The sequence below is a fragment of the Rhinopithecus roxellana genome, chromosome 2 (assembly GCF_007565055.1).
Source record: "Rhinopithecus roxellana isolate Shanxi Qingling chromosome 2, ASM756505v1, whole genome shotgun sequence".
NCBI classification, from domain to species: domain Eukaryota; kingdom Metazoa; phylum Chordata; class Mammalia; order Primates; family Cercopithecidae; genus Rhinopithecus; species Rhinopithecus roxellana.
In genome coordinates, this window is record NC_044550.1 from 47,562,311 (window position 1) to 47,677,889 (window position 115,579).

The 115,579-nt window shown below is 39.6% G+C and overlaps 1 protein-coding gene across 1 annotated transcript; it reads left to right on the plus strand.

The window, feature by feature from the left end:
- The first annotated feature begins 40,088 nt into the window (after positions 1-40,088).
- SPARCL1 (SPARC like 1) lies at positions 40,089-101,931 on the plus strand. The gene is given in 12 exon segments (XM_010383124.2): positions 40,089-40,611; positions 76,478-76,542; positions 81,003-81,149; positions 81,532-82,536; positions 84,477-84,549; positions 85,293-85,321; positions 85,323-85,412; positions 85,760-85,880; positions 93,558-93,694; positions 95,084-95,232; positions 96,018-96,166; positions 101,465-101,931. Coding segments are annotated over 11 exon segments (1,983 nt in total). The 5' UTR covers positions 40,089-40,611; positions 76,478-76,488; the 3' UTR covers positions 101,494-101,931.
- Positions 101,932-115,579: the final 13,648 nt, after the last annotated feature.

Sequence of the window (115,579 nt, forward strand, 5' to 3'; positions counted from 1 at the left end):
AGCTGTTCACACAACTAGGGTGGAACAATGGGGCTGAGTTCTGGTCAAAGAAATGTAGGCAAAAGAGATGAATGCACAGGCTGGGCGTGGTGGCTTACACCTGTAATCCCAGCAATTTGGGAGGCCAAGGTAGGTGGATCATGAGGTCAGGAGTTCAAGACCAGCTTAGTCAACATGGTGAAACCTTGTCTCTACTAAAAATACAAAAACTTAGCCAGGTATGGTGGTAGGCGCCTGTAATCCTAGCTACTCAGGAGGCTGAGGCAGAGAATTGCTTTAACCCGGGAGGCGAAGGTTGCAGGGAGCCGAGATCATGCCACTGCACTCCAGCGTGGGCAACAGAGTGAGACTCCAAAAAAAAAAAAAAGAGAGATGAATGCACTTCTAGATCTGGCCAGAAATTGTCCCATGCAATCTTCCATTTTCTCTCTCTTCCTTGTTAGGGGCTGAATGCTTGTTCCCCCAAAATCCCTATGTTGAAATCCTAACCACCAATGTGATGGTATTTGGAGGTGGGACTTTTGGGAGGTGATTAGGTCATGGAAATGGAGGCTTCATGAATGGAATTAATGTCCTTACAAAAGGGACCCTGGAGATCTCTCTTATCCTCTCCTTCCACCACGTTAGAATACAACTAGAAGTCCACAACCTGGGAAAAGGGCCCTCGCCAGAACCCAACAGTGCTGACACCCTGATTTTGGACTTCTAGCCTCCAGAACTGTGAGAAATAAATGTCTGTAATTGAAATAATGGCATTCGCAGTGACCTGGATGAAATTGGAGACCATTATTCTAAGGGAAGTAACTCAGGAATAGAAAACATTGTATGTCCTCACTCATAAGTGGGAGCTAAGCTGTGAGGATGCAAAGGCATAAGAATGATACAATGGACTTTGGGAACTCTGAGGAAAGGGTGGGAGGGGGTCAGGGATACAAGACTACACACTGGGTACAATGTACACTGCTTGGGTGATGGGTGCACCAAAATCTCAGAAACCACCACTATGTTTTTCATAGTGTTTCGTTATTCATGTAACCAAACACCACCTGTTCCCCCAAAACCTATGGAAATAGAAAATAAAAATAAAATAAAGTAAAAATATTTAAAAAGAAAGAAAGAAATGTCTGTTCTTAGAAGCCACCTAGTCTATGGTACTTTGCTATAGCAGCCCAAAGGGACTAACAGGTTAAATGGAATCTATGATAGTAAAAGCAGAAGGGGGAGAGACCAGCATAAGGTTGCCAGCTTGACAATTTACTCTCCATTGGTGTCACTACTTCAAATAAAGAAGGATATGTTGACACCAAATTAATAGGAAAGGTATTCTCTCCTTCAGAAATGACAGTCCCTCTCAAGAAGAACAGTTGACAACCCCATGTGATACATACATATCACACTGTCCTTATCTTTTTCATTTTGTTTTTTCTTCCATTATTGAAATCATCATGGACTAATTTGAAGACACACTTTGGGGAACCACTGTACTAGGGAGAAACCTCAAATAACCACTTATGGTGTGGGGGCAACAGAGCTCCCTGACATTTTGCCAGAGTCAGATTTTCATAAAGATAATGAACCTATCTATGCTGAAAATTGCAATTTTTCGTGTGTGAAAAATCAGACCTGGCAATGATCTTGAGCAGTAGGATGTAAACAACTCCCACACACTTGGCGTTCCAAAAATGGAACCCTAGGCATAAATGGCTAAGATGCAGAACACCCCTGTGCCCTAACTTGTACGGCCCCTTCCAGAACTCAGGGAGGGCCCTAGCAATATTTTCAGATAGTCATGTTTTTATGAGATCTTCAAAAGTAGGCAATTTTAGCTATAATTGATTCAGTCCTCTTTCCCTTTCCACTCTGACTTCCCCTGTGTCCACTGATGCTGGAGTAACCACAGGCACTTTTAAAAAATAGCAAAAGTGAAAGGTGACATGGGGACATTTTCAGTTTGAGTTGAGTGGGATATATTTCTGTGGTTCACAGTCGTTTCCGTGTATAGTAAAGTCATTGCTAACTGTCCCGGTGTAGAAAAGGCTTCCAGGAATACTTCTACCCATCACCGTGTCAACTCACCTGGCATCCTGAAGTTGCAAAGACAGAGCCAGTTCAAGAAATGAACATCTCATATGGCAATTGGCACTGGAAGCTTGTGGGTAGTCAATGAGAAACAAAGTTTGAAATGTATGGAAACAGAAGTTAGTCTGTACAGATGCTTCCCATATCAGCCATGTGAAATGTAGTGGAGGATTCAGTTCTCATCTCTACCCTCTCCAAATGAAATTCTGTCCTGTCAGGATTATATACCTAATAAGTCAGGATATACAGTTATTTTAAAAACTAGAGTTAAAAAAAGTATTTTTCTCTTTTCATGAAAAATGGTATACTTATAATAAAGCTCAACTGCAATTTGGCAAGAAGTTTAGGAATGTTTTCTTTAAAAAACAGGTACAAATTACAAACTTCTGATTCTGTCTCATATAAAGCATAGCTTCTTTTATAATTTAAATATTTATTAAGTAGCAGAAAAATTTTAAATAAAAATTAATTGCATATAAAACAAAACCAATAAAGATTAAAAATGAAATAAATTGAAATTAATGTTGAGGAAACAAACTATAAATTTTTTTTTAGATTATACCAACAGCAGTAGTTCATTAAGATAATGTGACAAATTTCAAACAGAAATAACAAGTAAATGCATGGATTGTTTGAAATTTTTAAATAATGGGCCAGGCACGGTGGCTCATGCCTGTAATCCCAGGAATTTGGGATGCCAAGGCAGGCAGATCACTTGAGTCCAGGAGTTCAAGACCAACCTGGACAACGTGGCTAAACCCCCTGTCTACAAAATGTACTAAAAATTAGCCTGGCTTGGTGGTGCACGCCTGTAGTTCCAGCTACTCAGGAGGCTGAAGTGGGAGGATCACTGGAGACCAGGAAGTCAAGACTGCAGTGAGGCATGATCACACCACTGCACTCCAGCCTCGTCAACGGAGTGAGACCTTATATGAAAAGAAAGGGAAAAAAGAGAAAATCTAAATAACAAAGGAAAATGAATTATTGGAAAATGTGTTCCTTTTTTGCTCCTTTGATTTCTAAAAAGAGACAGCAATAAATTAATATAATGAAGACACAGCCATCAAATTAGTTAAAATGTCAATAATTCAGAGAATTTAGGATCAATCACTGAACAGGGAAAATTTTAATATGAAAGTATCTGAAAGATGTTTTTCCAAGTTTAACAATGTTATAAGCTGATTTGTGTCCCCCCGCAAAATTCATAAAGTTAAAACCCCTCCTCAGTACTTTAGAATGTGACTGTATTTGGAGAAAATATCTTTAAAGAGGTAATTAAGTTAAAATGATGTCATTAAGATGGGCCCTGATGGAGTATAACAGGTGTCCTTATAAGAAGAGGAGATTAGGACACAAACACACAGAGAGGGACAGCCATGTGAAGACACAGCAAGAAGACGTCCTTCTGTGAGCCAAGGAGAGAGGCCTTAGAAGAAACCAAACCTGCCAACACCTTGATCATGAACTTCCAGACTCCAGAATTTGTGAAAATAAATTCATGTTGTGTAAGTCACCCAGTCTATGGTATTTTGTAATGGGAGCCCTAATAAACGAATTCAGATAACGTTCCAGAAATTCACTTGACATTTCCAATCACAAGCTGTGAAGCTGGAAGAAATTTCTCAACTACCATCAATAAAAAATAAGCTTCAATCAACCATACTAAAGGAAAGATCAGATAGTCATTCTGTTATTTCTATTATCTCTAAATATAAATCAAATGAGCATGAATCTCAAAAATGTAAAATAGAAAGTATTAATGAGCTGTGTAGGTAACCAATTAATAAAAATGCTATTTTTGTGAATTTTTTGAATTTGTTGGATTTGTCCACTTTTTAAAATTTGTAATTTGTGGCCAGGTGCGGTGGCTCAAGCCTATAATCCCAGTGCTTTGGGAGGCCTAGATGGGCGGATCACGAGGTCAGGAGATCGAGACTACCCTGGCTAACACGGTGAAACCCCGTCTCTACTAAAACAAAACAAAACAAAACAAAACAAAACAAAAAACTAGCCGGGCGAGGTGGCGGGCGCCTGTAGTCCCAGCTACTCGGGAGGCTGAGGCAGGAGAATGGCGTAAACCCGGGAGTCGGAGCTTGCAGTGAGCTGAGATCCAGCCACTGCACTCCAGCCTGGGCGACAGAGCAAGACTCCTTCTCAAAAAAAAAAAAAAAAAAAAAAAAAAAAAAAGTGTAATTTGTAGTGGTTTGTTTTCTCATTCACCAAAAAAAATTTCTCTTCTTGCCTAATTTTGTATCAAAATTTTGTAACTCCAAAATTGTACGAGCTTCAGGCCCCACAAAACCTGGATCCACCCCTCGGATTTCATTTATCTCGCTTCGTGGTAACAAATGAACCTGCTGTTCTTGTCACTCCCCCGGGTCCAACTGTATTCCCAAATCTGTCAAGTGAAAAGTTTCAGAAATGTTCCTTGTGACGCCCTGGATATTCTTCTCTAATAGGGCGTCTCTGAGACCTGTACTACTAAAATGTTTCACAAGTAATTCTAATATTCAGCCTGGGTTGAAAACTGCCATCCACCATCCACGAATGCTGTGCTTGGGGCACATGCTTCTCAGAGGGTGGGCCATTGCTCTTTCTGAGTTGTGAAATCATTTTAACAGGTCCCAATCCGCATTGTTTTAGTAGAATGGAATACGTTACCATGCATCATACGGTTGGTGTGTTTGTCCCACTTTTGTTTCAGTATCTACAATATATATAACTTACACATTGCCTTGGGTAGCCCAATTCTGAATCCTGCGGTCATTAGAAGTTTCACAGCATCAGTGTTAAGAATACCTGATGCCCCAAAACTGGTTTAAGTCAATAAAAGGATGACCTGGTGTTAACTATTTGTAAACAGCCTACTTCCTTATGCCCTAAGGATGACTTTGTTATGGGAGCTGAGGAAAACGACTTCAAAATAGAGAAATTAAGAGCTCACAAACTCTTTTTTTGAAGAGATGCTGATTGGGGAGTGTGTGTGTGTGTGTGTGTGTGTGCGTTTGTGTGGTTTTTTAAATCCTGGAAATACCAAAATAGTTATAGAAGGAGAGAAGTAACTTGAGATGTAAAAAAATATATTATTTGACTATAGAATGTGGTGGGGAAAGGAAATAGGAGTGTGGAAAAGTTTTCTTCATGCAAGCAAAGGTTTCTATCTGTGTACTTTAGAAGGAAATAATAACCGCAGATGAAGGAACACGGTATGAAAGCAAACTGCGTGACAGTTTGTAGGGCACAAAGTGAGTTCTTTCTACTCAAAATAAAATGCTTAAGTTATGCTGTCTGGCGAAGCCCACTGAGTTTGTAATGTGCTTGTACCTGGATATCTTTGTTTCCTGGAGCTTCTAAAAATAAAATAGCATATTCTATGTGACATTTAGATTTAGTCATCAGCTAACCCTGGACTGTTTTCAGCTAGAACGGGCTGTATTTTAATTTGGACAGCAGTGAATCATCTTTTCTTCTAGCATTCATGAGCTGATAATCATGAACTTGGGAGACCTTGAAAATTCAAGGTAGCAAATTTTTAAAAGCATTTTAACAAGTGAGATAAGTGAAATGCATGGGGTGGATAATATTGAGACATTGTTCTATTAGTTGCGTTGGTATTTACTGGAGATAGTATTGCAAATGAATTAAAGCCATGAGCTCAGGAGACAGCCTGCCTGGATGACAGTCTAGCACTGTACTCATCAGCTTCAGGAAGCTGTACCTTAGTTTCCCTGTTTGTATGTGGGAATATTAATGAATATAACTCATGGAGATATTGTGAACATTAAACAATCCACACAAAATGCTTAAAATATTTCCTGGCATATACTAAGCATTCAGCACATTAACTTTAAACACACAGATGAGATTTTAAAAAAGAGCTTTGTGCTAATTCATCATTCATCTGTTTTGTCCAGTTTCAGTTCCAGCATACTGGAAACAAATATTGTCATAAAAAATAAAGCCATTGTTAAAGAGGATCAAGAAAATGATTTTATAACAGACTCTAACACGATGGTTCTTAAGGTGGGGCATTGAGGAATCTGGCATTTCATTTAACAATTCTACTGTTTTCTAATAAATGTTCTGCTAGGTTGTTTTTAATTTAGACATGTTATTAACCTTTTGAAATGTTTAAATTTAAATTAAAAATTTAAATATTTAATTAAATATGTTGTCAATGATTTTATTTTTTACTTTGTTAAGGAAAAATTATAGCCTGAGATTATTTGAGCCACCCTAGGATAACTAAGCCAGGAATCACTATTGTAAATAAGCAATGTTTACCGATGGAGGCATGTGTTATGTGGGGCAGGGAGGAAGCAGGGAGAGGAGGTATATCAGAATTACTGGGAAAGCTTCTCCAAAGCACAAATGTCCATGCTCCTCTCTACTGCTCCTTTAGGTTAAGAACCACTGATACAAAAGAAAGTAGAAAAACAGAAGTATAATGGCAGAGACCCCAAGTTCTCCAAGTTTTAGAATTGACTTTGCCTTTAACTTGCAAACTGAGTAATACAAGCCAAATTCTGCATATGGTGGGAAATCCAGAGCCTTCTCCAATGTTCCCATGGTTTGCTGTAAAGGGAACTTATGTTCTTCTAGATGCCAAATGCCTGATCCTGCAGAATTCCAAATCCCCACTCACTATCTATCTATCCCCCTTCCTCTGTCCCCACCCCACTGTGTGGGCAGCCATCCCTGCACTTGCTTTCTCTTCATTCTTGCCAAATACCACTGACATAAATCACCTCCACTCCCAGCTCTCCCTAAATCTGTTACACGGCTTCATTGTTTGCCATTGCATTTGGTCTGTTTTGTTTGCTGCTAAATGCTGTGCCCCATGCCATAGGAACCCAATAAATAAGTGTATAATGAGCGAATGATTGAATGAAGAGAGTTTATTGTTTGTTATTTATTTTAACTATGTAGTGGAGTTTTACTGTGGGCTTTGGATACTGGAGATTACTTATACCAAGACTCAGAACAGGAAACAACTTCAAATGGACCCCTAGACAGCTCTCTTTTCCAAGCTCCTGGACCATCCCCTACAGGGGATTTCTCACAAGCCTTTCCCTTTAGGCCACTTGTGTGACTTTCTTGGGGATTCTTTCCTTTCTCTTTCACACCCCACCCTATCTCTCCTCCTGCTCCAAGTTTAGGGCTCTTCCTGCTTCCATTGCTGGTTCAACCAGAAACATCTCTGCCCAATCAAAAATCCAGTGGTTGTGTTTCCAATGCTGGATACCTAAAACTTAATTAATCATAAAACGTGGTTCATGACATGGTCTCATCCTTGGTTCAGGCATGGTCTTCTTTGTATTTATTTATTTACCTATCTGTTTGCATAAAAAACAATTTGTTTGTTATGCAATAAATACCTGTGTACACACTACCCTGCATGACAGTGGAAACATTCACAATTTCTAACATCCTACAATGTTATCTTCCCTATCTCATACCCTGCCTCCCTCCGCCAGAAGTAACCACTACCTTGCAACTTACGTTAGTCTTCCCTTTGCTTTTTAGAACTACAGTTTTACCATAATATAAATATTTCTTAAAAAGCATATTGGGTAGTTTTAGTTTTTTGTAACTTCTTTAAATGAATTTTGTGGGCCGGGCGCGGTGGCTCAAGCCTGTAATCCCAGCACTTTGGGAGGCGGAGACGGGCGGATCACGAGGTCAGGAGATCGAGTCCATCCTGGCTAACACGGCGAAACCCCGTCTCTACTAAAAACTACAAAAAGAACTAGCCAGGCAAGGTGGCGGGCGCCTGTAGTCCCAGCTACTCGGAAGGCTGAGGCAGGAGAATGGCGTGAACCCGGGAGGCTGAGCTTGCAGTGAGCTGAGATCCAGCCACTGCACTCCAGCTTGGGCGACAGAGCGAGACTCCGTCTCAAAAAAAACAAAAAATGAGTTTTGTGGTATATGTAACCTTTTGAGAGCTTAATTTTTATTCAAATTCTATTTCTAGCATCATTTATATTCATTTTCTTTCCAGTAAGATGTTTTATTGTATGAAGGTACCACAATTTGTCCCTTCTCCTGTCATAAGGCATGTAAGTTTTTTTCAAAGTTTTTGCTGTTTCAAACAGAAACACTTCCATGGACATTCTTGTGTATGTCTCCTAATGTACACCTGCAATAATTTATTTTGAGTATATGCCTAGTGTAGAATTACTCATCATAGATATATGAGTCTCCAACTTTAAGAGATAATGCCAAATTGCTTGCTAAAGTGGTTAAAGCAATGTACACGCCCATCAGCAAACTATAAACTAATCTACTGATCCACAAACTTCCCAATATTTTGTGTTAGACTTTTTTAACTTGCCAATTTACTGTGTTTAAAATAGTATCTCATTGTCATCTTGATTTTTGTTTATCCACTTCACTGATCACTAATGAACTTGAGTATCTCTTCATAGATTAATTGGTCATATGTTTTGTCTCTTCTGTTAGTTTCCTATTCATGGCTTTTGTCCATTTTTAAATCACTGGTATGGCCATTCTTTATTAGCTTATAAATGTCCTTTAGGTCCTTTAGATATTATTGTTATCAATTTTTTGCCAGGGTGCCACAAATATTTTGTCTCCGTTTATTTTTCCACTTTCTTAAAAATATCTTTTAATATGCAGACATTTTTGGTTTTAATATATTAAATTTATTGTCAGAGACATCTGCTGTCATAGAAGTTTAAGGGATAGCCTTGAAGGGTGGTGATAAGAGAAATTTTCCAAATGATTAGAGCTTCAAGCTGGGTACCTGATCAACCACTTTGTACAAAAAAAGGAAGTGATCCAAGATTAGAATATACATGGACTTATGGACAGTGACCAACACATGGCCAGCTCTTCAGGGACTCTACTAGTTTCATAGAGCTGCCATGGAAATGACCACAAATTGAGCAACTTCAGTTTACTCCCTCTTGGCTGGGTACAGTGATTCACTCCTATAATCCCAGAACTTTGGGAGGCCAAGACAGGAGGATCACTTGAGGCCAGGTGTTCAAGATTGGACTGGACAACATAGCAAGACTCTGTCTCCACAAAAAATAAAAATAATTTACTCCCTGGTGGTTTAGGAGGCCAAAAGTCTGAAATCAAGTTGTCAGCTGAGTTGGTTCTTATGGAAGTCCAAGGAAGAAAACATCCTGGGCCTCTCTCCTAGCTTCTGGTGATTGCTGGCAATTCTTGGTGTTCCTTGACTTGCAGACTCATCATTCCAATCTCTGCCACTATTGTCATATCACCTTCTTCCCTACGGATCTCTCTTGTGTTCTCCTTTTCTTATAAAAACACAAGTCAAGATGTGTTCAGGATGATTCCAAGATGTTTCATCTCAAGATTTTTAACCAATTGCATCTGCAAGGACACTATTTTCAATAAGGTCACATTCTGAAGTTTCAGGTGGACATGAATTTTGGGGGGACACTGTTCAACCCACCACAGGGGCTTAAAAAAGGAAAAGATTGGAAAATCTAGAAAAAGGAGATCTTGGAAATAGACATGCAATTGGACATTAAAGAACAAGCATGAAGAATGAAGAGTTTCATGAGATATGTTAACAACCACCAACACCCACCAAAGAGTGCCAACATGGAAGGAACACCAAACAGCCAGTCACAGACAAAATGACTCATCCAGCCTACATCAGTCAGCCTCTGTCATCAGCAACTCCACTGCACTATGGCTAAGTGGATGCAGTAGCCATCATGGCAGGGAGAGAGGCTATGCATATGTCCAACCTAGGTTCCCATTCATCAAGATTGATTTAAATGCTACTCCTGCCAAACGTACAACCTACGAGCAAGAGAGACCAGTGCTGAGCGCTCCATACAGAGTCACACTCTCTGGCCTCTTGTTTTCCTCATTCAACAATAATTTATGGAAATTCCTGCAAATTATTTGGATGCCCTCTAATTCATTCTTTTTAATGGCCACATAATGCTCCAGTGACATTCCAAAGCTTTTCCTACAATGGTCTCCTTTCACATTACAACATACTGTCAACTTCCTCTGATGGTAGGAAAATGGAACAAGTTGTCAAGAGTAATTGACTATGAGGATACCTGAGAAGATCCTGTCTGACTTGTCGTCTGCCAGTAACACACTTCCTCTCCTCCTGCTCTCATTTCACATCACACAGCAAAAGTTAACAGTTCAGAGCTGAATTTCTACAACTGATAAATTTAATTCTGGGAATTGAGTTATAACTTTAAAATCTATTTCTGGCTACAAGCTAATAAAGCTACTGTTCTCTCAAATAAATGATAAAAACAGAGAAACTCCTTTAAGGACTTTCCAGGAGACTTAGCAGAAAGCTAATAGCATTTTAAAAGCTGCAACTATATTCTCAGAGTCACGGTAAATAGAGGAAAGTCAATAGCAGGTATCTAAAACTCTGGTGCAAAAGTTCATGTAGCCAGGCGTGGTGGTTCATGCCTCTAATCCCAGCACTTTGGGAGGCTGAGGCAGGCAGATTGCCTGAGGTCAGGAGTTCGAGATTAGCCTGGCCAACATGATGAAACTCTATCTCTACTAAAAATACAAAAATTAGCCAGGCATGGTGGCAGGCACCTGTAATTCCAGCTACTCGCACGGCTGAGGCAGGAGAATCACTTGAACTGGGAAGGTGGAGGTTGCAGTGAGCCGAGATCGTGCCATTGTACTCCAGCCTGGGTGACAAGAGCAAAACTCTGTCTCAAAAAAAAGAAAAAAGAAAAAAAAAAGAAAGAAAAAAAAAAGTTCATGTAGGTCCTTTTGAGGACCATCATATATCCACACATTTTTCTTAATAATGAGCTAAAATTGATCTAGAAAGAGGTGATGGAAATGGCAAAAGAGAACCTGTCTACCTTCCACTTGTCCTCAGAAAAGCAGCAGCTGCCACAGGATGGCCTTATATGGCATTTGTTTCCTGTTGTCCCTTGAGTGAAGTCTGCAGGGACACACTAGGGCAAGTGGTACTTGCCATTTCCTGGAAGACAACCACAGGGCCGACTCTATAATTACCCAGAGGCCCTGCCTAGGTACCACAGTAGTAATCAGGCATCGGTCACCGGAAGGAGAGACGAATTGGGGCTCTGGATAGATATGCTGGACACAGACAGTGAACCGTCCGAACCCCATTTGTACAGAGCCTATCAAGAAAGCTTTGCCCCTACAGATGCTACACAAAACATTGTGTACATGCTACACAAGGCAATGGACAACCACCACAAACTGCTCTGCAGTCCAAAATATCTGAATGAGGGCAAAATTTTATGAATGCAAATAAATAGTGCTTGAGTATCTAGAGATGCAGTTTACATTGGCAACAAATCCTGTGTCTTGTCTATCTGGATCTCAGATCAAAAAATCATGACTCTACCAGCTAACTGCCAGTTTTAAGTGACTCCTAGGATGAGTCCTCTAACAATTTCATTTCTCTGCAATGCAGCAAACAGTACATTAGCTAGGGTTAAATCAGCACCTGTGATTTCATAACAAACCAACCAATTCTAATACCATGTCTAAATTATGTGGCTATTTGTAATCACTTCCCTTGGAAGGTATAACCTTTTATTGTAACAAGTAATATAACAGATCACCTTCTAAAATACACCTCCTTCTCTTGATTAAAAACTAAATGATTTCACATGGTTTTATTTTTATTGTCTCAAGAAATTTCCACAGTCTTTTAAGAAGTGGTTCTCAAACTTTATCCTGGGAACTCTTTCTTCAGAAGAAATATTCCCAGAGGGACAGACAGATAAAAGCAGAACTCTCTTAATTTGCAGTTTGGCATTTTCCCTCCTATTGCATTGCTCCCCAATAAAGAAAGAAAGAAATCTGTCATGGCTTATGTGTTCATGTAGTCATTATTTTTAACTTATTGAAATAATTATAAACTCAGGAAAAGTTGCAAAAAATAATACAGAAACATCCTGAGGGCACTTCCCCCAGTTTCCTCCAAAGGTAACATCTTACTTAAGTATAATGCACTATCAAAACCAGGAATACCATTAACCAGACTATAGACTACTCAAATTCCACTGGTTTTCACATGCAGTCATTGTTTTGTATAGTTCTATGAAACATTATCTCACGTATAGATTCCATCACCACAAAGGAGCTCCATTGTGATACCCCTTTATAGCCGCACCCTCTCTCCATCCCCATTCTTAATCCTTGGCAACCACTGATCTGCCTCCATTACCTGATCTCTAAAATGTTACCATTTCAATAATGTGATATATGTGGAATCATACATTATGTAACCCATTGAGACTGGCATTTTTCATTTAGCATAATACCCTTAAGATCTATCCAAGCTGACATGCTATATGAATAATTCACCCCTTTGTATTTCAAGATAGATTTCCAATTTATAGATTTACCTCAGTTTCTTTATCCATCCACCTTTTGAAGGACATTTGGGTTGTTTCCACCTAGAGTTATTGCAAATAAAACCGCAGAAAATATTTGTGTACAGGTTTTTGTGTGAACATAAGTTGTCATTTCTCTAGGATAAATGCCCAAGACTGCATATGCTAGAATGTATGGCAAGCAATGTTTAATTTTATATGAAACTGCCAAACTGTTTTCCAGAGTAGCTGCCGCAATTTACATTCCTACCAGCAATGTATGAGAGATCTAAGTATCTCTGCATTCTCAACAGCATTTAATATTATTAATATTTTTTCCCATGCTACTATATATGTAGAGGAGAAATGATTTATTTTTAAGAGCATTACATTTCCTTTCTTTGTGTGCCCAACTTAAAATTGGTAACTATTTAAATTAAAATAGTGCTTCCTAAACATAAAGTTAGCATAAGGTAAATGTGATAATTTGAACTCAGGAATGGCTATTTCAAACTGACTCTCAGTGAATGGCTTACACTGAGGTCAGTGATCTGCTCCCAGCTTTAGAGACTAGAAGCTATTTTATTCATTGACCTAGAGATAGAAGAATATACAGGCATTGAGCCATGCCAAACTCCCAAGAGATGTATCTACAAGCTAGCATATCAAGTATAGCTATATCAGACAAAGCTTGCCCAGGGGAAGGGTACTCATTTCCTCTGGTTTGGTGGGTCACCCAAGAGCGCAAACCTCAGAGCAAATATTTACAGAAGGAAAGTACAGAACATGGCATGTTCTTATAGGCATATTTATGAAGCTAAGCTGGTTGGATAGAAAGCTTCCTTCATTTTAGGTATTCCCTAATGAATCATGATCACAGTCTATGAGGCAAAATCATTCTTTGGCCATTGGCCATGCTACAGAAAAAGATCCACTATTAATCCCCTTTCTATAAAAGAGTTACTTACCTTCTTCTAAAAGTAACATTGCAACATGAGCTTTCTTCTTTCAAGTTCCATTAACATGCTAATTCCAAAGTGTATTAATTTTCATTGATTATATTTTAAAATGCTGACTTCCTATAGATGCTGTGGACCCACTCTCATAGAGCAGAATATTACCTCTAAATTATAGGATAATTCTAAACTGGTAAATAACCAATTGCAACCTTAGACTGAATTTTTTAAAGCTTGTTTTGAAATGTGAAACAATACATGTCCTGAGTAAATTAGACTTAAGAGTCCTCAGCATGTGATTGCACTGATCACGGAGGTAGCTTTTATTCTAAATTTTAGAGTCTATAATACTTTGATGTCTACATCACTCTATCCAGGGACTGAGTATTTTAAAACCCTAAGTATAGGCTATGTAGGTAATCACATTGCTACTTGTTAGAGTTCTAATCATACAAAATAGTATTTAACCAAAAACCCAAAAGAGCTTTGATAATTGATAACATTGCAAATATAACTGTGCATCACCACTGATCACTAGAGCTGGACCTTTATTATGGGACGAAGAACTATGAGAAAAAGATTTGAAAAATACTTGGAAACTCAAAACTTAATGTGGTCTCTTGAATTTTAATTGGTCTACTTCAAAGGGATGTATTTCCTTTCTGAAAATGTCTGAATTACATTGAAACTATTTGCAACTATCTTTATTATTGTGGTTGAGTAGAGTGCCAGTTTTATTGAGTTAATTTGTCTGTGTTTGTTATAGATTAAGCTAAGATGTCTCAAAAATCTGTGGCTAATACAAGGTAGAAGTTTATTGCTCTCTCACATGTAACAGTCCGTAGATAGATGATCTGAGACTGAGAGGGCATCTCTGCCATGTCCATTACACACCTTCCATCGCTGGCTCTAAAATGGCTGCTCCAGAACCCTCCATCACATCTACTTCTCAGGCAGTAAGAAGAAAGAAAATAAGTTTGTGTTACTCATTTATTTCAAGGGCATGATGAGAAACTGGCACACACCACTTCTGCTGCTATTCTACTGCCAAGAACTTAGTCATAAGGGCACAGCTACTGCAAGTGAATGTGGGAAATATAGACTCCAGCTGGAAAGCAGCATGCCCATCTATGACTCAGGAGTTTTGATGCTGAAGAAAAAAGGACAAAACAGATACTGGTAGACAACTCACAGCCTCTCCCACAATGACCAGTTCTTTCTCATTTATAGCCAACTCTTCATCATCCCTTCCATTATTTTCAGTATATCACCAAGTCCAAGTTCACAACTGAAATGAAGCAGAAAACAGGAACTTTTTCAATCCAGGATGCTGTCTGGTTTGCAATTAAGGAACTCTATGGCTGCTTCTAGAGGCAAGAGTCTGAAGTATATTCCCTTCTCTTACTCTAGTATGTTGATGGCATTCACCAGTTCCTATTGGTAAGTGATTGCACTTCAGGGATAAACAAAGGAATATAGACAGGAAGATGAGGAAAATTGGTTTTAAATATAACAAACAGAAGTCTCCTTGAGAGTAAAATTTATGTTTTTAATTTTGTTCAACTTTCTCACATTGCTTAGTAAAGGTAGTAGAAGCAGCAGCCATGGTTGTAGTAATAGCAATAGTAGTAGTAGGAATTGTAGTTGTAGATAAAAGTAAGACAAGTTACCAGCCAGGCACGGTGGCTCACGCCTATAAACCCAGGCCTTTGGGAGGCCAAGGCAGGTGGATCACTTGAGCTCAGGAATTCAAGATCAGCCCGGGCAACATGGTGAAACCCTCTCTCTACCAAAAATACAAAAAGTTATCCAGGCATGGTGGTGTGAGCCTGTGGTCCCAGCTGCTTGGGAGGCTGAGGTGGGAGGATCGCTTGAGCTTGAGAGGTGGAGGTTGCAGTGAGCCAAGATTGCACCACTGTGCTCCAGCATGGGTGAAAGAGTGACACCCCATCTCAAAAACAAAAAAGTAAGACAAGTTACCACCTTATATCTATTAGGATGGCCACTATCCAAAAAGAAAAAGCCAGAAAATTACAAGTGTTGAGAAGAACGTAGAGTAATTGGAACTCTTACACACTGTTGATGGGAATACATGTGAAAAGGTACGGCCACTAGGGAAAACAGTATGGTGGTGCCTAAAAAAATTTGAGATAAAATTGCTATATGATTGCAATTCCATTTCTGAGTAGACACCCAAAATAATTGAAAGTAAGGTCTCGAAGAGATGTTTATATGCCCATGTTCATAGCTGTATTATTCACAATAGCAACCCAAATGTACATCAACAGTTGAATAGATAAGCATGCGGGAGATTTATACAATGGAATATTATTCAGCCTTAAAACCGAAGGAAATGCCAGCATGTGCTACAACATGAATGAAACTTGAAGACATTATGCTAAGCAAGATAAGCCAGTCACAAAGAAAACACTGATTCCACTCATATGACATACTTATATTATAGTAGCGGTCAAATCAGGGAGACAGAAAGGAGAATGATGGTTGCCAGGGACTTGGAGGAAGGTGGGGAATGAGGTGTTATTGTTTAATGTGTATAGAGTTTCAGGTTTTTTTTTTTTTTTGGTCTTTTTTTTTTTTTTTTTTTGAGATAGAATCTCATTCTGTCACCCAGGCTGGAGTGCAGTGGTGCATTCTTGGTTCACTGCAACCTCCACCTCCCCAGTTAAAGCAATTCTCCTGTCTCAGCCTCCCAAGTGGCTGGGACTACAGGTGTGTACCACCATGCCTGGCTAATTTTTATATTTTTATTAAAGACAGGGTTTCACCATATTGGTCAGGCTGGTCTCGAACTCCTGACCTTAAGTGATCCACCCACCGCGGCCTCCCAAAGTGCTGAGATTACAGGCCTGAGCCACCACACCCCGACAGAGTTTCAGTTTTACAAGTTGGAAAGAGTTCTGGAGATGGATGGCAGTGATGGCTGAACATTATAAATGCATTTAATACCACTGAGCTATACATTTAAAAATGGTTAAGATGGTAAATTTTCTGTTATGCATGTCACATACCACAGTATTTCATAGTAAAAAAAAAATGGGAGAAAAAATAGTAATAAATATTGTCTTTTACTCTACACTTGTTATGTGCCAAGTCTTTCTTATTTTCCTAAATAATTTCATTGGATCCTCATAACAATCCCGCATGGTAATTAATTTGCCTCTTTTGAAAATGAGGACTCTGGAACCAGGTGCAGTGGCTCATGCCTGGAATCCCAGCACTCTGGGAGACTGAAGTGGGCAGATCACTTGAGATCGGGAGTTTGAGACCAGCCTAGGCAATATGGTGAAACACCATCCCTACAAAATATTTTTTTAAAAAAAGAAAGAAAAAAGAAAAGAAAATGCAGAAGCTGAAGTAAAGTGAGGTGAAGTATCTTGCCCTAAATTTCATAACAAGTACAGAATAATACCAGAATTTTAAGATAGGCAGCCTGACCAGGGATGGTGGCTCATGCCTGTAATCCCAGCACTTTAGGAGGCTGAGGCAGGTGGATCACTTGAGGTCAGGAGTTTGAGACCAGCCTGGCCAACATGGTGAAACCCTGTCTCTGCTAAAAATACACAAAGTAGCCGGACATGGTGGCGCAAATGTAGTCCCAGTTACTCGGGTGGGTTGAAGCAGGACAATCACTTGAACCAAGGAGGCAGAGGTTGCAGTGAGCCAAGATCATGCCACTGCACTCCAGCCTGAGAAACAGGAGTGAGATTCTACTCTAATAGATGCCCTTTATTAAGGCACTGTGCTAGACACTTCACATGTGTATAGTGACAATAATCTTATGGTGCTATTTACACATGGGAAAATGGGATTTGAAAGATAAAATAACTTTCCTTAAGTCACACAGCTAGTGAATAATGGAAACAAGATTTAAATCCAGACAGTCTGATTCCTATCCCCCAAACGAATACAGAGCTCAGGCTCCGAACTGCACACATAAAAGATGCTTGCTAGCATCGTCTGCTGTTTGTTGGGGAAAGGATAAACTAATATGACTTTTTCATCTTCTAAAAGCGTTTCTATTCTTCCTTCTAATTCAGTAGAAGCACACTGGAATATCGAGTTAAAACAGTTCCACATGGGCGAGCAGGTATCAAGTTAAAACAGTTCCACAAGGGTGAGCAGGTAGATTTGTTTGGTCCGATAAGTCAGTCATCTTTGTCTTGTGTCTGGTAAAAATGAAGTTGTTTTGTCTCATTATGGCCCTGAGAGGTATTTAAGGTTCTATCCAGAGATATGTTTGTCATCTTTGTCTGACTACAAAAATAAAACCAATGGTGTGCTGCAGGTACACCTGCACAAAAGTTGAGTGCATGAAGGTTGGAAGGATAAAAGATCAAGGGAGTGAGGGGATGTTTCTTAGCTATATTCATTGCAATGCCTTCCCTTCTTCCTCTTGTCTCTGTCACATACATGCTCCCCTAAAATTCACTAGGAACAGCCACCCCTGAGCACCTATATCCAGGCATTTTCCTATACCTCAGACCCTAGAAACAATTATAAGGGCAATACAGATGCTCCTCGATTTATGATGGAGTTACTTCCTGACAAACCCATTGTAGGCTGAAAATATCCTAAACCAAAAATGCATTTAGAAAACTGAACCCACCTTAAAGAGACTCAGAACAGTCATGTTAGCCCACAGTTGAGCAAAATCATCTAACACAAAGCTTATTTTGTAATAAAGTGTTGAATTTCTCATGTAATTTATTGAATTCTGTACTGAAAGTCAACAAAAGAATGGCAAGTGTACTCAAAGCACGGTTTCTGCTGAATGCATATAGCTTCTGCATTATCATAAAGTTGAAAAATTGTGAGTTGAACAGTCAAGGATCATCTGTATGTGTTTCCTCCATCTTCATTTTATCTTCCTTCTGTCCTACTTTTGTGGATGTATTCAAGCTATTCTTTCTTTTTTTTTTTTTTTTTTTTTTTGAGACAGAGTCTTGCTCTGTCCCCCAGGCTGGAGTGCAATGGCACGATCTTGGCTCACTGCAACCTCTGCCTCCCAGGTTCACACAATTATCCTGCCTCAGCCTCCCAAGTAGCTGGGATTACAGGTGCCCGCCACCACGCCCAGCTAATTTTTTGTATTTTTAGTAGAGATGGAGTTTTGCCATGTTGGCCAGGCTGGTCTCAAATTCCTAATGTCAGGTGATCCACCTTCCTTGGCCTCCCAAAGTGCTGGGATTACAAGCGTGAGCCTCCACATCTGGCCTTCAAACTATTCTTATGAGAGCTACAAATTCCTCATAAAAGCCTCTGCCCTGACTACACCTCTCTGTCCCTGTTTATGCTTAACCAACCCACTTGCTTATTCAACAATGATGTGTGGCTTCACACAGAGCCAGGCACTGTTTTAGGTTCTTGAGACACAATAATGAACAAAACAGACAACCATCTCCACCCTTGAGAAATTCACATTCTAGCAAGGGCAGGCAGGAAATAAACATGATGCATTATAAATGAGTAAATAGTTTGTTAAAAGATCATTATTCTGTGTTTTAAAAAAGGAGAAAAAAGTTGGGCAGGGAAGAAGGATTAAAAGACCAAAGGGAAGAAGGAAAAAGTATGTTTTCAGTATTAAATAGTGTGGGCAGAGAGATCTCATTGAGGAGAAACTGGAACAAAGACTTGAGGTTGGTGAGAGAGTAAGCCAACTAGGTAAACCAGGGAAGAGCATTCCAGGCAGAAGGAGGAGCAAACACAAAGGCTCCCCAGCAACAGTGTATCTGAAGGGTGTGAAGAGCTGCAGGGATGCCAGTGTTCTGCAGCAGAGTGAGTGAATGGGGAGACAATAGCAGGAGATGAGGTCAGCACAGTTACTGCACCGTAGCCTCAAGAACTTGGAGACCAATGTGAGGACTTGGGGTGTTACTCTGAGTGAAACTGGGTGCAAATAGAAGGTAAATTTGATTTTCTCCTGATTTAACTAATACAGACAGAACATTTCTCCTTTTTTAAGAAAACATATAAAAAATCTAAGAAATAACACAATGGGAAGGACCATGACATAACCAAGTTAATCTCCTACATCTAAAGTGTTTCCAACTTGCTGAGGGGAACAACTTCTTCTCTAAGATCTCCTTTAAACCCAGTGCTGTGGTAGGGTGCGGTGACTCCCGCCTGTAATCCCTGCACTTTGGGAGGCCAAGGTGGGCAGATCACCTGAGGTCAGGAGTTCAAGGCCAGCCTGACCAACATGCCAAAACCCCATCTCTACTAAGAATACAAAATTAGCCAGTCATGATGGCATGTGCCTGTAATCCCAGCTACTTGGGTGGCTGAGGGATGAAAATCGCTTGAACCCAGGAAGCAGAGATTGCAGTGAGCCAAGATCGTGCCACTGTACTCCAGCCTGGGCGACAGCAAGACTCTATCTCAAAAGAAAACAACAAACAACAACAACAAAAAACCAGTGCTGTATCCTAGTCACTATCCTCCCTTTAAAAGCTATAAGAGAACTTTGTAGAAAAGCACATAATCCTGTCTTCAGATATATTCTTTTAGCTTGCATAAACTCTTGTGAAAAGATATTTTGTCAGTTAACAATAGGATTTTCCAGTCCTTCATGCTTGCTAATTGGGTCCTCAAGCTCTAGGACTTCGAGAACTCAAGACTTCCATAAAATTAAAAATGAACAAACACAATTTATTCTAACAAAAATGTGGGGATTTAGATGCCTAAAACATCAGGAATCTGGTTTAAAGCCACAAAGTTATCTTTCCAGCCCAGATTAATGTTTAAGTGGAGTGATTATTTTCATTGGTTCTCATTTTTGTGTAATTATTTAGCCATGACTTTCAACATTCAAGGGTAAATATTTATATTTATATTTATATTTATATTTATATTAAGATGGAGAACATTTCCTTCGGAAAAACTGCTAAAGCTACTTGGGTGAAGTGCAAGACCCCAAGGGAATGCTTGAGTAACAAAAAACAGTTGATGAAATGCTGAATCAAGAATCAAGTGAATTAAGGGGAAAGGAATGAGAGGCTGTAGCAGACATACCCTTCAGGTGTATCAGGTGAAGGAAAAAGCCAAGGAGGTCAGGGGATCACCGAGGGGACAAGGAGAAAGAGAGGGAAGGAGGACACTGTGGAATAGGACAGCCAGAAAAAGATCAAAAGGAGCAAACACATCAGCTGTGGATTTTTAAAGTGGATTTCAGCAGCCTGTGTTCTGTACAGGCCCTCTCTACAACCCCACAAAGGCACAGATGACACATAGGTCATAGGCACCCTTCAATTATTTAAACTTTTTTAAAGCAGTCATGAAGAAATACAGCCATGAAATGTGGAGACATACAATTCTCTCTTAATAAATAGTAATAATACTTCTCCTTAGGTGTTTTTAGTGCTTGAATGGCTCACCATGCTTTATCTCCTCCCAGTGAAGGAAGAAATGAGTATCTATTATTAACCCCGGGTTGCAAGGAATGACATCACCAAGGCAACAAGAAAGCAAAAGGCTGAGAAAGGAAAAGGGAGCATGTAAACTAGATCACAGGACAGGATTTTTCAACCTCGGTACTACTGACATTTTGGACAGCATAATTATTTGTTGAGAGGTTGGGGCAGGATGGGGATGGCAAGAACCCGTCCTGGGCACTGCAGACTGTTTAAAAATCACTCTGTCCTCTACTCACTAAGCTGCCAATAGCACCTTCCCATTCATGACCATCAAAAATGTCTCCGGGCTTTGCTAAATGCAAAATCACCCCCAGTTAAGCCCAGCTCTCAGAGTGTGACCCACTTGTGCCATACGTAACTCTTTCCTCATTCTCATCCCCAAAACCCAGCTAAAAATAATAAGGAGGCTGACATATCTGTACTTTTGAAAACTAGCACTAGAGTGGCAATCAAAAAGTCAGTAGAAATAAAAAAATAAACTTCAGAATTCTAGTTAGATGCTGTCCAACCTTAATGTTTTTGCAGCAACTACATAGATATTTCATATTGACAAGAGACTAATTTATATAAATGGGTTTTTGTTTATGTGATCGAGAAATGTAACCCATATGAAAAATTTTATCAACTGCTGAAAGGAACTAGAAGGCTGAACCTTTTATTTGCTTGGTCAAAAGGTGAGTTTCTTTCTTCCCGTCTTCTTTTAAGTGAAATAAAGACATAGTTTGAAAACACACCTGCCCATTTGGCTCAATAGTTGAGTCTTGTCTGGCTGTAGTGTAAAAATAGGCATTCCTCTGTCTAAACATGAAAATAGCACTTCCTCAACAAAAGCCAAAACTTTTAGAACGACAAAAGATGTTTACTTTCATAAAAAAGCCTTTTCCTCTAGTGTTTATTTGAGGATTGTGTAGGTGTCCTAGCAGAAGTAAGCAGGTATATAAAGCTCAGAGACAAGCCTGTGACAGCATGCTTCCTGCAGCAGCTGAGACGGGCTTGTGATGGTCACAACTTTCTACATGTTAGGTTGAGAATATACACTGGTGTAATGGACATCTTCCCCTTTTCATAAGTTGTAGTTATATTGAAATAATAATAAAGATCAAACTAACTGTCTAATCTTTGTGAGACACATTATATTCACTTATTCATTTGTTTATCCAGCAAATCATTATTCAAAATCTAACAAGCAATGTTCTAGATATTTAAATGTATTGGTGAACTAACAAAAAAAATTAAAAATCTCTGCCCTTGCGGAGATGTTAAAAAATAAGATGGGCAGGCTGGATGCAGTGGTTCATGCCTGTAATCCCAGGAGTTTGGGAGGCTGAGGCAGGTAGATCACCTAAGATCAAGAGTTTGAGACCAGTCTGGCCAACATGGTGAAACTTCATCTCTACTGAAAATACAAAAAAAATTCGCTGGGCGTGCTGGTGCATGCCTGTAGACCTAGCTTTTCGGGAAGGCTGAGGCAGAAGAATTGCTTGAACTTAGGAGGTGGAGGTTGCAGTGAGCAAAGATCATGCCACTGCATTCCAGCCTAGGTGACAGAGGAGGGAGGCTCCACCTCAAAATTAAAAAAAAAAAAAAAAAAAAAAAAAAAAGTGGATTGGGCACAGTGGCTCACTCCTGTAATCCCATCACTTTGGGAGGCTGAGGTGGGCAGTTCACCTGAGGTCAGAAGTTCAAGACCAGCCTGGCCGACATGGTGAAGCCCTATCTCTACTAAAAATACAAAAATTAGTTTGGAGGCACACTCCTGTAATCCCAGCTACTCCGGAGGCTGAGGCAGGAGAATCACTTGAACCCAGGAGGTGGAGGCTGTAGTGAACCGAGATCGTACCTCTGCACTCCAGCCTGGGCAACAGAGCAAGCCTCCATTTCAAAAAAAATAGAATAAAATAAAAATAAGATATAGATATATAGATAGATATAGATGGATATAGATATATAGACATGTGTATACCATTCGAAGGTTAGAAATGAAACAGAAAAAAATGAAACAGGGCAGTGTTGGCAAATTTTCTGAAAAGGGCCACGTAGTAAATTGTTTAGACTTTGTGGGCCACATTGTCTCTCAACTCTGCCGTTGCTGGACAAAAGCAGTCATACTCAAGGTGTAAAATAAAACAACAACAACAAATGAGTTTGGCTGTGTTCCAATAAAACTTTATTATTTACAAAAACAGGTGGTTGGAGGTCATAATTTGCCAACCCCTGAAATGTGGTAAAGGGAATCAGGAGTTCAAGAGGGTCATCAATTTTAAATAGGATGATCAAGGTGATAATATATTCAATCAAAAACTAGAAGGAGGTGAACAAGTCAAACTTGTGGTTATATAGAGGAAGAACATTCCAGGTTGAGGGGCAGCCAGTGCAAAAGTCCTGTGGCAGCATATTGTCCAGTGCATTTTGGAGCTCAGCAAAGAGCTCTGTCTGGCTGAGGCAGAATGATGGGCAACCCTATTTCTAACCACCTCACTGGTATCACAATTCATTTTCTTCTTTCTTCCTTTCCACTCCATCCCCTTTCTGTTTAATGAAATGTGTTACTACAATGAGTAAGGGCTCAGAAATAGGCTTTTTCCTGACCTAGGAAATGTAAGAGGCATTGATGTGTCCTATTTTGTCCCCATTAAGGCTTTGGTTCAACTCAATGCTGAGAACAGAGATGACAGATGAAGGCAAGAATACCTAACCACAGTGGTTTCCTCTAGCAACCTTTTACCAACACATTCTAATCCTCAGCAAAACCAGCAGAATGAAGGTTTCTCATCAGAAAGGCAACTATAAAATACTGCCTTATTCACTTGGCCTGTTTATTCCTGGAGTGTTTTTCAGAGGGAGCTGGATGTAACTTTTTATAGGACCAGAAGGTAGGACTGTAATTTCTAAATTGTCAATAAACCCATCTACTAGCAAGTACAGTACTTTATAACTCTGGATCCTTATGTGCTGTGAAGGAAAAATACCTTGAGCCTTCAGATGCCAGCAGAGCAAAGCCAGTCCAGGTTCTCAAGTCCACAGGCTCACCCAGAGTGGGACAATACACCTTGTGTCCAAGAGTGAGAACCCATGGGCGTGAGGGACCCTTGGCAGGGATGGCGTGGTGTGAAATCTGTTTTTATTTAATTCAAGATGGAGTCTGCTAATAATGCAATTTTGAATAACTTTTTATTTATTCCATCTTATTCCATATGTTTCTTATGAAATGATAACATATCAAGGGATATAGGGTAAAACAAAAACATGGGTAAGATTAGCATGCATATAGAAACAGAACTATCATTTGACCCAGCAATCCCATTACTTGGTGTATACCCAAAGGAATAGAAATCATTCTACCATAAAGACACATACATGCATATGTTCATTGCAGCACTATTCATAAGAGCAAAGACATGGAATCAACCTAAATGCCCATCAATGACAGACAGAACTTTTTAATTTTTTTTAATTTTTTAATTTTTTTTTTTTTTTTTTGAGACGGAGTCCCCCTCTGTCATCCAGGCTGGAGTGCAGTGGTGCAACCTTGGCTCACTACAAGCTCTACCTCCCAGGTTCACACCATTCTCCTGCCTCAGCCTCCCGAGTAGCTGGGGTTCAGGTGCATGCCACCACACCCAGCAATTTTTTGTATTTTTAGTACAGACAGGGTTTCTCCATGCTAGCCAGGATGGTCTTGATCTCCTGACCTCGTGATCCACCCATCTCAGCCTCCCAAAGTGCTGGGATTACAGGCGTGAGCCACCATGCCCCGCCAGATAGAATTTTTAAAAGTGTGGTACATATACACCATGGAATACTATGGTGTTCAGTATGGAATACGATGCAGGCTTAAAAAAGAATGAGATCATGTCTTTTATGGGAACATGAATGGATCTGGAGGCCATTATCCTTAGCAAACTAATACTGCATGTTCTCACTTATAAGTGGAAGCTAAAGCTGGGCATGGTGGCTCACGCCTGTAATCCCAGCACTTTGGGAGGCCGAGACAGGCAGATCACGAGGTCGGGAGATCAAGACCATCCTGGCTAACATGATGAAATCCCATCTCTACTAAAAAATACAAAAAACTAGCCGGGCCTGGTGACGGGTGCCTGTAGTCCCAGCTACTCGGGAGGCTGAGGCAGGAGAATGGCGTGAACCCGGGAGGCAGAGCTTGCAGTGAGCTGTGATGGCGCCACTGTACTCCAGCCTGAGCGACAGAGTGAGACTCCGTCTCAAAAAATAATAATAATAAGTGGGAGCTAAATGATGAGAACTCATGGACACAAAGTGGGGAACAACAGACACTGGGGCCTACTTGAGAGTGGAGGGTGGGAGGAGGGAGGGGATCAGGAAAAATAACTACTGCATAGTAGGCTTAGCATCTGGGTGACAAAATAATCTGTACACCAAACCCTCATGACACAAGTTTACCTATATAACAAACCTGCACATGGACTCCCGAATCTAAAAATGAAGTTTAAAAAAAAAAAAAAAGATTTTACAGGGCACCAAAACTTCACTCCCCACTTAAACCTTGCTCCACACCTTTCCCATCCACATAAAGTGCATTTTGGCTCCCTGGAATTCTTCCAGTTGCCAGAATGCACCGTCTTCTCCTCAGCAGGTGGTTCCTCTTCAGGTCAGGAATGCCAGAACCCTACCTCCTTTCCCTTAGGAAACGTTCACACATCCTCCGGCCCAAAGGGGACTTCTTCAAATGAAGTCCCGTCCTGCTATGCTCTTATAGTGAGGGCCCTTCCCTTCATAGCACTTTTCAGTTTGTGCATCTATCTGAGTAATAAATAAATATCTGTCTCTTCCTCTAAACTGGAAGCTTCGTGAGGACAGAAATCCTTCTCCTTTTGCTCCCCATCATATCTCCAGCAGCCAGCTGTCACATACGGGCACATGTGGGCACTTCGTACATACTGGTTGAATAAATGAAGCCTCCCAGCAGTCAAAGGAAAGAGAAAACCTAATAAGTTAAAATATTTACAAAGTCAGTATATCAAGACAGACAGCTTTTCCTGCATTCTGAGTTTTAAGCAAAATTTCTCCCATGGGTCCTCAAAATTTCTTCCATGGGTCCTTAAAAACAGAACATTGTATGAATTTGCAGACAACATTTTTATGTTGATATAATAATGCATTTTATTTTTTTAATTTTTTAATTTTAACTTTTATTTTTTGAGAGAGAGTTTCACTCTTTCACCTTGGTTGGAATGCAGTGGCACGATCTCGGCTCACTGCAACCTCGGTCTTCCAAGTTCAAGTGATTCTTCTGCCTCAGCCTCCCAAGTAGCTGGAATTACAGGCACCTGCCACCACACCCAGCTAATTTTTGTATTTTTAGTAGAGACAGGGTTTCACCATGTTGGCCAGTCTAGTCTCGAACTCCTGACCTCAGGTGATCCACCCTCCTCGGCCTCCCAAAGTGCTAGGATCACAGGTATGAGCCACCACGCCTGGCCTAATAACACATTTCACAATTCAGTAGAAATAATTCTACAGGACCCAAAGCAACGTGATCCAGGAGCACAGTTCTCTCAGGGGTCTGGTTTCATGCAAAGGTAAAATAATATGAGAGAAATTGAGCGAGAGGGACTGCACATCCTTCAGGCCCTCCTCCATAAGTATTTCTTCCAGTCAGGATTATGGTCTGATTGGATAGCTGAGAGGTGAAGGTTACAGTCTCTGTGAACACAGGAAGGGCAGATCCACATTCAGTCTTTGATCGTCAGCTGGAAACAGAATGATAATTCAATTGACCATTGTTCAGGATGGAGCTTTCTTCATTCAGCTGGAGAAAGAATGCGTCCTTGTCTCATTCATTTAAGGATGACTGTGGTTCATACTCCCCTCTTGTGGCCACTTCCAAGTATACTGGCCTGTACCCAGGAGCCCGGTAAGGCAAAAGAGATATCAAATTCTTTTATGTAAGTTATTTAACCTAGGAATCGCTCATTCTTTTTTCCTTCTAGAAGTCAGACCAGTTTTTAAAAATTAGCAGATGTTGAACAGCATGTTAAAACGAGGGTCAAACATATTAAATCTTCATTGGTCAATATTTTAAAATGTTTAAAAGGCTCAATATTTGGGCCAAAGAAGGTAGACAAATGACGCAAATGCATGAGAAGCCTGATGGTTCCTTATACATTACCCTTCCTGAAGTGTGTTTGCCTTCTCTCAATTTGGTTCCCTTCAAATCTAACACATCCATAGATTTGGAACTTTTGGGGCATTTGGGAAGGAATGATCTGGTGAATGAAGCAATCAATAGAGTTGCAAATGCTCATTTTACAAATATTTAAGTACTTGCCACTGTGGGGAATCAAGGTTATATAAGAAATGATCCCTGACAGGGCACAATGGCTCATGTCTATAATCCCAGCACTTTGGGAGGCTCAGGTGGGAAGATCATTTGAGCTCAGGAGTTTGAGACCAGACTGACCAACACAGGGAGACCCCCATCCCTGGAAAAAAGAAATCTTTTTTTAATTAGCTGGGTCTGGTGGCTTAAGCCTGTAGACCCAGCTACTTGGAAGGCTGAGGTAGGAGGATTGCTTGAGCCTGGGAGGTCAAGGCGGCAGTGAGCCATAATTGGCCATGGCACACCAGCCTGGGTGACAGACAGGACAGAGCAAGACCCTGAGGAAGGAAGGAAGGAAGGAAGGAAGGAAGGAAGGAAGGAAGGAAGGAAGGAAGGAAGGAAGGAAGGAAGGAAGGAAGGAAGGAAGGAGAGAGAGAGAGATAGAGAAAGGAAGAGAGAGAAAGAAAGAAAGAGAAAGAAAGAAAAGAAACAGGAGTGAAAGAAAGGAAAGAAAAGAAGGAAGGAAGGAAGGAAGGAAGGAAGGAAGGAAGGAAGGAAGGAAGGAAGGAAGGAAGGAAGGAAGGAAGGAAGGAAGGAAGGAAAATAGATAAATAGATAGATAGATCCCTGCTTGAAAATATTACCCAGTAAGGGATAGGGGACCTCTATACAAATAACTGTGTTACACAATGAAAAGTGAAAAACGCCAGAGAAAAAATTAAATGAATATGCTATTCCCCTATGACACAGGACAGAGCCAGAGATGGGAAGTGAGGGACAAAGGGTGATGAGCCACTCCTTCTGAGCCAACGCATCCTATCACACTTACTCTGAGCAGAGTGTTCCAAGCACTTTATGAAGAATAATACATTACTGAAGTTTAGAGAAAGAATAACCTCTTATCAGACATAGCAAAGAAGGCTTCTTGGAAAGGAGACATCTAAAGTTCGACCTTGAAAGATTGGTAAGATTTAATTATGAAAGTTTCCAGCAGAAGAAGCCACCTTAGTCAAAGGATTGAGACAGAAAATTACAAAGCAAGGAAAGGAGAAAAAGTTAATGTTCACGTAAGTGAAGGGAAGATATTACATAAAGTGGCAGATGGCTTTAACATGCCTGGCTCACGAGTTTAGAATTGACTTGGTAGGCAGTGGGAAGCTATTGAAAACTTTTAAGCAGGAGAGAGGAACATGATGTGAGTTACACTTTGAGAGGGTGAAAATGTTTAAAATAGTGTTTAAGATAGATTGGGTTGGAAAGAGAAGGAAGTCTCTGGAACTCCGCTCAAAACTTAGTGTTCAGCGGCCCGGCCCAGCTCACAGACCTGTTTTATTTGGCACAAGGGCTGTTGGTCAATATTTAGTAATCCCATAAAATGTTAGATCTCTGGTTTCTCTCTAAAACAGTAAAATGATCAGACAATGTTGGGCTGCCATTTCCCGGTGACAATAAAGCTACAAGAATTGAGTAGCGGTTGCCACCTTCAGATGGACTACATATTTTCCATTTCCCAAGTCCCAGGCACCCCCTCTTGTCTTCCTAATGCAAAGACCAGGGGCCAGTCATCCCTGCCTGTGTTGGGAGGGTGTCATTTTCTTGCTTCTGGCCCCCTTCATTAATTTCTGTGGTCTCCCTGGCCCTTGAGGGCAATTTGCATTTGTGGATGTGAGTTCAGAGGTAGGGAAAATAGTCAGATGAGAAGTGATTGGGGCTTTCATCAGGGATTTGAGCATAGGAATGAAAAGGGGCATGTGCAAGAGATATTTGTCCTGTGCTTTTACAGATCTCAACCCACTTTAGCACACAACGTGAGAAGCACTAACAACATGGACAAAAAGCTTATAATTATAAAGAGTTTGACTGCATTTCCTCAGAAAAGTAACTGCAATGTTTTCAAAAAGTTATTCTTCTGTGTTCTTTTATAAATGTTTGTAGAGTAATGAATGCTGTTATAAATATTATATCGCGTTCTTAGAAAATCATTCATGACTGAGTTTCTCCAGCTATAAATTGTAATTGCCAATCAATTACCCCACAGTAAATTGTGTTTTTTTCAGGCATGAGACGTGTTTCAGTCAATTGGTGAGGATCATTGGTAAAAGGGCAAAATTGGTTCAGGAGTAGCTAGAACTCTATTCTTTTATATATAAAACACAGATAAAGATAATAGTATATAAATAGATACACAGTGTATCTGGAGTATTAAAATTTCATGGTGGGAGGAGACATTTAGGAAAAAGTTCAAAAAGCTCCTTGGGAGAGTGATAATGAAAATAAATTTTTGAGAAATACTGAGCTAGCGAGGATAGGCATTGTGCAAATCATTCATTTTTGTCTCATTTCAAGTTGCCAGCCAGTTAACGCCGATGTAGACTCTAAACAGTCCGAAGCTGGCTCTCCTAACATTTGCTAGAGACCAAGCCTCAGCTATATCCCTGATGTTGTACAATCAGACCACGCAAAATCTAGCAAACCCATTGCTCCTTCACAAGGGAAATATCAACAAAAATTAAAATACCGTTGCTCAAAACCAACAAGAAAACACAACCACTGGAACAAATTTCCAGAATACGTTTGCATCATTGCACAAGCAGTACTTCTTAGTCTAAAACATCTTGCTCTGGGAACTGAACACTACAGCCAAGAAACCATCAGACATTTGGAGAAGAGCGGCATTTGGCTAATAACAGCAAAGTGACCTCACCCATGAGAAGGCCCAAGCATAAACTTCTGTCCTGGTGAACAAAACACAGCCTGCAAGTCAAATGCACAGAAATATAAAGTCCAGCTGCACCTCACTTGGACAAGAGATCTGTACACCAGGCGATTTGATACATTGGGCTCTGTGTCTAACCTAAGGTGAGGTCAGAATGAAAAAGTTGCTACATAGCTCATGCTGCTATTACCCAGCCAACCCAAATTCCCCCAAATTCAATGAGGGCTCTGTCTGAGAAAAGACAACGGCATAAAACTCAACGGACTTATGTGAGCAGCTGCTGTGTTTGCATAGCTTGACTAAAGGGATATATTTCACCCGTCTGCCTGAAAATCATCATTCTTCACAGAGAGTATTAGCAGTTCATGTGAAAAGAGGAGGCGGTCTATATCCTATTACAGAGGTTCCATGACACAGTCTTCAACAACATTCAGCTTTCTTATTGGCCTTCATCATCATTGTCGTTATTATCATATATTGAACCCCAGCACTATGCAAACATCATCTCTTTTCCTCGCAGGTACTCTATTAGACAGGTATTTTTATCATCCTCATTGGACACATGAGGATAATGAGTCACACAGAGAGAAGTTAAGTAACTTGCCCAACATCGCACAGCTAGGAAGCATCAGAGCTGGAACTTGAATTCAGGTCTTTCCGACTTATCAATTTTCTGCTGTACTTCCTCCAGGGAGAGCAAGGATTTTGAACACACTCTCCTTCCTCACAGGGCTTGATTGGTGTAATTTAGCTAGAAATTATTTCTGGTAGTATTCAGTGGCATCAGTGATTAGCAAAAACCCCCCAGGCCTGTTTTTTATGTCTTATAATAGTCCAGCACCTGATAGGGAGGTAGCATGAAGGCTTAACGGGTTAAGAAAACAACAGGCAGTGAATTTCAACTCCAAATGTCCTTCATTTTAGAACATATCAATTCTGAATCAAAGCACTGGATACACATAACTCTTTGGGCTGGAACTCACGCACATGTCTAGCACTCTGGCAATAAATCTGATAGTCCATGTTCACAGCAAATACCATCAGGCTAGATTCTTTTGGATTTTTCTCTACAGAGTTTGGAGAGAGTATGGCCCTGCTTCCTTGATTTTAGAGTTTTGGCCCCCAAAACTTAGAGAAAATAAAGTTCTATTGTCTTAAGCCAAACAGTTTATGGTAAATTGTGATGGCAGCCCTCGGAAACCAATACAGATTTTGGTACTGAGAATGGGGTACCACCATAACAAATTCCTAAAAATGTTGAAGTGGATTTGGAATTGGATAATGGTGGTAGTGGGAAGAATTTTTAGACACTTTTTTTTTTCCATTTTTTTGAGACCGAGTCTGGCTTTGTCACCCATGCTGGAGTTCAGTGGTGCAATCTCGGCTCACTGCAACCTCCGCCTCCCAGGTAAGTGATTCTCATGCCTCAGCCTCCCAAGTAGTTGGGATTACAGGCACAGGCCACTGAGCCTTTAATGGAGATGGGTTTTCACCATGTTGGCCAGGCTGGTCTCCAACTTCTGAGCTCAAATGATCCAACCACCTCAGCCTCCCATAGTGCTGGGATTACAGGCCTGAGCCACCACTCCGGGCCTAGGCACATGGTTTTAAAGAGTCTAGATTGCCTTGAAAAGATTGTTGGGGCCGGGCGCGGTAGCTCATGCCTGTAATCCCAGCACTCTGGGAGGCCGAGGTGGGCGGATCACAAGGTCAGGAAATCGAGACCATCCTGGCTAACACGGTGAAACTCCGTCTCTGCTAAAAATACAAATAATTAGCCAGGCGTGGTGGCGGGCGCCTGTAGTCCCAGCTACTCGGGAGGCTGAGGCAGGAGAATGGTGTGAACCCGGGAGGCGGAGCTTGCGGTGAGCCGAGTTCGCGCCACTGCACTCCAGCCTGGGCGACAGAGTGAGACTCCATCTCAAAAGGAAAAAGAAAAGATTGTTGATGGAAATGTGGACGTTAGAGGAGATTCCAGGAAGGGCTCAGAAAGAAGTAAGGAGAACTGTAGATAAATCATCTATCATCTTAGAGAACATGTATATTGTCACAAACAGAATGTTGGTAGAAATATAAAAGGTGATTCTGGTGAGGACTCAGAGGAAGTGATGATCATGTTATTGGACACTGGTGGGAAGGCGATTCTTGTTATAAAATGGCAGGAACTTGACTGAATTATGTTCTACTGTTGGGTGGAAAGCAGAACTCATAAGTGATGACCTTGGATATTGAACTGATGAGATTTCCAAACACAGTGTGGAAAATGTGGCCTGGTTTTTTCTTGCTGTTTATAGTAGAAAATGAGAAGAAAGAGATAATTGGAGGAAGAAACTGTTAAGCAAAATATAACTTGATGACTTTGGAAATTCTCAGCCTATCCAGAATGCAAATGGCGAGAAAGCATGCTCTGGGAAGAACACCAAGAGTTTGGCTAAACAACCTTTTGTTATAGAGATTAGATATGTGAGTGTGACCTATGGATTCAATCAACCTTCTCAGCAGGAGGCCAGAAATACAAGTGGGTTTATCCAGGAAAAATCCGTGCAGCACCTTCTTATCTGATGGCTCGGACCCCCATGAATTGCATAGGAAACCAATAATGTTTTTAAGAATGTTATATCAGCAGAAAATCTGCCAACCTGGGCTTCAAGAAACAGAGGCAGGACAAAATGAAGGCTGTAGGACTTTCAAAATTCTATGTGACTGCGAACTCGTGCTATCCGTCAAGGAAAAGAAAAAATGATTCCTGCTGGGCACAGTGGCTCACATGTGCAATCCCAGCACTTTGGGGGTCCAAGGCAGGCAGATTGCTTGAGCCCAGTTCGAGACCAGGCTGGGCAACATGGTGAAACCCCATCTCTGCCAAAAACACAGCAATTTGCCAGGTACCATGGGACACACCTGTAGTCTCAGCTACTCCAGAGGCTGAGGTGGGAGGATCACTTGAACCTGGAAAGCAGAGGTTGCAGTAAGCCAAGATCATACCACTGCACTCCAGCCTGGGTGACAGAGTGAGATCCTGCCTCATTAAATAAATAAATAAATAAAAATAAAAACGTGTCAATTGAGGAAAATGACGAGACAAGTCTCAATAATTTTAGGAGATTTATTTACCCAAGTTAAGGACGCACCCGGGAGATAGGTCTATGCCTTTCTCTGAAGATGATTTTGAGGGCTCCAAATTTAAAGGGGAAAGGGTGGGATATTGAGAAGCACACAGTTTTCATGTAAGAGAGGTTAGGGAAAATAGTCATTTATGCCTTTTCCTGACTCCATGAATCTACATTTTTTTTACATAAGATGACATAAACAAAACGGGCAGAGGAAAAATGTGGAGAATCTGCATTTTACATCAGATAACACAAACAAAATGGGGTCAGGGAATAGTCAGATAAGCATTTGTGTCTGGTGGGCCAGAGCAGACTGCACCTGTAAAGATAAGCTATCAATTTGCATTGCCATGGTAAAGTCATAGGAGCTCACTAGGAATTTCCTTGTGGGCAAAATATGGGAGGGGCATGTAGCTTTTCATCTTGTAGCCATCTTATTTACGAACCAAACAGGGAGGCAGGTTTGCATGACCCAGTTCCCAGCTTGACTTTTCCCTTTGGCTAAATGAGTGTGAGGTCCCCAAATTTAATTTCCTTTCACACATGAATAAATGACTCCTGTAATAGGCTGAATTGTGTCTCCTCAAAATTCGTATGTTGAAATACCTCAGAATGTGACTATATTTAGAGATAGGGCTTTTCAAGTAACTAAGGTAAAGTCAAGTCATAAGACTGGTCCCTAATCCACAATGACTGGTGTCCTTATAGGAAGGGATTAGGATACAGATACACACAGCAGAAGGACCATGTGAAGGCACAGCAAGATGGTTATCTGCAAGCCAAGGAGAGAGGCCTGGAGGGAAACCAACCCTCCTGACACCTTGACCTTGGATTTCCAGCCTCTAGAACTGGGAGGAAAACAAATATCTGCTGTGTAAGGCAACCAGCCTGTGGTATTTTCCTATGGCAGGCCTAGCAAAGTAATACAACTCAGAAGATAGTTCAGGAGCTGGTGGGGTTCCTGCAGGCACTGAGGGCAGACCCTCTGTGGGCCAGGGGCAGAGTACTGAGCCACAGAGGATTATTCTCAGGCCTGAAACATGATGGAATGTGGCTTGCTCTGTATTGAACTTGCTTGGAACAAGTGACGCTTGTCCATTTATGTATTCCTTCCATTTTCTCCATTTCAGAATGAAACTGTTTACACTATACCATTGTATTTGCGGAGAGATAACTGGTTTTCTACTTTCTTAGATGAGGAAGCGGGATGAATCATACCCAGTCTCACATACACCTGATTTAGATGATGATATTTGGGACTTTTTGACTTAATGATATTTAAATGAGATTTGGAATTTAGAGTTAATGCTGGAATAGGTTCAGAAATTTGAAATGGGTTAAGAATGAGACGGTTGTATTCTGCATATGGAAAAGACATGAATTTTGGGGGACCAGAGAATGGACTATAATGGGCTGAATTACTCCCCAAAAAGATATGTTCAAGTCTCCATCCCTCATACATGAATATGAGCTTATTTGAAAATACAGTCTTTGCAGATGTAATCAAGTTAACATGAGGTCACATTGGATTACAGTAAACCCTGAATCCAATGACTGGTATCCTCACAAGAAGAGGGCACACAGAGATTCACAGGAGATGCACAGGGAAAGAAGGCCATGAGAAGAGGGAAGCAGAGACTGGTGTGATGCAGCTATGAGCCAAGAAATACCAGGCGTTTCTGGAAGCTATGCACTGGAAGTCAGGAAGAGGCAAGAAAGTATTCTTCCCTATGGCATTTGGATGCAGCAGGTGCCTGCTGACACCTTGATTTCAGACCTTTAGCCTCTAGAACTTCAACAACATACATTTCTGTTGTTTTAAGCCACCCAGTTTGTGGTAATTTGTTATGACAGCCCAGGAAACTAATGCAAACCTCTTATAGCTCTTTAGAACCATATGATTGTATGACACTAAGATAATCTAACCCCTTATGTTTCTGTAATCCCAGTTGTCTCAATTATTTGTATCTTTATAGGGCTGCCTCTTATTTTTGCCCTAATTTTCTCTCCCTTTCCCCCTTTATGTCTTATATCTGCCCTGCCATGCTTTCTTTTAAAACTTTGCTCTGCCCCTTCTATCTTCTTTTCTTCCTTCTTCCTAACACTTTCTTTCTCAACAAGGTCTCCTTCCATTCCTGATGAAAATCTGTTTTCTGGTTCTCTTGCCTGTGGTTCACCCTCCGGATGGGAGGAATATATCTCCCCATCCCACTGAAGTCAGATGTGGTCAAATGACTTACTTTGATCAACGAAATGTAGGCAGAAGTGATATGTATTACACCCAGGCAGAAGCTTCACAAACCAAGCATATTTTGCCGTATCTCTTTTTCTTCTGCCAAGGGAATTGGTCCATCAACCTAGACTCCAGAATAAAGACATGCAACAGAATTGCAGCAGACCTGCAATAAACATGCAGCATGAATGGAAAAATCAAAACAAAAATTTGTTGTTGTAAGGATCTGATATTTGGGGATTATTTGTTACTACTGCATAACATGTTCTTACACTCCCTAACATTCAATGAGAACACTTTCCAGATCTCCCTTTGATCTAATGAATAAAGATCAAACTGCTTAGCCTGATACCTGAAATCTACTAGCCCTGGCCAGGCGCAGTGGCTCACGCCTGTAATCCCAGCACTTTGGGAGTCTGAGGCAGATCACCTAAGGTCAGGAGTTCGAGACCATCCTGGCCAACATGGTGAAAGCCCGTCTCTACTAAAAATACTAAAATTAGCCAGGTGTAGTGCCACACACCTGTAATCCCAGCTACTTGGGAGGCTAAGGCAGGAGAATCACTGAAACCCGGGAGGCAGAGGTTGCAGTGAGCCAAGATCGGGCCACTGCACTCCAGCCTGGGTGACAGAGCAAGACTCTGTCTCAAAAAAAATAAAAATAAAAAATAAAATAAAATAGAATCCACTAGTCCTAACCTATCTTTCTCCTTTTATTTTAACTTACCTTGCTTCAAAGTTTATTACTAAAAAAAAAGCAATTAATTACATTACACATTATACTTAATTTGTTAAATATAAAATGCGTAATGTAATTTTGTGAAATACAATGTGTAATGTATAAATATAATGTGTAATGTGTAAATATAATGTGTAATGTGTAATATAATATTTACCATATTATACTTAACAAAATATTGTGCACATTTTGCTACTGTCTTACTTGTTAATTGCTCTCTGTATATCAAGCATCTGCCTAAGACCAAATAGAGGGCATGACTAAACCCATAGAAGTGCTGGCCTGGGACAGGATAGCTAGAATAAACTCCTGCAAGAGCCCATAGTTAGAAAATGACCCAGTGGGTTAATAATCAGCACAGAGCTGAGAGATCTGAAATGGTTCAGTGCCAAGTTCTGATAGTACTTTGGGGGTGAGGAAATTCCACAGGCAGAGATCAGTAACTCAGCTGGAATTGAGAACTTAAAATGGGTCCCAGAAGCAAGACCCACAGCGAACTAAATATCAAGGTCTTAAAAACAAAATGGAAAAAATATTTTAAATGTAATGGGGTATTATGGACTGAATTATTTCCCCCAAAATTCATAAATTGAAGTCCCAACCCCCAATGTCACTATATGTAGAGATAGAGCCTTTAAAGAGATAAATTAAGGTTAAATGAGGACATAAAAGTGATCTAATCCAACAGCACTGGCATTCTTATAAAAAGAGGCAGAGACAGCAGAAGTACACATGCCCAGGGGAAGTACCGCGTGAGGACACAGCGAGAAAGTGATCATCCACAAGCCAAGGAGAGAGGCCTCAGGAGAAACCAACCCTGCTGACACATTGATCTTGGACTTCCAGCCTCCAGAACTGTGAGAAAATTAATTTCTGTTGTTTAAGCCACCCAATTTGTGGTATTTTATGTCAGCCCTAGCAAACTAATACATTGGGTAAGCAAGGAAGAGGATCCTACAGGCCAGGTCCTGGCCAAGATCAGTACAGACACTCTATTTTCACTGCAGCTTTTTCACTCACCCATACTTACCTCCTTCCTGGGGATCTCCATTATTCCAAGGGAATCATGTGACCTTCTGACAATGAGTATATGCCTTGGCTCTTAGACTCGTAATAGGCAGGAACTACATTTCCTTTGTATCACCCGGAGGCTTCTGCTATATGTAACAAAGAGGTTCTGTATATGCTTGAGGATTAATTAATGTGTTCTCTGCTCCTTCCCCAGAATTAGGGGTTATTAACTTCATAGAATCCCTGAGAGGATATTGGCGGGGGGTTGGGTGGGGTGCGGGTTTCATAGATGGGTTTTAGGAGCTTGCCCACAGTTTTCATCAGATTCTCAAAGGGAATCCTAAAAGGCAAAAAAAAAAAAAAAAAAGAAAATCCACTTAGATGTTGAAATCTGTCACATCCTCTGACCAACACTGATGTTATGTCTCTTCATGTACAGTAACAGAATGAGCTTTTTGCCAAAGTTTTCCCAACCCATTTAGACGTCTCATATGTTTTCTAAATCTGATCTATAGCTCCATCTGTTAGGTGAGTATTGTTGCGGGTTTATTGTCCTCAGCATTCTGAACTGTAAACTATTTTAGAAAGAACAGCTTCAGAAACAATAAGAGTTTGAATATCTGCCAACAAACATTTCCAAATAAAGCTATACTGAAAAGACACTGCGAATTCAAAGGCCTTTTTTTTAAATTCATTTTTCTCTCTTGTTATAAGAAACACACTGGGTCTTTATTAGTCATGTTATAAATTAATAAGACTTCCGATAAAACTGAGAGTCGGCCGGGCGTGGTGGTTCACACCTGTAATCCCAGCACTTTGGGAGGCCGAGGCGGGAGGATCACGAGGTCAGGAGCTCGAGACCACACTGGCTAACATGGTGAAACCCCGTCTCTACTAAAAATACAAAAAATTAGCCAGGCATGGTGGTAGGCACCTGTAGTCCCAGCTACTCAGGAGGTTGAGGCAGGAGAATGGCATGAACCCAGGAGGCGGAGCTTGCAGTGAGCCAAGATCGCTCCACTGTACTCCAGCCTGGGCGACAGAGTGAGACTCTGTCTTAAAAAAACAAAAACAAAAACAAAAACTGAGAGTCAAAATTCTCAAGCTTTGTCACCCACAAATGAACTCTCTAGGTACCTATTTACATTTAAGAGATGAATCCAGTTTGCTTTAATTATTTTTTAGGTTAACACAGAGTTACATAAGAAAATTTATTTTGATCATTTTGCAGAAGCATAAAATATCAATTTTAGCAGAAAAATATTTTTAGTTGGGTAACTCTTTCTTTTCCAGAGCCCTCTAAATGAAATTTTTTTCTACATTCTTGTTGAATCAATGTAATCACCTGAAATCAATCTTACAAAGCCATCTCAAATAAATGGGGAATGCTAGTTAGACTAAGAAGTTAATATTCTGAGTCCCCAAGAAAATTTTCCTCAGCAAACTAGGGCCAAATCCTCAGAAATGCTTTTCTTACATATTCTTCAATAGTCTCACTGCTCCTGCGCCCCTCGGGAGACTTGGAAAAATGGTCTGTGTCTTCCACAGTTCTCGGAGCAGCTGTGCACAGACACCAGGGAGTAGCATGGTCAAACACTGCCCACCCCTTTATCCTTCCTCGGAGGAGATTGCTCAACCCCTAGACCTTGGCTAAGGAAAAACATCCTATTGTCTGAGGCAAAAAGACATCAAATCGTTTCATCCTGTCCTGGGAAAGGCAGTTTGGAACAAGTTATCCTGATTCTAGAGACGTGAGATTGTTCCCAGCTGCACCGTGACTTGTTTTTGGCTCCTAGGCAAAGTGCCCAGTTTCCTCTGCTCCCAAATTTCTCCAACTGCAAAATAGAGATAATTCTTGTTACCTTTTCCTTGCAGTGTTCTGAAAATAAATAGGGCAAATAATTCTAAAGTGTTTTGAGAGATTTGGCTGAGGGCATATTTGCCTAGAATTGTAGGTGGGATTTTTTTGTTTATTTTGGTTTTATTTTGTTTTTATCAGTGTTTTTGCTTTTGGCCAGACTTTGGCATATATTTAGAAAATCTGAATTAAATTAAATTTTAATTATTCATCTGATGTTAATGGAATATTTATAGTATGCAAAGCACTGTGCTAGACACCAGGAGAATGCAGAAAGGGCACCTCCCCTTCCTTCAAGGAGCTTACAGCTTGCTCAGAAGCAGATATGATATATATATATGTCTACATCATATAATACAGGTATTCTAGATAAGTTACACAAGTGTGGCTGTCAGCCATGGTAGCTGATTTGGAATCCCATCCTGTAAGTTACAGTTGGAGACCCTAGAAAAACCACTCAGCCTTACTAAGCTTTAGTTTCCTCTTATGTAAATGATAATAGCTAACATTTATTGAGTGTCTACCACATGACAGGGGTGTTCTATGCAGTTTATGCATATTAACTAACTTAAAACTCAGAACAATTGCCTGAGATAGATGTTATCATAATTTCCATATGTGTATCCCTGTCTTGTAGATAAAAGCACTGATGCTTTAGAGAGGTTATATAACTTGTCCTGGGTCATAGTTAGGAAGTGGTGAAGATAGGATGCAAATCCAAGCTGGCTGGCCTCAAATTCTGCCAATTCAACCACTGTATGACATACCCCTCAAATGGGAACACAGTAAGACTTGCCATGCGTCGTGAGGATCAACTGATAATAACGCATAAAAAGCTGTTAGCACAGTGCCTGACATAATAAATGTGTGATAAATGTAGAAGTAGCAGTAGAAGAGATTAGACACGTATACAAATAACCAGAATGCCAGGCCAAAAATAAGTGCGCACCTCCATTCTTTTTCATGGGAAACCTCCTTCTTAGAGACTAACCATTATAACCATGGAGTTACAGTGAGGAGCTGTGTTGAGGGGAGAACGGCAACATTTCTGAATCAGCATACAAGTGATCTATAAGGAGCAATCAGTTTTATATATGTACATTTCCAAAGCTCATTCAAAGAAGGTTAAGATATCTGAAGTACCCTCCTATTAAAATTCAGACTGTCTTTGTTAGAACAATTTCCAATTGAGCAATGCAAAAATGCGTCTGCTACAATCTTTCTTCTTCCCTCCTTTAATCCCTACTCCCCAAATTCCTTTAGGAAGAAACAACAGCATGGAGTTTCTTTTCAAGGTCTTAAAATAAAAAACTCCAAAAAAGGGATGCTGCTTATAAAACCTCTCAGAGTTGTTTGAAAAAGAAAAAAAAAAAAAAATGCCTAAAGAGCCAAGTGCTTATATTCTGGCCAAGTTATGAGGCTCTGAGAAGAAGAGCTTGAGGGGAAAACTTAACCCCATCCACGCCACCAGAATTAGCTCTTTCCCTTTTGGTTTGCATGTACTGCCTATAAAGCCTTTGCAGTGAGAGGCCAGCCTGCTAGGGAAATCCAGGAATCTGCAACAAAAACGATGACAGTCTGAAATACTCTCTGGTGCCAACCTCCAAATTCTCGTCTGTCACTTCAGACCCCCACTAGTTGACAGAGCAGCAGAATTTCAACTCCAGTAGACTTGAATGTGCCTCTGGGCAAAGAAGCAGAGCTAACGAGGAAAGGGATTTAAAGAGTTTTTCTTGGGTATTTGTCAAACTTTTATTCCCTCTCTGTGGGCAGAGGGGATTCAACTTCAATTTTCTGCAGCGGCTCTGGGTCCAGCCCCTTACTTAAAGGTAAGTTTTAATAAATTTATGGCATTATCTAATTGCATTTGTTAAGCTGATGTGCGTGATCAGATAAAGCTGTCAAATATTTTTGCCTAAATAATGCAAAGCCATTTATTTACCAAAAAAAAAAACTTTTTTGTGATTTACAGAAAAGATACTTAACAGAGAATTTTACAATTTGTATTCATGTTTTCTTGTTTCTTGCGAAATTAAATAACGAGTACTAATAAATGATGGTGATTTTAGTGAAGACCAAGAATAGAAATGTGGAACTGTTGATCGCCTCAGTAGCATTCAGATCTTAGTGAAGCCTGAATCCTGAAATGTGTTTTGTAGAAGTACTTTATTACATACATGAAATAAACTATAAAGAAGGTAGTTTAAAAAACACACTTTCAAATCAAATAATTTGTATGTTTTCCATGTTTAAATAATCTGAAGTTATTCAGTCTCCTACACCTAACAGCAATGTAGAAACGGAACTTTTTGCTTTTCCAAAAGGTAGGAAAATTTCTCCTTTTATACTATATTCTTGTTTGATTATTTTTAAGTTACTGTGATTATTTTCCTCTCTTGATTCCCCTTTACAGCTTTATAACTAATTGCTTTTTGCCTCCTACTATCATTTGTTAAGATGCTCACACATAGACCTAAAGTTTCTCTAATTCTTGATGATGTCTTATTTACAAAAGCAAAAAGGAGAGAGGAGAATTAAAGAGCTAGCTAAAGAGATTATGATAACTCATGTTATAACGTACTACCATTTCTGACTCTCTTTTCTAAATAAAGCAATAATGTAAGTTGTGCTTTTTCATCCTTCTCAGGTAATAAAGGTCACTCTGCAAGAGAAAAAGAAAAAGAAAAAAAAAAAAAAACCTTGCATTTAACTGCAGATCAATACTGTGGAAACAGTACACCAAGAGGTACTGCAGAAAGAGTATCTCTTTTGCACTGCCTTTAATCTGCAAAGAGGTTAAATATGTCACCTTGGCATTGTATCTGAGCTCTCCTCTGGCCCAGGGCCTAAGCACATTGAATAGAAATGTTCACTCAGTCCAAGTCAGCAGAAATCTTTTTTTTTTTTTAATTCCCCCCTTTCTCGTAGACACCAGCTTTTTTCAGTTCACAGCTTACTCAATTGAACCTGATGGTTATGACTATTGTTAACTATGATTTTTTTTTATTAAAAACACCATCTTTGGAAAGATTTAAGTTTACATTTCTGTTCATTTAATAAGATCTAGCAAAGCAGAGCAGTTTATTTCATCTAGTTATCATCCAATCAACTAGTGCCACTTTCCACATTTTGGAGAAGAATATGCACATGTTATTTATGAACCTCGCCTTTTTCATTCAGAAAATTTTCACACAGCCGTTGAGCAATTAGAGTACTGGCATTTCCTTCCCAGGTCTTTTGAGAATTAATCCCCAATAGCTTCTCATGGCACAGATTCACATATCAACTAAGTAAAAATAATAGTGATGACAGAAATAAAATGAATAGTGATGTATCTGGACAACTTCAAAACATTACTTATTTCATTTCCTCTTGACTGTTATTTTTACTCAGTTGACTTAAACACTGCTATTTTACTTAAGTTTAACACCATGTCCAGAACAGGTTGGCAACATTTTTCCACCAAGAAGAGCATAAACAACTTGTTAGAAGACTTGAAGTGCACATAGCCCTCACTTATCCCTCCAGAATGATCTTCAGTGGAGAAGGAGACCCCGATACATAAATCCAGTAGAATTTCCCAGTAGGTCTGGCTGCCTGAGAGATGTCCAACAAGGCCAGGGTCTGTTTCTCACAGGACTCACAGGGCATCTTCTGCCAAAGGCTGAGTTAGCAATGATATAACTACCTGGAGCTAGCCTGGCTTTTGTCTTAGTCATCAAAAGATGGTTAGAACTTTGAAAAACAGAGTGCATGGTCTTGACTGATTGTTCCAAAGGTGGGGAGGCAATCTAATAAAGTGAATAAGACCATGACCTGTGATTTGTATCTGACCATATGGACCCAGTTTATATAAGACTATGGTTTATATCCAAGCTTTACCACTAAATAGCTCTGTGACTTTGGGCAAACAATTTAATCTCTGTGCCTCAGTCTCTTCATTCATGGAAATGAGATTATAAAATCAGTAGCTACCTCAGAGATTTGTTGTAAGAATAAAGGGAAGAAAAGAGCCATGTCTGGTACATTAAAGCAATCAATCAATCGTAGATAATATGAAAGTACTGGATTAACTATATGTCCCTAGTGAAACTCCGTAGAACGGGAACTGACTCTAGATCTTTTCCCAGGGTTTCTTCCTTGTACTTACACATTTTGCTCTATAATAAAATATGAATGCCAGGTCTATGCCTCTGAGGCAGCACAGCAGAGTGGACACAGCATGGGCTTCAGAGTCCAATGCATCTGGGCTAGAATCCTGACTCTGCCTCTTACAAGCAGAGTAAGCTTCAGCAGTTACTTCCCACTTGCAGGACGCAGTTTACCCATCTGTTTAGCAAAATGGGGACAATAATACACACAAATGAGGTTGTTGTAGGAATCAAATGTGATGTTTTTTAAATGCCAAGTATAGCACTTGGCAGAGAAGTAAACACATAGGAACGTTGACTGGTTGCTTATAAGGAATCTCGTATATCAGTGAGGCCTCTGTTACATACTTGCAATGATATCTCTGGTAGTAACAATGGAGATCAAGTTTGAATTGGCTTTTTTATCCAAAGAAACGTAAAAGTAAAAGTAAATCTGACACTACTGTTTTCCCCTGGTGGGGGGGCCTCAACACGAGGTATTTATTGCTATGAGTCTTCACTGCTGCATCAGTTAGTAGCTTCTTAATGGCCGAGTCAAAGGAAACCAAAGGAAGTGTTCTGTGTCAGCTTGCCATTACACAGAGTGAGAAGAAATGCTGCTTTGCTGTCAGTTCTGTTTTATTGGCTTACTTGGACAAGAGGGAAGGCCCCCAACATTTCTTCTTTCTTATCTCTTCTAAAGGCAAGAATAGGGCTTTTGACTTGCTCCGGGGGATATTTTTCCTAACTGAAATTCAAACGAAAAAGTCTTTTTTGTTTCTTTTGTCTTTGTTTTGCATTTTTGCAAACCTCTCCCCTATGTTCCTAGCATTGAAATGTCAGCTGCTTTTTCTGGCTGTGTGTAGCAGGAGCAGGCTGTCGTCATAGCAATGAAAGGGTGCAGAGAGACTCCTGCTTCATGACCCGCTCTGGGAAATAACTCTTAGTCTGCTTTAAAATCCTTCTTTAGAAATGAAGTCTCCAGTCCTGGCTTGTTTCCTTCCTATTACACAACCAACTTATGTACACTCATTGCAGTAGCTAAATGTTTCCTTTAAAGATTTAGTGAATAGGTGTTTTAAAAATGAACAAGAGAGCTGCTGAAACAGTGACTAGTTTACTGTGGCATACAGGGGAAAAACAACTGGGAAGGCAAAGGAAGAGAAATAGAAATGGTCTCACATGGTACACGTACTGCAGCGCACCCTGAAATAAATCCATTTTTCAAGTTCCCACTGCTTCCTCCCATCTTCACGATGTGCTGTGGTGTAGTGGTTATGGAGAGGGAATTCTAGGGCAGACTGCCTGGACTTCAATCCTGGCACTCATACCTTCCAGTTGTTTTAATCTAATCCATTCTGTGCCTCTGTCTTCTCATCTGTGAAATAGATATAATAACAGCCATAAAATTGTCATGGGAATTGAATGAGATTGAGCATGTAAGGCATTTATTGTAGTATCTAACCCATGGTAAAGGTTGGCTGCTAAGCTCAGGAGCCTCAGTTTCCCCCACTTGTGAAATGTGGATAACAGCTAATTCATAAAATCATTGCATTATTTATTTATTTATTTATTTTGGAGATACAGTCTTGCTCTGTTGCCCAGGCTAGACTGCAGTGACATGATCTCAGCTCACTGCAACCTCCACTTCCCAGGTTCAAGTGATTCTTGTGCCTCAGTCCCCTGAGTAGCTGGGACTACAGGCATGTGCTACCATGCCTGGCTGATTTTTATTGTTTTAGTAGAGATGGCGTTTTGTCATGTTGGCCAGGCTGGTCTCAAACTCCAGGCCTCAAGTGATCCGCCTGCCTCAGCCTCCCAAGGTGCTGGGATTACAGGTGTGAGCCACCATGCCCAGATGATCATTGTATGATTAACTAAAATAATGAATGTACATTCTCAATAAGTAGTGGTTATTACAATTCTTTTCATCATTTTGTTACTGAAACAGCAAGGTTCCAGTCTAAGTCCTGCTGCTCACTTCACAGAAAGCCAATCATTGAGACAACAAGTATTGCCAATGAAGAAGGCTTTAATCAGGTGCTGCAGTTGAGGAGATAGGAGCACAGTCTCAAATCCATCTCCCTGACTGACTAAAACTAGGGGTTTACATAGCAGGGGAGAAATGTAACAATGTGTAAGAAAATAAGAACTGGGGAGGGGTAGGGAAACAATCAAGGTGAATAAGGGGGTTAGGCATCTGCTGCAGTGGTCTGGTGAGTTTCCATTCTTTGATACTATTGTAGGAGCCTGAATGTCCTGTCCTGAGGAAGGAGCTTAGATAAAACAAATATAAGTTTCACACTTTAAGACCAGGAGGGTCAGTTTCTATGTTTTTCAAAAAGATCTGTTTGTGGGACTATTGGGTAAGTTTCAGTTTGATCTAACTCTGACATGAATGGCCTTTTTGAACTTGGAATCTCCCAGTGAGTTAAATATAATGAATAGAGGCCTCAGAATTATCATTGCATAAATGTGAACCATTCGATTTCTAAAGGGGGAAAAAAGAATTGTGACTTTTTACATTTATAGAGACTCATCTCATCTTGATTAACACTAGAGTAAAAAGTATTAAAGCATCTTATCTTTCATTAACTTTTTATTAAGTTTCTGTTTCAGTTCCTCCAGTGTTTTCTAGGTCATGCAATTATGAAAATAAGTTAGCATTTTTATCTTACATCTCAAACAACTAATGTATTCAGTGTTCTATCCCATGCAAAATGCCAGAGATACAGCAGGGAGCAAAACTAGAGAGGAGCTGAGCTCTTGTGGTGCTTACCATGTAGTTAGGAAAATGGTCATTAATCAAACCATCACAATAATGAAAACTGCATAGGCCCAAACATAAGGTGCCCCCAAATACAATACCATCTTCATCTTTCTAGTAGAACATCCTCAACCAAAGTGTTTGGCCAAACAGAACGTACAAATGGGTAATATATTGTAATGTACACTTGGGATATTTAATCTATGGTTCAAATACATATTTAATATGTTCTTTTAATTTAAATATTTTAAACTTATTAACATGACTTTTTCCTTTCTCACACTTCATGAAATAATTTTGCTAAAACTCTTCATACACATCTTTAACACCAGTGTGTATGTTCACTAGATCCATGCTATAATTATCTAATACAGAGCACATCATCAATCCTTCTGCAAGTTGCTAAACATCTGCTGATGCTGCAAATTTAATCCCCAGGCATTAGTCCTGATTCGTGGTCATGATCTCCACACTTTCATTATTTACTAGATTGTTTTTTCCAGTGCTCTTTAAAGGGCTTATTTAAAAACCACTTGAAACTATAAGTGTGACTTTCTAAAATTGTGTGATTCCAAATTGCAATAATGAAGTCATACCTCAGGAATAATGACTAAACCTGCTTTAAATATCTTTATGTATTTATTCATCTATTTTGTCAAAGTGACCTTCCTAAGAACAAAAATAAGCATTGTTTGAGATTTTTTTTTTTTTTTTTTTTTTTTTTTTTTTTTGAGACAGAGTCTCATTATGTCACCAGGCTGGAGTGCAGTGGTGCAATCTTGGCTCCCTGCAACCTCTGCCTCCTGGGCTGGAGCAATTCTTCTGCCTCAGCCTCCCGAGTGGCTGGGATTACGGGTGTGCACCACCACACCTGGCTAATTTTTAGTATTTTTAGTAGAGACAGGGTTTCACCATGTTGGCTAGGCTGACCTTGAACTCCTGACCTCAGGTGATCACCCACCTCGGCCTCCCAGAGTGCTGGAATTACAGGCGTGAGCCACCGTGCCCAGCCACTTGAGATGATTTCTAATTGTTTTTTTGAATAGTACTTTGCTGCTCAAAATGAAGAAACTGAGATGGTGACTGTTAATGTGAGAGACTTTGGAAGCACTTGAATATAAGGCAAATCCCTCTTTTTTACAGCAGGATTTGGGGGAGTGAAAAAAAAAAACACATTTTATTTGAACACATACCACATATAATGATACACTGAAATAAATGTTCTGAGGGCAAAACACCTCTGTTCTAAGAGAGTATATAAGGATCCTGACCTCCACTCAGGGTCAATAATGGCTTTCCTTGATCTGAAGTCTGAATAGAGGTTAACTCTGTGTGTGTGTGTGTGTGTGTGTGTGTGTGTGTGTGTGTGTGTGTTGCGGGGGGGAACATGTGTGTATGTGTGTGTGTGTGTTTGGTGGTGGTGGCTGGGAAGAGTGGGTGCTGGCAAGAGAATTCTGATAGTGTGAACAACTTGTGCAAAGACCCTGGAGCAAGAGGGATTGTGGCCTATTTAAGGAACCGAGAGGCAGCCAGCTCCCAAGAGCAAGGGCAGAGCAGTGGGAGGTGTAAATCTCCATAATACTCCCCATAATACTCCCTTCCCTGAGCACTAAATGTATGTGCCTTCTGCTTGATTCAGGTTTAATGTATATCTTTAACATCTGGATGGATTTTTGATTAGTCTCAAAGCCCCAACAGGCATGACCATGTCTATCCCTAGCTCAGACCCATATGGTGGTAGGTTCAGTTAGGAAGGATGATGGGCAGTTGAAGGTCAGAGGCCCAGAAAAGTCTTAAGTCATTAACTCTGAGTATATCATATACACTCACAGAGCTGGGACACCTTGATGTCAGATGGTGACTCAGCAGAGAACTCAAAATAGAAGAACGTCTTTTTCATCCTTCAGACGACTTTAGGGCCAAACCATAGAGCTCTCCCCAGAGACTCAGTGATACTTTAAAAGCTCTAAAGCATCAGTGTTAATGCTGGATCAGGTAACAGCACGTATATGTTAGCCAAAATATGACTAAGAGATTTGCTGTCTGATAACAAGGCTTTTAACTATTATGTAAAGACAAGGTGAACAAGAATATTCTGAGTCTGATTATAAAGCACCTATAATAACTGTTTTGTTTACTACATTTCCCAGAAAGGAAATTTTTCCATGGTTGTAATAATTACTAAAAATAGCAGTCTACAGGCTTCCTCTGATATAAACAAATTCAACAGAAGATACCTGGCCTTATTTGGATGCATGGATGTACATACTCCAGGAAATGACAGGTCAAGAGTAATAAGAAAAAGAAAGTAACAAGACAAACCTCTCCTTTTTCTAGTACACATGGTATGTCTTTCTTAGTTCATTAAACTTTAGACAAAGTGATAAATAGATCAAGTTGCCAACATCTGCCTTGAAACCCAAAAACATTGAAACAAGTTCCCTAGGCCCAGAAGGGAAGGAAGAGGACTTGTAAATTTTGCTGAGGCTGCCAGAGAAGGAGCTAACCACTGGAGGCTTCAGACTGGAGGGTTCAGAAACCAGGGGAACGCTAGGCAACACAAGGAAAATTCAACTAGAAAGACTTGAAGCAATAACTACCAGCACTAAAATTTCCAGGGAGTCACTGATGTGGCCAATATTAATAGAGAGGAATCCTGTTCCTCCTTTCAGAGGTATGGATGACTGCGTTTGCAGTCTGGTTCTGGTTCAGTGTTCAGACAGCTTATTAATGCTTAAGAGAAAAGGAAAGAGAAGGAAGATAGAAAGAAGTACAGCAAGGCAAGAAGTGCCCAGGGGAGACAGGTATGCTAAGTTGATTTAAGTGACATGGCAATATAGAGAACTTCAAAAATAAAATTTATCTTTTGAAATTTAAATTTAAGTTAATGTTTTAAAAAACTATAGGAACTGAAAATAAATCAAATACAAATATCTACTTCGACCTAATCTTACTGCAATTTCAGTTTCTAGCAAATATCATAGAAACTGAAGTGGAACAAAAAAAGAATGCAAAATAACAAAGAATGCAAAACCGTAGTACCTAAAATAAAAACATATTCTGGTCGTTTGTGTAAGTTCCCTAATAAATCTAGAGGGAGAATTATGTTTTCATGTTTCAGTGTATGCCAAACTTTAGACACCCTCCTCTTTTCTAGGAGATACAAATTTCAGGAGCGATATTTAGCTATTACACACTTAGCTTTTCATCAGAGATGGGGGGTAGCTGACACACACATGGCCCATTCTGCCCATGCCTTTCAGGTCAATCTCTGAGGGCTTGGCTGGGCTATGTTTCCAGCTAACAGAAAGGAAAGTTAGGCCCCTTTTCCTTGCTTTTCCAGGGACCGACCTTGTGGAGTCCTGAGAAATCCAATTACAACTTCCTTTCATGGTGAAATCCAATTACAACCACTCCCATGGTGAAAGCCAAACTTTTTGATACAAAAGGAAACTAAACAAAAGGGCTTCAAGCAGGGGATATGCTTATGCTTTGCCTTCTCACTTAGGCAATTATGCAGAAAGGTTGCAATGACCTTGGCTTGCCTTGCTTAGGAACAAAAGTCATAATCTACTACCCCCTACTCCCACAAAAAGAAAAAATGTTTTCATATCTGATTCCAGGAGTTTGGGGAGTTTTCTCAAGGATCCATTAGTCAGGCAAAGCAAATTTTGATTCAACACTTGCTCCCTCCCACACACTTTTCTTTTCGGCAAGATGACTTTTCTTATTGAACTTGGAATGCCATGTTGAACAATAAATAAATTAGTGAATTATTTAGGCCAATATCCTCCCATAATCTGTTTCCAACAACTTCTTCTTTTTTTTTTTTTTTGAGACAGAGTCTGGCTCTGTCGCCCAGGCTAGAGTACAGACAGGGTGCAGTGGTGCAATCTCGGCTCACTGCAACCTCCACATACCCAGCTCAAGCGATTCTCCTGCCTCAGCCTCCTAAGTAGCTGGGACTACAGGCGCCTGTCATCACGCCTGGCTAGTTTTTGTATTTGTAATAGAGATGAGGTTTCACCATGTTGGCCGGGCTGGTCTTGAACTTCTGGCCTCAAGTGATCCACCCAGCTTGGCCGCTCAAAGTGCTAGGATTACAGGTGTGAGCCACCGTGCCTGGCCTGTTTTTGATACCTTTGTGATATCTGATGCTGTGTGTCACCCTTTCAGCCAAACTGTTTGCTTGAGGTTAGTGAGAAACTGCAGTACTGCTTGGAGAGGGGTCATCCTAAATTCCTAAAACCTAGTTGAGATAAATGGAAACAGTTCTCAAAACAGTAATTTATGAAAATAGATATTTTATAAGTACTTGACACAAGTCTATAATTGCTGAGATATTTAATAATAGAATTACTAACCACATTCTATTCAAATCTCTGTCACTTCTATATAATCACTGTACTCCACTGAATGTGTATAAAATACATATTTGCAGCTTATAGAGAAAAAATTTGCAAATTTTCGGAAGAATCATGCAGTCAACTAATAGGTTTTTAATTGAAGATGAGTGGAGTGGGGAGTGGTAAATGGTTATCCTTTTTCAAAAATTAGGACAAACTTTACCCTAGGTTCAAATAAAAGTGCTATGCCTACTGAGTTAACGAACCCACCATTCAAAGCGGCCCTAAATAGCTCTGAAAGCAAAGCATTTTTACATTATTTCATTCAACTTGAGTTATCTAATTGCCTATATAATATGATAGGGATCCAGGCCGGACACAATGGCTCATGCCTGTAATCCCAGCACTTTGGGAGGCTGAGTTGGGTGGATCACTTCCGGTCAGGAGTTCAAGACCAGCCTGACCAACATGGTGAAAACCTGTCTCTACCAAAAAATATAAAAATTAGTCAGGCGTGGTTGTGTGTGCCTGTAGTACCAGCTACTCAGGAGGTTGAGGCAGGAGAATTGCTTGAACCCAGAAGGCAAAGGTTGCAGTGAGTGGAGATCGGCCATTGCACTCCAGCCTGGGCAACAGAGCAAGACTCTGTCTCAAAAAAAAAAAAAAAAAAAAAAAAATAGGGACCCAATAGGAAGGTACTCTGAGATGTATAAAAATCAGAAGAATTCACCTTTATGATGGGTAAATAAAACATGTAAATGGTTTCATGATGTGTTTGGTCAGATGTTCCTGCTGTCTTAGCTCATTGAAATAATTTTTGACTCTCAAGCCATTAGTTCAGTGGATTCTCCCAACCTTTTACTGAGGACCAAACACCTTTGAGCTAATTCTCGCTAAATCAAGGGAGTATTCTGTTAGAATTCAGAAGAAACAAAACACAGATTCTTAACCCTAAGCGTCTTCTTTTTCACTCTTTTTCTTCCCTGTTGCCCAACTCCAACTAATGGGTTTTGAGGACTTTATAATGGGAAGCAAGTTAATGTCTTTCTAGAGAAAAAAACTTTTCAATAATTTCCTAAAATATGCGGAGAAGAAAATACTGGAAGATGTTGTTATAAAATAGAAAAATACTTGGTTGAAACCTTGGTACTCATAGTGATCTTGTATTCATTAGCTTTTTGGATAGGCATAAGAGGGGAAGAGAAGTATCAGCATCATCTCACTGATAAAAACAGCTGATGTCTTCTTACAATCTGAAAATGAAGCCATTGATTTCAAAAGCAAATGTTTTATAATACTCTGAAAAACACTCTGGATTGGATCATTCAAGGTTACGATAACCTGAGATAACTGCAGCCTCAAACTCTTGGGCTCAAGCAATCCTCCTGCCTCAGCCTCCTCAGTAGCTGGGACTACAGGCATGAGCCATTAAGCCTGGCTTCAGGGGAATAATCTTCTCCCACGGTGGGAGGAGAATAATTAACAGCTGTGGACCAGCTGTGGGCAAGCTGTGCCTTTTCCTTGCTTAAAGACATCTTCTTAGCGTTTTCTCTCTGAAGGCATAAATAAGCTTCCAGGTTTTCACGCTATTTTCAAAGAACTTTTCAAACTCTAACCTTAAAATCCATTAGTTTATTACATCTGCTTCTTTCAGAAAAGGTAGATAATAAGTAACTTTGCACCACTGAAGTAAGCAAGCAATTGTTTCCCATATTAAATGTGTTGGCCCTCACCAAGGTACATGAGAAGCTTGGACCATGATGTGAATCCTAAAGGGACTTCTGCTGGGACTGAATGCTTGCATTAGTGGTTCACACAAGAACTAAATGCTCATCAAAGTACACCATTATTCCCCAGAAGGTCCCAACACCATGAGAATGAGGCTACTTGGAACTATTCTTTGGTATTATTTGTTGTTTTTCTTAATCCTGGAAGAGAACTACCCTCCCCCCCACCCGCCCAGTGAATAATTCTTGGTCCATTCACAGAGCTGAAAGCACTTGAAATTCCTCTCCCAACTAGCAGAATTTAACAACTGACTTACTCTATTAGCAAAAGAGGGACAATTTCCACTGAATCCAAAGGAGTTTAATATTATACTGGTAGAGTTTAACTAATAAGGGAAATTCAAATAAGAGCAGTCAGAGGAGAAAGCCAAGAACAAGGCATTCAGGGGAAAGAAATTACAGGGGTAGTAGAGAGACAAATAAATTAAGGGGTAGGGAGAAGAGTTAAAGGCAGAAAAAGAAGAGGATTAAACTATCTGAAAATTTCAGGGGCTAGGCTTTAAAAGGTGTATTGTCATACTATTAACAACATGAAGTCAATCATTCAGATATTTTTAAATTACTGCAATATCACAAATGCCAGGACTTCAGGTGAGCCATCCTAAGAGCAGATTCAGGGTTTGTGAAGCCAAGAGTTCATACTTATGTTTGGGACCTTCTTTTTTAAAAATATAAAAGTCAAAATCAAGTCGAGAACTTTCTATGGAGCCTGCACAAGTGAGGGGCCCTGAAACTGAAGCTTCCTAGTTTTATGGCACGTCTATCCTGGCCATATTCAAATGTCTATATCCCAAATATAACAAAAAGTGGAGGAAAATAAATAAACGTAAATATGAGAAAATCCTGCGTTCTCTTTCTCTGAGAAAGAGAAAATAGTAGCACAGATACCATAGCAGGACTTGAGCAAAGAAAAATAAATATGGCCAATATAATTTCTCCTGCTATAACACAGGGCAGGAGTGGTGGACCCTTTCTGAAGGACTGGCAGATACCTGAGAAAAAGAACAGGGAACTGTCTCCTTGGATGGATCCATCCCACCTAGAGCTCTGGAATGAGACACAGTGAGATTAGTGAGTGGTACGATAAGATGAGAAACTCTGAAAGGCATGATTAAGAGGTGGTGAAAGGTGGCTGTTGCACAAGCTTGGGTAAGATAAGCCTAGGGGATCCTCTAAATATAATTAAAGTAATCCCTCAATTACACATTATAGAAAAGGAGGAATGGACTAACTTTGCCTGAGCAAGAAAGAAACAGACCTTTAAGAATGTGTCTGAAAAACCATCCCTCTGGGTGCCTTTTGGTTTCCATGCTCCTCACTGCTGACTGGGCACAGTGGCAAAGAGGGATGTTCAGGAAGCACTCACTGAATGGTAGTTCTGTGAAATGGAGGTGAGGGTCACAGATGGGAGCGCATGGGTGGTACACAGGTGAAGTGCTTAGCATCGAACCTGGCATATAGTAAAATCTCAGGAAATGTATATGCCATTGTATGAGCTACTATTAATGGTCTAAAATAAAAATGTACTTTTTCACTAAAATAATACTTTGATGACCATAAGTGATTCTACTACTAATGAGTACACTTGAGTGCTATTCCACACAAAAATGTTTAATGTTTATAGCCAATTATATATTGCCACTTACAAACTTAGTAACTCAAAACAACTGTTTCATAATGTCTCAAGATCTGGTGGGTCAGAAATTTGGGCAGGCCTCTCAGAGGCACTCAGCTAGGAGATGAGCTGATCTGGAGTGGCCCAAGATCTCTCCACTCATATGTCCTGCGCATTTGTGAAGACAGATGCAAAGCTGGGATTGGTAGAACGGTTGAAGTGTCTTCTGTGACATGACAGTTTCAGAAAATTGTTCAAGGCTCCCAAAATGAGTTTTCCAGGAGATCCAGGTAAAAGTTCCAAGGCTTCTTATGACCTAGCCTCAGAAGTCCCAGAACATCATTTCTGTCTCAATCAATTGGCCAAGTAAGTCACTAAACCCAATCCAGATTCAAGGAAAGGAGAATCAGACTCCACCTCTCAATAGGAGAAATAGCAAAGAATTTACAGCAATCTCTACCACAATATTTATACCTATTAAATAAGAAATGTAAGAAATTGTCTCAAGGCAACTACCCAAGAGAGTTAGAATAGAGTTGACATTTGTGGGCGTTTGGCTCTTAATGGGAGACCTATTTCTGCCATGACAAATGATTCCTCTGGAGATTTGTTTTAATGGTACATGGGTCAGCCAATAGAAAAACTCTAGGCATTTGAAATTCAAATGCTGGATGTTCTGTATAAAATGCTGTCTAGCTATCATCTTTTAAAATTCCAGCTGAGGTTCTCCTGAAAGTTTTGTAATGATACACCCTGTTCCTAATAGAAGGAAAGGGCTCTCCTTCCAGTTACCCATCATCCCTCATCTTTAACCTCTCTAAATCCATGAAAAGAAATAGTGAGATGAAAGAAAGAAAGAAATAACCTAAGGACTCTAGTAAAGGGATGAATTAAAGTGTCTGAATTATTCATTATTGGGGTTATTAAGCCATTTTCTGCCTTATGAGTGTTTCAGAGATATGATAACATCTTTCATTTCAGTTTTACAGTTGGTGAAATTACCAAATAACTGTAGGATCACATTTGAATCTCAAAACAACTCCAGAAGATAGATAAGAAAATGCATTATTATTTTTCCTCTTTTGTAGATGAAGAAACCAGTGACTTGACCAAAGTCTCTTAGCTGGTAAAAGGCAGTTCAACTCTGGAACTTAGATCTTCCAGTTCCATACCAACTGTCCTTTAAACTATGTGGCTGCCTTTGAATAAGCTCATGCATTTGAGCAAAATAATATTTATTTAGTTTCACATCAATACTGCATATTTAAGTCTTTGAGAATAATAACTCTGTGTGTTCCAAAATTTGTCTCATTTTTTGCATTTTTCATCTGGAGTCTTATTTTCTATTTCTGCAAAAATAATCTGTATTTTGTAGTCAGTGCACACCAAACTCGAATGTCTCAAAATAAATGACTTTTTACTCATCCAAGAATAAATGGTATTCATCATACTTAGCAAGGACATCATGGTTTTGATTTTTCAAAGTACTTTGCAAGCATCAGCTAATTAAGCCTCCCTGAGTCTTCAATATGACAGTTGTTTTCAAAATATCTCTCATTTCCCAGGAAAGTTCTCCATTCTGTCTTACTTATACAAATCAGCACATTTGCTCAGTTCTTAAAATAAGAAGCTAAAGGCCATGAAATTATTTTTGATCAATATGTGGCAAATACAATTAGCTCAGTGAGACAAAAATGCCCAGTGACTAGTCTGAAGGACAACGTGGAACATGACGGAAGAACACAAGGTGTTGTATAGGCTAGATACTGGATTGTCCCACAAGGTCCTTCAAAAATAAAACATAGGCATCTTCTTTATAATTGAAACTTGAAGGGGTTTCCTGCTCGGATCATTCTAAATGACATGACCATACTCTGCATTTAAATTTTGTTTTCAATTACAGGATGGAAAAAACTCTTAAAAAAATAGTCCCATCTTTGGACTCAGTAATAATTCGGGACCATGCAGTAAATGTTGGCTCTCAAAAAGCCTGCACAAGTGGCCATCTGAGGTTATATGACAATCCCTAGACTTGTTCTCTGCCTTAAAATGTCTTCCATACAGCCATGCCAGGATTCTCAGCATTCGATAGCTCCTTTTGGGTTAAGAACAATGTGAACATACCTCTTACCTGAGAATAGAAAGATATTAATTCAGGAATAATTTTTTGTTATTGCTTTTAGATAGAGTCTCACTCTATTGCCCACGCTGGAGTGTAGTGGCTCAATCGTGGCTCACTTTAACCTCCGCTTCCCGGGTTCAAGCAATTCTCCTGCCTCAGCCACCCGAATGGCTGGGATTACAGGCGCCTGCCATCACGCCCAGCTAATTTTTGTGTTTTCAGTAGAGACAGGGTTTCACCATGTTGGCCAGGCTGGTCTCAAACTCCTGACCTCAAGTGATCTGCCTGCCTCAGCCTCCCAAAGTGGTGGGATTGCAGGCATGAGCCACCATGCCCAGCCCTAATTCAGGAATATTCCTATTTCCTTGGTATGGTTTAGATGCAAGCAAAAAACAAAGATTTACAAGTATAGAATATAGGATAGGTGAGTTTGTGTTTAATGAGTGAACTAAAAGTAAATATGTTCTGGAACTAGCTCCTGGGAAGCTTGAAATCCCCTAGGGGAGGAAGATACGGAAAACGGGAGGAGAAACACTAAGGTTCTTTTCCCTTATATCACACTTAACACAAGACATATGTAGTTAATACAAGATATAAATGACTCTAATGATGTTACCAATGAGAGGCAGCAGGTAGAACAATGGAAATAATAATCATTTGCATGTGTAAGGTACTTCAGAGTTTGCAAAGAGCTTCCTCACCTCAGTGACTACTTTGACATTGGAAGGAACTGTTATTCCCATCCTATAGATGAAGTTTGGAGAGAGAGTAATTTGTTCAACGTAGTATTTAGTACTTGGCAAAGCCAGGGCCCAAAGCCAGAACTTCTGGCTTCCAGTCTGTAGCCGTTCACTGGTCTGTTTGGGGAGAATATTGGCTACTGAGTCCAAAGCTCAGCATTTCTAATTCTTGCTCACCTCTTAAGCCTTGTACATTCAGCCAAATAATTTAGACTCTTCAAGCTTTTGTTTCTTTACATTTAAAAATTATACCCTCCTTTCTTTATTGAATCAAATGAGAGAATATATAAGAAAACACTTCATAAACTGTGAAATGCTAAATAAATATAAGGAAGGTATAACTAAATCCATCTTAATATGTTAATATTCCTTGGAACCCTGCCTCAAGACACCCTTACAGTTAAACTTTCCTCCCTTTTGTGTTAAAGAATCAAGAGTTCCTCCTTCTCTTTGTAGTTAAACCTTTCACATGTGCTTTAATAGTAGACCAGCAAATATGTATCCAGGACTTACTAAGATGGTATCGTCTCACTTAATCTTCATACCATTTTATAGACAATGAACTGAAGACCCCAAAAGCTACACAATTTGCTCGATTATGCAAATTAAGTATCAGAGCCTATGACATCCTATTTCAAAACTTACGCCTTTAATTGTTATGAAATATTTTCTTGCTAATCGTTTTGGCAACTGATCTGTTTTTCCTTATCGTGGTTATCAGTTGCTGTAAAACAGTATGCCCTCACATTAAATGGCTTAAAATCACATCCCTTTATTTGCTTATAATTATTCAATCTGGATTGGGCTCGACTGCATGATTCTTCTGCTGATTTTGTCTGGAGTTAATTCATTTGGCTTCAGTGAGCTAGGAGCACATCTGGGGCTGAATCATCCAGGAGGGTCTGTTATCCTGCAAGGTTCTGGCCATGTGGTCTTTCATCATTCAGTAGTCTGGTTCAAGCTTTTGTACAGCATGGCTGATAGTTTCCACCAAGAGGAAAAACTCCAGTGTGCAAAGGTTTACCAAGTTTCTGCTGGCATCATGCTTGCTAATGTCACATTGGTCAAAGCAATCTTAAGGCCCACGTCATAGGGAAATGAAGCCCAGAAGTTGCGGTTTACTGGGGGTCACCATTGTTTACCGTATCTCCTCTCTTACCCTTTATCTTCAATTTTTCCTTATTTACCTGTCCTTTCCCTTCAGCATAGAAGGAAAATCTGGGGCCGGGCACAGTGGCTCATGCCTGTAATCCCAGTAATTTTAGGGGGCTGAGGCAGGTGGATCACCTGAGGTCAGGAGTTTGAGACCAGCCTGACCAACATGGTGAAACCCTATCTCTACTAAAAATACAAAAAATTAGCTGGGTTTGGTGGTGCATGCCTGTAATCCCAGCTACTCAGGAGGCTGAGGCACGAGAATTGCTTGAAGTCGGGAGGCGGAGGTTGCAGTGAGCCTGGATCACGCCACTGCACTCCAGCTTGGAAAACAGAGTGAGACTCTGTCTCAAAAAAAAAAGACAGAGGAAAGGGAAGGAAAGGGAAGGGAAGGGAAGGGAAGGGAAGGGAAGGGAAGGGAAGGGAAAGAGGGAAGGAAGGAAGGAGGGAAGGGAAGGGAAGGGAAGGGAAGGGAAGGGAAGGGAAGGGAAGGGAAGGGAAGGGAAGGGAAGGGAATCTGAATGATCACATTCAAATACAAATATAAATTTCCTGTAACTGCACATTCCCTTTAAGCTACTACCTTACTGTCCTTTGCACAGCCAATCATTTTTAGAGTGGTCTACACTCACTGTCCTCACTTCATCACTGCCTGTTCACTCTCCAATCACTGCAGGCTGGCATCCAGCGACACCACGGCAACAAAACGGCTCTCCCTGAGCTCCTCAATAACCTCTGTACTTCCAGAGGCAACGGATAATTTCCTGACTTTGTTTGCTTTGAACTCTCTGTGACATTTAACACTTCCCTTTTCTCATGTGACTCTTGTTTCTCTCACTGTTTGTATCTTTAGCTCTTCCCATCCTCTGATGGTGCCTAATGATCTTCACTCCCCAGGGTTCTGGCTCCAGCTCTCTGCTCAACTGGTTGAATAACTGCTCATGCTACAGCATCCAAACTACATCTGTAACCCCAAACTCCATGCTTACCTCCAGACCTATTTACCCAAGTATCTACTAGATATCTCTACTCAAATTCAACAAGCCCAAAACTAATTCACTATCTTTCTTCTAAAACCAAACCTTCCTTCTATAATCCTTCACCTTGGTAATTAATACTACCATTTACTAAGTTGCTCAAATTAGAAATGTGACAACTCAAGACTTTTCCTTCTCATATTCCTACAATATTTAATTCATCATTAAGTTTTATCTGTTCTTTTTTTTTTTTTTTTTAATTATTTCTTAGAACTATCCAGTTGTGTTTTGGTAAATGAACAACCCATTCTCTGAGAGAGGAAGAGGTGGATGACACTTGACAGTTTTCATGGTGTGATTGATCCTCCCACCACAAATGATTTTGATGCAGGATATTTTCTTGACCCCTTCATGGAACTCGCCGCAGGGTTTCCTTGTTTACTCAGCCCACCCTGCTCAATCCCTTGCAGGAAGGATCCCGCAGGCAAATGTGTGCAGGAACCTGAGCAAGCGAGGGCAGGAACTGGCCACTTCGGCACCAGCAGGAGCAAACTCCATGTGGGCCCCTCACCAGCGTCCCGGTGTGGGCACCTGCCATCCCAAGCCCAGAGGGCATGTAACCATACTCTTTTAGCTCCACCGTCCGCAGATAGCAGTGTGTTATCAGCTCAGTGAGCCGTTTGCCTCATCACGTGGGGCGGCTGCCTTCCGCCAGCAAGGGCAAAAGGCCAGTGCGACCGCCTTTTTGGGTACCTGCACATAGTGTGTCCGAGTTCTTGTCCAGTGCCCAAGAGGAATGAGGTCACTCAGAGGTCACACAGATGAATTGAAGGATGGTTAATGTGGAGATTTGTTGTTGTTGTTTTTTTTTTTCAGTGATGAAAGCAGCTTTCAGTGGACAGGGGAGCTGGAAAGGGAATGGAAAGGGAAGATCCCTCTCCTCTGAATCAGGTCACCTCTCTCCTATGTCCAGGCGCTTCTTCCTGACTTCTAGCTGCTTCTTCCCTCTGCTGGCTGAGTTCTGGGGTCTTTATAGGCACAGGATGGGGACAGGGCAGGCCATAGGTAGTTTTGGCAAAGGCAATATTCTATTGGTAAAAAAGACATTTTTCAGAAAGAACCAATCGGGAGAGAATGGAAGTTTTCACTTTGGGCTGTGGGTTTCAGGCTTTTCGGCTTGAAGGTGGGATTTTGCCAGGGACCCACCCCTGTATGCCTACAGTTTCTCTGCCTCCTGTTGCTATTAATTTTAAGCTACCAATGTAACATCACTGAACAGAATTCAGGAAGAGACATGCAGAACACATATGGCGTTTCCACCAACAGATGTAATAGATGTAAAAAACCTCGAAAGAGTAGATAATAGTAAAATAATTATGAAGTGATGAGTTTTTACTATTTACTTTCTTTGTTTTTAATATAATTAATTTAATTATACATGTATGTAATTTAATTTTTAATTGATGGCTTTAACAACCAACTCAAAAAATTCTTGAAATGTAACAAACAGCTCTCACAAACCAGTACAGCCTGGATCTATCCCTCTTTTCTCCACTCCCAAGACCACAGCCAAACCGTAAGGCTCTGACCACCTCACCCTGATGTTACAATTGTCTCTCACAGGTCATGCTACTGGTCTGTCCTCCACACAGCTGTCACACATGCAAATCTGGTTATATCATCACCCCTGTCCACAAATGTGTGCACACACACAGAGACATACACACATGCATGCACACACATACACGCTTACAATAATTATTTGGGTCCCTATAGCTTTATGGCTGGAATTTTTAAGTTTTTTTTAATGCACTATGACTTTTACAATATGGCTATCTGCTTGCTTTTGAGCCTTGTCTACCGCAGCCCACTTCCCCTACTGACAGTCTAGAGACCCAAATATTAACATCCTGGAGACTCGATGCTTCTGCAACTTCACCCATGCTGCTGCCTGCCACCCTGTAGAGTACACTTCTCATCCTTCATACAGCTAACTACTGTTTGTTAGTTTTCAAACCTCAGATCAAGAATTACCTTCTCTGGAGGTCATCTCTATGCAGTAGTTAAGAACACTGTAGTTAAGAACACAGACCTGAAATCAAACAGAATTGTTAAATATCTGCTCTGCCATTTCTTAGCTGTGTAACCTTGAACAAGTTACTTGATCTTTATGCCTGAGTTTCCTTACTAGTGAAATGATTACAATAATGTGCTTACCTGATAGAATTGTTCAGAAGATTTAAAGAATATGTGTGTGCAAAGCTCTTAGAATAGTGCCTAGAACTTAAGCACTTAGGACATAGTAAAGTTAGCTATTATTAACTACCTAACTTAAAAATGCTTCCGATCTCTCTTTCCGTTGCATTATGTATGTAATCATCACATTGCACTATATGATTTTACATAAATATGTTATATATTTATAGATACATTATTAGTATATAGAAACATATATAGATATGTGTATATAATACATATGTAGATACAGGTATATAAGTATATAGATACATATATACATATACAGTATACATATAGCCCTCAACCTGTGGGATCTGACACTATCTCCAGATACACATATATAGTATATACATATATGTATACTACATATGTATATATGTATCTATGTACTTATATACATGTATCTATATATGTATACATTTATCTATATACATATATACATTATATACATATATGTATCTATACACACACACATATATATGTTTCATCCATGGTTCCTGTCTCATAACTCCCATAGACCTTGTTATAATGTTATAATGTTGGTGCACTTTAGGCCTCATAAGTGGACCTCAGAATAACAGGATCTCTCTCTCTAATCTTCTGTTTTTTTACCTGCTACTTTTTCTCCCCAAGGCAGGACTCTAATCTTCCCCTGCCTTTACCTACCTTGTGAGATTGTAGGTTATAAGACCCCCATTTCAGAAAGGGTTCTCCTCCATATTCTGGAGGAAGGAATGTTGCACGGAGATGCCAAGAAGAGACCCAGCACAGTGACTCATGCCTGTAATCTCAGCACTTTGGGAGGTCAAGGTGGGAGAATCATTTGAACCCAGGAGTTCAAGACCAGCCTGGGCAACATAGAAAAAAAAAAATTTAATTACCCAAGTGTGGAGGCAATCGCCTGTAACCCCAACTACTTGGGAGGTTGAGGTAGGAGCACGCTTGGACCCAGGAGGTAGAAATCACACCACTGCACTCCGGCCTCACAGTCAGAGTGAGACCCACCTCAAAGGAAAAAAAAAAGAGGCCAAAAAGAATTTGAACAGATGGGCCTTGCTGGGTTTCCCTACTCCGCCTTTGAGCGCTAAAGCATACCCTTTTTGTCTAAACACATTTCTATGTGGTTGTCAATGGTGCCTATCCTTTTATGAAGTCTCTATAAAAGGCGCAAGGGGACAAGGTTTGAAGAAATTACAAGATAACTGAACCTATGGAGGTTCCTAGAGGGTGTGTTCTGGGGAGGGCTTGGAATCTCTGTGCCCCTTCCCCCATACCTCGCCCTTTGCATCTCTTCATTTGTATCCTTTGTAATATCCTTTATTATAAACCAGTAAACCCAAGTAGGTGTTTCCCTGAGTTCTGTGACCCACTCTAGCAAATTAATCGAACCCAAAGAGGGAGTCATGGAAGCCCAACTTGAAACCAGTCAGTCCGAAGTTCTGGAGGCCTGATCTTGTGACTGGTATCTGGGAAAGGGAAGATGTCTTGTGAGACTGAGCCCTCAACCTGTGGGATCTGACGCTATCTCCAGTTACACAGTGTCAGAATTCATTTGGAAGACACTCAGCTGGTGCCTGCTGCAGAGTTGATTACTTGCATGTTGATGACGAAAAATCTTCCACATTTGGTCACAGAAGTCTTCTGTGTTGATGGTAGTGTGGTGTGAGACCAGAGGAAAAGCAATTTGAGATTTTCCACATGCAGAAACTCTTAAGACAGAACCTATATGTCCCTGTACTTAGGCAGTGTCTAGTAAGCACTCAGTGAATGAATTTAAAAAATGAATGAGTGATGTAAGCTCTCACCAACTGGACATTCTTCCCTTTTGATTCATTCAGCTACATTTAGATTTAGGGAAATGAAGGGAACTTGTGAGATCATGCGGACAGATTAAAAGATAAATATTTTCTCAAATTTAATTAGCTGTGCATGTTGCTGCAACAAACAAAGTCAAAGAGAAATGAGCCTTATGACACACAACACTTTTGATAATTCTTGCTTCCCCTTTAAGTTGTACCATTTGTAAGAAAATAGGATAGCATTCCATGTGCCTAATTCCATTGTTACGTGTGGTGAATGTCGGAAACACTCCTGGCATTAAAAGGAGCCTAAATGTGTGGCCAGAATGGACTTTAATGTTCTACTGGACAATTTTTCTGACCTCACAGCAAAACTTAAATTACATTATTTTCTGAGAATCTAAGTTGTTTATTCAATAATCACAACTTAACTTATCTGGAAGATGAGAGAAAAAAGAATTAAAATTTATTAAGCATCTCCTAGGTATCAGGCAGATTTACAGGTATCATTTCTTCTAAGTCTCACAAAACTGAATTAGATGTTTTATTAGTCAAGGTTCTCCGGAGAAACAGAATCAATAGGAGATAGGTAGGTAGGTAGGTAGGGAGGTAGGTAGGTAGGTAGATAGATATAGATAATGAGGACTTAGTTCACATTAATGGCGCCAGTCCCAAGATCTGCAGTCAGCAAATTGGAAAACCAGGAGAGCCAATTGTATAGTTCCCATTCAAGTCTGAAGACCTGAGAACCAATGATGTGAGTTCTAGTCCAAGTCTGAAGTCCTAAGAATTGGAGGGCTGATGGTGTTAAGTCCCAGTCCAATGGCAGAATATCAGTGTCCCAACTCAAACAGATAGGCAGAGAGAGAGAAGGAATTCTTCCTTCCCCTGCCTTTTTGTTCTGTTCAAGTCCCCAATGGATTGAATTATGCCCACTCACATTGGGTACAGCAATCTGCTTTATTCTGTCTACCAATTCAAATGCTAATTCCTTCAGAACACACCCTCAAAGACATAAGCAGGAATAATGTCTAAGTAGATATCTGGGCATCCCATGGTCTAGTCACGTTGACATATAAAATTAACCATGGCAGATGTTATCCCCATTTTTAGATGGGGAATCTGAGGCTTAGGGGGCTAAGTAACTTGCCAAAGATCATATAGATGGCAAATGTAGCTCCAGACTTCAAATGCATGTCTCTCTAATCTGAAAGCATCATTCTGCTTCCACTAAACCAATGGTTCTCAATCAGGGCGATTTTGCCCCCCATGGAACATTTGGCAACGTCTGGAGACATTTTTGGTTGTCCCTAGCTGGTGGGGGATGGGGGCTCACTACTGACATCTAATGGGCAGAGGCCAGGAATGCTGCTAAGCATCCTACAATGCACAGTACAGCCCCCCCGCAACAAAGAATCATCAAGCCAAAATGTTAATAGTGCCAAGGTAAAGAAACCCTGCACTAAATCATACTGTTTTGTATTTCTGTAGTTTTCAAAAACAGTAGAATAGTAATAACATACTGATCTAAAACATAAGGCTAGGCACAGTGGCTCATCTCTGTAATCCCAGCACTTTGGTAGGCTGAGGTAGGAGGAATGCTTGAGGTCAGAGGTTTGAGACCAGCCTGGGCAACATGGCAAGACCCCATCTCTACAAAAAAATACAAACAATTAGCCGAGCATAGTAGTGTGCACCTATATCCCCAGCTATTTCAGAGTCTGGGGCAGGAGGATGACCTGAGCCCAGAAGTCAGAGGCTGCAGTGAGCTATGATTGCAATTATACTCTAGCCTGAGCAACAGAGCCAGACCCTGTCTCAAAAATAAAAATAAATAAATAAAATAAAATATAAGTGACTATAGTTCCACAAATCTAATAAATATTTGTGGAATAAATGAATAAATAAGTAAACGTTGAATTTAAAATGTAGAGGAAAGAAACTGCATTTTTCAATGATTATTTACAATTAGCATTCACTAACAGGATAGAATGTTTTAAATTATCATCAATAATAGAGTCTATATATTTACTTTAAGCATGAATTACTATATATAAAATATTTTATTTTAATACAATAAAAATCATGGAATATATGTTCGTGGGTTTAGTAGTTTAAAGGGAAAAGATAGCAGCAATTTAAGGTTCATAAATTTAATGGAATTATTTTCAATTTTAGAATCCTAAAATATTAGGGCTTAGAGGATCATCTAGGTCTCACTCTTCATTGTTCATCACTTGAGAAAACTGTATCTAAAAAAGGGCAAGTGACTTTCCCAAGGTCTCCTGGCAGTCAGGGACACTGCTAGAGACAGAATCCAGCTCTCCTGACAGTTTAATGCTTTTCTCGTTGTAAGGTGTTTTTCAATGTATTGGAGTTTGGGGCAGCGGGGAGAGGTTGCTCCATGTTTTTACTTAAATACATTTTTCTTTCATTGAAAACTGAATTCCTATGCTTTTTGCCTTGTTTAGAACATAAGATATTTTATTTAAAGAAACTTTTGATATCAAGTAATCCAACCAACCTTCTAAGATAAGCCTTTTCCTTCAACACAAGAAAGTGCATTTTGCCAAGTATATACCATCTTACTACTTTAAATGTTTGGAACTTTTTCTTTAAAAACTCAAACTCAAAGTGAAATCTCAATTCGTCCCAGTGGTGTTTTTTTTGGTTTGTTTTGGGATTTTTTTTAGTTTTTGCCCCCCTTCCTTACACCTTTTCTGTAAGAGGTAAAATGGAGAATTTTCAAAACAGCTAGAAAAAAGCTGGACTAGGAGCCAGGAAATCTCGCTTCAATCCCAGCTCCCCTTCTACAGAGTCGGTGACCTCCAGCATGTCACACTGTAGGCTTTCTAGGCCTGTTCTTCATCTGCCACATCCTGGGGTTGTTGTAAAGATCAAACAAGGTAATATCCCATTTGTAAATTTATTTGGTAAACCCAAAGCACTATGGCAATAGAAATTTCAAGTATATTTTATATGCCATTACCCTTTCTAAATAAAGTAAACATGCATTCCACTGTTAATATTCTAAATTTCTCCTTGTTATATGGAGTCATTTTCAGAGGGATCACTTAGACGAATTATATGTGAGTCTCCAAGTACATGTCATTTTCATTAAAACTGGGAATTGATTAGTCCAGACTAGTTTATTTAAGGTTGTAAATGATTGTTTCTCCCCACACCCCTGATTCAATCCTCCCACCCCCTACCCCACCATACACACACACACACACACACACACATACACAATCCCAAACCACTTTCTATGTGCAGCTTTACTCTCCATTCTTCCAACTCACTGTTCCCTGGTACAGGTGGCCCACCCTGCATTATTTGAATAGTGAGATAGGTAAAAATGTGTTCTTGTTCCTAACATGATGGGGAAGCCTATGCTATAGCCCCGTTTTCTTCAATAGAAACTTCATTTGCTGTTACTTTGGGAGGCCGAGGCAGGTGGATCACTTGAGGCCAGGAGTTCGAGACCAGCCTGGACAACATGGTGAAACCCCCGTCTCTACTAAAAATACAAAAATTAGCCAGTCATGGTGGCACATGCCAGTAATTCCAGCTACTTGGGAGGCTGAGGCATGAGAATCACTTGAGCCTGGGAGGGCAGAGGTTATAGTGAACCAAGATTGCACTATTGCACTCCAGCTTGGGCAACAGAATGAGACTCTGTCTCAAAAAAAAAAAAAGGTGGGGGGGAACCTTCATTTGCTGAGTTAGAACCAAAGACTCATAGAAATTCCTATGTGTCACACCAAAAATGATGATGATAATGATGGAGGAAAATAAGGAGAATATGAAGAAAATATGAAATGGAAGTCATCTGTTGTTAAATGGAGATGAAACATGTACATATGTTGCCACTCCCTGCTAAAATTCCAGAATAATGATAGGAAAAGAATAGTAATAATACAGACTCACAGTGACTAAGATAAAAGAAGAGGAGACAAAGAAGATAAGTGTCAACACATCTTTAGAAGATGGAAGACTGACTTAGAACAGGGAAAGCTTAAACCTAAGAGTCTGCAGAGAAGGATGCCATAGACAAAGAAGGAAGCCATTCACACCGAAGAACCCATGCAAGTTTCCAGAATTGGAGGCACCAGGTGATTTGAAAGGCAAGGTGAAGATAGACGCTGAAATCTGGAGTATTGGTTGAAAGCCTATCAGATTAACTCTTAGATTCAAGATCCTTCCTCCTGCCTGCACAGGCAGAGGACTTCCATGTTTCAACACAAGCAGGAAAAAGCTTATCCTCTGGCTCTGCACTCAGGGTAAGCACAATGTCAGCTGGCAGGTGGAGCCATACAGAAACCTAGGGCTAAGTGAGACAACTCCAGTCTCTTCACTCATCTCACAGAATGCTAGCAGGTTTATATTTGCTTCCCAAGGTAAGAGGAAAGAATTTCTCCTCTAGAGAAAAGAAAATCTCCCTAAAATATCTGAGAATGACCTTTGGGGTGCCCCATCGAGACTGTCAGATTCCTGCTCTTGGAACCCTCCAATGCTCCATGGAACTGTTCTTTGGAAGCCCTCCAAGCCCTGTCCATAAAGTTCTAATTGGCTTTCTAGTGACTCACTGCTAAGTACTAATGGACAGCCAAATACGTCAAATATTAGAGAAAAGCTTTCAACATGAAAAACAAAGATCAAAACAAACTAACTTGGAAAAAAAGGGGAACAAGAAGGAAACAGAAAATGCAGGATGCAGAGGAAATTTTCAAAATATTTGATTAATATCCTCAAGGAGACAAGAACATATGTCACACTAATAAAGAACAGGACAATATTAAAAAGAGAAGCCAACAGGAAATAAATTCTCACTCATGTGGAAGCAAAAAAGTTGATCTCATAGAAGTGAGAAGTACAACAGATCTCATAGAAGTAAGAAGTACAACTTGAGGCTGGGAAGGGTGAGGGGAAGAAAGGAATAGGGAGATATTTTCTAAAGGACATAAAACTATAGCTAATAGGAGGAATAAGTTCTAGTGCTCTATACCACTGTAGGATATTATATATTTCAAATAGCTAGAAAGAGGACACTGTTCCCAATACAAAGAAATAATAACTGTTTGAGGTGATGGATATGCTAATTATCCTTATCTGATCACTATACATTATATGTAGTGAAACATCACTATGTACCCCATGAATATGTATAATTATTATTTGTCAATTTAAAATAAAATTAAAAAAGAAAATGAAGTATATGAATATAATTGTTTTAATCAATAAGAGAGGCCAGGCACAGTGGCTCATCCCCGTAATCCTAGCACTTTGGGGGGCTGAGGTGGGCATATCACTTTGAGCTCAGGAGTTTGAGACCAGCCTGGGCAACATGGTGAAACCCTATCTCTAGGGAAAAAAAAAAAAAAAATCAATGGGAGAGATGGAAGGTAAAATTGAGAAAGTTTCCCAGAATGATGGACACACTATTGAAGAGAAGAGCAAAAATGATTTGAAATCGGAGAATCAACCCCAGAATTCTGATATTTAACTAATATAAATTCCAGAAAGAAAAGACAAAAAATAGAAGGGCAAATCCATTAAAGAACTAACACATGGGGGGCGGAGCAAGATGGCCGAATAGGAACAACTCCAGTCTCCAACTCCCAGCGCGAGCGACACAGAAGACCGGTGATTTCTGCATTTTCAACTGAGGTACTGGGGTCATCTCACTAGGGAGTGCCGGACAATCGGTGCTGGTCAGCTGCTGCAGCCTGACCAGCGAGAGCTGAAGCAGGGCGAGGCATCGCCTCACCTGGAAGCGCAAGGGGGAAGGGGATCCGTTTTCCTAGCCAGGGGAACTGAGACACACAACACCTGGAAAATCGGGTAACTCCCACCCCAATACTGCGCTGTAAGCATACAGGCATTCCAGGAGAATATATCCCACACCTGGCCGGGAGGGTCCCACGCCCACGAAGCCTCCCTCACTGCTAACACAGCAGTCTGCCGCGATCTATCCGCAAGGCAGCAGCGAGGCTGGGGGAGGGGCGCCCGCCATTGCTGAGGCTTAAGTAGGTAAACAAACCCGCTGGGAAGCTCGAACTGGGTGGAGCTCACAGCAGCTCAAGGAAGCCTGCCTGTCTCTGTAGTCTCCACCTCTGGGGACAGCGCACAGCTGAAGACCAACAGGGGAAGTAGCGGGAGCCGGTGCAGACGCGAACGACTCTGTCTGACAGCTTTGGGGAGAGCCGCGGATCTCCCAACGCGGAGGTTGAGATCTGAGAACGGACAGACTGCCTGCTCAGGTGTGTCTCTGACCCCTGAGTAGCCTAGCTGGGAGAAATCCCCCACTAGGGGCAGTCTGACACCCCACACCTCACAGAGTGGAGTACACCCCTGAGAGGACACTTCCAAAGGAAGAATCAGACAGGTACACTCGCTGTTCAGCAATATTCTATCTTCGGCAACCTCTGCTGCTGATACCCAGGCAAACAGGGTCTGGAGTGGACCTCAAGCAATCTCCAACAGACCAACAGAGAGTCCTTCTGACTGTCAGAAGGAAAACTATCAAACAGGAAGGACACCTATACCAAAACCCCATCAGTACGTCACCACCATCAAAGACCAGAGACAGATAAAACCACAAAGATGGGGAAGAAGCAGGGCAGAAAAGCTGGAAATTCAAAAAATAAGAGCGCATCTCCCCCTGCAAAGGAGCGCAGCCCATCACCAGCAACGGATCAAAGCTGGTCAGAGAATGACTTGGACGAGAGGAGAGAAGAAGGCTTCAGTCCATCAAACTTATCAGAGCTAAAGGAGGAATTACGTACCCAGCGCAAAGAAACTAAAAATCTTGAAAAAAGAGTGGAAGAATTGACAGCTAGACTCATTAATGCAGAGAAGATCATAAACGAAATGACAGAGATGAAAACCATGACACGAGAAATACGTGACAAATGCACAAGCTTCAGTAACCGACTCGATCAACTGGAAGAAAGAGTATCAGCGATTGAAGATCAAATGAATGAAATGAAGCGAGAAGAGAAACCAAAAGAAAAAAGAAGAAAAAGAAATGAGCAAAGCCTGCAAGAAGTATGGGATTACGTAAAAAGACCAAATCTACGTCTGATTGGGGTGCCTGAAAGTGAGGGGGAAAATGGAACCAAGTTGGAAAACACTCTTCAGGATATCATCCAGGAGAACTTCCCCAACCTAGTAGGGCAGGCCAACATTCAAATTCAGGAAATACAGAGAACGCCACAAAGATACTCCTCCAGAAGAGCAACTCCAAGACACATAATTGCCAGATTCACCAAAGTTGAAATGAAGGAAAAAATCTTAAGGGCAGCCAGAGAGAAAGGTCGGGTCACCCACAAAGGGAAGCCCATCAGACTAACAGCAGATCTCTCGGCAGAAACTCTACAAGCCAGAAGAGAGTGGGGGCCAATATTCAACGTTCTTAAAGAAAAGAATTTTAAACCCAGAATTTCATATCCAGCCAAACTAAGTTTCATAAGTGAAGGAGAAATAAAATCCTTTACAGATAAGCAAATGCTTAGAGATTTTGTCACCACCAGGCCTGCCTTACAAGAGACCCTGAAGGAAGCCCTAAACATGGAAAGGAACAACCGGTACCAGCCATCGCAAAAACTTGGCAAAATGTAAAGACCATCGAGGCTAGGAAGAAACTGCATCAACTAACGAGCAAAATAACCAGTTAATATCATAATGGCAGGATCAAGTTCACACATAACAATATTAACCTTAAATGTTAATGGACTAAATGCTCCAATGAAAAGACACAGACTGGCAAACTGGATTAAGAGTCAAGACCCATCAGTCTGCTGTATTCAGGAGACCCATCTCACATGCAGAGACATACATAGGCTCAAAATAAAGGGATGGAGGAAGATCTACCAAGCAAATGGAGAACAAAAAAAAGCAGGGGTTGCAATCCTAGTCTCTGATAAAACAGACTTTAAACCATCAAAGATCAAAAGAGACAAAGAAGGCCATTACATAATGGTAAAGGGATCAATTCAACAGGAAGAGCTAACTCTCCTAAATATATATGCACCCAATACAGGAGCACCCAGATTCATAAAGCAAGTCCTTAGAGACTTACAAAGAGACTTAGACTCCCATACAATAATAATGGGGGACTTCAACACTCCGCTGTCAACATTAGACAGATCAACGAGACAGAAAGTTAACAAGGATATCCAGGAATTGAACTCATCTCTGCACCAAGCGGACCTAATAGACATCTATAGAACTCTCCACCCCAAATCAACAGAATATACATTCTTCTCAGCACCACATCGCACTTATTCCAAAATTGACCACATAATTGGAAGTAAAGCACTCCTCAGCAAATGTAAAAGAACAGAAATTATAACAAACTGTCTCTCAGACCACAGTGCAATCAAACTAGAACTCAGGACTAAGAAACTCAATCAAAACCGCTCAACTACATGGAAACTGAACAACCTGCTCCTGAATGACTACTGGGTACATAACGAAATGAAAGCGGAAATAAAGATGTTCTTTGAAACCAATGAGAACAAAGATACAACATACCAGAATCTCTGGGACACATTTAAAGCAGTGTGTAGAGGGAAATTTATAGCACTAAATGCCCACAAGAGAAAGCAGGAAAGATCTAAAATTGACACTCTAACATCACAATTAAAAGAACTAGAGAGGCAAGAGCAATCACATTCAAAAGCTAGCAGAAGGCAAGAAATAACTAAGATCAGAGCAGAACTGAAGGAGATAGAGACACAAAAAACCCTCCAAAAAATCAATGAATCCAGGAGTTGGTTTTTTGAAAAGATCAACAAAATTGACAGACCGCTAGCAAGGCTAATAAAGAAAAAAAGAGAGAGGAATCAAATAGATGCAATAAAAAATGATAAAGGGGATATCACCACTGACCCCACAGAAATACAAACTACCATCAGAGAATACTATAAACACCTCTACGCAAATCAACTAGAAAATCTAGAAGAAATGGATAATTTCCTGGACACTTACACTCTCCCAAGGCTAAACCAGGAAGAAGTTGAATCCCTGAATAGACCAATAGCAGGCTCTGAAATTGAGGCAACAATTAATAGCCTACCCACCAAAAAAAGTCCAGGACCAGATGGATTCACAGCTGAATTCTACCAGAGGTACAAGGAGGAGCTGGTACCATTCCTTCTGAAACTATTCCAATCAATAGAAAAAGAGGGAATCCTCCCTAACTCATTTTATGAGGCCAACATCATCCTGATACCAAAGCCTGGCAGAGACACAACAAAAAAAGAGAATTTTAGACCAATATCCCTGATGAACATTGATGCAAAAATCCTCAATAAAATACTGGCAAACCGGATTCAGCAGCACATCAAAAAGCTTATCCACCATGATCAAGTGGGCTTCATCCCTGGGATGCAAGGCTGGTTCAACATTCGCAAATCAATAAACGTAATCCAGCATATAAACAGAACCAAAGACAAGAACCACATGATTGTCTCAATAGATGCAGAAAAGGCTTTTGACAAAATTCAACAGCCCTTCATGCTAAAAACGCTCAATAAATTCGGTATTGATGGAACGTACCTCAAAATAATAAGAGCTATTTATGACAAACCCACAGCTAATATCATACTGAATGGGCAAAAACTGGAAAAATTCCCTTTGAAAACTGGCACAAGACAGGGATGCCCTCTCTCACCACTCCTATTCAACATAGTGTTGGAAGTTCTGGCTAGGGCAATCAGGCAAGAGAAAGAAATCAAGGGTATCCAGTTAGGAAAAGAAGAAGTCAAATTGTCCCTGTTTGCAGATGACATGATTGTATATTTAGAAAACCCCATCGTCTCAGCCCAAAATCTCCTTAAGCTGATAAGCAACTTCAGCAAAGTCTCAGGATACAAAATTAATGTGCAAAAGTCACAAGCATTCTTATACACCAGCAACAGACAAGCAGAGAGCCAAATCAGGAATGAACTTCCATTCACAATTGCTTCAAAGAGAATCAAATACCTAGGAATCCAGCTTACAAGGGATGTAAAGGACCTCTTCAAGGAGAACTACAAACCACTGCTCAGTGAAATCAAAGAGGACACAAACAAATGGAAGAACATACCATGCTCATGGATAGGAAGAATCAATATCGTGAAAATGGCCATACTCCCCAAGGTTATTTATAGATTCAATGCCATCCCCATCAAGCTACCAATGAGTTTCTTCACAGAATTGGAAAAAACTGCTTTAAAGTTCATATGGAACCAAAAAAGAGCCCGCATTGCCAAGACAATCCTAAGTCAAAAGGACAAAGCTGGAGGCGTCACGCTACCTGACTTCAAACTATACTACAAGGCTACAGTAACCAAAACAGCATGGTACTGGTACCAAAACAGAGATATAGACCAATGGAACAGAACAGAGTCCTCAGAAATAATACCGCACATCTACAGCCATCTGATCTTTGACAAACCTGAGAGAAACAAGAAATGGGGAAAGGATTCCCTATTTAATAAATGGTGCTGGGAAAATTGGCTAGCCATAAGTAGAAAGCTGAAACTGGATCCTTTCCTTACCCCTTATACGAAGATTAATTCAAGATGGATTAGAGACTTAAATGTTAGACCTAATACCATAAAAACCCTAGAAGAAAATCTAGGTAGTACCATTCAGGACATAGGCATGGGCAAGGACTTCATGTCTAAAACACCAAAAGCAACGGCAGCAAAAGCAAAAATTGACAAATGGGATCTAATTAAACTAAAGAGCTTTTGCACAGCAAAAGAAACTACCATCAGAGTGAACAGGCAACCTACAGAATGGGAGAAAATTTTTGCAACCTACTCATCTGACAAAGGGCTAATATCCAGAATCTACAAAGAACTCAAACAAATATACGAGAAAAAAACAAACAACCCCATCAAAAAGTGGGGAAAGGATATGAACAGACATTTCTCAAAAGAAGATATTCATACAGCCAACAGACACATGAAAAAATGCTCATCATCACTGGCCATCAGAGAAATGCAAATCAAAACCACAATGAGATACCATCTCACACCAGTTAGAATGGCAATCATTAAGAAGTCAGGAAACAACAGGTGTTGGAGAGGATGTGGAGAAATAGGAACACTTTTACACTGTTGGTGGGATTGTAAACTAGTTCAACCATTATGGAAAAGAGTATGGCAATTCCTCAAGGATCTAGAACTAGATGTACCATATGACCCAGCCATCCCACTACTGGGTATATACCCAAAGGATTATAAATTATTCTACTACAAAGACACATGTACACGTATGTTTATTGCGGCACTATTCACAATAGCAAAGACTTGGAATCAACCCAAATGTCCATCTGTGACAGACTGGATTAAGAAAATGTGGCACATATACACCATGGAATACTATGCAGCCATAAAAAAGGATGAGTTTGCGTCCTTTGTAGGGACATGGATGCAGCTGGAAACCATCATTCTTAGCAAACTATCACAAGAAGAGAAAACCAAACACCGCATGTTCTCACTCATAGGTGGGAACTGAACAATGAGATCACTTGGACTCGGGAAGGGGAACATCACACACTGGGGTCTATCATGGGGAGGGGGGAGGGGGGAGGAGGGAGGGATTGCATTGGGGAGTTATACATGATATAAATGATGAATTGATGGGTGCTGACGAGTTGATGGGTGCAGCACCCCAACATGGCATAAGTATACATATGTAACAAACCTGCACGTTATGCACATGTACCCTAGAACTTAAAGTATAATAAAAAAAAAAAAAAGGTAAAAAAAAAAAAAAAAAAAAAAAAAAAAAAAAAAAAAAAAAAAAAAAAAAAAAAAAAAAAGAACTAACACATGAAATGCTCCCCAGAACAGAAATACATAAATTTCCAAATTCAAAGGGCCTAATGAGTTTCTGAAATAAATGTAAAAGTATCCAAGCTAAGGCGGAGATGGTAATATTTCAGAAGACTGGGGCCAAATGTAAAAATGTAAAAGCATCCATAAAGAAGAAAAAAAATACTGTGTTCGTAAAAACTTCGGGGAAAAACTCACATCAGAGTTCTTACTAGCAACACTGGAAATTATAAGAAAATAGACCAGTGCTTTAAAAAAAATTCTGAGAAAAAATTCCAATCTAGAATTCTATAGCTAGTCAAACTATGTACCAAGTAAAGGGTAAAATACAGGTATTTTTCTAATATGCAGTACCTTAAAAATTCTGTCTCCTGTGTATGATTTCTCAAGAAACTTATGGAGTATGTGCTTCATCAAAATGAGGGAGAAAACTAAGAAAGAAAAATATATGGGACCTAGGCAGCAAGAAATCAAACAGAAGAAAAAAGACAAAGGGGATTACCAGGGTGTGGTGACCCCAAGTATGAACCCCAGGAGAAAAGCCGCACAGCAGCCTGGAATACACCAGTCCAAAGGAAGCAAGGAATCTGAGACTCTGGGAGCGCCACTTCCAAGGGGGGAAATGAACACGAGGGATTTCCTTAGGGGGTTGTTAATGTTGCTATGTTGTTGTTATTGTTGTTACCATATTAAGAGGAAATTTTTAATTTTGTTGGAAAATTCAGGAAGAATAAGTGATGGGTGCACAAAAAAGTATGTAAAAAGCTTTAAAAGGAAGGCAATTTCTAAATCAAAACAAAACCAAAATATTGTTCAAGAAAAGAAATGTCAGTGTGGTTCAATACATGAAACTACTACTTGGTTCAACTGTGAAGAATATTACATTGTCATGAATGTTAAATAAAAATTTAAACAAGAATTGTGATAAAATTATTTTAGGAAGAGAAGTGTGTGCGTGTGTCGTGCGCGTGCGCGTGCGTGTGTGTGAAGTGATAGTTGTTGCAATATTAAATCCCTAGAGTAATATTTAATATATTTTAAAATATCCATTTAAGCATATTGTGTAGAAATATTGGGATAAGTAGCAGAAGAAACTGCTTAGTTTCTTTATAAACCTCAAAGTCTTATTTAAAACTCTGTGAATGTGTTTATGATTGCAAAAAATAATTTAAAGGAGTCATCTAGTATGTCTGGGAGATCCATAAAACCTCCATTAAATACTAAAAACTAGCCCTAATCCCAGTTAGAGATCAGACCACCAGACTCAGGGATACCCTGCAAAAAAATGTAGGCTGCCCACTACTTTCAAGAACCACAATAATATAACTCGTGTGTGGGAAAAGCCTTAGACCCAGAGTTCATCTGGAGACGACTTACTTAACCTCTCTGAGCCTCACTTGTCTCATTTCTAAACTTAAAGAGTTCGTTTGGAACTAACTAAACTCAAATGAAAGGCAAATAACAAAAGTGAGCGATCTAGCACAAACGCCAGCATCCCTTACAGAGGGTAGTCTCAACACAGATGCAGCCAACTGTTGTCATGAAGGCCTGTTGTTGCCAAGAGGTTAGATGGTTCAAGAGAAACTGGAAATTTGGATTTTGACATGAAACCTCTGGAATTTAAAATACTGGTTTAAAATGCACAGTGCCTACCAAACCAAACCTATCTGAAGGCCACCCCCAACTCACAGATTGCCAGTAAAGACCTCTGAATTAGATGAACATAAATGCCCTCTAGGTCTATGACTCTGTGGCAGTGCAGTATTGTATGACTAAAAATCTTCACTGAATGAATGTGTTTCTTTACCACTAAACAGGCGGCGTGTTTTTACTCAAACTTGACATACCACGTTACTTCATTTCGTGATTTTTTTTCATTATAAATACTCACAAATCTTAAGACCTGAGATCTGCACAGCGTCTTTACTCAAAGAAGTACAGTCATAAACAGAGATATGTTCTGCCAAACATGGCCTGACCAAAAAATCAGGGAGTAATTTTCACAAGTACACAACTGAGTAAGACCTGCCATCGATCTGTCTTTTCAGACATATTAATCCACAAAGATAGAAATCACTTTTATGTGCCAAGGACAATATCAAGCTCAGTATTTGCTAAGATTATCTTTCAGTTTTTCGTGAGGCAACTTTTCCCTACCACTGATAATTATCTTCTTGGTTCACAGATCTGGAAAGCATGAAGACTGGGCTTTTTTTCCTGTGTATCTTGGGAACTGCAGCTGCAATCCCGGTAAATTTCCTTTCTTCTGTTATTACATCTCTTTCTCCTAATATTTAATTTAGAAATCCTCCATTTAAAAGAAAATGTTATTATATAATGGTTTGAAATTCTCTTTTTTATTTTAATTATATTCTTTATTGCCCAAGTAATAAACAAGTAATTGGAAAACTCAAGGTACTTAAAAAAATTTTTTTTTGATCAGGTTCTACAAGACACAATAAATATGCAGCAGAAAGTGTGGGCTATCCATTTATTAGCCATAGAATATGCCCAAATACCCAAGACACAGGAAGAAATAAATTCTCCCAGGGAAGTTCATCACATTGTTATTATAAACCTAAGACTTTAGACCGGGTGCAGTGGCTCACACCTGTAATCCCAGCACTTTGGAAGACCAAGGTGAGCGGATCACCTGAGGTTAGGAGTTCAAGACCAGCCTGGCCAACATGGCAAAACCCTGTCTCTACTAAAAAAATACAAAAATTAGCCAGGTGTGGTGGTGAGCACCTGTAATCCCAGCTACTCGGGAGGCTGAGGCAAGGAGAATCAATCAGGAGGCAGAGGTTGCAGTGAGCTAAGGTCACTCCACTGCACTCCAGCCTGGGCAACAGAGCAAGACTCCGTCAAAAAAAAAAAAAAAAAAAAACTTAAGGTGCATATCCACAGTCTCCAGCAGCATTTTCTTCAAGATCAAATAGATTGGCTGAGAAAAATTTTGAGAGTCTATAATGAAAACAGGAACCAATGGGTTAGGCAGGAAACGATACAGTAATCATAAACAAGCTCCTAACTCATTCTTGGGAGGCTGTCCAAGCAAGTATACTGAAAGTAGGCAGGACTAGAATATTCTCTTCTTCGTGGTCAGATACACTGGCCCCATTTGCACAGCAGTAAAGCAGCTGAACACATATTAGATCATTTGAAACCACATCAGTGGACTCAAAACAAACTGAAAGTTAAAAAACAAATGAAACCATGGCATGGACGACCACCAGAGACGTTCCGCAAATGATCCATGGAATCCTTCATTAAACCAAAGGATTGTGCCATTTTTTTTCTTTTTCACCAAATGGAGGAATCAGCCTCTTTTAAATAGACAAAGCAATTTCTCAATTGTCCCTTTCCTCCCTTCCTCTCTAGGTCTAAAATTCTGTCCTTGCTTTTTGGATAAGTTGTTAGCTAGCTCCTGGTTGACAAATGTGTCAGCAAAAACAAACTCCATGGCATCGAGACCAAGCTGTTCTTGGAAGACAGAGTATATGACCACTATCAGGAATCATGCTTAAGCAGCGTGGAGCTACTCCAGCTGAAATTATACATTACACCCTGAAATTACAAAATCGGGACAAATTAATGTTCAACGCTGAAAGGAGTTCCCACAAAACCATTGTTTTCTCCTGAAAATGTGCTTTGTCCTTGCAGCTGTTGCTATTATGTAAATATACATTAAAAAATGTCTTTGGGCCACGCACTGTGGCTCCTACCTGTAATCCCAGCACTTTGGGAGGTCAAGGCCAGAGGGTCACTTGAGCCCAGGAGTTCAAGACCAGCCTGGGTAACATAGTGAAGCCTTGTCTCTACAAAAAAAAAAAAAAAAAAAAAAAAAAAAAAAAAAAAAAAAAAAAAAAAAATTGGTCAGGTGCCATGGCATGTGCCTGTAGTCCCAGCTACTTGGGAGGCACAGGAGGGAGGATCCCTTGAGCCAGGAGAGTCGAGGCTGCAGTGAGCCAAGATCGCACCACAGCATTCCAGCCTGGGTGGCAGAGCAAGACTCTGTCTCAAAAAACAAAAACAGTTTGAACCAAATGTTTGAATGACACACTTGTATTTAGACACATTCCAGATGTTTCCTTTCTGGGACAATTTGATATCATGTAAACCTAGCCAAACACTAGAAAGCTAAGTGTCTTCTCATAGAACTGACCTATTAAAAATTTGTATCATTTTCCCTGCCTGCCTGAATTCTCCAGATGTAAATGGATTCTGTGTAGTTGGGAGATTCCAAATAGATTTCCAGAGGCCACGTTAAATAAATAGAAATATGCTCATAATGATAAAACGTAATTTCAATTGCAGAATATTTCTGAAAGTAAAAGAGCTGCCATTTTTTGTGTGCATTTCTTCCTGCTTGGGCAGTAGATGAATGGAGGGGCAGAGAGAGTGACCAGTTCTCCACTAATAAGCCTAAAATCTCCCCCATCCATTGCCTTCTATGATGCCCCCTGTTGGCAGCTTAACCAAAGTGGCCACCATTCTTTTTCCTTTTCCCCCTTCTTTAAGGCTTCTTTATAAACTTTTTCAAATTAATTACCCATCTTAGGTGAAAAGGAGATAAGAAGCAAAACAGCAAACCAAACCTAAAGGAATCCTATACTTTGGCCAGAAGCCGTGGCTCACCTCTGTAATCCCAGCACTTTGGGAGGCCGAGGTGGACAGATCACTTGAGGCCAGGAGTTCAAGGCCAGCCTGGCCAACATGGTGAAACCCTGTCTCTACTAAAAAAACAAATAAATAAACACAAAAATTAGCATGGCATGGTAGCAGGCACCTGCAATCCCAGCTACTCAGGAGGCTGAGGCATGAGAATCGCTTGAACCCAGCAGACGGAGGTTACAGTGAGCCGAAATCGTGCCACTGTACTTCAGCCTGGGCAACTGAGCAAGACTCTGTCTCAAAAAAAAAAAAATTAAAAATTAAAAAATAAATCCTGTAGTCTATGGTTTTCTTTATATTACACAGTCAGCGCTATAGGACCTGCTAATGGAATAAAAATAAGTTAATCCAAATAGAATCCCAGTTTCATACTTACACCTGGATATGCTATCTGAGTGTCCAGAGTATCTCTCTAATAAAGATCTACAGTGAATATCTGCCTCAGATACTGGGCAGTTTATATTACTACCACGGTGTGATGTTAGCACTAGCAATAGTAATTTTCAGTTGGGCAACTCCTTAAAATTTATAAAATTTTTTTATACATAACCTTATTTTGATATTTCTGCTCACTTGATATTTCTTGCCACCTTGAGAGATGGCAGGGTAGAAATTAATGACCTTGACCGGACATGGTGGTTCATGTCTGTAATCTCAGCACTTTGGGAGGCCAAGACAGGAAGATTGCTTGAGTTCAGAAGTTCGAGGCCAGCCTGGGCAACATAGTGAAACTCCATCTCTACAAAAAATACAAAAATCACCCAGGCATGGTGGTGTCTGTAGTCCCAGCTACTGGGGAGGCTGAAGTGGAAGGGTGGCTTCAGCCTGGGAGGCGGAGGTTGCAGTGAGCCGAGACTGCACCACTGAACTCCACCCTGGGCAAGAGGCTGAAGTTAATTAATAAGTTAATGTGATTAATTAATTTTATTAATATTTTAAATTAATAAAAAATATTAACGACCTGTCAAACCACAGATAGAAAGTAAATAGCAGAGGCAAGACTTGAATGGAGGACTCTTACCTCCAAGTTCAGTTGTTCAACTGCCCCATCATGCATCACCGCTCAGCTCTTTATCTAAGTCTCCAATCTTGCTAGAAACAGGACCATCCCTCTAATAGAAATTAATAGTCCAGACATGCCCTTTTCTACTAGGCTTAGTGCCCTGTCTCACACAGTCTTTGAATTAATTCTTTTTTTTTTTTTTTTTTTTTTTTTTTTGAGATAGAGTTTCCCTCTTGTTGCCTAGGCTGGAGTGCAATGGCATGATCTCATTTCACTGCAACCTCTGCCTCCAGGGTTCAAGCGATTCTCCTGCCTCAGCCTCCCGAGTAGCTGCGATTACAGGCACCCACCACCATGCCCAGCTAATTTTTTGTATTTTTAATAGAGACGGGGTTTCACCATGTTGTCCAGGCTGGTCTAGAACTCCTGCCCTTGACCTCAGGTGATTAGCCCGCCTCAGCCTCCCAAAGACCTGGGATTACAGGCGTGAGCCACCGCAACCAGACCTTATATTGTTTTTTATTAAGATTTCCTGATCAACGTTAAGGCCAATGGTGTTAAGAAATCAAACAAATATTGATTAAAAGTTTATAAATTTTTCGGCTAATTATTAGTGAGTACTTAAATTAGGAAAATATATAATACTATAGCCTATGGTTAATTTTATTTGACTTCAACTTTCCGCTAAACAACACTTTCCAAAAATGTAAAGTATAAATGCTTTGCAAAAGTTTAAAAAACACAGAAAATAATTTCAAAACTCAAAGTTACCATTATTGAAATGCATTTTGCTTTATTTCTACCTAGTATCTGCATAAATAACTTTTTTTTAAACACAATTGAGATTCTGCTTCCACTTAACATTCTGTTCTAGGCATTTGCTTATATCCTCAAAAACTCTAGAGAATATTTTTGAATTGTTGGTATGAATGAAGTATATTGCTACTAATAATGATGACAACAAGAGTAACTAGCAAATTTTTAAATTAGCATCCAGACATGAATAACAAAAACCAGTTTTTAATTTTTTCAGACAAATGCAAGATTATTATCTGATCATTCTAAACCAACTGCTGAAACGGTAGCACCCGACAACACTGCAATCCCCAATTTAAGGGCTGAAGATGCAGAAAATGAAAAAGAAACAGCAGTATCCCCAGAAGACCATTCCCACCGTAAGGTAAAAGTAACATCATTTATATTCATATAATTTTTTAATTCTCCAAAGGTCTTAGTTTCAAAGCATGGTAAAAGAGATTATGTCATTTATGTCTCAGTTTAATTTTTTTAAAACATGATGATCACCTCAACTGCCTCCAATCACTAGAAGAATCATGAGGATTAATGAGTTTTACTACTTGGGCTGAGCTGCTGTATACTTGCTTCATTTTATAAAATCCAAATTCAGTTTAAACCCGTGGCTGCAGAGTGTGAGGAATATTATAAACATGTTTACATGATAGTGTGTGAAGAAAAAAAATAATGAATATTAAACGTTACCTTAGGCATAAATACGGTTATATTATCATTTGTTTGAAGAATGAACTTTTTTTTCTTTTAAGGCTGAAAAATCATCAGTACTAAAGTCAAAAGAGGAAAGCCACGAACAGTCAGCAGAACAGGGCAAGAGTTCTAGCCAAGAGCTGGGACTGAAGGACCAAGAGGACAGAGATGGTGACTTCAGTGTGAATTTGGAGTATGCACCAACTGAAGGTATATTGGACATAAAAGAAGATATGAGTGAGCCTCAGGAGAAAAAACCCTCAGAGAACACTGACTTTTTGGCTCCTGGTGTTAGTTCCTTCATAGATTCTAACCAACAAGAAAGTATCACAAAGAGAGAGGAAAACCAAGAACAACCTAGAAATTATTCACATCATCAGTTGAACAGGAGCAGTAAACATAGCCAAGACCTAAGGGATCAAGGAAACCAAGAGCAGGATCCAAATATTTCCAATGGAGAAGAGGAAGAAGAAGAAGAGCCAGGTGAAGTTGGTACCCACAATGATAACCAAGAAGGAAAGACAGAATTGCCCAGGGAGGATGCTAACAACAAGCAGGAGGAAGACAATATCCAATCTGATGACATTTTGGAAGAGTCTGATCAACCAACTCAAGTAAGCAAGATGCAGGAGGATGAATTTGAGCAGGGTAACCAAGAACAAGAAGATGATAACTCCAATGCAGAAATGGAAGAGGAAAATGCATCGAACATCAATAAGCACATTCAAGAAACTGAATGGCCAAGTCAAGAGGGCAAAACTGGCCTGGAAGCTATCAGAAACCACAAAGAGATAGATGAAAAGACTGTTTCTGAGGCTTTGCTCATGGAACCTACTGACGATGGTACCATGCCCAGAAATCACGGAGCTGATGATGATGGCGGTGATGATGGCGATGATGGCCCCAGACACAGTGCAAGTGATGACTACTTCATCCCAAGCCAGGCCTTTCTGGAGGCCGAGAGAGCTCAATCCATTGCCTATCCCCTCAAAATTGAGGAGCAAAGGGAAAAAGCACATGAAAATGAAAATATAGATACCAGTGAGCCTGGAGAGCACCAAGAGGTAAGATTATTTTAAATGGTCCTTGTTCAATAAAGCCAGCATTATCAATAAACAGTCATGACCTTTCTCTGTGCTCTCACAGTGTCCTATATGGACGTCTACTAGTACATTACTAAAATATATTATAATTATTTCTTTTTAGGTCCATTTCTATCATTAGGCTGAGAATGCATTCTCAGCCTAATGATAGAAATGGACCTAAAAAGAAATAATTGTAATTATTTGGGTCCCCATAGAAGCAGATCTTGGATTTGAGTGTTGTTTATTTAAGAAGCACAGGGAACAAAGATAGAGGAGTGGAGAAGTAACACAAGAAGGAAAGGAAGCTAATAAAAGGAACATCATTCAAGCCATGTAAAGACACTTTCTCAGAATTATTCCATTTAGTGACTGAAGGAGCTAGGGCACTTCTTTTGGCTGAGGATTGCTAGGGGGGTATTAATTTTCCAGCATGTCCAGTCTGTCCCTTGAGTGAGTCAGGTCAATTTCCATGATTTTTCAGGCATAGAAATGCAGATTTTGGCCATTGAAAGTCCCTGGAACTAGCTGAAATGATAAATTATGACAGATCTGAAGGATGGGAGACACTGAGAGCTGCTGCTCTAATGCCTTGAAAGCAGATGCCATATTGTTTTCGAGTTGAATCACCAGTGTCCAACAAAATGCCTCTGACATAACAAAAGAGCCAACAATGTTTGTTGAATTAGTTATAAACATTAAGGCCCTACTTTATTAAGCAAACACATACCAAAATGATAATCTGGAAACTACAGCAGGATCAGGGCAGAGAGGAAGCATATTTGGAGCTTTCGTTCAAAATCCTGGCAGCCACCTACCAGCAGGACTTGGCACAGATTTTGGTGCACAAAGTCAATGGTAACCTCAATTACTGAGAACTCTGCTGCCACTCTAATGTAGGAGTTTTCTTACACCTTAAAAGCCTGGTAAGAAAGCTTTACCAACAAATTCAGAGAGATTTCCAATGTAACTCTGGCTTAACTAAAAAATCACAAGATAATACTACATTTCTAGTGTTTTCTCAAATCCAAAGAGGAGACTCCAAGTCTTATTGAGTAATCCCCAGAGATACCGCACTACGTCTTGTTGATAAAGATAGAAATGGGTCCTGTTCTCCAAGGGTTACTGTCTATCTCCAGAGTTGTGACTGATTTCCCTTTCTTTTTTCTTTTATTTTGTTTGAGACAGAGTCTCACTCCTTCACCCAGGCTGGAGTGCAGTGGTGCGAACTTGGCTCACTGCAACTTCTGCTTCCCAGGTTCAAGCCATTATCCTATCTCAGCCTCCCAAGTAGGTGGAACTATAGGCACCTACCACCACGCCCAGCTAATTTTTGTATTTTTAGTAGAGATGGGGTTTCACCTTGTTGGTCAGGCTGGTCACAAACTCCTGACCTCAGGTGATCCACCCACCTCAGCTTCCCAAAGTGCTGGGATTATAGGCTCCATTTCTTTCCTTTTTTTCTGTTTTGTTTTGTTTTGTTTTTAGAGACGAAGTCTTGCTCTGTCTCCTAGGCTGGAGTGCAGTGGTGCAATCACAGCTTCCTGCAGCCTCAATCTCCTGGGCTCTAGTAGTCCTCCCACCTTAGCCTCCTGAGTAACTGGGACCACAGGCACGCACCATCACGCCCAGCTGGGTTTTTTTTCTTTTTTTTTTTTTTTTTTTGTGGTAGAGATGGAGTTTCCCTATGTTGCCCAGGCTAATCTTAAAACTCCTGGGCTTGAAGTGATCCTTCCACTCTGGCCTCCCAAAGTGCTGGGATTACACACATGAGCCACCGCACCCAGCCTGGTTTCCCTTTCTGAGATTTGAAATGATTTGAGCATGAAAAATACTCTGTGAAAGTATGCACAGTGGGAATATAAATTAAGTAATGGCTCTCCTCTTAGTAGATTTTAACTTTTGCTCTTGTTATTCTAAAGGCCAAGAAAGCAGAGAACTCATCAAATGATGAGGAAACGTCAAGTGAAGGCAACAAGAGGGTGCATGGTGTGGGTGAGTATGCACAAAGCAAGCTGTTTGTGACTATATCAAGGAAGAAATGGAATCTGCCACTTTGGGCTTGTCCCTCCATCCTTTGTGACTACTGCACAGAATTTTTTCTCTCACCAACCCTCCGCAAGGAAATGCTCCCATAAATCGTTGACATTTTCTTGTACATACTTGATATACAACTATGGGTAAATGTGTTTACAAACTGGAAGCCCTGTTTAGATATTAGTGAAAAGGCTAGAGTTCTTCTTCCTTAAATCCTTTTGCTTCTGAAAAGAATTAATTCTACCTTATTTATTCTCAAATCTGTAACTTGCTTGTGAATTTATATCCCATACATGATAAAGGACCTAATTCCTCCCCCTATCACAAACATTTTGAATTTCAGCCTTGTTTCACTTCTGACCAGTTTGCACAACATTGCACTAAGAACTTCAGACTATGACCATCTCAGGCATAGAAGAGCTGTCTGTTCTTTGCACATCTCCAATCCAAACTGCTACAAAAGGAAATCTAGATTATCATGTAAAATAGTCTATAAAATTATCATGTAAAATAGAAGGTTCCATCTGGAAATTAATACATCAATTAAAGAGGATTCCAATGTCTTCCCACTTCCAAATTTGCAAATTTCAAGGACTTCAAAATTTCCCCCTCATTAGTGAAAATGAAACTAGTTGAGTAAATTTGTATTTACATACTCAATTTAACTTTGTCCATGTTTACTGTCTAATCTTTTCTGTTAGATTCTTGCATGAGCTTCCAGTGTAAAAGAGGGCCACATCTGTAAGGTAGACCAACAGGGAAAACCTCACTGTGTTTGCCAGGATCCAGTGACTTGTCCTCCAACAAAACTCCTTGACCAAGTAAGTATTCTGCAAAATAGTCTTTAAGTGGCTCCAAACGGTTAGTGACTGAAATGAAAACATTTGCAATTGAAATATTTGCTTAAAAAAGGTACACAGGTTATCATCTAATATTTGGAACATCTGCAGTTTTCATTCTACTGAGCTTACCTAGAGCTAAATTGTCGTCACCATTGGTACAGTTGATTTTTTTGATGCCAAATGGAACAATTATGGTTTTAATAGTCTCACCTACCTGACCACATCTTTGACACAGCACTGTTATCAGCATATGAGCTTTAAGGAGCAGAGTGTCTTCCAGTGAGCATTGGGCTCTATCAGCTTTTACTCCTGCTTATCTTCCATAGGTTTGTGGCACTGACAATCAGACCTATGCCAGTTCCTGTCATCTATTCGCTACTAAATGCAGACTGGAGGGGACCAAAAAGGGGCATCAACTCCAGCTGGATTATTTTGGAGCCTGCAAATGTAAGATTATGTCCCTCCTGTCAACCATGATCTCTGAGAGGGTTTGGGGTGAATCTGGACATGCCTGAATTATCTATATGCAAACAGGGAAAAGCTAATGTAGTTCTGAACACAAAAATCATCAACTGGAGAAACTTAAAAAATAAGAACTCTCTGGCCTTAACCATAGAAGATTCTGATTTAACTGAACTAGGTTGGAACCCTGACATTTTTTTTTATTATTATTTGTTTTTAAAGTAACCTAGACAATTCTAATGTGCAGCCAGGACTCAGAACCACTATGATAATGTTATCCACTTAATCATAGAGTTGAATCACTGGAATTTTGCTACATTATTTGCCCTCTTCCCAATTTAAGTTAAGCCTTTGCCAAGAAGTTTTCCGACAACACATTCTTCCAAAAGTTTGTTAAGGCTGTCTTCCTTCCCCAGGATGCTCTCAATTGTGTTTGGCTCCCCTTACCACTAAGTGATTCTCCACATTAGCAATGCTCACTATTATTTCTGGGTCTCCTCCCCTTCCAGACACAGAAGAGGATGAAATATGTCAGCCTCCTGGACGTTAGGTATGACCATATATCTTGCTTTGTCCAGTGAAATGTGAAAAAAAAATCATCTGTGTGAGTTCTGGGCAGAAGCATTGAAGAGCTGGGGTATGGCTCTCCATCCTCTGCTCCTTTGCCACAACAAACTCTCTTTGAGATAGTGGCCTCAAAAAATGGCAACGTCATTGGTGGCTGACAAGATGGCCAAACAGGGACTGCTCTGGTCTGCAGCTTCCAGTGAGATCAACACAGGAGGGTGATTTCTGCATTTCCCACTGAGGTACTCGGCTCACTGGGACTGGTTAGACAGTGGGTGCAGCTCACAGAGGGGGAGCCAAAGCAGGATGGGGTGTTGCCTCACCCAGGAAGTGCAAGGGGTCAGGGAACTCCCTCCCCTAGCCAAGGGACGCTGTGAGGGACTGTGCTGCAAAGGACAGTGCATTCTGGCCCAGATACTACGCTTTTCCCACAGTCTTTGCAATCTACAGACCAGGAGATTCCCTACGGTGCCAACACCACCAGGACGCTGGGTTTCAAACACAACATTGGGCCACCGTTTGGGCAGACACCAAGCTAGCTGCAGGAGTCTTTTTTTTTTCTCATAACCCAGTGGCACCTGGAATGCCAGCAAGACAGAACTGTTCACTTCCCTGGAAATGTGACTGAAGCCAGGGAGCCAAATGGTCTAGCTCCGTGGATCCTACGCCCATGGAGCCTAGCAAGCTAAGATCCACTGGCTTGAAATTCTCGCTGCCAGCACAGCAGTCTGAAATAGACCTGAGATGCTTGAGTTTGGTTGGGGGAGGGGCATCTGCCATTACTGAGGCTTGAGTTGGCGGTTTTCCCTTCACAGTGTAAACAAAGCCGCTAGGAAGTTCGGACTAGGTGGAGCCCAGGGCAGCACCGTAAAGCCACTGTAGCTAGACTGCCTCTCTAGATTATTCCTCTCTGGGAAGGGCATCTCTGAAAGTAAGGCAGCAGCCCCAGTCAGGGGCTTATGGATAAAGTTCCCATCTCCTTGGGACAGAGCGCCTGGGGGAAGGGGTGGCTGTGGGCGCAGCTTCAGCACACTTAAACGTTCCTGCCTGCCCACTCTGAAGAGAGCAGCAGATCTCCCAGCGCAGCACTTGAGCTTTGCTAAGGGACAGACTGCCTCCTTAGGTGGGTCCCTGACCACCGTGCCTCCTGACTGGGAGAAACCTCCAAGCAGGGGTCAGCAGACATCTCATACAGGAGCACTCCAGCTGGCATCTGGCGGGTACCCCTCTGGGACGAAACTTCCAGAGGAAGGAACAGGCAGCAATGTTCGCTGTTCTGCAGCCTCTGCTGGTGATATCCAGGCAAACAAGGTCTAGAATGGACCTCGAGTGAACTCCAGCAGACCTTCAGCAGAGGGGACTGTTAGAAGGAAAACTAATGAACAGAAAAGAGCAGCATCAACCTCAACAAAAAAGATATCTACACAAATACCCCATCTGAAGGTCACTAACATCAAAGACCAAAGGCAGAAAATTCACAAAGATGAGGAAAAACCAGCACAAAAAGCCTGCAAATTCCAAAAATGGGAATACCTCTTCTCCTCCAAAGGATCGCAACTCCTTGCCAGCATGGGAACAAAAGTGGATGGAGAATTAGTTTGAGGAATTGACAGAAGTAGACTTCAGAAAGTGGGTAATAACAAACTCCTCTGAGCTAAAGGAGCACGTTATAACCCAATGCAAGGAAGCTAAGAACCTTGAAAAAAGTTTAGAGGAATTGCTAACCAGAATAACTAGTTTAGAAAATAACATAAAAGACCTGATGGAGCTGGAAAATACAGCACGAGAACTTTATGAAGCATACACAAGTATCAATAGCCAAATCAATTAAGCAGAAGAAAGGATATCAGAAATTGAAGATCAACTTAATGAAATAAAGCATGAAGACAAGATTAGAGAAAAAAGAATGAAAAGGAACGAACAAAGCCTCCAAGAAATATGGTACTATGTGAAAAGACCAAACCTACATTTGATTGGTGTACCTGAAAGTAATGAGAAGAATGGAACCAAGTTGGAAAACCCTCTTCAGGATATTATCCAGGAGAACTTGCCCAACCTAGCAAGACAGACCAACATTGAAATTCAGGAAATACAGAGAACACCACAAAGATAATCCTCAAGAAGAGCAACTCCAAGACACATAATTGTCAGATTCACCAAGGTTGAAATGAAGGAAAAAATGTTAAGGGCAGCTAGACAGAAAGGTCAGAATACCCACAAAGGGAAGCCCATCAGACTAACAGTGGAACTCTCTGCAGAAACCCTACAAGCAAGAAGAGAGTGGGGGCCAATATTCAACATGCTTAAAAAATTTTCAACCTAGAATTTCATAACCAGTCAAACTAAACTTCATAAGTGAAGGAGAAATAAAATCCTTTACAGATAAGCAAATGCTGAGAGACTTTTTCACCACCAGGCCTGCTTTACAACAGCTCCTGAAGGAACCACTGAATATGAAGAGGGAAAACCAGTACCAGCCACTGCAAAAACATACCAAATTGTAAAGACCATTGACACTATGAAGAAACTGCATCAACTAACAGGCAAAATAACCAGCTAGCATCATAATGACAGGATCAAATTCACACATAACAATATTAATTTTAAATGTAAACATGCTAAATGCCCCAATTAAAAGACACAGACTGGCAAATTGGATAGAGTCAAAAGTGCTGTATTAAGGAGACCCAGCTCATGTGCAAAGACACACATTGGCTCAAAGTAAAAGGATGGAGGACTATTTACCAAGAATTGGAAAGCAAAAAAAAAAGCAGGAGTTGCAATCCTAGCTTCTGATAAAACAGGCTTTAAACCAACAAAGACCAAAAAAGACAAAGAAGGGCATTACATAATGGTAAAGGGATCAATTCAACAGGAAGAGCTAACTATCCTAAATATATATGCACCCAACACAGGAGCACCCAGATACACAAAGCAAGTTCTTAGAGACCTTAGACTCCCACACAATAATAGTGGGAGATTTTAATACTCCACTGTAAAATATGAGACAGATCAACAAGACAGAAATTAACAAGTATATTCAGGACTTGAACTCAGCTCTGGACTAAGTGGACCTAATAGACATCTACAGAACTCTCCACCCCAAATCAATAGAATATACATTCTTCTCAGCACCACATTGCACTTATTCTAAAATTGACCAAATAATTGAAAGTAAAAACTCCTCAGCAAATGCAAAAGAATAGAAATCATAACAGTCTCTCAGATCACACTGCAATCAAATTAGAACTCAGGATTAAGAAACTCACTCAAAACCGCACAACTACATGTTAACTGAACAACCTGCTCCTGAATGACTACTGGGTAAATAACCAAATTAAGGCAGAAATAAGGAAGTTCCTTGAAACCAATGAGAATGAAGACACAATGTGCCAGAATCTCTGGGACACAGCTAAAGCAGCGTTTAGAGGGAAATTTATAGCACTAAATGCCCATAGGAGAAAGCAGGAAAGATCTAAAATGGACACTCTAACATCACAATTGAAACAACTAGAGAAGCAAAAGCAAACAAATTCAAAAGCTAGCAGAAGACAAGAAATAACTAAGATCAGAGCATAACTGAAGGAGATAGAGACACGAAAAACCCTTCAAAAAATCAATGAATATAGGAGCTGGTTTTTTGAAAAGATTAACAAAATGGATAGACTGCTAGCCAGACTAATACAGAAGAAAAGAGAGAAGAATCAAATAGATACAAGAAAAAATGATAAAGGGGATATCACCACTGATCCCACAGAAATACAAACTACCATCAGAAAATACTATAAACACCTCTACACAAATAAACTAGAAAATCCAGAAGAAACAGATAAATTCCTGGACACATATACCCTCCCAAGACTAAACCAGGAAGAAGTTGAATCCCTGAATAGACCAATAACAAGTTCTGAAATTGAGGCAGTAATTAATAGTCTACCAATCAAAAAAAGCCAGGGGCCAGAAAGATTCACAGCTGAATTCTTCCAGAGGTACAAAGAGGAGCTGGTACCATTCCTTTTGAAACTATTCCAAACAATAGAAAAACAGGGAGTCCTCCCTAGTTCATTTTATGAGGCCAGCATCATCCTGATACCAAAACCTGACAGTGACACAATGAAAAAAGAAAATTTCAGGCTAATATCCCTGATGAACATCGATGCGAAAATCCTCAATAAAATACTGACAAACCAAATCCAGGAGCACATAAAAAAGCTTATCTACCACAATCAAGTCACCTTCATCCCTGGGATGCAAAGATGGTTCAACATATGCAAATCAATAAATGTAATCCATCACATAAACAGAACTAATGACAAAAACCACACAATTATCTCAATAGATGCAGAAAAGGTCTTCAACAAAATTCAACACCCCTTCATGCTAAAAACTCTCGATAAACTAGATATTGATGGAACATATCTCAAAATAATAACAGCTATTTATGACAAACCCATAGCCAATATCATACTGAATGGGCAGAAGCTGAAAGCATTCCCTTTAAAAACCAGCACAAGACAAGAATGCCCTCTCTTACCACTCCTATTCAACATAGTATTGGAAGTTTTGGCCAGGGCAGTGAGGCAAGAGAAAGAAATCAAGGGTATTCAAATAGGAAGAGAGGAAGTCGAATTGTCTCTGTTTGCAGATGACATAATTGTATATTTAGAAAACCCCATTGTCTCAGGCCAAAATCTCCTCAAGCTGATAAGCAACTTCAGCAAAGTCTCAGGATACAAAATCAATGTGCAAAAATCACAAGCATTCCTATATACCAGTAATAGACAAGCAGAGAGCCAAATCATAAGTGAATGCCCATTCACAATTGCTACAAAGAGAATAAAATACCTAGGGATACAACTTACAATGGATGTGAAGGACCTCTTCAAGGAGAACTACAAAGCACTGCTGAAGGAGATAAGGACACAAACAAATGGAAAAATATCCATGAGCACGGATAGGAAGAATCAATATTGTGAAAATGGTTCTACTGACCAAAGTAATTTATAGATTCAATCCTATCCCCATCAAGCTATCACTGACTTTCTTCACAGAATTAGAAAAAACTACTTTAAAGTTCATATGGAACCAAAAAGGAGCCCACATATCCAAGACAATCCTAAGCAAAAAGAACAAAGCTGGAGGCATCACGCTACATAACTTAAAACTATACTACAAGGCTACAGTAACCAAAACAGCATGGTACTGGTATCAAAACAGATATATAGACCAATGGAACAGAACAGAGGCCTCAAAAATAACGCCACACATCTACAAACATCTGATATTTGACAAACCTGACAAAAACAAGCAATGGGGAAAGGATTCCCTATTTAATAAATGGTGTTGGGAAAACTGGCTAGCCATACGCAGAAAACTGAAACTGGGCCCCTTCTATACACTTCATACAAAAATTAACTCAAGATGGATTAAAGACTTAAACATAAGACCTAAAACCATAAAAACCCTAGAAGAAAACTTAGGTAATACCATTCAGGACATAGGCGTGGGCAAAGACTTCATGACTAAAATACCAAAAGCAATGACAACAAAAGCCAAAATTGCCTAATGGGATCTAACTAAACTAAAGAGCTTCTGCACAGCAAAAGAAACTATCATCAGAGTAAACAGGCAACCTACAGAATGGGAGAAAATTTTTGCAATCTTCCATCTAATTAAGGGCTTATATCCAGAATCTACAAGGAACTAATACAAATTTACAAGAAAAAACAACCACATCAAAAAGTGGGTGAAGGATATGAACAGACACTTCTCAAAAGAAGACATTTATGTGGCCAACAAACATATGAAAAAAAGTTCATAATCAGTGGTCATTAGAGAAATGCAAATCAAAACCACAATGAGATACCATCTCATGCCAGTTACAATGGCAATCATTAAAAAGTCAGGAAACAACAGAAACTGGAGAGAATGTGGAGAAATAGGAACACTTTTATACTGTTGGTGGGAGTAAATTAGTTCAACCATTGTGGAAGACAGTGTGGCAATTCCTCAAGGATCTAGAACTAGAAATACCATTTGATACAGCAATCCCATTACTGGGTACATACCCAAAGGATTATAAATCATTCTACTATAAAGACGCATTCACACATATTTATTACAGCACTGTTCACAATAGCAAAGACTTGAAACCAACCCAAATGCCCATCAATGATAGACTGGATAAAGAAAATGTGACACATATACACCATGGAATACTATGCAGCCATAAAAAAGGATGAGTTCATGTCCTTTGCAGGGACATGCATGAAGCTGGAAACCATCATTCTCGGCAAACTAACACAGGAACAGAAAACCAAACACCACATGTTCTCACTCATAAGTAGGAGCTGAACCATGAGAACACATGGACACAAGGAGGGGAACATCATACACCAGGGCCTGTCAGGGGCTGGGGGACTAGGGGAGGGATAGCATTAGGAGAAATACCTAATGTAGATGATGGGTTGACAGGTGCAGCAAACCACCATGGCACGTGTATACTTACGTAACAAACCTGCACGTTCTGCACATGTATCTCATAACTTAAAGTATAATTTTTTTTAAAAAATGGCAGTCATCCTGAGCTCTGGGGAGACTGCAATGAGCAGAGAGCCCTCCTGCCAACTTGTATTGGACTTGTAGCAGTATTGCAAAATTGACTTTTGTTTCTTTAAGTCACTGAGATTTAGCATTATTTCTTACCATAGTATCAGCTAATATCTACCTTTTCCTCTATTCAATAGCACTTGTGCCCTCCACCTACAAATTTCAACTCTGATTCTACAGCAGTGGTTCTGGGGCCTAGCTGCACATCCAAATAGAATTTGGAGTTTTAAAACATCCTGATGCCCAAACTTCACACCAGACCAGTCACAACAGAATTTACTTGATTGGAAGCTGGCATTTGGTATGTTTTTTAAAACCCCAGGCAATTCTGTTGTGCTGCTGCCAGGGCTAAGGACCACTGTCATAATAATGGGGCCCTGAGAAGGCTCTGTCAGTTGCCAGAAGTTGTTAAGCTTCCTATTATGAGGATTTGCCATAGTACACAAATAAGCCCAAAGATTACAGTACATTTTCTGTTTGTAACAGCTATTCCTACTTGTACGGACTTTGAAGTGACTCAGTTTCCTCTACGGATGAGAGACTGGCTCAAGAATATCCTCATGCAGCTTTATGAAGCCAACTCTGAACACGCTGGCTATCTAAATGAGAAGCAGAGAAGTAAAGTAAGTTAACCACAGATTAGCTTCTTCAATTATACATATTTATATATATATAATTTGTATATATACATGTATATGCATATATGCATGTTTATATATGCATATGTGTATATATGCATATGTGTATATATACATATGTGCATATATGCAATTGTATGTAGTAAAATGAGCATTTATGCAAATATAACCAAATCAGCAAATATATGTATAAGTATGTCAGTTGGGATTAAACATGGTGCGAAAATAAATAAAAAGGAAGGAGGGTGTGCATTAACTGTGTCAGATGCTGGTTATAGGTTGTGAGTTGAGGACTGAGAATTGGCCAGAGATTTAGCATGTCAAGGTCATAGTTAACCTTGATAGGAGCTGTTCCTGGGCTGGGAGCATGTTTCAGGAAGGAAGCTCCAGTGGAGAGAGTTCAACAGAGACTAGGAGAAAGGATGTGGATGTAGCAAGTATAGACAATCCTTTCAAGGAGTTTTGCTATAAAGAGATAAAGAGAAATGGGGTGGCAGCTGAAGTGAGTTCAAGAGTCCCCCCTAGCAGTGGGAGATGGTAGAGGATGTTTGTATGCTTCTGGAAATAACCCAGTCAAGAAAGAAATATTAGTGAGGAGCAGAGAATGCACACAACTGCCAGAGGGCATTCTTCAATACGTGTCCCAGCCAGATGAGAGGGGCTGGACTTAGATTAGGAGCACAGGAAGGTCACAGGTAGGAAAGCTGTGGTTCTGGGAGCAGGTGGAGGTTCTGTTTGCTTCCAGTTACTCAGTGAAATAAGAGGCAACTTCACAAGCTGACAGTTTCACATGCACTGCTCAAGAATAATTTCTAGCCTCCGTCTTGAATACATTGTCACAGAGAGCCTTGAGGATATTAGCTTTGAAACAGGGAAATTTCAATGGGGCTGGCCAAGCAGTAACACACAGGGTAAAAGCGAGACTGAGTTGGCACTGGATGGATGACCTAGAAGACTAAGAACGGACTCTGCCATCAGGGGAAGGAGCAGCACTTTTCACTAACTAATCAAAAATTTTCCCTCAGTCAATTCAGCCCTTTTCATTAAAACCTCATAGTTAAAAAAAAAAAAAAAGTAGTGAACATTAATTACTTGTTAAAAGAAAGAGGCAAAATATACTTAAAATATTTAAAAGTTTAAAAAAGATTTAAATTTCTTCTAAAAACCAGAGGTTTCTTACATCAGGTGCTATTCTGTGTAGGCATGAGAAAGGCCTGTAGTATTGATTGGAAGGAATTTCATTTGGTTGCACATGATGTCCTGAGCTTGTTTTCCTCTATCGTGTTACTGTCACTCTTCAAGTAAAGTTTAGCAAGTGACGAGTCCATTACATTTGTCTGATTCTCTGACAGTCTTCCGCCTTCTTAACCCCAGGTCAAGAAAATTTACCTGGATGAAAAGAGGCTCTTGGCTGGGGACCATCCCATTGACCTTCTCTTAAGGGACTTTAAGAAAAACTACCACATGTATGTGTATCCTGTGCACTGGCAGTTTAGTGAACTTGACCAACACCCTATGGATAGGTAAGAACATTTCTAGATTTCTCTCTCTGATGAAATATCTACGTATCTATGCAGAAGGAAAATCTAAACAGATTTAGGACATTTCCCAGTTCCATTTTAGAATACTGTAATGCCTGGTTAGGAGTCTAAACACAAAGCTGCTGTGTGTGATGTACCCTAGAACTTAAAGTATAATAATAAAAAAAAGTCTGGAACTTGATAGAGCTTATGTTGATAAAGTTTATGTTTTATAATTTTATCTTTTAATTCCATTTGTCAGTGAACGTTTTGAAGTCCCCTTATCACAATTATCAAAGCTATGTAATATTCATTAAAAACAAAAAAAAGCTGCCGCGAAGATAGCAGAATATGGCTACACCACAGCTCCTAAGTTTACATGTTAAGGTCCAGCTTCCCACAGAGACTGCTCCGACTTTCTCATTCTTGATCCTAAATTCCCAAGACTGGCCCAATGTGGGTCAAGTGACTACATCTAAAACAATCAGGTATGGTCAGTGGATGAGAACCAGGTTGTACCAACATGATTGCTGGGTACACCCCTGTAGATTTAGGGTGGGAAAAGGACAGTTCCTGTGAAGACAGAAACCTCGTGAATCGACATCCCAAAAGCAGTCAACCTTACCCACAAATCGTTTATTTCATTTCATTGGCAGTTTTTTATCAGTATTCTATTTATTTCACATATACAGCAACCTTATGGGAGAAAAACGTCCTTGGTGAGCCTAAGAGTTAAATCTTCATGCACAAGCTATTCAGTTAATAGGATGCCATGTATTTCATTGCAGAGTCCTGACACATTCCGAACTTGCTCCTCTGCGAGCATCTCTGGTGCCCATGGAACACTGCATAACCCGTTTCTTTGAGGAGTGTGACCCCAACAAGGATAAACATATCACCCTGAAGGAGTGGGGCCACTGCTTTGGAATTAAAGAAGGTAAATTCATCACCAGCCAAAGACGAGGGATGTCTTCTTCCCCAGACAAGCCCTAAGCCCCCGCATGCTTCATAGAGAGGTCCTGCCACATGTTCAAATTGGAAGCTAGAAACAAAAAAGTAGCAGCTTCCCAGATAGGACTCCCTTGGTGCACGTGCTGTCATTACAAAGTCACTTCTTACTACCTTTATAGCACTGTTTTCAAAGGGTAGCAAGGGTGAACATGGATTGAGGTCTCAACAGTCAGCTAAGCCTAAAAAGACATGTGAATCCAGAGTTGGGTCAAATCTCAGCAGGCTTTGTGTCCTTCCTTATTTAATATCCTACCTTAACCTGGGCCTTGGGCCCAACTTTTCAAAATTACACGTAAAGAATAAATAAGCAAGCCCATTTCTGACAATGGGAAATGTCAGAACATCTCAGAATCCATTACCAACACACTGAAGACTGGATTTTACATCACAAGTAGTGCTGGCATAATCCTTTAACCCAAAACTCACCCATGACTTCATCTTCAACGAATGGGAACTGTGGGAGGGTAGATCAGAGCATTCTTTCTTCACTCCTGCAGTGGAGGATATTAAATGTAGACACTTGTTTTGCTGGGTTATGTCTTAATATGTTTCCTTTTCTTTCCTTAAGTTAGACTTGACTTTTATGAGCAGGTATGTTTTCAATAATTAAGATATGAAAGTCTGGGCACGGTGGCTCATGCCTGTAATCCCAGCACTTTGGGAGGCCGAGGTGGGTGGATCACCTGAGGTCAGGAGTTAGAGACGAGCGTGGCCAACATGGTGAAACTCTGCTTCTACCAAAAATACAAAATGTAGGTGGGCTTGGTGGCATGCGCCTGTAATCCCAGCTACTCGGGAGGCTGAGGCAGGAGAATTGTTTGAACCTGGGAGACAGAGGTTGCAGTGAGCCAAGATCGCGCCACTGCACTCCAGCCTGGGTGACAGACAGAGTGAGACTTGGTCTCAAAAAAAAGAAAGATGTTCAAACAGTGAGCATTCAAATCTACTTGCAATTCTCACTACACACACACAAAAACGATAGTATGTGAGGTAATGCATTTGCTAATCAGATCAATTTAGCCATTCCACAATGTATATATATTTTAAAAGGTCATGTTTTACATGATAAATACATACCATCTTTATTTGTCAGTTAAAATAAATAAATAAGGAAAATACCATTCACAGAACATAAATTAACAGTGAACATCAAATCTCTGAAACAGAGATTTCATTCGTGTTTACAATATACCATCGGGATAAACATGCAGCTAGACCGATAAAGAAAATCAGTTCATCAAACATTGGAAGTTCCCAAAAAGAAATAACTTGTGCAAACTTCATTTTTAAAATATTCCCCATATATATGTAGAATGCCTTGAAATTAGAGAGGAAGAGGTGAAAGTATGAGGATTTACTTATTAATAAATAGGTAACCAGAGAGGGTCAGTCCTTCTCCTCGCAATAATATCATTCTGTGAAATAAACATTCTGTGAAAGGATGTATATTTTTGTAAGTACCTAGTTCTGTGTATTAGTTGCCTATGCTGCATAGTGAATCACCTCACAACTTAACAGGTTAAATTCTTTCTCATGGTTTCCAAGGGTCAAGAATCTCACAGTAACTAACCTGGATGGCTCTGCATTAGGATCTCTCATTAGGTTGTGGTCAAGGGGTCATGCAGTGCAGCAGTTATCTGATGGCTTGACTGTGGCTAAGGGTCTACTTCTAAGCTCACTCCCATGGCTCTTTGCAGGAGCCTTCAGTATCCCATCATGTAGGCCTTTCGTCCACAGGGCTGCCCACAGCATGGTATCTGGTTTCCTCCAGAGTGAGTGACCAGGCAGAAAGAGAAAGCCAAGACTGAGGCCCCAATGTCTTTTGTAACCTAACCTCAGAAGTTATATATCATGACTTCTGCCTCATTGTATTGGGTCACACTGACCAATCCTGCTACAGCAGGAGGAGGAGAAGGAGACCAACGGGATTGGGTGTCAACTGTCTTTCTAACATCTATGATACACGCAGAGTACTTACAAAAATTCAAATATATCCCTCTGTCCTGCCCTGCCCCACCATTATCTAGAGGGGAAAACTCAGCTGGAATAGGATGTATTTATGGATGCCTGTTTATATGACATGTGATTTTAAACGACTGATAAAAAGGCAAATTTAAACAGAGGCCATTTTACTTAAGAAAACCAGTTGCATCTCATTCTTCCTTTTGCAAAGCTTCTGGCAGCTCTTCAGTGTGTAAGCTCATCCAGGCTCCACTGGGTGGTTGTCTGGGAGGAGTAGGAAGGACTTAAAGTCCAGTCATTTACAAAGCTGTTAATGATCTTGTTTGTGCACTGTGGTTTGGCTATCATTGCCTTATTTTGAAGAAAGGAAAAAATTATCACATAATAAACCAATAAAGCAGTTATTAAATATTCAGTCAGAACACGTAAACAAGTTATTGCTTTGGAATGTAGCTAAAGAAAAAAAATTTATTTTTAAGTATACCCTTCTTTCCTTCAAGGCTGAGAAATCCACAGAAGGAGAAGATAGAGTTTAGCCAATGTTTTCCTGAATTTTAACTGCCTATGATAGATGTGCCCATATATTCCTCACATAGCTGTTATTAACTAGCTATGTGAATTAGGGCATGTCGCTTATCCTCAGTGAGTCTCATTTTCCTTATCTGTAAAAATGGGGTTCAAATAACAGGTGCAGGAGTCCTCATTTAGTTTGCGCGCATGCATACCATGCATTGACACATATCCATGCTAATCGTCAGAAAATCTTCCAAGTGAGACTAACAGGGTAAACAACTCAGATGAATGCAAGTTCCCCAAAGCCATTTAAAGACATTATCCTAAGAGTACTGGGGAATCACCAAAGCGTTTCAAACAAGTCAGTGATTTCCCTGGGTTTGTATTTAAGAAGGATTCCCCTGGTTGCATTGTGGCAGGGCCAAAGAACTGTTGAGAGAATATTGTGGTAAACCCAGGCAAGAGCTGATGAGAACTTGAACTAGGGGAGTGACCAAAAGGAAAAAAAAAAAAAAGAGAAGTAAACATACTCAAAATATATTTTTAAATGTAAGCATACTGAAATGTATATCATGTGGAAATAAGACAATATTTGATAGGAAATATGGGGGAGCAGAGAGCAGAGAGGTGAGAGACTGAAAAGAGAAGTACAATGCCTAGGTCCCTGACTTAGAGCAGGCAGAGTAAATAGAGGTAAATAGAGGCACCTTCCACTGAGAAAACATGAGAACAGAAGTGGATTTGGAGTAAATGACCAATTCCATTTTAAATACTTTGAATCCTAAAGTATTAGGTTGTCTCTTAAGTGTTAGTTTCATGCAAAAGTAATTATGGTTTGGCCATTATCGCTACCACTCCATCAAAACTACCATTATCCCTACCATGCCCAACACTGATGGGCACCTACATTGATTTTATATCTTTGCTATTGTGAATAGTGCTGCAATGAGCATGTGAGTTCATGTGTCTTTTTAGTAAAATGATTTTTTTATAAATATACCCAGTAATGGGATTGCTGGGTTGAATAGCAGTTCTGTTTTAAGTTCTTTGAGAAATCTCCAAACGGCTTTCCACAGTGGCTCAACTAATTTACATTACCAGTGTCTAAGCATTCCTTTTTCTCTGCAGCTTCACCAGCATGTTGTTTTTAGACTTTTTAATTATAGCCATTCTGACTGCTATGAACTGGCATCTCATTGTGAGATGGTTTTGATTTAAATTTTCCTGATTATTAGTAACGTGGAACTTTATATATATTTGTTGGCTGCTTATATATCAAGACAGGGTTTTGGAACTGAAATGCATATTTGAGGATTATAAGCATACAGAGAATAATTGACACCAGGGAAGGGAATTAATTCTCCCAAGGAGAACGCATTGACTTACATGAAAAGGGGTCTAGGATTGAACACCATGCTGAGAAACAACATCTAGATGATGGATGGGGAGGAAGAAAGAATTCAGTAAGGACATTGAAGTTTCTCCTGAAATGAAGGAAGAAAACCAGGATAGTGCCATGCAAAGGAGGTGTTTCAAAGAGGAGGAAGAGATTGGCAGTGCCAAATGCGACTGAGATGTCAAAGAAGATGAAAGAAATAAAGATATCCTGGGTGGCCTTGGTTAGAGTAGTTTTGGTGGAATGGTAGAGATGGAAGTCACATTCTATAGGTTCAGAAGAAAAGGGAGATGAGAAAGGGTAAGGAGTGAATGTTTGAGTGCAGCAAAGACCTAGAAAAGATACAGAGTAAGGGGAGCATTTTTTAGAATAAAAGAGATTTGAGCACTCCTTTCATTTATTCATTCATTTGCTCAAGAAATCTTTACAGATGGTCTACATAAATGCAGGCACTGTTCTAGAGGCTAAATATAAAACATATTTAAATGCTAATGGAAGGATCTAGTAAAAAAAAAAAAAGGAAAGGTGGAAGAAGGATGTAAGAAAAAAAGAGGCAAGTAAAAGGAGAATCTTGTGAAGGTCAGAAGAGATCTTGAGCATAGGTAGAGGAATTAGCCTTAACGTCAAGAAAAAGGACAACCTCTTATCTGAGCAACAGAAAGAAGACAAAGGCTATGGGTGCAAATATAAGTAAATGTGTAAGTAATGAAGCTATTCTCTCCATTTTACATATGAAGCCAGTACTCAAAAAAAATATATCAAAGTCCATAATCTTTCCCACTCTCTGGGCCAGATAAAGATTATTAGCAGGAAAATTACCTAGTGCCCACACAGAGTAGTATAATAGTTTGCTAGGGAGGGCCATGTTGGTAAGGAGTGATCTTATATCTGCTAGAGGATGCTGTCTTCTTCCACAAGTATGGCAACAATTTCTTTGACAAGCTACTCACTTAAAAGCTGGATTTACCTAGCACTATATTTCTATTTATTTCCATTATATTTCAGCTCACCTTCTAGATTAGTATGCTTGGCACTTCTTGGCTGGACCTCCCCTTAACCTGCTCTTCCTTTATCAGTGGTTCTCAACCCTGCAGCCGAATTACCTGCAGAGTTTTCTAAATGTCTACATGCCATTAGTCCACCCCTAGGGATTCGGATTCTAGAGTCCAGAGGTGAGGCCTAAAAATATATATTTTTAAAAGTTCACAAGTGATGTTGATGTCCTGCCAGAGTTGAGGATCACCATTATACTGCCTTATTAGATGGTTTCTCTAATCCCCTAGCTCTAATATTATTTGTGCTACTACTCTGGCTACTTTCTAAAAGCGTTATTTTGCTTCTTGTTTTTTACAGAAGACATAGATGAAAATCTCTTGTTTTGAATGAAGATTTTAAAGAACTCAACTTTCCAGCATCCTCCTCTGTTCTAACCACTTCAGAAATATATGCAGCTGTAATACTTGTAGATTTATATTTAGCAAAATGTTTGCATGGATGACAAGACAATGAGAGTAACTGCTTGATAACAACTTATGCACCAGGTATTTAACATTAACTTTGGAAACAAAAATGCAAAATTAAGTAAAGTCAATATATGCAAAATACTGTACATTGTGAACAGAAGTTTAATTCATAGTAATTTCACTCTCTGCATCGACTTATGAGATAATTAATGATAAAACTATTAACGATAAAAATAATGCATTTGTATTGTTCATAATATCATATGCACTTCAAGAAAATGGAATGCTACTCTTGTGGTTTACGTGTATTATTTTCAATATCTTAATACCCTAATAAACAGTCCATAAAAATCCAAATGCTTAGTCAAGTGTATTTCCAGTTATAATTTAGACAATCAAATGTGAAAGATCAACCCAAGACTCACACTTCATGTCAAATTATAATTGTGCTTCCTAAACCCTACTACTTTAAGTGTGTGTATGTGCGTGTGTGTGTGCGCGTGTGTGTGTGTGCGCGTGTGTGTGTGTGTGTGGTTGAGGAAAAAGTGTGAGACACCTCTTACAGGAAACAATACTCAGTGGTAAGAGCTGCTCATTAATGTCCTTCATCATTATATAAGTTTAAACAGAATAAAAATAAATTCAAGTGCTTTTTTACCAAATTTGATTTAAAATGTAGAACAAGCTGGGTGCAGAGGCTCACAACTATAATCTCAACACCTTGGGAGGCCAAGGTGGGTGGATTCCTTGAGCTCAGGAGTTCAAGACCAGCCTAGGCAACATGGAGAGACCCTGTCTCTACAAAAACTTTAAAAAATAGCCAGGCGTAGTGGCATGCACCTGTTGTCCCAGCTACTTGGCAGACTGAGGTAGGAGAATTGCTTGAGACCAGTAGGTCGAGGCTGCAGTGAGCTGATATTGTGCCACTGCACTCCAGCCTGGGTGACAGGACAAGGTCCTGTCTCAAAAAATAAATAAATGAAAATAAAATGTGAAGATTATGCACTGCTTGATCCAACTAATTCTAACTTTATGTGCAGTTGAGCATGTGTGCTGGGGAGGAGGACAGCCCTGCAAAAATTTCTACATATTCATTGCCTCAAAATTAAAAAAATGTAAGGGTAAAACAGGAAGAGGCCCATAAAGCGTCTTGATGTCCAATGTAGAAAGAGATTAAATATTATTAATGTAAACTGATAGTGAAAAAACCTGTCATAAGCAAAAATTTGTGTTTTTATTTGGGCTCTTCTTTGATAGCTATCACAGTAAAAGCTAGGTCACAAAAATATGACATCATAATATAGTTTTGCAAGTTCTGAAGTAAGGCAATAAAAGAACATGTCACCCACTTTGACTACTCGAAAGAAAATGGTTTTTCACATATTTTTCTAGATGAAATGAAAGATATCAACACAATTATCTTTTACTGTTTTTTCAAATAATCAAAAATTTGTTGTTGTTGTTACAGACCTTATCTGTGATAGTCACTGAGCGAACATGCCCCTAGGAATTTTATCTGAGATACTTACAGAATAGTTTATTTTTTATCAGAGTAATCTTCTTTGAGTATTTCAAAATTGTATTCATTGTCTCTTTTCATAGCTCAATAAATTACTTATTCTTTTGTGAGATAGAGTCTTGCTCTGTCACCCAGGCTGGAGTGCAATGGCACAATCTCAGCTCACTGCAACCTCTGCCTCCCAGGTTCAAGCAATTCTCCTGCCTCAACCTCCTGAGTAGCTGAGATTACAGGCGCGTGCCACCACACCCAGCTTATTTTTGTATTTTTAGTAGAGATGGGGTTTCACCATGTTGGTCAGGCTGGTCTCGAACTCCTGACCTCGTGATCCGCCCACCTCAGCCTCGCAAAGTGCTGGGATTACAGGCGTGAGCCACTGCACCTGGCCAATTATCTTATTCTTAACTAGAACTATATCATACTATGTCCTTTCTAAATAATTAAGTTCAATTTGATTAATCAAAATCTAATTAAGTATTATTTGTAATTTTTTCCAACTACAGAAATAATTTTAGAAACTATTCCAAATTTCAGAACGTTTTTATATGAAGCTGAAAAGGTCTTAGCTAATTACAAACTAGGTTGTTGGGAACAGCGAAGTTGTATTCAGAGGTATTAATTAGGCCTGAATTATCTTTTACCCTCAGACAACTTTCAAAAATATTTTAGAATAGTGAAAAGCGACTTTAACATCAAGGTAAGGACACCACCTCAATATCTACTAAAAAAATTATTTGAAAATAATATTCATTTTGAAATGAAAAATATTGAATACTAGAAATTTTCAAACCTTAAAATTTCTGTATCATTTAAGGCTCTCACATGTACAGCTAGCTCATTTATAGAGGCACATTAAAATTCTTGGTGGTCACAATTTTTAATTGTGGGTTGTGATAAAGACATACTCTAATCCCAACCTAGGAGATGAAGTTATTTTCTCAGTAATCAGTCTGTAAGTCTACCTCTGTGTAATTGAGATATTTTGGAAGTTGGAGATCCTGGTGTGAACACAATTATTCAGTTTAGCTTTGAATTTTGTGACTCATATTGCCCGTAACCATAAAGGCATTAGTAACATGGCTTAAATACTAGATGGGCATAGAGATTCTAGACGATCACACTGTTCCTTGAATTTGCTGCTCCAAGAGCCCCTGAAGCAAAGGTAATTGAAGAGATATATAGTATAATTTGGACTGATTCTATTGCACTAGATAAAAGAATGTAACATATTCTTGTATTGGGTAATTTAACGATTTCTAATAGGTCCACTTCTAAAAAGAAGAAAGAAATTAAAGTGTTTGAATCCAGAAGGAATAAAAATACAAAGAAAAAACATGAAAAAGGAAAAGAAGGGAAATAAGTTGCCTAAATTCAGGCAAAGTAGCACTAAGATAAATCAGGGTTGAGTTTTAAATCTATAACAGCTGAAGTGTGATTTATAGATGCAGATATAGATATAACTTGCCTCAAATGCTGGAGATAAGTCTTGATAAGAATATGATGAAGTTGTTTTTCTTTCAAAATCCAGTTCCAGAGTAGTGATTTGGTTTGAAACTCACAAGGTAAGTTAATTTGAATTAAACGTGATTTTTAAAACATAAAAATGCCTCCTTTCAGAACCAACGGACCAATAAAAGGTCAGTTGATTTGCTTTATTGAATCTGCATTTACTCATATTGTGCTGATTTTCTACCAACCCATTACATCTTACAAAATTTTTCCCATACAATTTCCTTCCCGAGAACTATAACTGGCAATAACAGCAACCAGACTATATGAAGGCCTGGTAGGTCTCACAGAGGTACAAGCTTCAGGTGGATTTATTTCTGTATTACACGAAAACTTTCCTCTCATTTTAGCCAGTAGTGATCAATTCCTAATAATAAGCATGATGCAACACTGGTGTTTAAAGATTTGTGAGTAGAATTGAGCACAGTGGCTCATACCTGTAATCCCAGCACTTTGGAAGGCTGTGGTGGGAAGGTTGCTTGAGGCCAGAAGTTCAAGACCAGCCTTGCAACAGGGGGGCAACATAGCGAGACCCCATCTCTAAGGAAATTTTTTAAAAATTAGCCAAGTGTGGTGGCACACACCTGTAGTCCTACCTCCTTGGGAGACTGAGGCAGAAAGATCACTTGAGCCCAGCAGTTCGAGGGTACAGGAGGCTATGATTGTGCCACTGCACTCCAGCATGGGTGACAGAGCAAGACCCTGTCTCGAAAAAAAAAAAAAAGAAAGATTTGTGTGTAAAGATCACAAACTCAACTTCAGGGACCAAACATGTACAGTGTATAGGCTGAACTGTAACTTTATAAGAAAGTAGAATGTAATGGGCTATTTTGGGAGCTAAACAGTGCATGTCTTGTTTAAGGAATTCAAAGCTTTGAAAAACACTCTTGTAGGTTTACAAAACCGATGTTTGGAGGCAGGATTTATCTGGACCACTATTTCAACACCTCTAACATTACTACCTATTTACAATAGGAATAGGACTTAAATAGAAAAAAACTCAAAATGATCTTCTGCCCCTTCAATTCCAGGCTTGACCTTTAGAATGAAATTTCTCATCTTGGCTGGCCTTTTGAGCACTGCCACTGCTCTGCCCATCCCCGTGAGTACACCCTCCTCAGTTGCTGACTCAATTTCAGATTTAGAGTCATCTCACTTCTGGGCTAGAAAGCGGGTCTTATCTTTTCATTTCACAAAAGAGGAAAGTGGAATCCAGGAAAGTCATAGAACTAGGAGTTCACCACTCTTTGTCAGCCCAAGACTCTGCCCAGGACAAATCTCAGCTCCATATGCCATGTGCTAGCTGTGTGACCTTGAACTAACCCATGGTTTCCTTGTCTATGAAATGAGTCCTAGGAACACCTCAGAGTTGCATGGAGATAATTTTTTTAATGCATCTGAAGCAGAGAAGGGTCCTATCTGAAAGACAGGATGTGCTGAATAAACTCAGTGATACAGAACAAATATTCTGCAGTGACCCAAGTCTAAATTAAGCAGTTTGAATTGAGTTTCATTTGTAATGCCCTTGCCCCAAACCATCTCATGTTTTCTTAAAAGGCTGTTACGTGGAAATGCTCTGACACCAGAGGACTATCTACTTCATTGTAGATTTGATTTTAAAGAAGGAAATATTTAAGATAACTTATATCGATTGCTGAATTATGAATGTAGTAACAACTTATGCCTGAATAATATTTGAGGGATCATACAGACACACCTTTAAAAGTCCAATTTCTGAAAACTAGGTTTGGATAAAAAGCTACATTCATCTATAGTGCCCTTGATAACAAACCTAATTTGTTTCTTTAGACCACAATCCTTTTTGCCAAAGCTGACAAGTGTCATGGTCTAAAATTCAAACAATTTGTATTGCCTGTTTCTTTATGCTGATGGGAATGTTGCAGTACACATATTTCATTAATTCTAACATGTACTTTTTGGTATTTTAGCAGCTCTGAAATTCAGCTGTGTCTTACAAACATAATGTGATAAAGTGTCACGGCACCTTAACAGCAGTGCTTTTCTTTTACGGTAATTTATAAAATAATGGTGCTTCTGACAATGATAGCCTCTAAGAATATATGAAATACTGTAATCCCAGAACATCATTAACTTCACCTATATAGACATTTTGTCATCAAAATGACTATATACAAATGAGATCCACTGAGTCTAACCTGTGTTTACTAGTCTGAATATGAGGGCACCCCGTAGGCAAGAAACTCCCCTGCACACTTTGTAATAAAGGAGCTTTTGAAGAAGTGAGGGAGCTTTCAAAATTTGTGTTTGGGATGCAGAACTTAAATGTACATTTCCACACTCCCTTCACTTTGAATTTATAACTACTGAGAACTAAATCAAGAACACTATTCATTCAAAGATTTACAAAAGGAGATATTCACGTAATATGGAATTAATCTTAAGAAATGTAAATAAAAGTATTCTTTGGATATAAATTTAAAAGCAAAAAGCACTTGGTCTTCCAAATCATTGCACAAAATTAAACATTTTCCTATTAGATATCCAACTGCTTTTTATTTCAGAAGTGAAGTTACATTACTGACGGGTATAACGCTCCATAGTAGCTTATTACCTATTCTCCTTTAGAACAAAACCTCTCTTTAGTGAATAACGTATTGCCATATCCTGCTTTACCTTGTTGCTGTTACTGTTTTGCAAGCTTGAACAATATGCTGAAAGTTCCAGTGAACAGGTAAACTTCTAGTTGTATTTTTAAATAATGCATTCATCATTTTAAAAGTTTGCCATTGTCTGAAATGACTGACATTGTTTCTTTTTACAGAGATTTATCTTCTACCCACCACAAGTACCACCATTTTTCCCTCAGGTCCCATTTCCCCTACCTCCACAACCACCCCTGGTAAGCATGGGTTTGGGGAATCTGAAATAGCTGAAAGGATTCATTAGTTGGATGGTGGTTATGAAACTTTCCAAATTTTGAAAATGAGACTTTAGGCAGTCCGCAGGAATCAGCTATTCAAACTTCTCTCCCATATAGCTTATAATGGAATGTGACAAGGGGCTAGCAAATTTCCCTCCAAATCTTCAGTGCCCTCTCTCAGTGTTTCTCTGCACTTACTATTAAAAAGGTGTTTGTGCTGAATTACTCTGACTGTTAGGAGCTTATTCTTTATGAAGAGAATACTTCTATACAATCCATTATTTTGTTTTTTCTAATTCACCTTGTTGCTTTCTCTAAAAAGATTTTTTTCCCAGCTGTCTATAACTTTTTCCCAAGTTCAAGCAAAATAGTTATTTTGCTTTTCTGTTTGGACCCTCTCCAATCTCTCCTAACATCTGGATTCTTAAAACTTTTCAATAAAGTTTGGAACAATGCTAAATACACAATAGAGTTGCCTGTATTCTATATATATCACTTTTGTAAGTAGACTTCATTATAGAGTCAACGGTGAGTGCTTGAGATTCAAACAGCGTAAGTTCAGATCTGATGAGGAAGAGTGATTCATAAAGGGAAACTACAATGCAATTTGATAAGTATTTCGAGGCACAAATACAAAGCTATGGATCAAAGACTTCAGAGAAGACAATATCTGAACCAGGTCTTAAAGGAAGACAAATGGACGAAACATTTCAGACAGAGGAACAGCAAGTGCATGGGTGCAGACTTGAAAAGCACAAGGCAATTTGGGGGTAGAAAATTATCTTAGTCTAAAATAATGATGCTGCAACACAGATTGGGGCCTTGTTAAATTTGGATAAGTATTTAAGTAATTATTTTTTTCTTTAAAAATCACATACATTTTAAAACTTCACATACCCCTTATTTACAGACAAGGGCCTCACTATGTTACCCAGGCTGGTCTCAAACTCCTGGGCTCAAGTGATCCTCCCACCTCCCAGAGGCTCCCCAGTAGCTGGGATTACAGGTGTATACCACCATGCCCAGCTCACAAACATTTTAAAACTGCATCTTGCTTAATATCGTCTGATCCCTAAATATTTTTAAATATACAAACATGATTTTGCATAACTGTTTTTTTATCTAAATACAATAAACACCTTCCCTTTGCTTGCATTTAATTTCAAACTGTGTTTCTCTCAACTTTTAGAAATTTGTCACTAAACTTAGTCCTCAACAGAACATTTATTCTCCTTTTCTGTTTTTATTTGTTCTGGTTGAATCCTAGCTGTTAAATTCTAAATATTATACTTGCACTTATAATTAATTGCTAATTATTTTGGTTCTCGTCAGGACTAGGTGCATTGTTTCCCTATTGTTTGCTAAAATTTGTTAAGTTTTTTTGTTTTTTTGTTTTCGACAGTCTCGCTCTGTTGCCCAGGCTGGAGTACAGTGGTGCAATCTCAGCTCACAACCTCCGCCTCCCAGGTTCAAGCAATTCTCCTGCCTCAGCAGCCTCCCATGTAGCCACCATGCCTAGCTAATTTCTGTGTTTTTAGTACAGATGGGTTTCACCATGTTGGTCAGGCTGAGCAAACTCACTCCTGACCCCAAGTGATCTGCCCACCTCGGCCTCCGAAAGTGCTAGGATTACAGGCATGAGTGACCGCGCCCGACAAGATTTATTTTAAACTGATGCAAAATCCTGGAGTCTTGGTTTATAATTAGAACTTAAGAATCGCTGTTAACATTTAAATTTAAATTTATTTAAATCTATGTGACAATTAAAAGAATCACTATTCTGTGAAATGGAAACTCTTCCTACCACCAGATGGCAGACTAGTATCTTAAAAGCAAGCAAAGAAAGTAACCTTACTGTAGGGAAAGTGGTAGATTTGTAAAAACTATCAACACGTACATAAGACAGATTCCTGGGCTTTAAGTTAGACAAATAAAGAAAAACAACCATGCCTTTTGAAAAAAAAAATTATATTGGACCCACTAGTTTCTAATCTCCACCAAACAGAAGGTGAGCTCTCCAAGTGTCATTTACTGCTATCCCTAAATCCCAGATATAGAATAATTGCTCAGTAAATATTGTAGGGATGGATGGATAGATGGATGGAAGGACGAGTGAATGTACGAATAACTGAGAAAAAGCAAGAGAAAGTGTTCACAGTTTCGTTCACAATTTACTTTTTTTCTTTTTGTAGACTTCTATTCCTTTTCCTTACAATCCAAATCAGGTAGTTATACTTAAAGCTTCCTTAGGAAATACTTAAACTAATACAAAACAAAAAATTCTTTACATTTAATTGCGGAGAAATTTGATACCAATAACTATGGGCTAACATTCTCTTTGGGGGACCATTAGTTATTGATATTTTCATTTCAGTAATTTAATATACAAATTTCACATATCCTTGAAAACTGAACTACCTAAGACCTGAAACTTTCCTTACTTGTGTGGAATAAACCCAGGGACCAACCAGTAAAAAAACATTTAATTTGAAGTTAAATGATCTGGAGATGTAAGCTCCATGTCTGCCTTTTAATACTTTGGAATTTTCTTTAACTCCTTTGACCCTTATACTCTTCTAGAATATAAAACAGTGACAACAGATGATTTACAAAGTCCATTTCACCACTAAAATTTTATGCTCACATTTGTCATTAGTGGGGGTAAAATGCATTCTTATTGAAATGTAATCTATCCTAGAAGCATTTGAAATAGATTTAAGGTTAGTCATGGTATAAAGGAATTGCTCAAATTTTACTTTTGAAAAGATTTTACTGAATTCATGATAAACACATAAGATGAGGCTGATTCAGTAACATACAAAAAAGTTATGTATATTTCAGCATGTTAACTCCAAGTAATAATATTCCTATTATGATTTTCTGTTTCTGAGACTGAGCCTCGCTCTGTCACCCAAGCTGGAGTGCAGTGGTGCAATTGCAGCTTACTACAACTTTCACCTCCCAGGTACAAGCGATTCTGGAGAATCTCAGCCTCCTGAGTAGCTGGGACTACAGGGACGCACTACCACGCTGGGCTAATTTTTGTGTTTTCTGTAGAGATGGGGTTTCATCACGTTGCCCATGCTGGTCTTGAACTCCTGGACTCAAGTGACCCGCCTGCCTTGGCCTCCCAAAGTGCTGTATTACAGGAGTGAGCCACCATGCCCAGAACACTTATTACAATTATAGGAAGTAACATTATTAAAGTTTTCTTTCAGAAAGAGGTGATCCCAAAATACTATCTTTTTCAAACCCAATAAGCACAGGTTTAATAACCTTTCCAAGAAGTCCCAGCTATGTTTGGAGCCCACAACAGAAAATATGGACTATATGTTTCCAGAGATAGGTTTGGGGGGGTACTTAAAATATTAGTGAATTTTAATCTTAGTAATTGAACTTCAGAAATGATGAGAATTCTAAAAAGTATGCTTTCATTTACCAAGCTAATATAAAATATATAAGATACAAAAGTAGATGAAATGCTGAATTACAATTCCTTATTTAACTGTTTCCTTTATTCTAGGTCCTCACACCTAATGATCTTATCGCGGTAAATATATTCTGCCCTGTTATTCTATAAAGTCCATATAAATACTACATTCAACCCCTCTCAATGGTCCTAATTAAGGTAGGGAGCAAGGAAAGGCACCCTAACAGAACAAATACTACCTGAAGGCATTGTTCGTGCCTAAGATCTGTCACTGTTGGGACAGTGTTTAGCTTAAATATTACTGCATACATTCTGAGACAGACAGCTCAACAAGTAAAGAGATTAACCTTTTAGACTGAGTAGTCAATTTCTTGAGCAAGCTGCCAGAATCTTAAAACAGGACCATGTGGACGCTACAAAGCAATTTTCCAGTAAAACTGCTTGTGTAAGCAAGTTCTCAAAACAAAGTATTCATAGTTGTCCTACAATTTTAGTTCAAGTATCATTCACACAGGGAATCTGAATCATTTATGAAAGATGGGACTTGTATGGAAGTGTACACAGAGGGTTTCTTAACCATTCAAATAAATTTTCTAACTTTCAAATATGGTGAATACCATTACAAAGTTGTAGAAAGAAGAAAATATTTCTGTGAATTAAAGGTATTTAAATCTAGATATTGGGTCATTTTAAAATCTTGTATCATATAAATAATATACTAAGCAATAAAATGGAATTTTTCAATAAAATAGATTTTCATATACTAAGTATATTAACTTGCATAGGTAATAAGTTAAATGTAGGTTTAAAAATAAACCTATTGACAGCACTGATCATCGATTTTTCTTCCTTCACAGTTACTCATTGCTATTTTGAACCAACTAGGGGTAAGGCTCTATTTTTATGCTATAATAAACTACACATTTACTTAATAAAGACAACATCTTACTAAATTTTTATTATTTTTTTTTTTACTTTTAGAACTTCTTTGGGGTAAGATTTTATTTCCATGACTAAATTGATAAAAGTAAGTTACATTCAATGCCAGGAAAGGTAAGAAAAACTCTTTGTAACTATAAAAATATACGAGAGTCAACCCCAACTAATCTACCAAACTAGAACTCATGAGTTATAAACTCGTTTCCTCCAAAATCTTTACATCAAAATTTTTGCCAGTCTAAAAAGGTATTTTTTAATAATGTCCATGATATTTCACAAAATTTAAGTTTATAGGCATATATGCAATATGAAATTTCAACAACGAAGTTTGTTTCAGGCTTTTTTTTTTTTTTTAGAAGGAGTCTTGCTCTGTCACCCAGGCTGGAGTGCAGCAGCGCGATCTCAGCTCACTGCAACCTCCACCTCCCAGGCTCAAGCGATTCTCCTGCCTCAGCCTTTCTAGTAGCTGGGATTACAAGCATGTGCCACCACACCCATCTAATTTTTACATTTTTAGTAGAGATGGGATTTCACCATGTTGGCCAGGCTGGTCTCAAACTCCTGACCTCAAGAGATCCGCCTGCCTTGGCCTCCCAAAGTCCTGGGATTACAGGCATGAGCCACTGTGCTCAGCCTTTCAGGCTTATTTTTGTCTTATAGGCAATTCATCGTAAATAACGAGAAAAGCCTACTGTAAAATTGCCACACCTAGAAGTGGACTGATCTCAAGGCAAGGTAACACATCTTAACAGAAAACATTAACTTGCTTGATACAAAGGTTACAAACTTTGACTTTTACTTTGACTTTCACTGAAGTTTGCTTTCAAGTAAAATACATACCAAAAAAAGAAAAAGAAAAGAAAAATGTGAAGACCAAAAAGGCATAATCCCTTTTGCTGTTTTAATATTTTTAAGAAACAGGATCTTGCTATGTTGTCCTGGCTGGACTACAGTGGCTATTCCAGGCCCAATCATAGTGTATTACAGCCTTGGAGAAAGAAACTGGATTTCCACCCAACTGCTTCTCTCCTAACAAGTTTCACTGCCCTGAAGTGCTTATTTAGTACCTTTTACCATTTCAAACAGGTTTAACAGGCTATCTGAGGCCAAGTGGGAGAGATTAAGCTCTACACTATCAACAGTTAAGGATTCAATTTATCAGCATTTAACGGTTCCACATTATTTTCCATCTCCAACATACACGATTATACCAATATTAACACATCAGCAATACAATAACCATAAAATGGGAGGCATGGGTGAAGAAGGAATTGTGGTGAAAATATCTTCATATAATAAATTATAACTATAATCTGTATTATCTATTTTGACAGAAATAATTCTCCTACTACTATGCCAGAAGTTACATATGGTTAGTAAAATCTCCAAATTCTTTCAAGCATTTATATCCTTTTAAATATTTTTATCATGAGTTTAATTGCCTCTGATTGTGTCCACAACGGTAAATTAATATGATGAAAATAGGTGTAAACAAGACCAATTAATTACAAATGCTTTCTTCAAAGGATGTATTTTAAAGTCAGTTTATTAAAACTCTGGAAATATTTTAGAAAATCACCACCACCAGAAGTCCTAAGCATAAGAAAACATACTGTTAAATAAGAGCCTCTCGAAGTGCTCAGAATTTTCAAGTTCTCCCTTTAGCCACCAAATATTTAGTTTTTAAAGTAGTTATGATCTTAAGGAAGCTTTGCATATCCTTCTATTTGAGTTTGAAATGCTTTCAAAAGCTCAAGAACACCTGCTGACAAAACAAATACTGACTGTGGCCCTTTATCCTTAGGTTATTATCAAATAACCTATCTTTGGGCCAAAATTACACAAAAAACTTCAACAATGCTAGCCAAATCAGCTGTGGCCCTCACATTTCAAGTCACAAATCACAAGTGCAATACTATGAATAACATGAGTACTGTTTCTGTAACACATAATCTTCCAAGCTGCATACTTAAACAATAAATCATAAAAGACTCTTAACCTTAGTAGGGAATACAATAGACAGAATAGGTTTGCAAACCAGTCAGACTGTGATTCAAATCCCAGCTCTACTAGCAAATAAAACCATGGGCAACCTTTCTAAATATCAATGTATTCATTTGTGAAATGGCAATACTACTACCTAACAGGGTGTGGTGAGAATTAAGTAATATAATACAGATACTCAGTAAATGGCATATATTATTTATTTTACTAAATGTCTCTAAAATAAAAAGCATTCATTTTACATAAGACATAAGGAAAATAAATATGAGGGGAATATTACCTAGTGATACAGCAGAAAGATCTTCCTCTAGGAATATCTGAAACTAACATTTTAATTTTTTTCCCTATTATAGACGGTGCTGGATATTTACAGTTATCAGAAGATTATCTACTTCTATCTTATCTATAGTTGATGGTAGTTTTATAATTTTGCATACTTTGTACCTGTTCCAGTGAAAACTCCAAAAAACCATAAAGAATTTATCTAGACCATGGGCTTTAGTCATACTTTAAATAAACCTTTAATATAACCAAATGTCTTTATTAATGGCAGTTCAAATGTATCAAAACTATTAAACAGGCTGGGAATGGTGGCTCACACCTGTAATCCCAACACTTTGGGAGGCTGAGGTGGGAGGAGTTCTTGAGCCCAGGAGTTCAAGACCAGCCTGGGCAACATAGGGAAATCCCAGACTCTACAAAAAAAATTTTTTAATTAGTTGGGTGTGGTGGTGCATACATGTGGTCCCAACTAATTGGGAGGCTGAGGTGGGAGGACTGCTTGGGCCCAAGAGGTTGAGGCTGCAGTGAGCCATCAGTGAGCCAGTGGTGCTATCATGGGCAACAGAGTGAGACCCTGTCTCAAAATACTATGAAACACAAGTAAATGCCAACATTTTCAGAAATTGCTCAAACTGTTAAAAGAGCTTTTGTAAGTAGCTTCAGTTTTGGAGAACTCTATTCAGTGATAGGAAGCAGCAGTTTCTTCCTGCCAAATGGTGAAAGTAGAAGCCGACTTCCATGCAGGAAGACCATCTAACCTCTTCAGCAGATCATCCTCATCAAGTATTAATCCCTTATTACTCACCGTAGGGACCAGGATTTTATAGCTATTTAGAAGTTAATACATACATATGCCCTATTTATAACTATTCCAGAAGGGCTGGAGGTATCCTGAAATCAAACATTCTAATGCATCTCAGGAAAACCTACAGTCATAACTGAGGGGAAAAAAAGCCTCCTGTCAGTTCAATTCAGGTTTACCACCGAAAGTTCTGACATCAAATAAACAAAACAAAAAACAGAAAAACACTTTGTTTTACCTTAACCCTCTCTAGCTACAGAGTAGGCCTAATATCTTTTTCAAACATCTGAAGGAAAGAAAACAATCATGTCTCTCTCCCCTAAAGCTTTTCTTGAGATGCTCCAGTTGTAGCCCAACCCTACACAGGTTGACAGGAGCTCCTATCACAGGGCTTTCCAAAGGAGATCCTTAGCCAGAATGAGATAAACATGTCCACTAAGACAAGGTAGTACTACTTTTCTTTCCTCTTCCTTGCTTCCAAAAACCCCCAAAGCACCAACCCCCTCCTTTCCTCTGGGATTTATAACATTAACCATGCTTTTCTCAAAAACCTATTTCAATCTTCAACATTTCTTTCCTAATAAAAAACACTAACTCACAGAGACCTCCACCTCTGTT